Genomic DNA, 144179 nt, shown 5'->3' on the forward strand with positions numbered 1-144179 from the left:
ACATGCATGAACAGAGACCAGTACACAGATACACAAATCCCAGGAGGGAGAAACAGCGATTTCCCTTCATGGGCTTTTAAAAGGACACAGTGGTGCTAGCAAAAGCGTGGGGACCACATGCCCGAGACAGTTAAAAGATGCACTTTTAATTGCATGTATACCAGCAAACTAGCCAGATTGTAAATCCAGCTCCATTGTCCTTCCGAAAATCAGAGGGTATATTTTGCTTTTGTGAGTAAAGAGGTAAAACCATGAAGCCCTGTGCTTTTGACCAATCTACCTGGATTTCCCCTTGAGGAAACAAAGGAAGGCAAAGAAGGTAGTAATGGGTCCATATGGGCTGGGAAATTGACACTTTTCGGAAACTTCGATAGGCATGACCAGATATTATTTCTTATGACAAAGCCTGTAGCATGAGGCATGTGAGTCTGGCAGATAGTTCTACTGAAGCAATACGAACAACAATTAGCCTATGTTTTGTAATTAGGGTTTTTGATTTTATATAGCGCCTATTGCTGGGTACCAGAGTGCATTACATAGACCATAAGCATGAAAGTGTGCAAGAAACAGAAACATTAACAGCAGATCTAAAGTAAACATTTTATACAGTTATTTGAGCTACGCAAGTACAAACACACATCTCCAATGCTATTTTCTGCCAATTTCTGGGCTCTGCCTGGCTTTTAGGCATCACTGTGATGAAGCACAGCTAGCATAGTAATTAGGGGTGGTGTTTAGCTTTAGTTTCCACAATGTAAATTAAATAAAAGCTGTGACGATATAAGGACACCTAATCTAACCCTCCCTTTGGTGTGGCAAGGGTGAAAGATTCAGGCAGTCCAAAATATTCACCTACATATTTGGGGCATTTACTATTATGTTATGTAATTGTATGTTATCTGTGTGAGATTGAAGGTGAGATATGTGTACGCTGACAGGGAGAACACTGTATAGGCACCAGCACAGATAGAAAAACAAAGAGGCGTAATAGTGAGTGTATTTTTTACGGAATTTTAATGATGTGGACAAAAGGGCAGCACCTCATATGCAATCAGAGTGGCAAATAACCCTGAGCGTAGTTTGCGAGGTAGTGCTACGTGTAGCTACGCGAAGTGCACTTCGCACTGCGCGAGCTACGCGTAGCTTCGCAAACTGCGTAGTGCACTGTGCAAGATGCTGTTCGCACTGATTGCACAGTGCCGGATGCTTGTCCACACTGTGCAATCAGTGCAAACTGCATCTTGCACAGTGCAAGCGGTCATTTTCTGCCGCTCGAGTAGATTTCTACTCGAGCGGCAGCTTTCTTAACGCGGACTGGTAGTTTCTCATCGCGAGTGGTCGCGAGCATACGCGACCACTCGCAATGAGAAACCTGACCTTCCCGCGTTGAGAAGCTTGCCGGGAGGTTTATTTTCCACGCTCGCGATCGGCAACTTGATGTTGCTGATCGCAAACGAGTTGAAAAAGTCTCGCCGGGATGTCATTTTGCTTGCTCGCGGTCGCCAACTTGACGTTGAGGACCGCGAGCAAGCAAGAAATGACCGCTGCACTATGCTACGCTACGCGTGTTTGCACCAAGCTATGTGCAATTTGCGTAGTGCGAAGTAGCGCAAACTACACGAGCGTAGCGTAGTGCTTTGCCCAGGCTTAGTGGCAAACCTGGTGAGTGGTATTGTAAGGGCAGCCTGACAGTTTGGGAATGTTACTGTCACCATTGTACTAAAAGAGAGCACAGGCAGGACCACCATGTTTCCAAGATGGCAGCTGCCATATGTACCACTACAGATCACTGCGGAAGACACATGGCAGCTTCAGCCAGACTGTTCAGGACGTCTTGTCAAATTAGTGCAGGGTAGATGCCCCCTAAGTTAATGTTGCTCACCACTGTGAGAATAGTAGGGCTTACACAATGGCAGCTCATTCTTGTGCTATCAAGTGAGATAAAGCAAACCTTCACGTAAAAGCAAAGCTACCTCCGCTAGCTGTCCTTTCTTAAATCGAATGTGAGGACCTGCACAGTTGTGCACATCAGCCCCGGTGATCACGCATGCGCCACAGTCCCGGGCTATGTCAGAGTAACAGGATGAAAGAAAGTTATAGATGCACCAGACGACGTGGCAGAGGGTGAGATGCAATCCTTGATGTGTAACTGTTGGCACCACCCCCAAGGTCTACAACATGGCCTAATCAAAGGTAAAACGTTTGCCAGCCGAGCCCTCATTAGGTCTCGCCTGACCCAGCGCATGCGCTGGTCTGCCGAGACTTATTGAGAGGGCTCCAAAAAGTGCTACCAGGCCGGCCTAGAGCTACAGTGCATGTGCGCGGGCGCGCGTGCCGCGTTTTACCGTGATTACTTTCACTTCCGAGGCCGCGCGGCCGCTTTGATGTTTGATCGTGATCACGATCGCGATCACTTTTGCATAGCCAATAGGTCTCGCTTTTGGGACCTTTATAAGTATTTAGTTATGCAACTGTTGCATGGCTAAACACTTATAAGGTCCCAAAGGCGAGACCTATTGGCTATGCCAATGCTTGTTTTTTTATGTTTCCCCACTGCCTTCCAATGGAATCGCTAGATACATGTAACTGTTGGTGCCTTACATGTTTACATCGTTCCTCCTTGCTTACGTAGGGCACAAAATACATTTCTAGTTTTCTATCAGATCGAAGCACATTGAAATAGATTGGGTCACTAGATTTCTGACTCAGCTCCGGGGTTGGGGGAAGAGTTCCAGGCCACAACCTTTTTTTTTTATTCTCAACTAGTCCATCTCATACAAGGTGATGAAGAATAATCCTCATTTTTAAATCACTACCCATTTGCAAATACAACTCTCACTGCAGACAGTGGTATAAATAAATCAAGCAAACCGAACAATGAGATCCCGTTAAAGAACCAAAAAGGCAGGTAAAATGACAACACTAAGGGAGAATTCGACAGTAAAGCTGGTGACCTTATAACTCAGGCCTGATCAGTAGTAGCCTGTATGGAGCGGAGGGAGAAACAAGGTTCCGATGTGCAAAGTGATTTTACAGTCGCAAATGTCAAATTTGAACCTTTGCAACCACAACATGGCATTTTTCATCATACAAAACCCAAATGATGATTCGGTGTAATTTTACCCAATCACAGATTGTGTTTCAAAACTAAATACAGAATCAGTATTTGGAAGGGTTGGCTAAAGGGCGTCCCGACTTGTGACCCAAATCAGGTTGCAAAACATTAAAATGTTACTACCAAATCCAAATTAGTGGTGACCTTTAGAAACCAGGAAGGGGTCCCCCAGGGCCCATTCCCCTTTGTGAATGTCAACAAAAACATGTTTTAGGAGCATGGACCACTACCTGCTCCTAGCAAAATTATTCCTTTTCTTTTTTAAATGCATAATTTTTTCCAGTTAGGAAAACAGTCTGCTTAAAAAAAGGCTTTATTTGAAAGCATTCACAGACATGGTAGCACTGTGACCCCAGCAGGCCACCATGTCTGTGACTCTAACCTATCGTAGTGGATCTCAATTTGCGACCTCCCTCATGCATACTAATGAGGTAGGTTGAAGTGCGGCCAACTAGGAATCGCTATTTTGTGAGCAAATCTATTAATACATAGGTGGGATCACAAAATACCAATGTGTTTGCTAATAACAATTCACAAATTGCAAACTGTTATTGATGGGACTAATGATTTCTTATTAGGAATATTTGTACATCAGGCCCCTAGGAATGGTGGCTTCTAGAAATCGGTACTTTCAAATAACCAAAAACACAGATTTATGTAACTCATAGTTTCTCTGTGATGTGTTAAATATCTGTTTATTGAATCAGCCTATGACAACAGCATGCACCGTAGGTATTTTGCCGGTTGAATCCTAAGGGCCTCATTTATGAGAAGTGGCGCATCGCTGCGTGAAAGCAGCGATGCCCCACTTCTCAGTGCACCCTCCTTGCGACACCAATGATGCGTCATATTTACAATATGACGTATCATGTCGCAAGGAAGGACAGATATGTCAGTATAACTGACATATCTGTCAGTGCAAAAAGTGGCGCATTGCTGGAGTTGTGTCGGAAGCCTGACGTAACTCCAGCAATGTTCCTTTCACATGGAGCAAGCCCCATGTGAAAGGGCCTGCGTCACCCTTACGCCTGCCTGAGGCAGGAGTAAGGTTTTGACGCATTGGCGTCCTAGAAGTGGCGCAGTGAAATCTCATAGATTTCGCTGCACCACTCCCACGACCCTTTCATGCGGGGGTACGCCCACCTGCATATATTATACCTGGCGCAGGTATAATGTAGCGCAGGGGTTTACGAAGTGACGCATCTACCGAGATGCATCACTTCATAAATATGGCGCAACATGGCTCATGTTTTACGCCACTGGTGCATCACAAAAAGTGATGCACAGGTTGGGCGAAAGTGTAAATAAATGAGCCCCTGAATCTTTAAAGCCATCTGTCTAACAAGAAGTTCTGCACAACCAAACATTTGTATGTATATAAGCATCTTCTAAGGCATATATGAATAACTTTCACCACAAGCTGGTCCCATCCACGAATGGGGGGGGATAGAAAAGTATGGGTAATGGGCAAAATCTGGGAAGATTCCTGAAACTAGTATAATAATTCAAGCTCATTGTTCCAGATTTATACTCCTCTCCAGCCGGGAAATCCTCATATATACTTTCATTCAGAATGTGTGCAAGGTTGAAAAACCTTCAAACTGTAGCCATGTGCTGCCCTGCTCCTCCTTTCAACATTTCTGATTGGCCTGGTATGTTTTATTATAGATTGGTCACTTGTGTCACTTGTACACTGGCAGGAGCTCTGCATGATTATGGAATCATTTTCTCCACAAAAGAGTAATGAGTCAGCTCATGATAGTGATTTCCCTCGGGCAGAAGTATTCATAACATGGGTGATTATCATCCCCATGTTCTAGCCAGGGCATGACCATCAGTTGCTAGTAACTGATTTACAGTTGTGGGCTACTGCCCTTTTTACCCACGCCTCAGGTTTGAGAGGCTGCCCACTGGCGTCCCCTAGTACAGTTCTGTAGCCTCTCAAGCCTGGAACTTTTCTCTTTCTCCGGAGTGTGAGTTATATATGTGTGTCCTGTGGTATGTTGTACATGAGGAGTCGAAATTCTGCATGCTAGTCTCCTTGTACATATGCAGCCTTAAGAAGAGTTGATAGTATAAACGTGTCTCTCTTTTCCCCTTCAAGTTCCAGAACTGCTTAATCCTCTCTTCCTCCCAGTACATGCCATTGTAGCCAGATTTTTGTGTATCTGATTTAGACAGAGAACCATGTCAACAGAATATGGAAGACTTCCTTGTGTTCATCTCACTAGATCAGTGATACTCAAAGTATGGCCCGGTGGCCGCATGCGTGCGTCCCCATGATCAACAGCAGCACTGGGCTGCTGTTCACTCCACTCAGAACTAACATTCAAACGATGTTAAATATACAGGCAAGCCATAACCCCTTCGCCGCGGCAGGAATTCCGCTGCGGCGCTGGGGGGGGGTTTGGGGGCAGCGCAGTGGCGCTGTGCTCGTGACGGAACCGCTCCGTCACGAGCCACGGTTGAGCTGTGCTCATGACGGAGTGGTTCCGTCACGTCTCCGCCCACTGCGCTAATAGCCCGCACAGGCGGGGAATTAGCGCCGCGTGGGCGGAGCGGAGGCCAACGGCCGCAGCATGACGGAACCACTCCGTCATGAGCACAGCGCAACCGTGGCTCATGACGGAGTGGTTCCGTCATGAGCGGGGAAGGGGTTAAGTTAAAGAAAGGAAGTAACTAGGTTGCCCTGCACCAATTAACTTTAGGAACACCTTCATTTTCAAAGTCATCTTGTAGCACAAGTGTAAAAATATGATAAGGTTTAGTCAAAAGATCAAAAAGTGTTTTTTATTAATACACAGAACCATTTCCCCTTACTATATCAGATTTTATCATTGCATTGAGAAGTATTTTTGTAAGTGATATTTTTCAAATATGAATTTAGGAACAGACATTCTTCCTCTATACTGACAACAATACCAATAATGAACTAAGAGGTAAGTCAGTTGTTATGTGCACTCTTAGAGTGGCCTCCTATTATACAAGAACTACATTATAGCTTATTAAATCAAACACAGGAGAAGGTTTTGTGAAGCGTACATCCTGAATTCATGTATTTCAAGACCCTCTTATATGTGATAATAAAAGAAAAAGGAGGGAAAGTTAAATGAAACAATGGCCTAGGATCATACAATTTGGTAAAGTGAGGAAGCTGGGATTAATCCCAGGTTTTCTGGTTTCACACTGTGCAATTCAGCCGCTAAATGTATATGCTTTGCTTCCCCTATACCCATCTTACTGCGTGCCTCTCCCCACCCACCACCCTCATCCCCGGATTGCCAGCCTGCTGGCATTGATACGCCTTCGTCACATCACAGACCAAACTTTGTGGCCCTTGGGAAAATATTTAAGAGTACCCATGCACTAGATAGAGCTAGTTTTTACACCAATCTGTGTCTTTGAGAAGCAACATCTTAAAAGAAAAACAACTGGCCGAGGGAATTGTCTTGTGCTCTTACCTGAACAATAGGAATGTGTAGTCTGCCCATTCTACTCATCCAGTGCTCCCCTTTGGTCAGGAAAGTTGAGTGTCTGAAGCATCCCTGATTATTTCAGTAATGAATGTTTCAATGGAATCAATCAAGGGTATCTTTTTTGATTACTGTTCAGTTTAATGGTTACGCACATCCAATAATGTTCAAAGTCCTGACTCCATGGGGATAGCGGGCTTCCATAATACAACCAGGAAATATGTATTTGTCTCATATAGTGCTTTGGACCACTTCCTAGCACCATCTGGCACTGTTTGCAAATATAAGCATGCCCTTGTATCTACATTTGACTTCGATGGGAGAGTCTGTGCTCTATCCTAGAGAAAGGAATGGATCAAGGGCAGTAAACTTGGCAGCTCCCTCACAGCACTGAGACCAGACTTGAGGAGCGAAGAACGAAGTCTGCTGTTGCAGTAACCTAAAGGAGAAGAGGTAAATGCCTATGTTTAGAACTTGCTTGAATGTACTCACGATTTCTGAGGCCCAACCACTTGGAAGGCTGCCATTAAGTCTGCTGTAGTTTTTCATTTGTAAAATATTTGTTCAGAAGCCCGTATCTGGTGCATTCAAAGGTCAGAGTGCCCTATACCAAGACTAAACTGTCTTGATTCTGCTGCATGACTCTTTAACCTGCCATCAGATACTCCCTGACTGTTCATCTCACTAATGCAATTTCCTTTTCATCCCACCTTTCTCCCTTTCCAAATGTTTATCACTCTTTCTCTTTTTCCTTCTTTCTTCCTTTTATGTTTTTCTTTCTCTTGCTCTGGATCAAAGTTTGTTGGGGGAAATATGTGCCAAATCCAAACATGAGTGCTGGTAGGCCCCACATGCAAACACTGGCTCAAATTAATCTCTGGTCTGCTGTTTGCTAGAGAGGTCAGTACAAGACTGGAGAATTATTGCTGCTATTGAGTCTGGCCAAATAATTAAGTCCATTTTAGAGTAGAGTTCTCCCACCTCTCTCCATTTGCTTGTGTGAGGAAGGGCTCATACAATGATGTACCTTCCACAAGGAGTATGAGGAAACAGCTCAATTCAAGAGTCACACTTGTGAAAAGCACCACACTTCCACCTCATTAGCATACCAGAATTGGGTGACAAATGCCATAACCTCATCTTGACCTGGAGAGGGATTGACGGACTGTTTGTTGTGACAGAGATGTAGATAGTGCCATCTGGCTGGTGCAAAACCACTGCCTTGTAATTGAGCATGGAATGGGGAATGGTACATTGGGCAGAGGGAGACTATAAACTCCTTCCACAAATGTCTAAATAATTCCCATTCGTCTCATTTTAGTTGGATAAGACTAGGTCCTCTACACCACCAGTCATGTGTGCTGAAAATTAATTAAACTTCCAGATGTGATTTAATGGGTTTTCTGACCTATCACTTGGAATATGGCCCCATACCAATATTTTGTTTCCATTACAGCTTTGCTGGATCTGCTCAGCATCCTCTAAATTCATGCTACTTTATATTTGAGGTGTTCAATTGGCTTCTATCATAATACACATACCAGATGAAAATAATAAAATAAAAATACAAATCCAATGCAGCTTGCTAGCACAATTGTGAATGTGCTACTGAACGTTCATATCAGTGAAAGGGGCACAGAGCTTCAGTGTATGATGCCCTGCTCATTTTCCTTTCCAAAGAGGTAACAATACCTACTCTTTAAAATCATACCTTCTAACATGGATTTTGCACAAGGGGAGTTCAGCTGGAAAGTACACTAAAGCGACTCACCTAATATTGACTCACGATTATAGCTGGTAAATAATATTGAGGGAAAAATATTGTGATATCAACAATATCATGGAACATACTATCAAAAGTAAGAATGTCTTTTTTTACTTTTAGCAAAATATTAATGCAAGTAATATTGACTTCTTTAATATCTATTCATATAACATTTTTGTATGCAATTATTTTCTATTTGTTTATATATTTTATGTTTTGAAATGTGTTTAGTTTAAACACTGTCTTAGTATTTTTGTGGATTCCTGCATTTGTAGAGGAGTATTTAAATGTTTGTTGCTTCATTATGTTTTTTATATTGCCAGGTGGTTGAGTTTGTGTTAGAGTAAGATGGGAAGTATTTTGTCATTTTAAATGATGTTCAATTGTTAATTTGTTAATTAGTTGTTATTTATTTGAATTATGTAATTGTTAATGTTGTGAAATATTTTTGTTATAATTCATATGTCTTTACTAAGATGTTTTTAAAGTATTTACTGTATGTGTTTGTTCTGTTTAATTATTTTTTGAATCATGTGCTTTTTGGCCGGTTTGTTTGGTTTGTAAGAGAATAGAGTGGAAGTATTTCACTTTATATATGTTTTGTAATTAATTATGTTTTAACTTTTAATTGGTTAATTTATTAAATAACTAAAAACGTTATTTAATTTTAATTTAAAACCAGATTTTGAAATATAAAGGAAGATTATAAGTGATATGTTTATGCGTATGGTATTTTAATTTATTATTATACTTATTGATGTTTTTAATTTAATATGCTTTCTGGAAGGCTTTTGGGTTTGTACTGGAGTAGGGTGAAAACTATATATTTATTTTTAATTGCAATATGGTAAATTCGTTTTTTTAGCTGGTTGATTATATCTTTAATTGGTTCATGTTAGTTTTTGGAGTATTGTTTTACTTTCTTTTAAAAATAAAACATATAAATGAATTAATTAAGATTTTTTTCGTGCTATTTTTATGGTCTGTAGAATTTATTAAAATGTATTGTATTTTTACGATAATTTAACTATTTTAGTATCAGCTATGTTTCATCAAATGAATAATGATTTTTCTCCTAGATTATGTTATTAACTTAAAAAACAAATATTATTGTGTATGTTTTAATATTTGTTCAAAATATTATTTTAATAGCGATTTGTAGAACTTGCTTATTAAAATTAGTGCTGCTTGATTTATTTGTTGATAGATTAATTTATTTTAATGTATTTGTTTAACACTGAGGGCCTCATTACAATGCTGGTCGGATGAGCATCCGACCAGCATCATGTTGGAAACGGAACTGCCCGACAAGGAGTCAGCAGTCACGCTTCCCAAATTACAATGCAACTGCCTTCAGGGCAGTTGGAAAGTGTATGTTTCCTATTGCAACTTGTTCTGCGGGCCTCAGCACAAGATGCATTAGGAAAAATACAGTTTTTAAACACCCATGCACCTGCCACAAGGTGCGCGGAGGTTTTGGGGGGCACCACAATATAAACAGAAATGTAATTTCTTTCTCCATATTTTACTGTAGACTGTATTTTGTTGTCTTTTTGATTCTGTAGTCTTCAGTTGCAGCCCAGGCCTTGTGGATGGTGACTCTAGGGTGTAGTTCCCCAGTTCATGTAAAACATGTTTTTTGCCTGTTTAACCAATTACTGTGCATTGGGTGAGTTATTGGTTAGGTTAGTATAGTTTTAGTGTTTTTGTTAGTTGGGATTTGGAAATACATTACTTGCCTGATTCAGAGTTTGTCAGTCTGTGGACTGACAAAACCGGGGTGGCATAGCACTAGGTGCGCACCAGTGGTCCGACCACCATATTATGAGTTTGGAGGTCAGATTGCCATTGGACTGCCGCAGCCGCTGAAGATTTGTGATCCCTCAGCAGTGGCGTGGCGGTCTGAGGCCCGCAATATGCTGGCGGTACTGCTGCGGCACAGTCAAGCATATTACGAGCTTCCTCACCGCCAAATATTTCATGGCATCGAGTCCGCCATGAAAAGTGTGGCAGTGAGAAAACTAAGGGAGCCCTACAGGGATCCCTGTTGCCTCAGGGCCAGGGGGATACAGGGCGGGGGGCACATTGTGTGCCTCATGTTTGTATGCACCCCAGTTCCTGTCCGGCATGAACATAACAGTTCAGGCCATTCAGGAAGTTGCTGGGGCGTACCCATTGTGGTGGCTTTCTAAGGCTCACTGCCTGGGATCGCTAAAGCACCACCCACCAGACCAGGAGAAAATTCCTAATCTGGTGGGCGGTTGGCGGATGAGTTCGGTGGTGTGGGAGTGGGGCGCTGGCATGTCGGCCCGCTCCCACCCTGTCAAACTCGTAATCAGGCCCTAACTTATTTAAGCAATTATGATAGGCCTAAATGTTTAGGGTGTTCTGATTATTTTTATTTAAGTTTAGATATAATATGTAAGTGTATTGAACATTTTTACAAGTTTTTTTAAGTATATGTATATTTGCATTGTTTTCTTGTGACAGTGGGTGTGTATTTTATTTATTTACAGCTATCTTGCTGTTGTGGAGACAATAGTGTTTATTCCAGATTGTTTTCTTACAGTAAACATAAGTTGTACATATGTTTCCATAGTTTTGCAGTTATTTCCCTTAAGCTTGTCAGATTTCTAGGAGCATTTATTGTAGGGACTCGAAGGATGTGATATGGATTTTTACATGGATTATTTTGTTGAAGAAAAGATTTTAATTTTTGGAGGGGGGATTTTTTCCGACCACTGTTATCCTAATATGGCGGTCAGACTCAAAACTACGATGTTGGGCAGAAAGCCTTGAACAGCTGGTTGGAGGCTTTTCACCCTACATCGTAATCTAGCCCTAAATATTAAACACAGAAATAGGAATGGGTTATCACAATTAACTTTTCCTCTGCCCTCAATTAAACCTTTTTCCATCAAACGCAATTTATATTTTAATTAAGATTAGTGATATATTGCTGTTAGGTTTTGTTAGTTGGTTTTAATAGTTGCTTATTTTAAGTGGTGTGGTGTTTTTGAGTAATGTTCTTGCAATGGACACTAGATATTATAGGCCTTGATTGTTGTGAAATAGATGAACTTTACTGACTAGTATGTTGTGCATTTGCCTTACTTTTTGGTTACTTGGGATTTAGGTTTGTGCTAAGGATTGCATGCATTAATTCTTGGTTGCTTTGATCTTTCAAAGGGCTATCCTGAGATAGCGCAGGTGCTGTCGCTTGCAAGATGTTTTATTACATAAAAGAAATAAAAATGGATGTAGAACCCGCCCATTATTTGACACTGGTTGGCTTCATTGTCGCTCTTATTTCCTTGCTTCTCATCTTCCAGTGCCTGCCATCTTCACTGTCTCTTTATATGTTTGTCTCTTTGATGAAGTATGGACCAAGTACTGAATAATGTCTTTATTAGAATCCTTCCAATGTAGCACTAATGTGTTCGTTTGTAGGAGTGACTTTTAAATCGTGTGTAACTTCTATTTCTCTAAAGACCCTTGGGTATCTTATGGTTTGTCTGGCGGCATTTCTGATTCTAGTTATGAGTCTTTTCAAAGTTAGACATTTTTGGCAACTTTCCCAGTGACAATCGATTTGTTATTACATCTTTTAATATTGCTTTTGTTGGAACAGAAGAACCTGTGCTCGTTTACTGTGTTTTGCACTGTTTCATACTTGCACTTCTGTTACGTTGGGAGGGTGGTTAGTCTCTTCCTACCCTGTTAACTGTTGCTTCTCTCCTATATCATCCATTTTAGTTATAGTTAGTACATTGAATTGAATTGAAATAGAATTTGTAAAGCATAGCTTATGCTCAAGAAAGAGCTTCAAGGTGCTAAAATCACAAGGAAGTTAAAAAACAGGGAATATCAGTACAGAGTAGAGGGGTGGCAGATATCAGTTTTTCGCAAAGTGAAAGGTTTTCAGGTTCTCAGTGAACCTGGCTTTATTGGGCTAAGAGCAAAGAGATAACGATAGAGAATTCCAGATTTTAGCTTCAGCCACAGCAGCAGAGCCTCCTCCCAACAGAGTAGTGCTGTATCGGGGGGGGGGGGGGTCAGAATTAGGAAAGCTTATGAGGATCTAAGTGATCTGGAAGGAACATGAAATTTAAACAGTTTTTCAAAGACTAAATGAACCAGAGTGGAAAACTGCTCTAGTATGTGTCCCACGTTTTTAAATTAAACCCTCATTTGAATGGGAAGCCAATGCAGGGCCTTTAATTTAGTTGATACCAAACAACATCTGGTAAGATGTTGGAGAACCTTGGTTGCTGATGTTTATTAGTAGGTTGCTTGGGAAGGCCAAGATATAAACATTATAATAATCCAGCCTGGATCTTATTAATGCATGGATCACGGTCATTCTGGCCTTGACGGGGAGCAAATCTGATACCTAGCAAAGGAATTTAAGAAGTCTAAAGAAAGTGCAAGAAACTAACAAAATCTGCTGTTAGATAGCTGACTATTGAATGTCACACCTACATTCTTAACAACATTAGCTGGAGGAGGAGAAGGGTCAAATTTCAGAGGCCACCATATGTTACTCCAGATGTTTTTTGCCAACTATCATCAGTTCAGACTTATCTGTGTTAAGCTTTAGGTGGTTGCCATTCATCCATGAGGCAACAGACAGCAGACATTGCCTGACTCTTCCTTGGTCAGATGTTGGGTAACTTGTGAATGATACAATCAATTGTGTATCATCTGCATAGGACAATACTTCAAATTCCAAACCTTGGTTAAGGGAAACCAGGGTGGTCATGTAAATATTAAAGATGGTTGTACTCAATGATGATTCCTGAATTACACCATAATTTAATGAAGAAGGTTCAGAGGAAAAAAGCAGGAAAGCGCACTGATTGGGCTCAGTTAGTTAAAAACTAAGGGGACGATTATGACCGACATCATCGGTTTCACTTCCGACCGGCTGATTATGATACAGCCAGTCAGAATTGAAACCAGCCAGTCATTTTGGCTGGCTTCCAACGGGCTCAAGGAGCCGGTCAGCCAGTTGAAACCAGCCCGTAATCCATATGGACGGAGGTTTATGCCATTTAGATTACGATGCACGATTTCCGGCAGAGTTGCCATGCCAACCTTTTCAGAAATCGTGTTTGGAGTCCCTAGCAGGGTCCCCTTTCCCTTGCGGCCTCTGATTGGAGGCTGAGGGGGCACCCATGGTGCCCCCCTGTTAATCCCTACACCAAACAGGCTGCTCAGACCAACCACGACGCTGCTCATGCAGCATCGTGATTGGCTGGGAGAGTCTGCTTCAGGTGCTTCCAGTGCAGACGAAGAGAACAGAGGAGAGGCATCTGACGGCAGCTGCGACGAAGGGAAGGTAAGTTCATTTTTTTTTCTTTTTTATCCATTCCCCCCACCACCCCTTTTCAGAGGCAGCCTCTGCTGATTTACTCCCATTCTGTGATATGGATTAATCCCCAGGGCTCCAGTAGTGCATGGTTGTTTTTAAGATCTTGAAGAAGGCTCGGATTTATTGTGTGAGGTTTGTCAGACTGTCCTGATCTGTCTGTTATGGCATCAGGTGTCACAGAACCGTCCCCTCCAAGAATCATCAGAGATTTGCCTAACTTTCTCTGTGACCGGGGCAAAGATAAAGCCTACAGCTGTGTGTGATTTGGAAATAGCCAGTTTAGCGAAGACATAAAGGCCCTCAGGGTTCAGCCATGTTTTCAAAACACGAGTTGTGAAGCTTTTATGCATGGATTTTCTTACTTTAAAATTTGATTGGCTAAAGACCGATTGTTTTTGTTTTGTTTTTATTTTACGTGGAGGATGCTAATTAATTTGTTTTTATTTGTGTCTTTTAGCAAATGGGAATCTTTTTATATACGTTTTATTTTATATCACTGTACTTTAACATGTGTTTACATATTTTGAGGGAGATTTATAACCGCTATTTTAGTGTTAATAATTCAGGTATCAACAAGACATTAAGTGGGCCGGGTCCTGCCAGTGCTCAGCCCCGTCAGTTCTAAAAAGCATGTGCTGGGACGGGTCCAAATCGAGCTCTCCATTTTGTCCACACCATCAGGGTGAAAACAAATCTTAACTCTGCAGCAGTACCACCCTCAACAGCAGTGACGGCTCGCATGACTCGTGGGTGGGGGCTGGTGGTGGGGTCGCATGGATGTTCGAACACGGGGGAAATTTAAAAAACAAAAAATAAAACTTACCTGGCCGAGTCCCTCGTTTTCCTGCTGCTTTCCTTGAACAGGAAGCAGACATTCTCCCTCTCCTCCCCTAAGCCAATCATAATGCTGCAATGGCAGTGTTGTGATTGGTGTGGACAGCGCCCAGCCGGGCGCCTGTAGGGTGGCCATTTTCTCTATGTAGGCTGCTTGCAGACTACTTAGAGAAAAATGCAGAGTGCGCGTGACAGGTTTGGTCGGCCTCAGAGGGCCGATCAAACAGTCAGGGTCCACAGCATTGGGCAAGCCACTCCTCCCCGACCCACCCAGCTGCCCGCTCCCAACCAGGCATACCTTCCTGCTTTCTCGAAGTGTGAGAAGTAGAAACATAAAATGGTATTTAAAATACCACTTTATGTTTCTGCTTCTCGCGCTGCGATAAAGCAGTCGGGCGACGCTCCTCCACCCTAAAGGAGGAGCCGCCCCTGGTCCACAGCCTTTGATGTAACTTCAAAGAGACTCGGTATATTACTTTCACAGTCTCGTCATTTCAGAAATGAAGCATTTTCAATATTATATACAACAAAGCCATTGTTGTTGCTTATTTATCCAATGCAACTAATAACCATTGACAAAATCAATAGTCCTTGCTTGTTGTAGGTGTAATGTTACTTCTTGTATTATATGTCTGGATGCAATGACAGAACAAGCAAAATAGCAGTGGGGCGGCACATTATGGTAAGCACAGATTTTTAGCTTTGATATTTTTAAGCCATGCCCTTAATTATAGTGACCACACCCCTTTGAGAGATCCCCACAGTTTTTTCATCCCATTTAAAGCTCTGGGTATCAATATTTAGGTTGCATTACATTTGATTTGATTTTTTATATTTTTGTTTTCAATGGTGTTTGTTTCACAATAATTGTATCGCTGATATTTGTGTTGTCAATATTTTTGTTGTTTTTATAAAGGCTTTAACCCCTTGTGTGCCCCGCCCTTTCCCCGCCCTGTGCCGGGCGTTGAATTAGCGGGCGGGGTTCATGACGAGATAGTCTCGTCATGGGCAAAGCGCAACCGCGGCCCATGACGAGACCATCTCGTCATGGGCACTCAAGGGGTTAAAAATTACATCATGATAATTTTACACTTGATATTTTGTTTTACAACCAAAACAGGGTAGAAATACAGACGAGATTACCATCTTCCACCTGATTAGTATGCAATGTGAACTTCACCTATAATTTAATGTAGTTAAAATAAAAAATGAAACTGTCCATGTAAAATACTGTAATAAAGTTTTTCATTTAAAAATATAGAAACTGTCATTTGTATACAATAAAGCAGAAGATTTTTTATTGTTGTTTTCTATTAAAGTTTCCATCTCTGAGTCCAGTTTCCCAATGTCGACAAAGCACAGGTCTGAAAATAGCCATCTGCACCCAGACAGACCTAGAACTGAAATGCAACCTGTCACCTAAATCCACCAACCCACTAGAGATGCATGCCTGCTCATCACAAAACATCCCAGCACCAACTATTATGGGTCAATGGTTCAAGATCCTCAACTACCCAACAACAGATTTAGGGCCAGATGTACGACCCTTACAATTTGCGAGTTGCATATTGCGACGTTTTGCGACTCGCAATTTGCGACTCGTAAAATGGGATGTAGAACAGTTTCTCAGACACTGTGAATCCTAATAAGGTCGCAAATTGCCTGGCTCATTATTTATTCATGAGGTAGGTGCAATTTGTGACCAAATTGGGAATGGTTAGCACTCCCAGGGATGGTGGCCTGCTGGGGTCAGCAGACCACCATGTCTGTGACTGCTTTTTTAAATAAAGCAGGTTCATCCCGTTTTCCTTAAATGAAAACAGGATGCATTTAAAAAAGAAAAACGAAATATTTCTGTTTCATTTTTGAAGATCAGGCAGTGGTCCGTGACACCACCTCCTGCTCTTAAAAAATATTTTTGCATCCATTCACAAAGGGGAAGGGGTCCCCTGTCGACCCCTTCCCATTTGCGAGTGACTTACCACCTACTTGAATCAGGTGGTAAACTGCGAGCGTTTTGTGACCGCAATTGCGGTCGCAAAACAATCATACACTGAAGTGCGAGTCGCAAACCCTATTTTGCGAGCCGGTAATAGGTTACACACTCGCAAAATATGGTTTGTACATATGGGATAACAATATTGGGATCGCAAATGGGCCGATTTCCCATTTGCACCTTTAAAAAATCGTCGTACATCTGGCCCCAAACCCCTGTACCCGATAACCAGAAAATATCAAATGCTGAGCTGATCCTGGTGACCCAAATCCTAGACCATCTTAGCATAGAACTGTGAACACACCCTCAAACATCTAACGAGCTCAACCTGATCACCCTAAACGTATACAGAAGCAATGATACAAATAAGCCTGACCAATTTAAGACCACATACAATTAAAACAAACACATTGATGAGATATTTTCACATTGAATCAAACGTAATATGCTAACTGCTATTGTAAATGTTTTCTCTTGGAGCCCTAAGCCCTTGATACTTAGTATGTAATCCATGTTTCAGCACTTACATCCTAATTCAAGTGAGTACGAAAGGCCATAAATCTCACTTAATGGGGCTGTATTCAATGTCTTTCTACTAAAAGGCATATGCAAACATTTACAAAGTATGAACTTAAATGCAGTCATATCTCTCTGCTTTAACATTTGCATTCTGCAGTTGTCATCACCCTGTGCTCACGTCAAGTCTTTTTGTTTGTCAAAAAGCTTTTCATGGATAAAGTTTGGTTCATTTGGCTGCATGACATTAGGTCAGGATGGCCAATCGCCTCCTGCGAGGTGCTCTATTCTGTTTGGCCAGTAGGGTTCACCATGCCCTTCATGTGAAGCTGGTGGGCAGTCTTTTTTCTTACCAAGGCTGGTGCTGCAGCAAGGCCACTGGAGCAAAAAGAAATTGTCAAAGTAAGGAGGCAAATAATGCCAAATGGCCTAAAAAACAATTTAGTACTAACGGAAATGAAGTGGCTGAAGAGCAGAATACAATTTTGGTAGATGCTTCCAAAATCTTTCTACTGAAACTGGTTCAGGCAGGCATTCAGAGAACCCCGAAGCTCTGAGAGTTGACAGTAGTGTAGAGATCCTCACACAATGCGGCCTATTGTTAAAAGCTACTCTATCAGTCTTATATTTTCACAAAGTTGAGATAGTTAGTATCCCAAAATGCCATTTTTTTACAAATGTATTGTACATATTTGGAGTTAGAACAGTTAGAGTCCTATATGTTCATGTGTTTTTTCATTTATTTGACAACATGAGCCTCTCGAACAGAAAGGCCTTCATGGTGCAAGGAATCATTAGTAATCCGGATGAGGGCAGTTCGAAGTTAGGTAATCATGAAAAAGACAACATTACGCAAGGACCATTTTACATCCTAAACCCATTAACATACGAGTACAGGCGATGTCAAGAATTGGGGTAGTGAGGTGTGACAAGCTCGAGAGCCAGTTGGTAGCCATGACAGTTGTCAAGCCAGAGGAGGAAGTCTTTGAAGATGGAGGTGAAACTCTGACTCGTACCTCTTGAGGGGGGCATATGTATCAACATCTCCATTTGCGATTCTCAAATAGCGATTTTTTGAGAATCGCTATTTGAGAATTGCAAAACGGGATGTATTTAAAAAATCGCACAAATTTTGCGATTTCTTAAAATTCCTTAATTGCGATTAGCAAATTGCGAAATCGCAATTAAGGAATACCTTCCCATTCATACCTATGGGTCAGGAGGCCCATAGCAATGAATGGGAAGTCCTTCTCAATTTGCGAATCGCTATTTGCTAATCGCAAATTGAGAATATTTTCAAAGGTGCAAGGGTGTCATGATGACACCCTGATGCACCCCTGAAATCAGCATGTGTGCACATATGGCGCACATACATGCCCTAAGGGCATGTATGTGCACCAAATGGCACTTTGAAATATTCAACAAAGTGCATATTTCAAAGAAATCGCAATTTACCACCAACTTGAAGTTGGTGGTAATTTGCGATTTCTTAAGGAGAAATCTCACAACTTGGGTGCGTGTGTCATTGCATTTAAGAAATCGCAATTTGCGATTTCTTAAATGCTTACGCAAACTTAAGAAATCGCAAATTTAGCGATTCCTTAAGATTGCGAGGCTGAAATGCCTCATACATTTCCTTTTGCGATTTTGTATTCGCAAATGCTGTTTTTTTGCGATTCGCAGCGTTTGCGAATACAAAATCGTTTGATACATATGCCCCCTAGTCAATATGTTTGAACGGGTCATAATTCCTTCACGGCTGTTTAATAAAAGAGAGAGCCAATACCTCTGCCATCATTTTGTCACTTGAGGAAACAAAAGCACATGATGCTCAAATAGAAGGGACATTAACAGATATTTCCAGTAAGAGCCTGATTTACAGTTAGGCAGATAGGTTACTCTGTCACGAACGTGCCGGTTATCCCGTCTGCCATATTACAAGTCCATATTATCCTACAGCACTTGTAATACAACGGATAGAATGTCCGTCATGTTTGTGATGGAGTAACCCATCCACCAAACTCTAACTCAGGCCCTAAGTTCGAAAGACCTGCAAGGAAACATACTGGGGTGAGAGCAAACTACCTCTGCCATGCCCATGGATGTCAATTCACCAAAACCCCAGCAGTAATAGGAGTAATATCTCAGACCCTTTGACTTTAAATGACGTCACAGGACTCCCCCTTGTCCCATCCTATGACTCTTAATGGCTTCCTATTTACTGTTGGGAGACAAGGTATAAGCTAAGTGTGGACATTACAGGAAGTAAACACGTCTCTTGCCATGCATCATGCATTCTGTGTTTGTCAATGCCTTTATGATCCCTAACACCAGGAGTACTAAGGGTTAAGGAAGGCGAAGAAGTTGCAATCCCTGGCTCACCCGAAGTGATGTCCTTGACCATGTCTGACACAGTTTTAATATAAAGTTCACTTTCTTAGGGAAGTCCATTCCCACAGCAGGTGAGCTACATGTATCTTAGGTGAGTATGACGTAAAAGGAAAGTCTTGAAAAAGAAACATGGATTAATTTTGCAGGATACCAGCTAAAATGCTAAACAAAATGTTGCTCGGATATGAATTTACCTTGAAAAAAGGAAAAGACAAGAGGCATATGGCAAAACAGGAACAAGTTGGTTTAATTAAATGCAGTGGCCGGGAGAGCATTGACAGAGTTGCATCTGAAGACAGTCCCAATGTACAGAAGTTTTGGCTGATCATATATACAGTTTGTGAGGTACAATAAAACGATTTCACATTCTTAGAGAGCATGTGTGTCCGGGCCTAGTCATAAATCATGAATACAACCATCTGATAAGGGGGACACAGGTGGCTCTCGACCTCAGGGAGAGCTACTGTGGGCCAGTGTGTATGTGTCCAGATGTCCCACATAGGGAACGCAAAATCATTACGTGTGGTGTGCATGCTGTGTCCTGATTGGCTGAGTGTTCCTGACTACATGTGGTATCTAAGTTTCTGGTATTTTGGAACCGTCATTGGCCAAACATGTTTTATTGTGGCCAATTTCCTCTGACCTGCTTGTGGTGTAACTGCCTATCTATGGGATCGATCAGGGTTTTCCCTGGTTGTGTGTTTGTCTTCGGGCTGAGTGTAACCCCACCTGTGGCCTATCAATCGGTAGGCCTGGGTTTGGGTCGTAGGGCCTGTCTGACTATATATCTCTGACTCGGGCTGAAGGGGGGGTCATTTTGGGTGAATTCGACAGCAACAATACGAGTTCATTATTGCATGTACATAGAACATGGAAGTCATTAATATCATATTTATCAACATTCTCATTATTATACATACAGTTGTCATAGCATATTTTGACATTGCTTTTAGTGGTATCGACATTGTTGTGCATGCATAGTTTATGGCGTATATCGACATGGCATTTATTGGTACTGCCGCTGTTGGGCAAGCACATAACATGGTGTACATTGACATTGCATTCACTGATACTAACAAAAATACACAAGCACATGCCTTTTCAAGTCATTTCGATTTGATTTTGTGCACTGGACATCTATTCCGTTGAGAGGTTAACGTCTTTAACTAATATTTGTTCAAAGTCCTTCACAAGTGCGCTTTCTTTTGTTGAAAACACTCAGCTTCATTTCTTAAAAGTAGAATTGCCTTCGGGCAGTTGCAGCTGTCAGACTCAAATATTTCTAAGGATTGTGGCAGTGACATTTGTTCAACAGATGAGCCCAGACTTCGAGAGATCAAGGAGCCACACGGTGGATTAAGGAGTGGAAAGAAGATAAAATTCAAAGCAAAGTGAGATTTAGAATTTAGCAACATGCGTTTTGGGATGAATTGGTATGAGCTGCATTGCAAGACTAAAATATCACAGCAGGTGGTCCTCTAATGCAAGTGGAGGGATTACGAGTGGAAGGAAGGATGAACGAAGGAGAGAAAAAAGAGCTTTTGGGAGGCGGGAGGAAGGAAGGAAAGGAAGGAAGACATGGAAGGAAGGAGAAGGATGGAAAAAAGGGAGGCAAGGAAGAATGGAACAAATAAATGAAGGGAAGAAGGAAGGTGTGAGGGAAACATGGAAATTGGTGCACTTTCATCACCATGTTTTTCAGCTTCCTAGCCATTCTCTTTTCATTTTCAGCCACAGACTCCAGAAATCGGGGGTTTGAGGCTGAAATACAACATAACAGTGGTAATGACAAACAGGGAGTTCAATCTGTGTGTGGTGGACTCATTGCATGTATCATGCACGGGTCCGTCATGCCTTGCATACGGAATATGAGTGAGGGCTGCCGCACTATAAAAAGGGAGAGACACTCGTCGGTGACCCTGTGGTGGATGAACCGATGGACCATATGCTGTGGGTCCGCTGTTGGAAACACATAGGCTGCCCCACTTCTAAATGAGGCGGGAGCCCAAAGGTTTGGCAAAATAGCAGCCCGTCAATTAATGTCAGAGCTCCTGCTTCGCTGAACTCCTAATTACATTAAAAACACTTAAGCAATGCTTCAGAGCAGTGCCCATACTGAGTGGGTCCCATCCCCCCCCCCGTCGGATATGTTTGTTGTTTCAATGCCACCTCGCATCCTGATGTTCTTGTATGTGCACCAGATGTCTTGCTCTTGTAAAGCCTGCATTCTTCAATCATAAATGATATATTGCCCAGACTATTTTACGCATTCTTTACATTGCTTGTAGCGCATCCCCACATCATTGTACATATCTCTATATTGTTCGTGCACACACCTACGTGATGTATAACTTGTTTTCCAGTATAATAGTACGCTCTAGCTTTATTTTTTTACATTCACGTAGTCTTCTCTCTAACTAGTAACTATTACTTGGTCTTGTGTGAAGCGCTCTGTGACGTGCGGACTCAATTCAGTGCTATAAACAACTGCTAATGTTTAAATAGTTACATAAACAAAAACGAAGGAAGAAAAGAAAACAGGGTGGACTGTAGACATTAAAGAAGAAAAACGAAGAAGAGAGAGTTCATTATGAAAGATTGAATTAACCGATAGGAAAGCACAGTAGTTTAAATGAAGATGAATTATCTTATATATTCATAGAAAAGAAAGGAAGAAATAGCAGGAGGTAAGAATGTGAGCATTGTGCCCACTTGGAGCCATCTCTCTGGGCAAACCGTGCTCTCGGGATTGAAGCTGTAACTTAATGAGAATATGAAACATTCAGGATGCCAGGTGAGATAAACCTCTGTTTTCCCTTTGGTTTCTGGGGTTTGAAAATAGATTCGGCAATCGTAAAGGCTATCGTAATTATATTCTACAAATCCAACAGTAGGTTGGAGCAATTGATTGCATGATTTTCTATGGTGCCTGGAACGTGTAAAGAATTTGATTGATAAATATTCATTTTCCATCAGAAAAACCTTAACAAAATATACTAACACAATCCATTGAAAGTGTGAGAAATAGGGGGCATGGCCGAAGCAGGCAAGATGGCAGATATGTTTTAGAAATCCCCCATGGCCTTCTCTGCCATCTGCTGCCTTCCTGATGGATCCAGATGATAAAAACTCAACCCCGTAGCCGCCAAACCACTGCACATCCCTGGGAAAACTACCCTCTTCGGAGATGCCTGCTGGGCTTAGGCAAGGCCGCATTGAGTCCAAGGTGGCATTGCATTGAGCCCTGTGAGACCTGGTGCCCCCCTCCCAGCTTCAAACAAGTCCCAAACCTTTCCACGTAAAGCTGAGGGTCACTTGCAGGCTCTGGAGAGAGAGGCTCATAGCAGCCTCTGAGTTGTCCCTGATACTCCGTACCATCTAAAGCGGATCCCAGTAGACGATGAACAAGGTGGCAATTGTGCGGCTGGAGTCTCCATGCGGCCTGTTAGGGGGTGAGGGGCCAGCCACTGTGGGGATGGACTGCCTGCCACAACGTGCGATCCGCCTGTGACGGGGTGCCATTGTTTTGCCACACAGGAGAGACTGTTGCAACAAAACTCTTCATCCCCCCAGTTATTGCTGCGGCTGCATGTGCTGACCCAATCCTCAAGGCCGATGGGTGCAAGCAAGCCAAGGCCTACCACACTACCACCCTTCACCACACCTAGAGACCCAGATCAAGCCACTGGCGGCCCCCTAGTGAGATACCCCTTGGTTAATCCCTGAGGCAGTGAACACCCTGAGATCACCATGGAGTGCGCAAGGTCTGAGCCTCAAGATGAAGTCCAGCAGAGTGATACCTTTGGGGAAGGTGATTGCTGTACTTTGCCAGAGACTGGGTTCTTACTTGTGGTGAGCACACATTATTATTAGTGGAGACGTGTGGTGCAGCGGCCAGGGCAGCTGACTTCGGAGCACAATGTTCACGGTTTGATCCCCGGCGGCAGCTCAGCTCAGCACCATGTGACTCTGGGCAATAGCTCACTTAATTTCCACGACATCCCCCAGTGCCCTGAGACCCATAAGGGTGAGTAGTTCGCGCTTTACAAATATGGATTTACATTTACATTATTATTTATTGGGCTGATACGGATTCCTGGTGACATTCTAGTGCCTTCTGTGTGACAAGATCCCGTACCTTGGGACCCAAGGGCTAGCAAACTGAAGCTCACCCTCACTCCGCCCTAGTAGAGACCTCATTGCTGCTCTTTCCCGGAGGTAGTCCTATGGGGCCCACTCTGAGAGTCCCTCCACTTCGGTCAGGATGGCAGGGTGACAGGCCCCACTGAGAACAACTTGACACCTGTAAACGAGCCCAAGTGGAACACACACCACACAACAACTGACGATCTGGCGTGACAGCCTCGCTTATCAGCCTTTTACTTCTGAATCCTCCTTGAACGGCCTCACTATGGGAAAGGGCAGGGGCCCTAGGGCCCAGGCCCAAACAAAAATGGACAGGTTCACGGTACAACCTCTGCAAACAGAACCCAGCACCAACCTATCCCTACTGACCTAAGTACCATCCTGCAAGCTATTCAATCCTCTTTAGAATGAGTTGAGAGTTATATTGGGGAGGCTGGAGTTGATGTGATGCTTATACGCCAGGACCTGCACAACGTAGCTGGAAGGGTCACTGAGGCAGAAGGGTGAATTTTGTTGCTGGGAGATGAAGTGGCCACACAAACGATCTGTGTCCAACCTCCTTGCTGCTACTACTACTACTACTGCCCTAGTGGCTCTTGTGAAGGACTCAGAGAATAGGCACAGGTAGAATAGCCTGTAATTCTTTGACTTTCCAAAGGGGGCTGAAAGCCCGCACCTAGAGAAATTCCAGGAATCATGGCTTAAATGGAGGATAACTGTTGCCATGGTTCATGATAGAGAGGGCGCATCACTCCTTGGCTCAATGTCCATCCCCTGGAGCCACCCAACGCTCTCTGATAGCTTGTATCCTCAATCTCAGAGACAAAGATGTAATCTTTTGTGACACTTCCTCAGGCAGGCACTCTGGCCTATGACTCCCTTCATATTATGAACTTTCCAGATTATACCAGAGCTGTACAACAGCAAAGGAAATAGTATGATGAAATTAAACAAAGCTTTGAGCTACGAATGTGCAGTATATGCTCATGTTCCATTCAGGGCAAACTGTCACTTACCCACCACCCTTCAGGCCACCAGGGTCGCCAAAAAGTGACGAAGACACCTGAGGAAAACAAGATCAAAAAGGGATTAGGCAACCATAGCCCATCTGGTTGTTCGGACACCAGCAAAACCCATTCCCAAAGCAGCAAGAGGGATAGAGCTCCACATGGCCCAGGACTCGGACCCCTTATGCATGCTGCAGCTGAGGCTGGATTGTAGACCAAGGATCCCTTACACTAGACTTGGAAGGGGTGAGAGGGACACTGGATCCTGGCAGCTATATTTTGTGCATACCTGACATGACAGAATATATGTGCAACTTTATTTAATGATTTGTCCCGATTATCCTCTGTAGAAGGAGGCCCCACATACACATTTTCCCTAAAACTGAGTGATGGTTTGTGTTCAAGGGTGCTTCAGAGTGACAGATGTTTCAAGGGGAGAAGTATGAGGAGGGGGTGTTTTTCTTATGTTCCTGTTCTTAAGCATTTCATACCTACATATCCGAAGATGTACACCTATGTATCCTGAGTTAGTGTCTGACATACATGCCTGGAGCTTAGTCCCTCACGGGCTCTCTAGCCTATTCACAATCGCTCACTATCTGTCTCTCATGGCCACTCTCAGTTTAGATGCTACTCTGTGCAATCTTGTCCTGGGATGTCAATGGTCTCCTGGACTGCATCAAGAGGACAGCTGTCCTTAGATATGCTAGGTGCTTCACACCAGTATTACTGATGCTACAAGAAACACACTTGCAGGGGTTCGACGGTCCTGTCCTGAAGAACTACGGATATGAACGAGACTACAACTCAGGGTTCACCATAGGTTTCCAGGGGGGTCACAATTCTCTTCCATAAAACATTCCCTCTGGTGGTTACCTCCATGGTTTCAGCAACTCAAGGCTATTGTGTAGGGGTAGTTAGCCTCCTGGAGGGCAACACTACAATTTACTGAGTGCATACGTACCATCCCCAACTTCCCACTCAAGCCCTAGAAGCAATAAAAGATGTAACTCTTGCCTCCTATCAAGGGAATACTATTATAGGAGGAGATTTTAATGCCTCCCTTAACCCACACTGTTGATTGCTCATGTGCCCCGACGGTGTACTGAAAATCCAGAGCCAAACCGCTCTTGAATTGGCTGGACTGCATGTGGTTGTGTGACGCATGGAGGGTGTGGCACCCTAGCGACTGGGAATTTTCTTATACCTCCACTGCACACAAGGCACTCTCCCTTATAGATGTAACCCTCCTCCCAGCAACTGATATTTTGCACTTAAGAGATGCCACAATTCATTTCTCTGGGAATTTCTGACAACTCCCCTACCAAAGCCTCCTTTGGAAAACAATGCAGCATACACCATCACATCTGGCGGCTTTATGCTTGCCATTTGACTGACACTCAATGCTTTGAGTACATACAAGCTGAACTTCAGGCCTACTTTCATCCCAATAAAGGTGCAGACACATCCCCAGGGACACTGTGGGCAGCAGGAAACAGCTATTAAGGAATGGCGCAAAGTTTTCCTAGACGTAAACAGAGAAATAAGCTTGCACGAATAACCTCACTTAAGACCCAATAAATATGGAGAAACTGATCCTTCTCCCTCCGTCAGTGACTTTTGATTGCCAATTACAAGTCCTCTGGGCCTCACTGCGACAAATCTCGCTTGGGGAGGCTGGCAATGCTGGAGTGCATCCATGTGGTTGGTCTGTAAATGGGGTGTCAAGAGTAGTAAATTACTACATTGACTGACCACTAAAGAAATTACCTCTAGGACTGTTCCCGAAATACTAGATCTCCAAATATTTATAGACGCACCCCCACTGAGATCGTGTTGGCATTCATTAATTATTACTGAAAACTGTACGCCTACCATCCCGGCCCTCAGGAAGAACAAGACCGCTCAATCTGAAGAATATCCCAATGCTGGTGCTTCCCTCATCCCTACGCACAGATCTGGACGAGGCTCTGACCCTTGAGGAGATTACAGAGGCAGTAAGGGAAAACCCCTGAACCTGATGAGTTCCCTCTCGACTTCTACCAAACCTTTTGTGACCTGCTTGGCCATTATCATGTTTCAAGAGACTCTTGACACTGAGCGATACTCCGCAGACCTGGACATAGCCACAATGGCCGGACAACAACCGGTGACCTGCTCTTCTTCCCAGCCGATCCCCCTGATTAATGTGGAGATTAAGATATGTGCTAAAATACTTGCCAATGTGCTCCCAAGGGCCCTCCCCATCTGTTTCCATTTGGATCAGTGCGGCTTCATACCCAACTGTAGTATTAGGCACTGCTTACACAGGGTTCAGGCTGCTCTTGCCTATGCCCCGACCCTCCAGGATTCGAACACCCTCCTTTTAATAGATATGAGAAGGCCTTCATCTCAGTTGAATGATCATACCTGTCCTGGATCGATTGGAATTTGGCCCTGGGTTTCAGGCCTTTGTGCGACTTCTATACAATGCCCTAGTACCATATATGCGAGTGAATGGAATACTCTCTGAATCATTCCCTGTACACAGAGGAACTAGGCAAGGATGCCCTCTCTCCACACTTCTTTTTGCCCTCGTCATTGAGCCCCTGGCACAGCTTGTCCATTGTGATGCCCAGATCTTGAGTTGGCATTGGCCGTATTGGGATGAGGACAAAATTGCTCTTTATGCTAACAACGTCCTCCTCTTCCTGGCTGACCTGCATTACTCAGGGCCTTGCACCAAGGGAATACTATCCTTATCCTAATTTGCATATGGTCTTAGGGTAAACTGTAATAAGTCACTTTTGGTTCCAATTCAGGACGATCAGAGTACTGTTAATTGGCAATCATCAATCCTAATTCGGAGAGTAAGCTTTCAAAACGTAGGTTTCCATATCTCTAAAGAACAGAATCTTATGTGGAGTCTCAAATTTACACCACTTGCTGTTCACGTGAAGCAAAGCTTTCAGAGATGGGATTGTCTCCCTCTCAACTTACTGGGAAGAATAGAACTATTCAAGATGGTGGCCCTTCCCAGATTTCTATAAACTCTACCACGGTCCCCACATACTATTCCGACCCAATGATTCAAAACTTAACGCCTTATTCCGCAACTTTCTATGGGCCGACTGTCCAACCCGAATGGCATTCTCTAAGTGCAGGCAGTCGGTCTGTGATGGAGTCCTAGGATTGACAGATGTCAAACAATACTACTGAGTATCTCAATTGCTAGTGATTAATGATTGGATGACGTGAGGGTGGGATGACCCAGCATACTGATTAGAGCTCTCAAGCCTGGAACTAGATGACATCATGGGACTGCTTTACGGGAACACTTTTCCCCGCCACCATCCAAAAATGACCACAGTGATTATTAAGGTATGGAGGACAGCTCTACACTTTACAGGGTGGGACAAAACACTTACACAACTTATGCCACTGTGGGAGGGGAAGTGGTTACAGCACACGGCCAGCCTTGAGGACTTTTGAAGTTGGGATAAATTTGGTCTCACTTCATTGGCCAAAGTTTGGCAAAACGGACACCTTTGTTTATTTCAACATCTGCAACAGCAGTTTTCACTAACTCGTGAACAGTTTCACAAATATTTACAGCTTCAACACACCCTCTCTTATCATCTTAAAAAAAAGTGGGAGGAACTGGGGAAAGATGATGAATGAATAAACAAGTGAATACTGTTTAGAGACTAAACAGGTAAACTGATTAAAGTACTTGAAAGGATGACGGTGATGGTGGCCATCTCCTTATTTATGCACTTATTTCTTGTGTTTAAACCCCTACTGAATTCTTGTCAAACAAGACACTTGCCTCTTAAGTTCCCACATATGATATCTTATGGACGGGTGTGAGTGGCCAATACATTTGAGTAATTGAATGCTTTGCAAAATAATAGTTAGGGAGAAAGGCGCCCAAAACAATAGTCCTTTCTTCTGCAAAATAAATAATGACTGCCGTAATGTATTCCTACTGTTCAAAAATACGATGCAGTTAGAATTAAGTTCAGAGGTGCTGGACCGCCTTTTTCTCTTGTAATGATAGATGTGGTGCAGTAGTTTTGGAGATGCTGAGGGTAGAGTTTTCACCTTTCTTTGACGAGTGCAAGTACGATAATTTGTACACTGGTGTTGGAATTAATTCTTCATGGAAGAGTGAGCTAAATATTTCCATTTAATTGCAAATGTAATCCTTGATCAATGAAAAGTTGACTAGACTATCAGGACAATACTGATTTTAATGGTTTTTAAGCGGAAAAAAATATTTTTTTTGCTCAGCGTCTTCACCTGAGTGAGATGTACAAACTATAGAGCATATTTACAAAGAAATAGCGCAGCGCTGCAAGCAATTTAGCGCCATGCTGCGTCATTTACAAAATGCAGGGATGCATCATATTCACAAGAATATGGCGCACCCCTGAGTTTTCCCTTGCGCTGGTGCCAAAAAAAGCTGCTTAGCGCCAACGCTGGCACACTTGCGTCACAGTGCAATGGTGCCTGCGTTGCAGGGATGATTGTTTAGGTGCAGGAAGGGACCTTCTCGGACATAGACAATTATTAAGGGTGATTTCCTCTTCTAAGTGTGTTGCAGAATGCAGCACTCATAGAAAGAGCAAAAACGAGGAGAAATTAAAGTATTTCTTCTCGTTGCGCCACTCTAACACGGTAGGGATACTGCGGATAGCGTTTGCTGTATTTTTAACTGCGCCTAATTTTAAACTGGTGATTTTAAACATTCAGTATTCTGTGTACTTTGTGATTGACAAACTCACCTAATCACCGCCCGCACCCTGGTCCGTCGCGGCAAGTGCCGATTGAATGGAGGGTGATCACAGGGCTTCTCACGTCTCCTCACTTCCTGTCACCTCGGCTTCCGGCTGGTAAGCGGGCTAGTTGTTCCCGCTGCACAGCCCATTTAAAGCGTTGCTAGAGCAGATGCAGACTCAGATGCGGTAGGGATACTGCGGATAGCGTTTGCTGTATTTTTAACTGCGCCTCATTTTTAAACTGGTGATTTTAAACATGCAGTACTCTGTGTACTTTGTGATTGACAAACTCACCTAATCGCCACCCACACCCTGGTCCGTCGCGGCAAGTGCCGATTGAACGGAGGGTGATCACAGGGCTTCTCACCTTGCCTCACTTCCTGTTACCTCAGCTTCCGGCTGGTGAGCGGGCTAGTTGTTCCCGCTGCACAGCCCATTTAAATCAATGCCAGAGCGGCGCGCCTAAGGCAAGCCCGTCTGCGCCTGTCCGGAACGCGGCCAGCGCCAGCCATGCTGCCCATTTTGACCCCACACTCCGGCCCAGAACAGTATGGTCTAATGAAAAATTAATGGCCCTGAGGCCACATAGATGTTCTAACCCATCATACCTAGATCTTGACACGGAATTCTTGGGGTATTGCAAATTCTGCTCCTTTAAGTTTGACATGACACGCACTAAGGGAATTCTAGCCACTGCGAATTGCACCTATAAAGCCTGTTTAGTCAACTGCAGGTCCCTTCCCAAACATGCAGAAGACGTCTGGCTTGCCCTTGACTCTGAGCATTGGGATATAATGTTCCTTACGGAAACTTGGCTAAGAGATAGCAACAACCCCGATATATCCTTGGCGATCCCACAAGGATACAAGATGGTGACGCTTAACAGGAAAAACAACAGACTAGGAGGGGGACTTGCGATAATCCTGAGGGAGGACTGGATGATTTCACACAAAACAATAGAGCACTTAGGGTCAATTGAGGCCCTATTGTACTGTATAAAATTCTCACCCACCTCATCCTTTACCGGAAAATTAGTTTATAGACCACCTGACTCTCCGGCAGCTCACCTTATTGATCTATATGACAATATAGCAGGTCTTTCACTGAGGTATGCCAATTTCACTGTATTAAGTGATTTCAATGTCCATATGGACAACGACAAATGCCCCCTCGCCTCCAAAATGACAGATACTCTCCAAGGGTTAAACTTAACCCAAAAAGTTACACTATCTATACATGGAGCAGGACATATACTGGACTTAATTTTTACAAATGATCAATCTCTAGCTGTCAAAACACCTCAGCTAACCTGGTCAGATCACCGACTTGTTCCTTTCAACCTGACCCGCATCCTCGGTCATAAGCAGGGTGACCCAACTTCTGAGGTGAGGCAAATGGGTGGTGGGTGGAAGCATTCACCAGCACTAGATGCAGGACGCCTAGGAAATAAAATGAAAAATAACTTGCCATGCTTGCTGCAGCCTGCACGACGACACAAACTCCTCCTCCGGTCCTCCACTCTCTACGCGAGCCTCCAGTCAACTCCCTTAACCAATCCCGCTGCTGCTTTCATTATGTTAACCAGCATGAGAGCAGTGTCAGGATTGGATAGAGTGGGCTCTCTCAATGCTCCTAGGAGCACTGGGGGCCTGTGCTTTCTCTAACCCAGCTATTTAAGTGTAAAATGTGCATGTCTGGCTGGCTGTCGTAAGTTCAGCTTAAAGTGCCCTGCCCATCACTGCTCTCTTTTGCTGCCTGTCAGCAGTGGGCCCACCCCGCCTCGCCCTGATACTCGGCTCTGGATGGGGCTATTGAAAAACAAAATGGTAATAAATTAACTTTATATCCATTTTATTTTTAATCTCTGAGGGTAATTTAGCTCATGAGGCGATGTTCCTCTGCTCTAATGGAGGAGCCGCCCCTGAACTTTAGAACTTTTAGCCTTGATATAACATATTATTCCTATGAGTGTAGAAATCACCAGAATGTATCAAAGGAGCGAAAGAAATAATTCCTCCAGCACTGAAAAAGCTGTTACTCATGGATTTCTCGGCTAAAGTAACATTATCCCTGTAAAAGCATTTTTAAATACCTGAATGCACTGCTTGATCTGACAGCATAATGACTCATGTAAAAAGACCTTTCCCTTTTGAGAAATTTGCAGACATGTACAGGTATTCACTAACGGCAGAAAGAAGAATGAGCAACATCATCACTACAAACTGCCTCCTGTGAGTCAATATGTCACTCTATGAGGAACTCTCAGAGAACAGCTCTGCCCAAAAGCAAACGCTGGCTGAAAATCTAAGTACGTGCAGAAGTCCTACCCCTGTGATCTTGGCACCAGATTCAAACAGCCTCCCTGTCTCCCGTTCAGTGTGCCACACAAGGTGCTGGTTTACTCTGTAAGACGGTTGAGCGTCTTCCTGCCTGATGATGGGTGACGCGGATGTGAGATGGTACGTGCTGGGACCTGCAGCTCATGCCTTGTGGGATTGGCTGTTTTCATGGTGCTCTAGGAGACTATTCCGGCTTTGGGTGCATGAGTAGGCCACAAACGGAGCAACTGTCAATATTTTAGATTTCTCATGTTGCATATGTGCCAAAAAGATCTAAATTATATTTGATGGGTTCACTTCCACCGCTACTCAATTCTTTTTTCACACAATCCTGTTATTAAAAGATTTAAATTGCAAAAAAGCAGTGCAGAACTGGTCAAATATCTATAATAGGTTTTCATGGTTTAGCTACAAACTTAAGGAGTCTGCTCGCATTTAACTACAACAAAGCGGGTACCAGGGCACCAGTTAAAAAGCAATATCGTGTTTCCCAGAAAAATAGTGCAGCATATATCTTAAAATACCAAAAAACACTACAGGGCCCATAAGGATGGTGGGCGGATCGCCCCCTCCTGGCCGGCGGTAGCCACCGCTGGGCCGGTGGGGGCAATCCGCCCGCCATCCATACCTGAATGACCCCCTGCCATATTAGTATGGCTGAGGGGTCTGCATCCGACGCAAAGACCGTCCGCCGCTTTTACGCCGGTCGACTCGTCGACCGGGCGGAAAAGGGGCATAATATGGTGCCGGTGTCTACAAGACACCGCCCTCCATATTATGATGCAGGCGGTGATATGCCTTTCCATGTCGGCATTGCCGCCATGGAAAGGCATGCGGTCTTTTGTATTGAGGACCTGTTGCGGGCCCCTGGGGTGTTGGGGGTGTGTGGGGTGCACATTTGCATGCACAAGGTGGCAGGAACCGCGCGGTGCCTGTCACGTTGTGAATGCAAATGCACAACATGCATTTTTTACATTGCGGCGGGTGCTGCTTACAGCACCGCCCGCCGCAATAAAAAATGCGGGATGCGACCGCCATGGTGGCGGTCGCATCCTGATTGGCATGGCGGGACCGCTGCACCTACGGCGGGCGGTCCCTTTTGCCGTTCCCATCGTAATGATGCCCTACCTGTTTGGCCCTGGAAGCTTGCAACTAAGAATATGGCTCAAAATAACTATGATTTCTCCAAGGTCGCTTTGTTATTTTTTTTAATAAACCCCCCAAAAATTGACATTTAGCACACACAATAAACGGTGAGTATATGCGTTGTAGCGCCCTTGACAATACTTTTACTCTGTAAAGGACTAAAATGTCTCTTAAACGTCGAGTCGCTGCCCCAAAGCAGTGATATTCATAAAGCACACAGACAGCCGGCGAGGCTCCGTGCTGCTAAAGCTCACAGGCGGTGAATGCCTCGCACACAAATGTCTTTCCGAGAACGGCGGCCTCGACATATTTCCTCTCCGCGCCCCTCCGCGCTTGCACAGCGTGATTGACAGCCTGTCTAAGGTTAAGTAATCCCCAGCTTGAGGTATTGTGCCCCAGGACATAAACCATATCAAATGGTAGACATGTTGCCTGCTTTGATATTATCTCGAGATTCAAAGTCTTTTCGCTGTGAATGGCCGGGCGCGCAAACACATCTCAATTAATGAAGCAAAACAAGACCCATTCAGAAATCCGACAGCTTAATTTACCTGCTGTGTTACCTGATTACCAACAAGTAAAGTGGATTCCTCTTCTCAGAGTGCATTTTAAATTGCCGCCTCGGCCAGTTGAACAGCAGTAAGCCTCGCTCTGGAAAACTCTGCTTGTTAGGATGTTTATCTCGTCTCAAGGGTGTTCTGCTTTTGCCCTGCCCCCCTCCCTCCTTTAGCCTAATCCCTGCACAGGCACTTCTCCAGCCACACAATTGTTTTACACTATCTACCGTTCTAAACTTCGCTCTGACACTTTTGCAGTTCCATTAAACTGTTTTCCTACATGCCATTGTTGTTAGTGGCACGCTTCTAAAGTGCCAGGTAAGTGCTTGTTGTGTAGGGAGTGGCTGGATAAATGCCTGCCTCCTTAAGGCCCCAGACAGGCCCTTTCAATACACAGGGACCCAAGTCCACTCCCCATTACTGCCACTTTGCGGCTCTGATGTTTGCTGAGGTTCACGGAAATTCACACAGCAAGGAATGGCTGTCACTAAGGGCTTTAAATTACCACCATTATGGTAAACTCGGGATCCCACTTGCAAAAGTTTAGTTGATCTAATGTCCCGCTTGTAAAATCAACTTAGTTTAGTTGATCTCATATGGTTGTATAGCACCACTTTCACCATTTACTTTGCTTCTTGACGATTTTAGGTTCTTGGATGGCAGTTTCAGGCCCGCAGTTTGTGGGTTTACCAGACAAAGGGTAAGTGTGAACTATGTCGTGGTCTTTCCCTTTGTTGTTTTCTGCAATGTTGCCTGGGGATGTGGCTCACCACTTACCCCGTGTCAGCTAAAGCAGCAGGGTTGGCCATTAATTGCTAGTGTTTGGGTGACCATACTTGGTTCCTGCCATACAGTCTCCATCGGTGTGTGCCAGAGTTTAATTTTACTGTGATTCCTGATCTAGATTGCAATAGAGTTTTTGTTCAAATCTTTTTCTTTCTATCTTCCAGTCCATGGACTCAGTCTATCCTCAACTCCCATGCTCCCTTTGTTTGTGTATATCTGCCTCTTTGTTTCTTTAGTGCCTCTAGAACTACTGCTTGTTACTGAAAAATTAACTCCCACATCCCACAGGCAACCACATGTATCTTTTCCAGCTACTGCAGCTGATATGATCTGTCCTTATCTAAGACTTTTTGATTTTTCAAAGAAGATATATTGTGCTTACTTTATTAGGGCTTTTAATCAGCCCACTTCAACATTTGTTATTGTGTCATCAGGGCCGGGCCTAAATCGGATTGACTGGGACAGCTCCCTGGGTGGAATTGTTTTGGGGTGTTTTGTGGGAGCAGGGGTCGTTGCACTGTGATGGAAATGTCCTTAACTTGTAGACACCTGGGACACATACTAGAGCCTTATGGGTTGGATCACAATAAATGTGAGATGCTGCTTGGAAATCTTAACTCAACAATCTTAAAAGAAGGTGTGTCCCAGCTCGGCCGGCTTGTGGGTGCTGAGGGAAACTAGAGTCAGATGAGCTGGATAACCTCTGAAGTCAAAGGTCATAGTCCTGCATCACAGAAAGTGAGAAAGATGGCCTGCTAACGAGTGGAACTAAAGCGGCTGCAGCTGGGCGCTGATTGTGCCGGTGAATCATATGGCCAAATACAAGGAGTAATGACCCCTTGAACAAGGAAACATGGACAAATTCATTAAAATAATGTCAGAAACCTAGGGCATAAGCATGATCGCAGGGGGTGAAAAAAGGAGAGAGGAATACCACCCACAAAAGCTGGCAAATAGGAAGATTTTGTTAGCAATACAGGCATCTTAAAATACATTTTAGCATAGGATCAGAGAAGTGGGGTCAGAAGTGATGCTCTTTAAGGTGAATGTTAGAAATGTGGTAGAAAGATTGATGGGCATTAAAGAGCACATATCTAAGCTAGAACAAATGCTTTAGGAATTTAAAACAACAGTGACCCAGCCGGTTTAGACATCCAGAGAACTGATGACCCAAGCAGAAAATGCAAAGGGCTGCTCCTGAACAAATAAAATCTGCTTCATCGGATTTCTGGAGAGAGCAGATGGCAGACATCCAACAGAGCTCCTAAAAGACTGGCTGACCTCTATTATAGAGGTAAAGAACTTTACTTCTTGCTTCATTATAGAATGGGTGCATTGAGCCATAATGGCACAACCGTCTTCGGGGGCCCCCAAGGCTGACAATTGCCTGATTTCTCAATCATAAATATGAGATATCATCCTTTGAGAGTCTGGATTGAAAAGGGAAGTACTCTGTAAATAGAGAACAATAATGATATTTCCTGAGGGTCTTTAGACTTAAGAACATGTTAATTTTTCCAACTAATCTTAAAGTAATCTGTCAAACAAAAACCTACTTCTTTGAGACCCCACAGGAAGCATGAGATGGATCAAGAAGAGACCTGTGCTGTGTGGGAACTGGACACAACGTAGAGATCAAACAGTGCTGGGACTGCCATTGGTGAGGCCAAAGGACTAAAGGATATCTCCCCAGACACGATCAGTTAACAGACAGGTAAGGGGCATGCAGGTGTGGAATATCAGATATGAATGGAGAGACCCACATTAGAAAGGATCTGTTATCGCAAGAGACCCCAGAAGAGCTTGAACATGAAATACCTTGGAAAAAGCAAGAGACAAGACGCTCGTGGCAAAACAGGAACAGTTTTGTTTAATAAAACATTGCAGCCGGAAGATCACTTACCAGCACAGGGTTTGAGGACTGTCTCGAATTACAATCGGCCTCTTAATATACAGTTCATTGAATGCAATAAAGTATGTCCGGAGGTCTATGTAAGGTAGCTAATGTAGTTGCTGCCTTTGGAATGCACATAATGCGGCCAGTGGGTAACGTGTCCAGGTATCTAGCTTGGGGAGCGCTTGAGCACTGTGGGTGCTGTGTCCTGATTGGCTATATGTTCCTTAAACTTGGCATCTGACTTTATGGTGTTTTTGGGAGTGCATATACCCCTCTGGCCATGTGTGTTTTATTGGGGCCAATCTCCCTGGACCATTGTGGTGTCACTGCGCCTATCTGTGGGATTGATCTGGATTTCTCTGTTCATGAGCTTGTCTACTAGCTATGTGCCACTCCACATGTGACCTATCAATCAGTGACCTTGGGTCTAGGTCTTAGAGCCTGCCTAACTACGTATTTGCGAGTTCAGATTGATGTGGAGTTTACAATGGGCGAATTTGTCAATAAAGATGCAATTTCATTCTTATACATGAATGTATAATTTGTCATAATAGCATTGACTTTCTCATTATTGACATTACCCTCTCTAGTTGATTTGTCAACTACACTATCTGACTCATAACTTTCAAAATGTACTTTATTGGGGATATGTTGCTTCGTACGATCGTGCTCTACAATTACTACCTGCCTAGTTACTTGTATTTTGCCTATTTTGAGGACTGCATTTTAACTGCAGGTAATCCCAAATTTTACAGATCCACACAAAAACAAGATTGCAATGAAAACTGTCAACAGTGATCTGCACAAACCAGTGATTCACCGGGGGAGCCAGGGGAACTAATTTGAAAACCACTCCTGCTCAAGGGCACCACCTACTTGCGCATGTCTCTTTGTAAGTGGTACAGTACTTGGATGGCAAGGGTCAATGTCCCATTGTCTACGTCGTTCCCTGGAATGAAGGTGCAGTAGGCCGCATCGATCTTGGCACATACTCCTCCCTCCATCACGCCCATTAAATCCAAAACATATAGATGCTGTATTACCAATAGCAAGTTGCTTAAAGTTCTTCCTTGATTGAATTAAGGACGAGTCCAGTGCTACTCATCATTTGAAACATTTCCCACCTGGGTATTTGAAACCAATGGGCATTGACCCTCCTGCTGAAACTTGTGTGTCAGTGAACAGTCTGAATTCTTCGGGAATGTCCTTGTTCTTAGCTCAGCTGAAATAGTCTGCAGTTTATTTCTTGAGAACCTGGTGCAGCAAGGTTGTCTTCTTCCTTAAAGGGTGCTGGTATAGGTCCGATAGTTCTTCTCTAAGAATGATCAGGGTCGAGGTGTATATGGTGACTAGGGAACAGAGTTCATACCATCCAGGGACGAGCTGTGTGTAGGCATACTCTCCCACTGACAGTAGAAGTCCATCAGCGTGGAGCTGATAATTTGCGTATCCGGAATGTGCATGATCGTGCCACAATTTTCATTCTTGCCCATTGAAAACTTTCTTTTACATCCGAAACACAAGGAATACAGTGTAAGTTTCCATACAATTAGGGGTTGCCCCTTCTCTTCTAGCCAAGTGCATCCTCCCGCCTCGATGTCCTAGATTTTCTGACAGGAGGTGATCATGCTCTCATTCAGCTCTCCCCCTGCGACTGATTCCCCTTCCTATCCTCGAGCTGGGCAGCCCTACACAGGAACTCCATGTCAGGGGTCCACTCATTGTTAAAGAGGACTGCCACAGATACGCTAGGGGCCACCCTTAGACCACAAATGAAGGTAGGTGGGCGTGTGTGTTCATTGAGTTGGAGGTTTTGCTACCTCCAAGAATCTCTTCTATGGGAAGTCCTGAGCCAAATAGTATATTGTCCTATGGTGCCCTTTCTGCGCATCCTCTCAATCACGGCATTTATAAAGCGCGCTACTCACCCGTGAGGGTCTCAAGGCGCTGGGGGGGGGGGGGAAATGTTACTGCTCGAACAACCAGGTCTTGAGCTGTTTCCTGAAGGAGAGGTGGTCTTGGGATCGCCGAAGGTGGGTGGGGAGGGAGTTCCAGGTCTTGGCTGCCAGGTAGGAGAACGATCTTCCTCTGGCTGTTGCTCTGCGGATGCGTGGTACGGTGGCGAGGGCGTGGCTGGTAGATCGTAGCTGGCGGGTGGGCGTGTAGAAGGTCAAGCGGTCGTTGAGGTGTTTTGGGGCCCAGGTTGTGGAGAGCCTTGTGTGCGTGGGTCAGGAGTCTGAACGTGATTCTCTTGCTGACAGGCAGCCAGTGCAGGTCTCGCAGGTGTCTGGTGATGGGGCTGTGCCGGGGGATGTCCAGGATGAGTCGTGCGGAGGCGTTCTGGATTCGCTGGAGTCTTTTTTGAAGTTTGGCTGTGGTTCCGGTGTAGAGGGTGTTCCCGTAGTCCAGTCGGCTGGTGACGAGTGCCTGGGTGACGGTCTTCCTGGTTTCGGTGGGGATCCATCTGAAGGTCTTGCGGAGCATGCGCAGGGTGTTAAAGCACGAAGAAGAGATGGCGTTGACTTGTCTGGTCATCGACAGAGAGGAGTCCAGGATGAAGCCCAGGTTGCGTGCGTGGTCCGTTGGCTTGGGAGCGGTGCCCAGGGCTGGAGGCCACCAGGAGTCGTCCCAGGCGGAGGGTGATGATCCCAGGATGAGGACTTCCGTCTTGTCTGAGTTCAGTTTAAGGCGGCTGCTCCTCATCCAGTCGGCGACGTCTTTCATCCCTTCATGTAGGTTGGCTCTGGCGGTGGTGGGGTCGTTGGAGAGGGAGAGGATCAGCTGGGTGTTGTCAGCGTAGGAGAGGATGTTGAGGTTGTGTTGGCGTGCGATGGCTGCGAGGGGGCTCATGTAGACGTTGAAGAGGGTTGGACTGAGTGAGGATCCTTGTGGTACGCCGCAGATGACTTCGGTGGCCTCGGATCTGAACGGGGGGAGGCGGACTCTCTGGGTTCTTCCGGCGAGGAACGAGATGATCCACTCCAGTGCTTTCTCTCGGATTCCGATGTTGCTGAGGCGCTTCACTAGGGTGCGGTGGCAGACTGTGTCGAATGCCGCGGAGAGGTCCAACAGGATGAGGGCCGCTGTTCCCCGTTGTCGATCAGGGTTCTGATGTCGTCGGTGGCGGCGATTAGGGCGGTCTCGGTGCTGTGGTTGGCCCGAAACCCGGACTGCGAGGGGTCGAGGGATCCGTTTGTCTTGAGGAAGGTGGCCAGTTGTCTGTTGACAGTCTTCTCGATGACTTTGGCCGGAAAGGGGAGGAGTGAGATGGGACGGTAGTTCTTGAGGTCGGTGGGGTCCACCGTTGGTTTCTTCAGGAGGGCGGTGAGCTCAGCGTGCTTCCAGCTCTCCGGGAAGGTGGCGGTGTGGAAGGATGAGTTGATGATGTCCCGGAGATGGGGTGCGATGATGGCGTCGGCTTTGTTGAAGACGTGGTGTGGGCAGGGGTCGGTTGGTGATCCGGAGTGGATGGAGTTCATCGTGCGGGTGGTGTCTTTGGTGGTGACTGGGGTCCAGTTGCAGAGGGTGGTTGTGGCGGGCGTTGCTTTGGCGGTGGGGTGCGTGGTCTGTGCGTCGAAGCTGTTGTGTATGTCCGCGATCTTGCTGTGGAAGAACGAGGCGAGTGAGTCGTAGAGGACTTGCGAGGGGGTGATGTCGTTGTTTCCGGCGCTGGGGTTGGAGAACTCTTTGACGATGCTGAACAGTTCCTTGCTGCCGTGGGCGTTGTTGTCCAGTCGTTCTTTGAGTGCCGACTTCTTGGTGGCGCGGATCAGTTGGTGGTGTTTGCGTGTGGCGTGCTTGAGGGCGGTCCTGTTGTCTGTGGTCTGGACGAGCCGCCAGGCTTTCTCGAGGGTGCGGCAGTTCTTCTTGGATTCCTTGAGTTCGTTGGTGAACCAGGGGATTTTCTTGCTGCCGGTTCTGCTTGGAGGGATCTTTAGTGGTGCGAGGTCGTCGGCGCAGGCGGTCAACCACTTGGCGAGGTTGCTGGCTGCTTCGTTTGGGTCTGCTGTGTTGGTGGGTGTGTTCTGGCCGAGGGAGGCGGTGAGTTGCTCGGCGGTGATCTTGCTCCAGCTCCGGCGGGGAACCTGTTTCGGGTGGTGGTGGGTCGTGGTTCTTCTGAAGCTGAAGTGGACGCAGCTGTGATCGGTCCAGTGGAGTCCGGTGGCGTGGCTGAAGGAGATGTGCTTGCTGGATGAGAAGACGGGGTCAAGCGTGTGGCTGGCGTAGTGGGTGGGAGTGTTCACTAGTTGCTTGAGTCCGAGGTTGGCGAGGTTGTCCAGCAGGGCGGTGGTGTTTCTGTCGTTGTTGTTTTCTAGGTGGAAGTTGAGGTCTCCCAGGAGGATGTAGTCGGCGGAGGGGAGGGCATGCGGGCTGATGAAGTCTGCGATGTCTTCGCTGAATTGTGTGCGTGGTCCCGGTGGTCTGTAGATGAGGGTGCCTCGGAGGGTGGTCTTGGGGTCAGCGTGTATCTGGAAGTGTAGGTGTTCGGCGGTGGTGAAGGTTTCGTCGGCGTTAGTCGAGATGCGGATGGTGTTCTTGTGTATGATGGCGATGCCTCCTCCCATGTGGTTGGCGCGGTCCTTCCGGGTGATCTTGTATCCGTCCGGGATGGCTATGGCGATGTCGGGCGCTGAGGAGGCTTTCATCCAGGTTTCGGTGAGGAAGGCGACGTCCGGCGCTGTCGTGTCGAGCAGGTCCCAGAGTTCCATGGCGTGCCTGTGGACGTAACGGGTGTTCAGCAGGATGCACTCGAGGTGGTTGCTGCTGGTGCTCGGCTTGGCAGGGGGGGTGCCGGCCCGGTGGCAGGTGAAGCAGCAGGCTTGGCAGGCGAAGGGGCCGTGGCTGTGTCTCGGGGTGGCTCGGTGGCAGGCAGGGTTACGGCCGGCGTTGAGTGCGTTGAGGGTGGCGGCGTCGTAGGTCAGTTGGGTAGGCTTGCATCGGCGGAGACCAGGGGTCCTGGCGCTGGGCGCGGTCCAGGCGCGGACGGGCACAGACGGGCTTGCCTTTGGCGCGCCTTCGGTGCACCATCGGCGCGTCCGCTGCGCGTGACCGCTGCGCGTCCGCGCGGTCGCCATTTAAGGCTAAGTGGGAGGGAGGAGCAGCTGGGAGGCGGGAGCGGGGAGGTCACAGAACGAAAAGGGGGTGTGGATGCATGGACGGTGGCGGGAAGCGGGGAACGGGGCGGGCAAAGCACAGGGGGAAAAACAACAGGGTTAATGCAAGGAGGCTAGCAAAAACGACAATAACAGTGAAAAAACGGCACAGGGGGAAAAAACGACAAGGTTAATGCAGAGAGGCTAACAAAACGACAATAACAGTGAAAATACGGCGGAACTGCTGGGGCAAGTGAGAGTGAGGCAGGCAGCTAGGGCAGGCAGACAGCGAGGCTGTGAGCAGCAGCGAGGGGTGCACACACAGCTGGTGGCCGTGCGGCACGGGGGTGTCCTGGGAGCAGGTCACACTCACCTGCGCCGCGCGGTCGCCATTTAAGGCTAAGTGGGAGGGAGGAGCAGCTGGGAGGCGGGAGCGGGGAGGTCACAGAACGAAAAGGGGGTGTGGCCGCGTGGACAGCGGCGGGAAGCGGGGAACGGGGCGGGCAAAGCACAGGGGGAAAAACAACAGGGTTAATGCAGGGAGGCTAGCAAAAACGACAATAACAGTGAAAAAACGGCACAGGGGGAAAAACAACAAGGTTAATGCAGAGAGGCTAACAAAACGACAATAACAGTGAAAATACGGCGGAACTGCTGGGGCAAGTGAGAGTGAGGCAGGCAGCTAGGGCAGGCAGACAGCGAGGCTGCGAGCAGCAGCGAGGGGTGCACACACAGCTGGTGGCCGTGCGGCGCGGGGGTGTCCTGGGAGCAGGTCACCTCTCCAGCTCAGTTTGGATATCACTAAGCTTGGTGAAAAGGTGTAAAGCCGTCGGGTTGGTTTTGTATCAGGTCAGATTCACTACTCTCCTGTGGGGTTTTACCTTGTTGGGTTGGATTTTGGCCCTAATTCTACTTGGATATAAGTGAAGAAGGCATCTTGCTTTTTCAGGGGCTACCTCTTGGGATAAGTAAAGTCTTTCTGCGCCTACTGCATATGGTATCAATGAGCAGACGTAAAATGACCTGACTGATGTTTAGGAGCCCACTGTGGATATGTGCGGATACCACGTGTTGTGCAAAAAGGCTCTTTGTAGTGAATGTAGGATGCTAGTGTTTGGATTAGTGGAATTATCGGCGACATGGAAAAGACCTCTATGCAAGCGCTGTGATAATTTTTGAACAGACTCCATTTGACTAGGCAGTTCCTCAACAGTGAATAGGTGCAGTAGCACCCATAATACACAGAGGGTACATAGCAATGTAATAATACGTTACTTATTATTGGACATTGCAGGTCTGGATATGGATCTTTTGTGAGGCATTTGTGGTCCTCCGATGGCTGTTATTTCTGTTATTGGTTCAAACAAAAGGTTTGCAGCTTTTAGTTCAAAAGTCTTGATTTATATACTTCTTATCTGTGCTGGGGTGTTGATGTGACAGGTGAGTGGTGGTGCACTTTGAGATTCTGTTGTTGGCCTGTTGGATAAGAACTTGCTTCATTTGTTAATTCAGAAACATTACATGTGCGCTGTAGTCCATGGTTTTTCTGGAGTTCTTGTATTTTCCTTATGAGTATGTTCTCCATGCTCCACTAGTCACAATTTTAGTGAGGTGCTGGAAGGTGGCCCCTTTCGGGGTATCTTTTGATCGGTTTTTGGGGGGGTGGGAATTTAAGGGTAGTGATTGAGTACCAGGCAGATTAATCTCTTAATGAGCCAGTGAGCCCCCCTTTCTTCGTACCTAATTGGATGTTTAAATTAGTGCAAAATATTAATGGGATGGTCGCGTGAGCACAGGGCTGGATCACATCATGTTTTAGCATGGGCTCCATGGGCACCACTTACTACCTAAGAGTGTGTCTCGCCTGGTGTGCACATGGAGGCACTGTTGGTGTGAGTTGCGTTTTTCAACCTACATGTACGCAGGAATATGCGATGAGGGGGAGTGTCGAATTGAGTTCTGTCTGTGGTGGTGACGTGCTCTGTGATCATGTGTGTCTGTATCTCTAGGATCTCCTAATAAACTGGTATATTTTTGCCGATAGGTGGCATGGTGGTCAGACTTTGGAAATAAAAGAATAAAAAAACGTGGAAAACCTGGTGCTTTGGCCAGAAATTTTTGACAAAGTCTGCTGGGTGATGATGAGCTGGGACTGCCTTAGCAATTCCGGGAAGCCTGGTCACCCTGTTGAACCCTCCAACTGACTCCACGCGATGCGGACCCCTTGATGCTTTTTGGCTGTTTATGCATGCACTTTGGAGTTTGTATGGTTTCCACCATCCCAGGGGCACATGGATACTTGTGCCCGCTAGTGAGAACAGCTTCGTTCAAGAACTGAAAGGGGCCTCCTTTAGGCAGAGGCTTCTAGCCCTTAGGTGATGCTGTTGGAAATCCATGCCATAAAGGAAACAAAGGTCCCGGGCCAGATACCAAAGAATGGGGACCTTTCAACTTGGTGATTGGAACCCATCTCAACTAACTTTGGACACAGAGATCTGGGTGTCTGATTATCAAATATTTTCTCTGTGAGCCAACCTGCCCCCTCATCAGACTGCCCTCCCCAGGTCTGGTCAGTCAATTGCTTAAAAGACAGCGGCAAGGGAGCATTCCGCAGCACTACTATGTGTGTTGAATCAGGTAAACAGTTCACTTCATCAACCCCACCTTAGGGGACCACCAGTGGAGTCGGGCCTTGGCTCCCAGAGGCACCTTTGATGTTGAACTTTAGTGAGGATACCCGGTCAACAGAACACATACAGCAGCCTTTGGTCGCTCTGAATTCCAGAACGCAAGTTAAAGTTTGAATTCCCACTGTTGTATCTTTTGGCTTGGTACGGTCTTTTGTGGGAAGAGGATGAATAGGTGCTTACTTATGCAGGGATTTATCTTACTGTGCATTTTGGCTTTGTGATTGCGCAAAGGTGCTACCTCCCCAGACAGTGACCTCTCCCTGCTGATGGTGCGGCCCGGTCCTTTTTGGGCTGAGTTCCCTGTTTGTGGTTGTGGCTGCGACGTGTTCATCCAACCACCTGACCCCTGCTGTGGTGGTGCGGCGCATGCTGGACCTCCCGAAGAGTGAGTATAGGGTGTATTCCAATTCCTCTGAGCTTGGCTTTGTGAATTCAGGGTGTTTTGTTTTGTGGTGGGTGCCCCTGGCCCATTGATCTCTGCTCAGGGTAGGCCTTTAACCAGCATTTGTTTGCCAGGTGACCCAGCATTTGGTAATAGTAACGCTCCCTAGTGTCCGGTTGATGCAAACTTCCCTGCTGTCTGTTGCCATAGCTGGGTTGGAACCCCTCTGGGGTTTTGTGGTGGAGTCCCCCAAGAGACTGGTGACAAGGGCAGTCCTTTTCGATTTTTGTTGGAGCGTCTCTCTGGCTTGCTCCTGTTTGGGGATTGGCCCTGTGAGTCACAGAGTGGAGACATTTTCTTGTGAGGGGTTTCTGGCCCTCATATGTACAGCACACTTTAGGACAGATGTGCGTTCGGGCAAAGTAATAATGTACAGCTGAAAGGGGTCCTTAGACTTGGAAGTGCCCCTCATAGAGCCAGGTAGCCTCGTCTTTGTTACCTCCGCTGTTTGGGAGCTTTTTGGTGGTGGCATAGGCTCGGCTTAGCATTTCTAAAGCATGTGCGTTCTAGCTATTACAGCCATTGTTCCCGTGTGCCTCACCCCAGTTGCCTGATTTGTCACAGGGAGCCCAGCTGGAGCATATGTAGTGCATCAATCGTAGCTCTTTTTCTTCTCTAATGCTTTATTGGCTATGAAGGTTTCTGCCCTTTTAGTAGCCTCAAGTAGAAGACAGTGGGTGTGACTTACCCACTGCCTAACAACCTCACAAAGATTGAGATTTTTTTATTTTCTCCAAATATGCCTCATTGAAGGAATTCTGGTTGGCAGGTGTCAGGTGATGTCTCTGCATGTCTAGCTGTGATGCGGGGTGTTTTAATGATACGGGTCGCAGGTGAGGGGCTCCAGGGGATGGGCAGGCCATAATTCCATCGCCTGAGAACTGGATGGTCATTTTTAGTTTGGTATGAAGTTTTGTCCCAAAAGATTGGCCAGGAAGAAGGGAAAATATAATAACTGTCCTCTTATGGCACTACCTCCTATTTCCAGTTTGAGGGGTTTCGTAAAGGGTACCTTTGTTATTGTCCTGAAAATCCCTGGATGACCATAGTGTTTTCTGATAAGGGCACTCTCCCTTCCATTAGGCATGACCTGGTCACCCCATGTCTATTAGGAAGCAGTATGGTGTATTGTTCACGAGTACTGTGACTATAGGTTCTTCCTCGGGTCAGCTCATGGTTGAGGGTAGGAGGCGTGTGTGGTTGTGTGCCTTTCCTCTTCAAACATCAGTTCCTGTTCTTCCGCCTTGCATAACTGGGGAAATCTTGTAGCCTCACCATTTTTATCAGTTCAAGGGGGACTGGGCTCCCTTCCTCACTCTCACTTGCTGTATCACTGTCTAGCACTGCCACAAATCTCCTTGTCACTCGTGTATGTTCTGCATCGTTGACCAAGTTCAGGAAGGACCTCAAGACCTGGCTGTTCAACTAAATCTACACACCCAAATGGATCAGCAGTCACCCTCAGCGCCTTGAGACACTCGCGGGTGAGTAGCCGCGCTTTATAAACCCCTAATTGATTCATTGTATGTTTGCCTGTGGGAGTGGGTATTCTCGATGCTGCTCAAGTGCTATGTGTTGGACCTTGTAGATGGAGGATCAGGCTGCTGGGGACTTTTTCACGGGGCTTGGGTTGTGATGGAATTGTGACCTCTGCCCTGTGGATTCAAAGAGACCTTACCTTCAATTGCGGTGTCTGCTCACACTCCTTGCTGCGCAAATGTGAATCCGTCTGGGCAGGGTCCCCTTCCTTTGGCTACAGTCAGGTTCAAGGTCCCAATCAGCTCTGGTGGTGACTCACCAAAATGTTGCTTGAACATGAAATACCTTAGAAAAAACAAGAGTAATTTGGCAAAACAGGAACAGTTTGTTTAATTAAACATTGCAGCCGGTCTGAGGACTGTCTCAATTTACAAGCGGTCTGCGGATTCTTTATGAACACTTCATTGTATGCAATAAAGTATGTCTGGAGGTCCATGTAAGGTGAGTAAGAAATTAGTTAGTTAAATAGTTGAAGTGATGGCAGCCAATCAAATTTCACCATAAGAGTGGAGGAGCCAAGATGGCGGACGGACAGGACGTCTGAGCTCCCGGCTCCGCAGCCCGTCTGCTGTTTTACATGACATCCTGATCTTTAATCCTGCCTACGGCGCGAGCAAATGTAACCACGAATGCGCTGATACTTTCCGCATTCCTCCGATGTCCCCGCCGGCTTTTTTGGTCGAGGATTCATAGAGTTTGCCGACTTTGGACTTTGCCCACGCACTCTGGCCCGACCACCGCCACCGGACACCGCTTATCACGTACGGTGAGACGACCTGGGGCTGGACCGGCGCCTGGGGAAATGTGACCGGAGGTGGAGTGGGCGGCTTGGCGGAGCCCTCTTCGCGACGGAGAGAATTCCTGTATGATTGGGTCCGGGCTGGCGAACCTTCCTTTGTCCTGCTACCAGCGGTCAGAGCGGTCTCCGTTTTAGAGCGCCCACCACCCGCATTGCAATACAGCCGAGGGCTCTCCCATCGTGTGAGCTCCGTATAGCGAGCAGTAACTCTTCTTGCCTTAACTACTATTCCTCCGTCCTATGGAGTCGCCCTCACCCCTCCGATGTGGGCTAACTGCAAATATGGTGGCGGTGCCGGTCTACTTCGCCGGAAAGACGGAAGCCTCCATATCCCTGACGCAAACTTTCCTGCCTACTGTCGAGCTGGAGGGTGTCTCGGTGGCGCCTTTACATACTGCCGACATGCGGAAGCGGGGAGCAGACCTGACCTATGGTGATATCCTTCTAGCCCTGGAAGACTTGAGGGCGACATGGTGCCAAAACACTCGAGAACTGGAGCGGAAGATCGATGCCGCTATGCCATCCAGGGAACTACTGCGGTTGTCTGACCCCCCAATGCCTCTCATTCCCTTCGAGGCGGATACAATGTGGCGACAGGGGGATACTGTGGAACGTCCTCTCCCTGGCTACAGTGTCGAGTGTTCTTTTAATGACACAGTTGCAGATACAAAGTTCCCTTCCACTTTACATGCTGTGACTCTGCCTCTGCAAGTGTCGCCACGGCTTCCTCAACACCGCCGGAGTGTGTGCCGTTCTGTGGGGAAAACTGTGTTGGTCACTATCGAGGTGGTGATGGTTTATGATTGGGAACTCTCGCTTCCTCTCCCTCTGCGTCTTCTATGCCGGGAGCGGCCATCTTGCTCCTTTGTTCTGCCTGAGGTACACTCCCAGCGGTGGCCATGCTTGGTGGGGTTTCAGCGTTCTGGCCAGGGCTGATGTTGCCTCCCTTGATGATCCTGCCTGACCGCCTGGCATGACCCGGACTAGAATATTTGTCTATGTATCTGCTGTGCCGCATGTGTGTAATTTGCCATTGTTGATTGCGGGGGTGGATCTGTGGGGCCACTTAGGATCGGGCCAGGGCTGGGCGATTCCCTTTAGTTTGCTGTACGTATTGGCGGGCGGGGACTAGGACGGGACTGCTAATTATCTGATTTATTCGTACATTTGGAATGGAGTCTCCCCACCTGCTGCCTTGCTTGCTACTTCAGTTGTGCTGATGATATTCTGGGTGGGGGATGCTTATGGGGCTGTGGTGACCGGGAGTATGTGAAATTTCCTCCTCCTGCCTTCTCTGGGAGTCGGAGACTGGGATGTTCTTTCCCACTCGCCAGACTCTCTTTCCTACTTGGGGTTCATTTGGGGCGACAGGCATGCCTATTGGGGGGGGGGTGGGCCGTGGCCTTCCGCTGGTATGCAGGGTGGGGGGATGGGATGTGTTCTATGTCCTTTCTTCGTCTCTATGGCCCTCTTTCTCTTTCTTTCTCCCTTCTTCTTCGGCTTCTTCTCTTTTATGTTTCTTTGTTTCTTTGGGGTCGGGGCTCAGTGTTAGTAGGGAGTTTATTGTGTTCTATCATTCTGTGGTATAGTGTTTGCTCTTAGTTCCTGGACGGTGGCCACCTGTTTCCTCACAAACGCCTTCCTATATAACGCCTCCTTCTGGGTGCCCGTGAACGGTGATGTCTCTCCTGCTCAGTGTCAGCTTCGACTCTTTTCGTAGTTCACTACATTGTACTCGACGAAATCATAAAATTAAACCTTTTCTTATCCTGACATTATTGTTCTATGTTCTACAATGTCTAGCGGCCGGCCCCGAGGGGTTGTAGGCAGACGCTGTGTATTGTGCATTTACCGAAATAAAGGTTTTAAAAAAAAAAAAAAAAAAAAAAAAAAAAAAAATTTCACCATAAGAGCTGACAGATCCTTGAGGGGTTGAGTCCCTAGATATCTATAAATCTTTTTTCTTAAATAACTCCAAAACTACTGAATGGATTTACACCAAATTACAAAATGCACTCCTTCTGGACCAAGATCTAGCTTTTCCCCAAATTTGGTGTAATTCCGTTCAGCGGTTCGGACTGTACTCCTGTCTAAAATCCCTGTCAGAAATTCAGTTGAGTGTTGTTAAGTGGAGTAAGGGAGAGTATAGTGGAGGAGAGTGTCATAGAATGTAGTGCCATAATGCCTAGTTTTGTACAGTGGATTAGAGTAGAGTGGAGTGGGGAAGAGTGGAGTATGGTATAGGGCAATGGCTTACAGTGGAGTACCGTAAATTGAGTGGTGTAGAGTGGATTGGCGTAGAGGGGAGTGGCGTAGAGGGGAGTGGCATAGAGGGGAGTGGTATAGAGTGGAGTTGCATAGAGTGGAGTGTGGTAAAGTGGAGTGGTGTACAGTGGAATAGCTCAGAGTGTAGTGGCATGCAATGCAGAGGCATACAGTGGAGCTGTGTATAGTGGAGCAGGATACATTGGAGTGGCATAGAGTGGAGTGGATTACAGTTTTATTAGCTTTGAGTGAAGTGATCTATACTGGAGTTCCGTACAGTGGAATAGCGTACTTTGGAGTAGTGTAGATTGTAGTGGCATACAGTGGAATGGCGTAGACTAGATTGGCATAGAATGGAGAGGTGTAAGAGTGGAATAGCATAGACTCTAATGGTGTAGAGCCGAGTGCTGCCTAGTGGAGTAGCATAGATTGGAGTGGCACTTGTAGAGTGGCGTACAGTGGGATAGGGTGCAGTAGAGTGGGGTATAGTGGAGTGGCATAGACTGGAGTGGCATAAAGCAGAATAGCATAGAGAGGAGTGGCATACAGTAGAGTTGTGTACAGTGCAATAGCATACGATGGAGTGTGGAAGATGGTAGTGTGGCTCAATGGAGTGCCTTAAACCGCTGTGGTGAAGAGTGAAGTAGCGTAGTGTATTGGAGTGAAATGGAATAGCATAGAGTGGTGTGTTGTAGAGTGGTGTGGCCTACAGTGGAATAGGGTAGAGTGTAGTTGCGTAAAGTATAATAGTGTGGGTAGAGTGGCATAGAGCAGAGTGGCACAGCAAGAAATAGCATACAGTTTAGAGACGTAGAGTAGAGTGAAATGGCACACAGTGGTGTAAAGTAGAGTGGAGTGGTATTGGTGCACAGTGGAGTGGCATAGAGTGTAGTGGCATAAGGTGGAATAGTGTAGAGGGTAGTGATGTGCAGTTGAATAGCGTACAATTGAGTAGTGTAGAGTGAAGTGCGCACAGTGGAGTGGTGTAGACTGCAGTATCAAACAGTGACGTGGCGTAGAGTGCAGTAGCGTAGACTGGAATAGTGTAGAGTGGAATTCGGTACACTGCAGAGGGGTAGAGTGTGGTGATCTATAGTGTAATAGTGTAGGGTGGATTAACATATGGTGGAATGGCATAGAGTGCAGTGTTGTAGAGTTGAATAGAGTAGAATTTAGTGGCATAGAGTGGTTTAGCATGGAGTGGAGTTGTGTAGAGTAGAATAGCATTAACTGTAGTGGTGTACAGTGGAGTGGCATAGAGTGGAGTACTATACAGTGCAATTGGGTAGAGTAGAGTGGCGTAGACAGGAATGGTGTACAGTGGAACAGCATATAGTGGAGTGGCGTCGAGTGGAGTGCTGGAGAGTGTAGTGGCATTTACTGGAATAGAGTAGAGTGGAGTGGTATACACTGGAGTGGTGTAAAGTGGACAGGCATAAAGTGGAATAGCATAGAGTCTTGTGGCATACAGTAGAGTGCTGTACAATACAATAGTGTAGAGTGAAGTGGGGTGGTGTGTAATGTTGTAACCAGTGTAGTAGCATACAGTTGAGTGCCATACAGTGAAATAGTGTACAGTGGATTGTCATAGAGTGGAGTGGAATATCGTAGAGTGGAGTGGCATATAGTGGAGTGGAGTAAACTTGAGTGGCATACAGTGGAAGAGCATGGAATGGAGAGGCTTAGATTGAAGTGTAGTAGAGTGGGATATCGGGGTGTGGAGTGGCATAAACTGGTTAGATTGTAGTAGCGTACAGTGGAGTATCATACATTTAAATAGAATAGAGTGGATTGCCATAGAGTGGAGTGGTGTACAGCGGAGTAGTGTACAGTGAAGTGGCGAACAGTGTAGTGGTATAGAGCGGAGTGGCAAAGAGTGGGATAGCGTAGAGTGCAGTGGTGTAGTGTGTAGTACAGTTGTGTGGAATAATGTAGAGTGGAGTAGCGTGTAGTTTAGTGGTGTGCAGTGCAATATCCTACAGTGGAATACCATACAGTGGAGTGGCGTAGAATAGAGTTTAGCAGAGTGGAGTGGCATACAGTGAAATAGTGTTAAGTGTAGTGGCATTGGGTGTAGTTGCAAACAGTGGAAGAGCATATAGTGGATTGACGAAGAGTGAAGTGGGGTGTAGTGGATTGGCATAGACTGGAGTGGCATACAGTGGAGTGGTGTAGAGTGTAGTGGCGTAGACTGGAGTGGAGTGGGGTGGCGTACAGTGGATCAGCTGACAATGGAGTGGTGTTGAACGGAGTGGTATGGTCTGATAAAGTGTAGTGTCATACAGTGGAATAGCGTACAGTGGAGTAGCCTGGAATGGTGTAGGGTGAAGTTGCATAGTGTGGAATAGCATACAGTAGAGTTGTGTATAATCGAATGGCGTATAGTGGAGTGGTGTAGAGTGGAATGAGGTATAAGGCAGTGGTGTAGAGTGAAGTTTCATATAGTGACGTGGCGTGGATTGACAAAGAATTGTGGCCATAGAGCGGAAATGTATAGAGTGTAGTGTCATAGAGAGGAGTTGCATACAGTGGAATAGCATAGAGAGGAGTAGTGTACAGGGTCGTACACTGAAGTGGCGAATAGTGGAGTGTCATAGAATGGAGTGGCATAGAGTGGAGTGTCATAGGGCCTTATGTAGGTGGGCTGGCATTTACCACTTCATAAATACCGAATCATACCGATTCGGTATTTATGAAGTGGTAAATGCTATGTAGGTAATTGGTCGGTAAATATTACCGATTCGGAAAAATTCGGTAATTACCGAGCCGGTATTTACCGATTCGGTAATGAGGCATACCTTCCCATTGATGGGAAGGTATGCCTCATTACCGAATCGGTAAATACCGATTCGGTAATGGGGGAGCACATGCAAGGGTGGCAGGGTGTCACATTGACACCCTGTTGCACCCCTGATTCAGCCATGTGTGCACATGTGGCACACATACATGCCCTGAGGGCATGTGTGTCTGCCACATTGCACACATCTACGGGCAAAATATTGCATTTACACACATATTCGTCATTTACCACCAACTATTAGTTGGTGGTAAATAACGAATCCCCACACACACCACACAGTCCCCCTACATCTCATTTCTGTATTCGGAATTTACCGAATCGGTAAAATTACCGAATCGGTAATTTTACCTAATCGGTAATTTTACCGATTCGGTAAATTCCGAATACAGAAATTCTCCCCCTACATCTCAAAAGCCAAAATACCGGTCGGTAACGGTATAATTACCGAAAATCGGCCGTTACCGACCGGTATTTGGCTACCTACATGAGGCCCTCAGAGCGGAATTTCGCAGAGTGTAGTAGCATAGAGTGGATCAAGGGATAGAGTGGATCTCTGCCTCGAGAGCGGACATAAAGATAGTATTCGTAAATGCTCTTATTGAAGACGTTTGGTGTAAGTTTAGACCAAATGTCTTAGTTTACCTTTGTGAATAGGGCCCTGTGTATTACAGGTGCCATAGGCTTTAATGCAGTTATAATAAATGAGAGACTTCAATCCCTGAATAAAAGCCTGCCTCTAATTACCTTAGTATAGGAGATTTGTGACATCTCTAGTTACCTGTTATAAAGCAATGACATAGCTTCTCAATTGTAATAAATTATTATATCAAGAACCAGAGCTCCTAAAGCCTGCAGAAAGAGTTAAAACATTGAGCAAAATTAAAGCTGCAGTTTAAACAACAAAAATAAAACATGGCCTTTCCTTCTTCCAATCTGAGTTTCTACTTTAGCATGATCAGCAGAAAGGGGATATATTTATGGTATATGTTGTTTTTTGCACACTTTTGCACCTATAGGAAAGAGAGAATCTATCCATGTTTTTACATACCCTGAGCTTGAGTGGTTTGTAAATCTGACTTACATTAATGGATTCTATTATCTTTTTTGCAACAAACATCTAACTGCATTTAATTTTACAGTACAAATTCTTCATGTGTGTAGACATCTTATGTCTTTCATATGAAAGAGCAAAATACTAGGGGAGTGATTCACAAAGGTAAACTTACACTTTTGTGTAAGTTTACAATGTTCTGCTAATCACAAACAAATTTTACGAGTAGTGTATTTATGATTGCCGAGTCTCAGCACTTGTGGCGGAAACTCCACAAATAAAAAGATAGGACAGCCTTAAGGATACTACTCGTATGTGACTAGCAAAAAATCATAAACTGACACAAAAGTATATGTTTACCTTTGTGAATGAGGCAGTAGGGATTTAACCCCTTGCATGCTGCGCGCATTTTCGCGCTGTACGGGCGATTTAAATAGTGGCCGGGATTCAAACGGCCCCAGGCCATCTTCCGCACACGCCCACCGTGAGGTATGATGGCCGGGGGCAGTCCAAAGCATGCAAGGGGTTAAACTTTTAGTGTGAAGTTTGATGTCGGGACCATGTATTATGTGGAATAAAGTACCTCCAATCTATATTATAAGCATATTGTAAGTCATAGAGGAGTTCCATGATCATATAGAGGAACAGGGACGAAGGCCTAATTATTTTATAAGATCATGGAACTCCATAGAAAATTAAAAGGAGCCTGCTATCTCTATACAAAAGCCTGTCTCAATTTTTTTTATGACAGACGACTTGTGACATCTTTAGTCACCTGTTATAAGGAAATGACCTAGTTGCTCAACTGTAATAACTTATTGCAGTTGAGGTCTGACTTATACCTGCTGCCAGAGCCAGCAGCCAAGCTGAAAGGCAGGACAAAAATGAAAACAAAACCTGGCTTCTAGATGAACAATGATAAGCAGAAAGGAGATATTCAGAAAGATAGAGAGGCATATCTATCAAAACGCAATGTGGGGGTATGGCTTGACCGCCGACCATGGAGGCTGCTCTTTAAAGCAGCTCCCCGTGGTCACCGCATACTTGACACCATCCTGGCCCATATTATACTGCAAGTGCTGCCAATTTGATGCCCTGTGCACCGCTGGGCTGCAGGGAAATCTAAGGCGAATTTTGGGGAAAGTAGCGATCTCCAGCGCAATTTAGCGGAGGCGGGTGGCCGACACCAGTAGGAGTTATGGCCTTCAGGTGAGGGCTGGCAGCACGCTGAGGCCAATGATGTGGCAAATCCTTTCCCCCGGTACTGGGTCCTGTGGAGTAGTAGTGGTGAGTGCCATCAGGAGGCCCGATGGCCGATGTTGAGGGAAAGGTGTGTCTGTTGCGGAGACGACCATGCCAGGTCCTGGTGCGGTTTGTGGAACTGTACCTCCTCCTGTTTTTCTCCTGGACTTTCTCGGGATCTTCGTGGAGACGCCCATGTTGTCGCAGCCAGGGACTGCCTCGGCCTCTTGACTGCTTGTGCCACCTCCCGTGCTAGGCTGTGAAGTGGGTCAGGTGGGTCGGTTGTGGTGCTGCAGGCTGGAGTGAGGAAGTTGCTTCGTTCCCCGCCACCTTTGTCATCATGGCAAAAGATAACATCCAATCAAGCACCAAACAAAGTACCATGGACAATTACGCTCAGCCCGAGGAGCCCCATTCTCTTTATCAGGCTTGCAATAACAATGGCTCAATTCTGGACAATGCTGCGCTCCAGGAGGCTATCACTCAGTCACATGACATGCTGGATGCTAAAATTGAAGCTGTAGGTACTGATGTCACTTTACTCCAACAGGACCTCTGGAATGTCGTTAAGTGGATTATGGAGGCAACAACCAGTGTCTCTGGGGCAGAAGACTCCATTGGTATCCTGCAACAGATGGTGACTAAACTTACAGCTGTGACCAAGGAGCTGGCAGCACGGGTGTAGGGCGCGGAGGGCAGGGCTTGCCGCAATTACTTGAGGTTTGTTGGCTTCCCTGAGGGATGTGAAAACCCTGACATAGACCGCTTCTTTGACCAGTTACTATGATCCTTAAGGCCCTCGTAGGCTCTGTCCTCCTCCTTCATTGTTAGACGAGCCCAAAAAGCATTGGTGGGGCACCCTCCTCCCTGGGCTCGGTCCCAAACTCTGATAGCTCGGTCCTTAAATTAAATGGATCGAGATGCTATCTCCAACCACACCTGCCTCCAGCATAAGCTCACCTACCAATCTCACATTATCATGATATTTGCAAATTACACTAGGATGGTACAACAACAATGACAGTCCTTTTTGGAAGCTAAACAACAGCTCTGTGAGCTCAAAACAATCCAATACATGCTCCTATGTCTGGCTCGATTGAAGTTCATTTACAACTCACAGACCCTCTTCCTTGAGTCACCCGAGGAGGTGGATTCAGCTAAATGGATTCAGCTGAAGTCACAACCCCACTCCCTTGCCTAGGTTCTGACTTGTCCCAGGGGGATATATGCAGTCACCCTGCTAAGACTCTGGCAAAGACGGGCAACAGGTTTCGACCTTTATGGAGAAGCCCTCAGTGGGATAAGGAGGTTTGAGATGTGGGTGGGGCACCCCAGGACCCTCCAGCATTTGCCACATTGCCTGTTGTGTGACATTAGCAAAGAAAATTGTCCTTACGGTGTTTGCGGCGAACTATGTTGTAGCTCACAATATTCATGATCACACAGCTTTCAGGACAGTGTTTCTCGTTTCCCTAGTTGACTGATTTCGTTGGGTATGGAGATCCCTTGGGACGGGCCTGGTGGGGTCCCCTTTTGAGGCCTTGCAATGGTTTGCCTCGCAACAAGCACTTCTTGATCTCAAAGTATGGGGGGAGTTTGAGTATTGTTCTATGCTGCTCTTTATTTTGTGTTTGCAGGCCCGCCGCGCCCCTCCTCTTGCTGTCATCTTATTAAGAGTTCCATCCTAGCACAGCATGAGTAGTTCTATGACAGATACTTCCACAGATCCTCTCTGTGTGATATTGTGGAATGTGCAAGGCTTGCTTAATAAGCTTTGACTGGGGCCGCTTTGAAGCATGCTAGGAAATTGGGGGCAGATATCCTACTACTTCAAGGAACTCATCTACTGGCGACCAATATCCCTTGTTTGTCCCGGTATGACTACACTCAGGTATTCTATTGTGGGTTTGCGGGGAGTTCTAGGGGTATGGGCATTCTAATCACAAATCATGTTACATTCCAACATGTTAAGACATGGGTTGAGCAATAGGGCTGATACACAGATGTCATGGGCATGTTTTATGGCGCACCCCTCACGTTCCTCTGTATTTACGCCCCTTCCCTTCTTAGTCAGTCCTTCGTAGATTCAATAATACTACTATGGGGCAATTTTCCATATTGGGGGATGATTGGAATGGTGTCATGGATCACTCAGTGGACCGGTGCCACTCACATGGACCTCATATGGGGACTGGTAGCACCTGCCTGTATTCTTTTGCTTCATTTTTTATTTTTTTTTTAAAGTTTTTTTATTGTTTTCAAAACAGTTAAAACAATAGGACACTGAAACAGACCTTGCGCATAGATCCCTTGACAGAGCACCACCCAAATGCATAATCCCTCAACCAACCCCAATTCTACTGCATTGAGAACGACTGTGGCTCCCCACCTCCCCACCACCTCGCAGGCCATCTTAACCATCCGAATCAGAGGAGTCCTCATCTGAAAGAGGCAGCGGATCGCATATTCCTCCCCTGTACTTGTTCCATGCCCCCCAGACCTTGGCCCACTTGCGAGGACATCCCCGCCTAATAAATACTGACCGCTCAGCAAACATGGCTGCATCCATCTCTCTCCTCCATATGGACAGCAACGGCGCCCCCACCGCTCCCCACTTTTGGGCTATGTTCCTTTTGGCCGTCATGATCCCCAGCGTTACCCAGCCCTGCGCCTGACGATCGAGATCATTGGGCTCCCACACATTTAACAGACAACGCCTGGGCTCCGGCACCAACGATATCCCGCACGCCTGCGACATTGTACGCAGCACTCGCTTCCAGAAGTCTTGGATGACAGGACACTCCCAGACAGTGTGGTAAAAGGTTCCCTCCTCCCCACAACCCCGCAGGCAGAAGGGCTGTGTCGCTCTGCCCATCCTATGTAGTAAGCACCTGGTGTAGTATGAGCGATGCAAAATACGAAGCTGCACCAGCCGCAGCCTCGAAGGTATACCCGCCTCACGCGGCGAGGCCAGTGCCTCACGCCATTCCGGGTCATCAAAGTCACCGACCTCGTCAGCCCACCTCTCCTGCAAGAGCCCCATAGGGTCCGGCAGATTGTTGATCAGTTTGCGGACCGTGAAGGACGTAGCCTTCTTTGGCATGTATTCAGTCAGCAGCCTGTCCTCCAACGGGGACGCCTCCGGAACCTGCGCGCCAGGAGCCAGCTGTGACACCAGGGTATGTTTCATTCCGAAGGAGCCAGCTCATATTGCTGTTGCAAGCGTGCAAACTGGACGACCGCCACCTTTTGCCACACATCGCCTATCACCGAGATTCCGATGTTGTCCCAAGCGTCGAAGCCCTTGCTGTCCCTCAAACGTCCCAGTTGCTTGGCATCCCAGAGAGGTGTAAGTTGAGTCAAGACCCCCCGCCATCCCAACCTGGCCTGTGCCGCATGCCAGATAGATATAGTCTGTCTCAGAGGGCCGATCAGCTTCGAGGCTAGTCGGGCATCATACAGAGGGGACAACATACCCCTCTCACCCAGCACGTCCCTGTCCGCCTTAAATGCAGGGTCAGACTGAGGCGCGTGAAGCCACTGATTAATCACCTTCAGCTGCGCCGCCCAGTAATAAAGCTGGATATCCGGGAGCGCAATTCCCCCATCATACCACCCGCAAACCAATTTAGATTGCGCAATTCGCGCCGGTTTGTTGCCCCAGAGTAGGCTGGAAACCTGCGCTGCTATCGCGCGGAAGTAGGCCGGAGGCACCGGGTACGGAGTATTCTCCAGAACGTATAGAAACCGCGGCAGAGCCATCATTTTGAAGGGCGCCGCTCTCCCCACCAGGGTCAGGGGCAACGCTCCCCAGTGCTGCACATCCCGCTTGAGGCGGTCCACTTGAGGGCTTAGGTTGCGCTTGAGAAACTCCATCTGATACATCGTAATGTGCACCCCCAGATACTTGAACGACCCCTCCGCCCCCTGAAGCGGACATCCCGCCGGCAGCCGCGGAGGGGGGCCTCGCAGCACCAGGAGGACCAACTTCAACCAGTTTATCGTATAGCCAGAAGCCCGGCCAAAAATCTCGCAGATGTTAAGTAGTGTCAAGATGGAATGCCTAGGGGAGGACAAATAGAGCAGTATGTCATCCGCATAGAGGGAGACGCGGTCCTCCCAGTCGGCAGACCACCGAAGGCCCCGCATCATGGGCTCCCATCGTATCAAAGCCGCGAGCGGCTCGAGCACTAGGGCGAAAAGCAGCGGCGACAGAGGGCAGCCCTGACGCGTGCCACGCGCCAGGGGGAAGTCCTCCGACATGTGCCCGTTGGCTGCGACATGGGCCAGTGGTTTAGTGTAGAGGAGTCGGATCCAGGCACAAAATTTCGGTCCAAACCCCAGATGTAATAGCACCGCAAAGAGAAAGGGCCATTCCACCATGTCAAACGCCATTCGTGCGTCAAGGGAGAGAATGACAGCCGGTTCCTGCAACCACTCCACTCGGGCCAGCACACCATGCAGTCGCCTCAGATTGTGAGACGTACCTCTGCCAGGCATAAAGCCCGACTGATCTGGGTGCACAATGTCAGATAAATGTGGTGTTAGCCGGATGGCCAACAATTTCGCGAGGATCTTGGCCTCTGCGTTGATCAGCGAAATGGGACGGTAGGAGGTACATTGATCTGCCGGCTTACCCGGCTTCGGTATTACCACGATGGTGGCCGTTCGTTGGTCCACGGGGAGTACTCCCGTCTCCAGGCTGTGCGTAAACATATTTAGTAAGTACGGGGCCAGCGTCTCGGATAGCCGCTGATAAAGCTCAATCGGGATGCCGTTCGGTCCCAGCGCTTTACCGGGCTGCAGCGCGCCGTTAGCCGCCTGAAGCTCCTCCACCGTGAGCTCGGCCTCAAGGGTCTCTCGAGCCTCAGGGGAAAGCTTGGGCATCTGCAGGTCTCGGATGTATGTCAGTGCCATCTCCACCGTCATGGACGAAGTGGAGGAGTACACTCCTCGAAAGTGCTCTGCCAGGGTGCGCACTATTACTCGTGGGTCTGTCGCTTTCAACCCCTCGTCAGTGCCAAGCTGCGCAATCCACCTGGCACCACTGTCGCGTCTGTCAAGCCACGCCAGCAGCCTACCGGTTTTATCGCCCACATCATAGACTGTGTGCCTTGAGGCCTCTAGGCGCTGTCTGACACGCTCTGAGAGGTGCTCCTTATATTTCGTCTGAATCACATGCAGGTTGTGCGAGGCCGCACGGGAGGGAGCTTCGGCCTGGCGAGCCTCCGCCACCCGGAGCTCGAGCTCAAGCGACTGTAACTCAGATATCTGTTCACGCTTATACTCCGAAACGGCGGCCATCGCCTGTCCCCGCACCACCGTTTTGTATGCCTCCCAAAGAACCGTAGGGGAGTCGACCGAGGCGGCGTTTTCGTGGAAGTAAAGTTTCGTCGCCTGCGCTATAGATTTACTAATCTTTGGCAGCCGTATGCAGCTAGGGCGTATCGGATGAACGCGGCGACGCATCAGGTGATAACTAGTGTAATGCAAGAGGATCGGGGAATGATCAGAGATACCTCTGGGTCTGATGTCTATACTTTCAATATTTTGGAGACAACCGGGGGAGCCCAGAAAGTAATCAATGCGGGTTAGACTATCGTGCACCCCGGAGTGATACGTGTAGTGCTGCGCCGTCGGGTGATGCAACCGCCATAGATCTGTTAACCCGATCGCTGCCGTGAAGCTCGCAAGGCGGGACACCCCCCCACCCTTCACTCGAGGCGGAGACCGGTCAGTGAGGTCGTTCATCACAGCATTAAAGTCGCCACCCAATAACACCTCCCCCTCCGGTAGTGTGAGCAGAAATTCACTGAGTGCCGGGAACGCCGCAGCATGCAGCCCAGGTGGGATATAGACAGACACTATGTTGAGGGGCCGCCCCTCCCATTGAGTGTGAGCTGCGGCGAAGCGCCCAGCCCCGTCCGTGTGTACACTGAGCACGATCAAGTGGGACTGCCGCCGCAGCAATATGCCAACCCCCCGGGACCCAGAGGTGAATTCAGAGTGCGCCACCATCTTATACCCCCATCTGTCCAGCGCTTTAGTAGTGGTGCCAGTGAGGTGGGTCTGTTGGAGTAAGACCCCCGCCGGGGTACATCTCTTAATACTGTGCAGGACCAGGCCCCGTTTGATTTTATCTCCCAATCCCCACACATTCCACGTGAGTAAAGAGAGGGGCTGCACCGGGGTCAAAGTGGTTTCAGGGGGTGGGTCGTGCATCAAGCCGGACATTACGGTGGCTGGGAGAAGTGACGGAGCATGATGCGGATAGTGCGGTGTGAGACATGTGCCGTGTAGTGAGATCGCGCTTGGTATAGGTCAAGGGCCGTGTCCTCCAGAACCCAAACATGTGAACAAAACCGTAAAACATTCCCCAACCCCCCAATCCCCTCCCTGCCTCCCTGCCACACGGACTCAAAACTGCCCGCCACCCCAACTCAGCAGAGTGCTCAATTCCCATAACCCCAACCAGTACTTGCACTGTAAGGAGCGTGGGGTCCGAGGAAGACCAGAACATCCCCTGTCCCCAGGTCCCATCGTTCATGCCCTATGGCAACATGAAGTAGGCCAGTCCAGCAGCAGCGGGCACCGGAGGTCAGTCTCCAACTTCATGCCGGGGGCAGCTTATGCTACGATGTCATCCGGTAGGCTCCTCCTCAACCTCCTCCGTTCGCCGGTCGTGACCATCAGGGTCTTCCGCACCCCCAGGGTGCCTCGTCCTTCGGCCCGAGCACCCAGCACCCTTAGCCTGGTGCCACCCCTCCAGCCAGTCATGAGCCTCCTCCGGCGTGTTAAAGAATACAGTTTTGCCATCCGCCACAACAAGTAGCCGCGCCGGGAAGAGCATAGCATAGGGAAGTTCTCGGGCCCTTAGCTTCTTTTTGACCTCCAAGAAGCTCCGGCGCTGCGCCGCCACCGCCGCCGTATAGTCCGGGAAGAAGGACACCGTGGAGTTTTGGAGACGGAGGGGCGGTGCCCCCCTTAGCTTCTTTTTGACCTCCAAGAAGCTCCGGCGCTGCGCCGCCACCGCCGCCGTATAGTCCAGGAAGAAGGACACCGTGGAGTTTTGGAGACGGAGGGGCGGTGCCACCCGCGCCGCCTGAAGAATGGCGTTCCTGTCGCGGAAATTGAACAGGCGGGCCAGGACAGGCCGCGGAGGCGCACCCACCCTCGGCCGGCCGCTGGGTACTCTATGGGCGCGCTCCACCGAGAAAAAGGCCGATAGGCCCTTGGGCTGCAACTTGGACTTGATCAAGTCTTCAACGTATAGGTCCATGGCTGGATGCCCCTCACTTTCGGGAATCCCGGGGATGCGCACGTTGTTGCGGCGGGAGCGCCCCTCTTGGTCGTCCAGCCTGGCCGCCATACGTTTATTCTCCGTCTCCAACTGAGACACCTTTTGTAGGAGGTAGCTCGAGTCTTTTGCTAGGGTCTCCGTCACCTGCTCCACGTCCGCGACCCTGGCGGACATTTTCTGGAAGTCCGCGCGGAGAAGAGACACGTCCGCGGAAATCGACCCCACAGTGGACTGTACTTGCGTCAAGGCAGCCATAATGTCTTCCAGCGTTACCTTAGGCGTCTCCCTGTCCGCCGCCACCTTCTCGGCGCGTCCGCCGCGGTCCGGCAATGCGGAGGAGTCTTTGGTGTAGGCAAATTTGTCCAGCTTGCCTTGCGGGTTCCCTCTGGCTCCCTTCCCGCTCATGGTCCCGGCAGGTGATGTCACCAGACTCGCCCTCCCGCTCACCGCCAGGGAGCCGGTGAAGCAGGCCGCCCCGATCGGGCGACGACACACCCAGGCAGCCCAGGAAACGTTCACCGCCCCAGGTCGCTCACCTGGGGTTAGCACGGAGAGGCAGTGGCGGCGTCCAAATCGCGGCGGAGTCCGGCACAGGGCAGGTCCACAGCCCTCAGTCCTCCCCACCGGTCGCAGTGAGTAGTAGTCGCTCCGGGGAGCCCCACCAGCACCAGGCAGCAGCACCAGAAGTCGTGTCCCAGGCACCCGGGATGAGCGGCTCAGCTCTGACCCTTCAGCCGGGTCTTGCAGTGGGGGCCGGCCATAATCTTCGGGCCCGAACGCGCGTCCTCCGCAGGGCCACCCGCCTCAATGCCGCTCAGGCCTCGTCCCTCCACGCGGGCGTCGAGTCTGCTACAGGCCGCCAAACCTCCGCCCTCGCCTCAAAGACGGCCCGGTCCGGCCGCGCTCCGCCCGGGGCACCCCTGTCACTTGAGGCCCTGCCTTACGGCGCCGAGGTAGGCCGCAAACCTCCGGGCCTCACCGATCATGTCCTGGGTGTCAGAGAGACTCGGGGACCGGATCAGGCGGCGTCGCTTCGCCTCCGCTGTCGGCACAGGGACCCTGGGGCCGGATCACCTCACGGATGATGAACGGATGTCAGGGGAGTCGATCTCACCCTCGGAGCCCAACTAGGCTGCGGCCATCTTGCTTGGCTGCAAGCCACGCCCCCCCTTTTTGCTTCAGTTTTGGGTTTTGTTGATATGTGGAGGACACACCACCCCTCTGGGGAGGGATACATCTTTTTCTCTGCATCACATGGCTCCCTTTTCCTGCATCAATTACTTTCATGTTTCACATTCATATAGGCAAAGAATTTCTGATGCTACCATCCTAGTGCAGGACTCATCTGATCACTTCCCTGGTGGCATTCGACTCCGCATCGGGCGACAATTCCCAGCGTTTTGTTGGTGCCTCTTGCCATTGCATTTGCAGAAAACAGACTATCAGTTGCATATGGCGCTACATTGAAGATTATTCCACACGCAATGCTCGTTTCCGTGATGTCTCAGGTGACCCTACGGGAGGCTCTAAAGCCTGTGCTATGTGGGGTGCAAGACTTGTTATATCTTGAATCTCAGATCATCGACCCGGAGGCATGGCGTCACTGAGAGGATAGGCATCTGGTTCATCAATAGTTGGGACTCATGAAGCAGCAATACCAGCAGACCCTGCTGGGAGAGGCTAAACACTCTTGGTAGGTAAACCAGAGCCTCATTTATCAATGGGGAGACAAATTGAGTAAAATCTACATAGATTATATCAGGCTACCCGTTATTCTTCTTTTATCCCTCTTATTCAAGACTAAGGGTGGGCAGAAATTGCGTAAGGGGTCTACGCGGAGAGGCACGGAGATGGAACCAATCTCTGCACTCTCCGCATAGTTCCGTTACGCGCCGCCCGCCTCCCGTCCGCAGTATCAACACTTTACAAAACACATTTTGAATAACCTTACCTTATCGGCGGCGTTCCCGGGCTTCCCTCTGTCTCCATTGCGTCTTCTTTTGGGAACTGCGCATGCGCGGGCGCCTGCGCATGCGCATTCCTCGTGAGGAATGCGCGGGCGCCCGCGCATGCGCAGTTCCCAGAAGAAGACGCGATGGAGACGCAGGGAAGCCCAGGGACGCCGCCGATAAGGTAAGGTTATTTAAAATTTTATTTATAATGATTTGTAAAGTGTTAATACTGCGGGCGGGAGGCTAACTCCGTTTCTCCCGAGTGTGCAGAGATTTGCCTTGTTTTTCCACCTACATCGCATAAGGCGGAAGGGCCAAATCTCCGCATATTCCTTGGGCGGAACGGAGTTGTCCGCCCACGCCAATTCAAGACCCGTCAGGCATTTTGATTACCGATCTCAAGGTGGCAGCTTGCAGCTTTGCTGCTCATTTTGAAGCTGTGTACACTCAGAGGACAGTCTTATCTCAGGAACAAATAGTTGACTCTGTGGATGACTGTCCCCTTCAAACCCTTTCATCTATAGATCATGACCTGTTGGATGGTGTGCTTACCGGGGTTGAGCTCTCATCTGCCTTGGCAGTGCTACAACCTGGGAAAGCCCCGGGACTTAATGGGTTCTCCAGTGGATTCTTCAAAGTCCGCATGCCCAAACTCCAGCAACATCTGCAGGGGGTGATCCACTCTGAGACTGATGATGTCGTTATGCTGCCGATTGGCAACATGCAGAGGTTGTGGTATTCCTCAAGCCTGGTTGATTTCCAGACGAACACTCCTCCTATCGCCTGATTTCCCTCCTGAATTTGGAAGAGAAGAGTTTAGCAAAAGTTCTGGCAAATAGACCTGTGCGCCTCATCTCTGACCTGGTACATCCAGATCAGGCTGGCTTTATGCCTCAAGGTGCCACCCGCCATAACAACCTGCATTTATGCAACGTCTTGTCGCTCACTGATAGATTGGAGGGACCTGTGGCAGTACCACTTGCTGAGATCAACAAGGCATCTGGCTCTGTGAGTTGTTCCTGCTTCTGCTTTGTTTAACTTTCGGCCATACATTTTTATCCTATGTTGAGCTTCTCTACACAGACTTAATAGCGACGGTGGGGTTGGTGAGTGCCTAATCAGATTTTTTTTCCAATAGAGCGAGGGATGAGGCAGGGTTGCCCCCTATTCCCCCTGCTATTTGCTCTTGCTATGGAGCCTCTGGCAGTGTGGGTGCGGATGGACACTAAAGTATATGGCTTTGCATGTAGGGAGGGCCTCTACCACAGAATAAGCTTATATGCTGACGATGTTCTCTTCTTCCTGACTATCCCCGAGACCTCAGGCCTTGTATCTTGCAAATCATACATATTTTTGGTGAACATTTTGACCTATACCATAATATGCCCCAAAACAGTTTCCCTGGTTGGAGGTAGCCCAAAATACTTTGATTGAGGGTCAGGGTTGACAATTGCCTTTGGAGTGTTTAAATACCTAGGTGTCTTTGCATTGTCTGATGAAGCACTGGCTTGTTCCCATAACTTAGAGCCTGTTCTGACTCACTTGAGAGAGGATGTAAAGGTCTGGTCGGTCTTGCTCTCTCCCTCACTGGCAGTTTGGCAATTTCTAAAATGTTATTGTTGCCCCGGTTTCTATACCAGCTACAGAATTTTCCATCTGAAATCCCACGGCAATGGTTTCAGAAACTGAATTCCATTCTTAGTGGCTTCCTCTAGGAGGGTGGGGCCCCCAGAATTGCCCTCAGCATTGGTTTTCAATCAAGCTTTTGTGGAGGTTTCACTGTGTCAGATATTGACTCATATTACAGTGCGTCACACTTGCTGGTCATCAATGACTGGTGGTAAGACTCCTGGGGCGACCCTTCCTTTGCGTCTGAGAAGTGGGAAATGGCGACATCCTCTTGTTTCTCATTCATATGGTGGGGGTAATGTCGGGGATCTCCCTCCAGCGACAAGGATGGTCTTGAATCAATGGAGTCATCTCTTCAGCGGATGCAATGGTGGGGGAGGCTGACGGAGTAAATACCACTCTGGCAGGGACGCCTGATGTTGCAGGTGGCTGTGCTAAAAGGCTTTCGAAAGTGGGACCTCAGAGGGATCTCTCCCCTAGGTGACCATGAATTGAACAGTCCTTAGGTCCTTTCAAATCATGCAGACAGAGTACCAACTTCTTCGTAGTCAATTTCACCTCTACCTTCAACACTGTCATGCGCTGACCCAGTACATTTCGGTCCTACTTGATCTCCCTGAATTTAACCCATTGGAAGGGAAGCTCATCATGGCAGACCTGAGAGAACACAAGATTGCCAAAATATATCGGATCCTTATTTCCAACAGTCCAGTTATTAATTTATTTTTTATTTATTTTAAGTTTTATATAGAGCCAGAATCGACTCTGAGGAGTATCTCTGCGCTTTGGACCTGCATCATTTACATTTGTGGAGATTGCAGAAATCAGAAACAGAAAAGGGTAGTCTTAAGTAGCTTTCTAAAATGAAGATGATTGGAGCATAATATTAAGTGTAGAGGAAGTTAATTCCAGTTCCACGGACCAAGATAGGAAAGGGCCTTTGCCCCTACCCTTGCTCTCCTAATTCGAGGGACCTTCAGCAGATGTTTGGAGCTAGATCGTAGGGACTTTGAGGGTTGATAAAAGAAATTTTTTTTTGAGAGATAGCTGAGGCCAAGATTGAACAGTGCCTTGTGTATGGTACAACAAACTTAAAATTTTATCCGTTGGCGTATGGGTAGCCAGTGGAGTTGCAGGAGAAGAGGGCGAGACGCCGACCTGGGGGCAAATTCAGAACTAGTCGTGCCGCTGTATTCTGGACCACCTGAAGTCTGCTGATCGAGGCTTCATTAGCGGAGAGCAGCAGACCGTTGCAGTAGTCCAGGCGACTCAATATAATTGCATGAGTCAAGGTCCTCTGAACAGAGTACGGGAGCAGGGGGAAGACTCGTCGAAGTAGGCCCAAAGTGTGAAAGCAGGTACCCACTGTCTGACCGATATGCTCCTTAAAAGTAAGGGCATGGTCCGAACGGACCCCCAGGTTCTTAACGAAGGCTTTAGGGTTGGGGGGAATCCCAAGGTTAGTTGGCCACCAATTAGGTGACCAGAGTAGGGGGGCCTCTCCGAAGAGTAAAATCTGAGTTTTCCCAACTTTGCATTGGAGGATGTTATTCTTCATCCAATGTGAGATGGCACTCATTCCCGCAGAGAAGGTCTTTTGTACAGTGGGAGGGAGTTCATTGAAAGGGAAAAGTAGCTGTGTGTCATCGGCGTATGATATTGGAATAAACCCATGTGTTCTTAGAACATTGGCCAAGGGAGCAACATAAATATTGAATAAAGTAGGACTCAGGCATGAGCCCTGTGGTACTCCCTTGGACAATTACATGGGTGCCGAACGATATGGGCCTAGGTTGACCGTCTGAGATCAGCCAGATGAAAAACTTGACATCCACTGAAAAGCGGAGTCTCTTAATCCGATTTCCTTCAACCTTCTGAGTAGAATTTGATGGGAAACCGTGTCGAACGCAGCAGATAGGTCCAATAGCACCAGAATCATAGAATGGCCCTTGTCTAGAGTCATTCTGATGTTATCGGTGACTGCTAGCAGGGCTGATTCGGTACTATGTTTGGGCCTAAAGCCTGACTGGGAGGAGTCTAAACAGCCTGAGAGTTCGACATGGTTTGAGAGATGTTTATTGAAATAGCCCTCTATTAATTTACTCAGAAAAGTAAGGAACGAGATGGGGCGGAGGTTGGTAGGATCAGTCAGAGGGGCCTTGGTGTTCTTTCGAATCGGCATAATCTGCGCAGCTTTCCATTCTGCTGGAACGTGGCCTTCTTTTAAAGAAAGATTGAGAAGGTGTTCAATCAGTGAGGGATAATTGAGGGATTAAGGTGCTGGCTACTCTAGCAGGATTCAGATCACAGGGCGAACCAGATTTAACTTTATGAATTAAAACCGCTACATCTGCTGTTGTTAATGGGGGAAAGATTTCAAGTATCATGGGGGAGTTAGTTCTGGAATATCTGTAGTCAAGGGAGCCAGAAGTTGATTTCCAGATGAAACAATTTTTTCATAAATTTGCTCTATTTATTTTTTAAATGCTGTGCAATGTCATTGCATAGTGTTTGTGAAAGTGCTTCCAGATTCTCACAAGCCTTAGGTTTTATAAATGACTGAAGAATGTTATATAGAACCTTTGGAGCACTGCCAGCCAATACAAGTTGGGTGGAAATGTGATTTTTACGTGCAGTTTTGATGATACTGTGGTAACTTGACAAAGAGACTAAGAACTGGGTTTTATCACTTTCCTCATGGGTAAGACGCCATTTTCTCTCGTATTTCCTGAAAAGTTTTTTTTGTATACGTAGCTGGGGGGAAAACCAGGCGGCTTGAGGGCGTTTAGAATGATTGAGGGGTCTTTTCAGGGATGCAAGGTGGTCAATGGTCCGAGTTAGTGCCAGGTTATATTTGGTTAGGGCTTCTAGAGTATCCGAGGGATTGTTTTGTGGTACTTCGAAGGAGGCTTGGAAACTCTCTGGGGAAGGAAACCTTCTGCCACTGTCTTCGAGTCGTATGGGTGTCCAAGTATTGTCCCTTATGTTCCTTGGGGCCCTGGATGGAAAATTCAATTAATGCATGGTCAGTCCAAATTAGTTGTAGTGGGGACTCACACTGTACATTAGGAGAATTAGACAGGATAATATCCAGCGTGTGGCCAGCCGTATGAGTAGGACCTTCATTCTGTTTATTTAGCCTAAAAGTGCTAGGTCATCCAAGAGGGCTAGTGACTCAGCATTGGTGGTGCATTCACTATGGATGTTAAAATCGCCTAATAGTAAAAAGTTATTACTTGCGAGCACATAGGGAGCTATTAGTTCGGTGAGTAAAAGTGAAAAATCCGCTAAAGAACCTGGCGGGCGATAGACTAAGGCCCCCTTCCAGCTAACTTGGGGTGAAAAATCAATTCGAAAGATGAGGACTTCCATCTTTACACTGCAGCACTCATTCAATAGAGAAACATTAATACTGTCTTTGTGAGCAATAGCAATTCCTCCCCCCATCTTAGGGGCATATTATCAACGGCCAGCGATAATTATCGCTGGCCGTACATAGCGATAGAAATATTATCGCCGGCTATCGCTGAATATTATCGCCATGATAACGCTATATTTACAACGCATAGCGCTATGGTAATTACGCATCAGTTGAGGCACATTATAGGTATTCGTCTTTCAAAAATTTCATATGGTAACAGAGTCAAAGAGAATTTCAAAGTCCACAAACAAATCAAAGAGTTTAATTAGTTATCAATAGTTTATTATTCTTTTCTTGGATTGTCCAAATTTCAATATAACACATAACAGCCGACACGTGTTTCGTCCATCCGGACTTTTTCAAGGCTGTAACAAATGGATACAAACATACAATATTACAAAATACATAAAAACATTAGCTGTCTAAAGTGTTGATGTTAAAAAACACAATAGCGCTATGGTGATAATATTTCAGCGATAGCGGTGTTTTCAATGGAACATCACTGGTTTCCCAGCGATGTTCCATTGAAAACAGTGATAACATTACTGATAGGACCCTGTGGTCCTATCAGCTTAATCCATCTCTCATTAAAAGTATGCCTTAGTCAGGAATTTAACAGACGTTAAATTCCTGAGTTAAGGCTGAGGTAGCGCAATTTGTTTTATCGCTGCACCTCCTTGTTAATTTCGCGAAGCTGGCTTCACGATATTAACATGTGTTGTTTTCACAGCCACGCCTTCTTTGCATCTGATTAGCGATGCGAGGCAAGGCTGTGAAAAAATGGGCTCTACATCAAGGAAACACACGCTAGCGTGTCCTTGATGATATTGCGATATAATTATCACCGCTTTTCGCCCAAAAACGGACGCTAAAGCGGCGATAATTATATCGCCAGACCTTGCTAATATGCCCCTTAGTTAGTCTGTCCATCCTAATTAGCTTATAGCCTTCCGGTATGGCAAGAGCGACGGAGGTAGTGGAGTGGGGCTTTAGCTAGGTTTCGGTTAAAAACCGTGCTCGGGCTGTATGGAGGATAGTAGGTCCCAAATCTCAATAGAATGTCTGGGCAGAGAGCGAATGTTACACAGCATGTTTTTCCATGTCATCTGGGTTTTGTTTATGGAGTTCGTAATGCATTGGTCCTGAGAAGGGATGGGCTTTATGCAAAAGGGACCCTTACTTAATAGGGGATAGTCTGGTGTTACCTGAGACGACCCCGCTTCACCAGAGTTACTCTGGTACTGACAAAATCCACAGGCGAAGGGACCTTCAACAACTGGCAAGGAATTGGGTTGGCAGTAGAATGTGTCCTCGACTCTTAGGTCAAGCAGCTCCTGTCCAGTTTAATATCTAGATGGAGCAATGGCCATGTCTGAGATGATTTGAACAGGGCACCAGGCTTCTGGCGACACCCTGGCGTGGATGGGCGCAGACAGGCTTGCCTTTGGTGCGCCGCTGGCGCGCCTGCTGCGCACGTCCGCTGCGTGTCTCCTGTGGCATCCGGTTTAAGTAGAGGGGGCTGGAGCACTAGAGCGCCAACCTCCCTCGCACCGGAAATGAGTGAAAGTGTGCAAAAAAAGTTCAAAACCTCCCTCCACTACAAACGAGCCACGCTTGCGGTGGACCGGGGAGTAAAAATACAAATCAATACAGATAGGAGCAGAGTAGCAATATTTCTTAAAATGCAGTTTTCAAACTAATTCTTTTTTTAAAAAGGGCTACATTCCTTTGCTCACAGGGGAGGCTCATGTCGGGGTCCTAGAAATGACGATTGGGCTGAGGCTATGGGGGCCCCGCAGGAGGCTGCCATTGCAGCCTGACTTAGGTTGATTTAACTTAAAGACCTTATTAGAGTGTACATTACATGCCATTTTTTGTGGTGAATTGGGGTAATTGCCTCTCCGACCTGACTCCGCTGTAAGGGGGCAGATGGAACATTTATTCATACAGTATGGAGTTGCCCTGTGGTAGATCGGTTCTGGTGCAGAGTGACATCTTACCTAGATGGGGTCTTGTCCTGGTCAAGTCTGATGAACACCAAAATGTATTCTCTGCCATGTCACTGACAATCTGGGTGGCACGAGATACAAGTTATCGCTGCTATTCCTGGGGCTGACTCTGGTGAAGCGGGATATAGCAAGGGCATGGAAGGCCGAGGCTCCCCCCTTGAGGTCTGGAAGAGGGGGATGGATTACTATATGGGCTTGGAGGGGGTAGCATTTAAGGCAAGGGGATGTCTGCAAAAGCACCCCAAAATTTGGCAGGTGTGAGCGGATTATAGAGGCATTGTGCTGGAGCCTGTCTAACCACTGGGAAAAGTGGTGGATGATGAGATTTGACTGTTAACGGGATGAGAGGGGAATGGGAGGGTACGGAGCAAGTGCTCGTACTGTTGACCTGATATGTGTCTTCTTATTATAATGTGGGTAGGGTATAGCTAACGGAGCAGGTATTTGTTTATGCCTATTTTGCATTTATTCCTTTTCTTTTATCTGTCGACCCATTGGACCATGTTTCTATATCAAAAATCAATCACATATGCTCTGAGAACAAATGTTCACACAATCAGAGCAGCAAGCAAGGTTGCTGTGCTGCGTTGTGTGAATTGGAAAGAGCTGAAAAGCACAATTTCTACTGAGATAGGAAGCTCTTCAGCTCTCTCCCTCCGCTGTTGCACTTGTAGCTGCCTAGCACCAATGTAGGTACCCTTGCACTATGCTGCAAAGGTGCCTGCATTACGGACAGGTTTTGCCATGTGCAGGAAGTGTGAGGAATTAGGCCGTTGGTTGAGGGGAGGATGAGCTCTTCGTAAGCAACAGTCACAATCCTTGTCAGGGTGAACCACAAAAGTCACTAAATTAACCTGTGCTTAACCCTCTGGTAGCTTGGCACAAAAGCAGTCAGGTTGAACTTAGAGGCAATGTGTAAAGTATTTATGCAGCACACAAACAGTATTGAAGTGAAAAGACAACACAAGAAACATCTGACACCAATTTAGAACAATAGAATCTGTTGGGCCTCGAGGATGGTTGTTGATGGAGCTTCATGTTGGTGTCGCTGCAGAAGGTGCAGTGGGAAGTGGATTTCTCGCAGTGCTGATCGTTGCTGCCAGTCGCTGTAGCAGAACAGTCATTGGTCCACCAGAGCTTTGCGATGGTGGTCGGTGCGAATGCAAGATCTAGGTGCGAACAGGACGTTTGCAGTTCCAAAAAGCCCTAAACTTTAGGATTTCTCATTTTCGTTTAGGAGGAGCTCCACTGATGCCACACCAAGGGTCCAGGACATGAGGGGCACCTCTTGGAGATCAGGAACTCACTCCAGTAGAGGCTAGCAGGGCTCAGGCAGATTCAGTTGCAGGTCCAGTACAGCATGTCAGCATTTATTTGCAGGAAGGCCTCTGGATCCTTTTGTGTCCCTGTAGCTCAGAAAAGGATGTCATTCAGATGCCTCTTGGAGTCACTTCAGCCTGGGAAGTGTTCCCTCCCAGACAAGGCAGGCCCCAAGAAGCAGCAGGGAAGTCCTTCTTTTATAGTATCCCCAGGTCCAGGATTGTACTGGAGAGTGAGTCTCAGGGTCTTATGCTTATACCTAGTGGGAAAAAATTCTGGAGTCTTCCCACAAAAGGTGTCTGGAATTTCCTGTCTCCCTTTCCTGGCCCCAGTCTGTCTGGGGGCACAATATGTTAGTGTGAAGTACTTTGTGTGTGAGTTGTGCAAGTGCCTTTGAAGTGCCAGCGTGGTAGGTGACAGCTCCTCTCCTCATCAAGCCAGGATGGCCCACCCTGCCACCATCCAGACCCTCTATTGCGATGCTGTCTGGGAGGAATACACAAAGGCTAACTGCAAACTGCACCTAGTCCTATGACCCAGGAAACAGGCTGCAGGCACCAAATGGTTAGGACTATAAAATGCCAACTCTCTAAAAGTGGCATTTTCAGAATTATGATTTAAAATCTGACTTTACCATTGAAGTGGGTTTAAAATTACAATTCCTTAGACACCAAACATGATATTCCTCCTACTTACAAACAAAAGTTAGCTCTTATTTAATGTAATAAGGTAAACCAATGTTTTCCTATTGGCGATCTAGGCCTTGCAATAGTGAAAATCATATTTGGGAGTAGTTTTTCATTACCAGGGCATGTAAAACTTATAGTATATGTCCAACTTCTTAAAAGTATTTGTCCAACTTCTTAAATGAAACATACCCTTCCCAATGGGCTGTTTAGGGTCTACCCTAGAATTGACTTATACGTATCATAAAGGAAGGTTTAGGACTGGAAAACGTTTTTTTTGCTGGGTTGAATGGCAGATTACAACTGAGATTTGTAGATAGATTATAGGTAATAGTCAAGATAACCCTAAAAAAGAATGTCTTCACATCCAAAAAATAAACACCCATTGAAACAAACTAGATTAAGATTTTACTATTCTATTTACTATTCTTAGTTCCACATCTATGTACCTTGAAGATAGATAAATCACCAAGGCATGTGTATGTGGCGTTAGGTGTAGAACAATGTATTGAAACTTACCTTTAGATATTTTGTCCCTGCATATTGTAGTAACAATATTCTGTCCGATTGATATTTGGGATTTGATATTCCCAGTCTACACCATTTTGACAGGGTGTTCAAGGAAATAAATACATTCACTCAAACTGTATTTCTATCGGAGACACTAGTTGTAGGAAACAAATAATAAAATTCCACAGTTCTCTACTTACTGCATAGCCAAGGAACGAGTAGGCATAACAAACTAGGTGGTCTACAAAACCAGCATCAGGAACAGAGTCTTAAACAGTTGGGTTTGTTTGCTGTAGCAGAAACGAGGATGACCAGTATCGTTCATTGAAACATACACCTGAAAGTCACAGAACAAGAGAGGAGGGAAAGACGTTTAATCGATGTGTCATAGGAAAGTAGTTTTTGTCGAGTGAACTACTAAAACATGGCACACTAATTTGAGCCATGCATATCTCGTAGCATATGTTTTTGACAGACAAGTATGTCATTGATAGACGTTATGTCTGTGCTAGAAAAAGAGCAAATACTTTGCCCAGGAGTGCTCTGGTCATGGTTTTAGGGGACGGGAAACATTGTTTTTAATTTCTGCTTCATCACAAGATTAGCAAAGTGTATAGCTTCATTGGTGTGGTCACTAGAAAACTATCAAGATTCTGATTGTTGCACATGAATTGAACTTCATAGGCGCTATGATTTGTCAGACATAATAGCTATTCAATAGTAAATACGGGAGGCCCATCCTGTAGAGTAGTTCCCATATCCCTGATAGGGTCTGCAAATTGGAATAATATACACTATAGATTTGACATAGGACTGAGGTCAGTGTCGCTATCGAGTACATTAAACTTAATTACTTGTGTGTGCCAGCTAACTCAGAGGTCACTAGAAACTTCTCAAAAACACAAGAAGGGATTCGTTTCTGACAACCGCATAAACATGACAACTTTATTTCCCTTAGAGTCGGAACAGTCTCAGAACCGTGGAAACAATAGATACCAGTTTCACTCAGTCAATTGTGCATGCTTCGTTTCTACAGAGTTGCACAGAAATAGAGAGACGGGCATTTCAATAAAAAGGGTTTATTGAACAGTCTTATTTCTCATGCAAGAGATATGAACTGCTACAATCGTAAGACAGGCTGCGAAGTACAATATGTACAGAGTTAGCAGTAAGATAAAATAATACTGCAATAGCATGTTTTGTAGCTATGACATATATTAATTAAAATACATACATAAATAACACAGACTAAAAGGTGAATACTCATCTGATGCTTCTAAATAGTTCTACCCCAGTGTACCTAACCTAAGTGTAGTACGAGGTAAGATGTAGGTGCTGTTTTCTAAAGTATAGCTAGCTATAGCTATAATTTTAGTTTGCCAAGAGTTGCCAAAAGTTTCTCTAAGTTCTAGTCTGCTCCATACCTTAGAATGTGCGAGGTTGGAATTTCTTTTCCGGGACTCCATATCTAAAACCCCGCAAGGGCAGTCAGAAACACTGGAGCTGGATTCTCTGCGAAGAGGATGACAGCGTCTGGTCAGTGCGTCAGGCTGGAACTCGATTTCCTTCCGAACTTGCCATGGCGAACCGCAAGTAGGCAGTCGAGCTGGATCGTGCCGGAACCGTGGTTTGCCAAGGCAAGTGCAGGTATATTTATAGGTGTTTAAGAATGCCCGTATTGACGTAAAAGTCGGGCATCGGAATGTCATGAATAAACCCCTAAGGAATAGATGCTCATGCATACTAAATGAGTTCTTGGCGAAATCAATATCCAAGCAAGGGAAATTCCTAAAGGCTTAAGAGTCTGGTTTTCCAAGAACTCATTGTGACGTGGATTGTCGGATGTAGGAGACCATGCCTGTATTTGGTTAGCATGGACAATGCCTAAATAAGGGCTGGATTTGCTATGTCTAAATAAGGGCAATATGAATTGTACCTATATAAGGGCAGAAATCAGGAAACCTATATACGGAATCTAAATCTACACACAACACCCACTCCAGTTTCGTATGAACGCCATTACTAAATCCTAAACATACTAAACATGTCTAAAAGAGAGTATCGCATGATTATATAAAACACACTAAAACATATCTAAAAACATATGTCCTAAAAATGCATTACAAAACCATTGCTATGCATAAGGTGCTGTATATATTATTATTTTTTTGCACAATTTTATATAGCGCGAACTTGACCCAAATCCAATCAGATATCAGAGCGCTTTACATAGCACCAGTTACGTTACATGAGGACACACATTCATATTTTTGTTAGGCACGGGGAGATTAAGTGATTTGCCCAGATGTTCAGTGTCATTACCGAGACTCAAACCCAGTTCCCCAGGTCCAGTGCCTTAGCCGTTAGGCCAACTCCTCTCCAAATATTAAAAGCAATGTTTCATTCTAAGCATATGCGTGTATTTGAAAAACGCAGAATGAATCATAAATATATACATTTGATGAAATGGCTCGTTAATACAGAAAAAAAAGGGCCGAAACCATTTCATATCAGGTTACATAAAACAATTGTTGTTTATGACAAGGTGGCATAATGTCCCTGGAAGATTTTCAAAGAATTCTGTTCTCTATGAATAGTTCTACTATAAGCAGATTACTTGTACCAAAAAATGAAAAAATACAAATTTTGAAAAAAAAAATTAATAATAGGAAAAAAGTTCCAAAGTTCTTCCCTTGTTTTTAAAAGAATGATGGCCAAATTCAGAGTCTCATCGGAACACTGTATGCCTGAATCAAAAGTCAGTGTGTGGGCCTGGAGAACACATGACATCTTCTAATCCTTTAGACAAAAAGTCGTCTACCGTTGTAGGTGAAAGTTGGAATACCTCGTTTAGAAGATTAACTGCACATAGATGTGAACTATCGCCTTCAGCATTGATCGCATCAACAATGTTCGAATCGGATGTTACCTGCGTGCCTGATGTTTCCTCATGTACCTCAGCAGTAGCAATTTGCATCTGTGAGATCTCAATGAATGCCGTCATCAGGATCAGTAGCCGCTGGGGACAACACAGAGCATGGGCCGTTACTGGTTCCAGCAGAGTATCGACATCCGTAGGCATGACTGATGGGAATGTTAGACAGATGTCTAGCACGCATTCTTCACCGCAGAGCAGGCAGCGTAGAACAGGTAAGATGCAATCTTGCCAGATTGGTCTGAATGACAGAAACCATGTGGTATTTAATTCTCGTAGACGAGGTAAACCCAAAATTTGGACGATGCGCTCATGACACTTCATCTCCAAGAGAGCTCTCTCTATGGTGCTGGGAGTGACGCTGGTGATTTGGCTTGCCATATCGTAGCAGCAGGAGCAAAAATAGGATCCCTGCAACGAGTGCTAAAAGGAGCGGCAGTCCGCCAAACACAGAGAGCACGAAGTTTGGAAAAATTCAGAGGACTGCTTGAAAAGGTGCTAACAGTCCTGCACACACGTTCTTAAATACATGTACAATACCGCTCATATCAGACATGTTTAAGATACAACCTAACATTTTTGAGAACTGTACAGGGCAGTTTGTATACAAAAGGGTATGTATCTCGGCAGAAGTCCTTGCGACTTGGAGATCATAGGTTTCTCTGGCCGAGGTCAGTGGCACTGTTTTCTGTAAAAGAATGGCTTTCATTTTGCTTAGAGTATCAATTAGTATAGAAGAGATGTTCAGTGAAGGCCATAAAGGTGACTCCCTGACTGTATCTATTTGTGGGAACAAGACTTGCATACAGCAAGTGACCCTGGATGTAACCGTAACTAGATATGGAATACCTGGCAACATGCCACAGTAGCTGTGATCATTCAACATAATGTAACTCCCATTAAAAATTGGATTAATCACTGCAACCGGGGAACCTTGCAGGTGACAGGATAAGTTTGTAGTGGAACCATCACAGGCCCTGTGTAAGTTAATACCCTGACAAAGGAGAGAACCGCTTAGTGTGTGTTCACAGTTTTCACCGCTAAGAAACACTTCATGTTCCCCACTCCAACATCTATGTGTGTAAGGTAAATCCCAGGATGTCTTGATGAATCCTTTACCCAACCTTTCATATTTGCCAACTGGTATATGTTTTAGGCAATATTGAAAATGGAAAGTTGTAACAGGCAGAGTTATTTTATCATACATGATCCACTCAGTAGCTGGTTTTTCTGCCACTGTGAATGGTAACTTTTCCAGTTTTTCAATGCCCATCATAGTGTAGTCTGCTCCCCTTTGTGCCAGTCTGATCTGTTTATCAGTGAGATTGAATTCTGAAAACAGTGACGTATTGTTGATTAAATGCCAAGGCAAGTTTTGTAGCGTCCAGCCTAATAGCATGATAGAACGTAGTTGAGACTGACCATGTTGCAACATGACCAAGTCTTGTTCCATGATGTCTATGACAGAAGACGCAATGCTGTCCAATGAATATATTCTGGACGACAGAGTCGTTAACCCATTGTCTACTACAGAGAGAGTTTTCTCTAAATTAATACGATCAATTTCTCGTATTCGTTCTGCAGTCTCTGCTTGGGTAACCTTCCATGCTTCATTATAAGCAGCGTAGATACCGGCATATATGAAACATTTTTGACGCGGTTTTCTTGGTCCTAGCAAGAATTCCCTAAGGTCTGCGCCTTCTTGAAGTAAAGTTAAGTGTTGTTTAACATCTTTCAGTGTAACTTTCTGTAGCCAGTCAAGGCAGTGTTTCCCTAAACTGTATGTTGTTACTACCCCTGGATGCTGCCTTTGAACATAGCGTGGGTCTGGCCTATTGATAGTGAAACCCTGTGTTTTATTCAGGAATCGATCTTGACAGTTGTTTGTGTCTGTGGGCCAGAGCAACCTTTTTTTCCGTTCTGGATCTGATCTGTTGTGATGCAAAATATTATGTACGTCGTCCTCCTCCCGTGTAGTGCTATTGCTTGCAGGTATAGGTATGGATGTGTGTTTATATCTTTGATCATGGCTAATCCAAGGCAAGACGTTTGCTGGACAGTGTCATTCAAACACATAATTTGCTCAGGGATGATACAGGACCTAAATAAAGCTTCTACCCCCTTTACTTGCCAATCTTTTGTACCCCAGACAGTCTTTGTCTCAATGTTGTCTTTACAAAAGTCGAAACCCTGTCTAGAAAGTTGGGCAATAAAGGCTGCAGAATAAATCTGTTTTGTATCGGTTAACACATTTTTTGTTCCTGTCTTGTTCACATTTTTAAAGTAAAACGTTTCGGGATTAGACAAATTGTAGCCTGAAAAATATGGAAACTTCATTGCAAAAGGTTTTGCGCTACCCTTTGGAGGTGTAGGACAATGTTCCCATTGGTTATACATAAATACATTTCTAGGCATTGCAGATTTATGCAAGAAATGATGACCATACTGGTTATAAAAATACATTTGTTCATAGTCCGATGAACCCTCTAAATATTTATTATTCGTGAATACAGTAGACATCTCTAGATCAGACATCATGTTATTAACAGTCTCGCAGTGCCAATCATCAGAAAAGGTGCTAGAGGTAATAAAGTCACTTAATGAAATCTTAAATAAATGTGGAATCTTCAAAAGCTCAGATGGGCCAAAAATGTCATATTGAGTTTGGTCCCAAACTATACCATCATGTATAGGAACAGCTGTGATATTCACTGCTGACAAGTCTCTTGCCTCACGATGGGATGATTTGTGTGGCTGGAAAAGTAAGTTCACTCTTTTTTACTTGCTGTGTCCATTTGAATATATCTTCCATTTATCAGCATGCCCAGAGTTAATACCAGAGCTAACCAAAGAAGAATATTCCCAAAACAATCCATAGTTCAATCCATGGTGAAACCAGATAAGTCTTTTTCAAGAAATGAAAAAAGTCTGTAGCTTGTTCTTTGAAAGTTTCCTTGCGTCGTTTCAGGTTCGCTGGGATCCTCAGAAAACATATCAAAGTTCATGAAATAGCCAGAGGCAGTTCTGTCAATGGTTGGAATTGCATCAGTATTTGTTGAATTCGCTGTAACCAGTTGATCACTTGTTACTTCATTGTAGACAGGTGCATCAGGACGAACTGTTATTTCGGTCTTAAGAGATAAGTTCCATGACATTGTTGCTTAGTCCTTTATTTCTCACTGTAGAATCTTCAAAGGTGATGAGTCTCTCAGTTTGAACCTCTTGGAGTGCAGCTAGAGGAGTGCGTCTGCTACATTGGCAGAGTCCACTTGGCCTACTGCTTAGTATCGGCCACATAGTGTGGTTTGATCAGGTTGATGGACACAAATCTTTTCTCCTTTTTACCAGCAAGGGGCGGCAAAAGTACTGTTCTTGATCCGTGTATTGCTAGGACAGGTACTGGTTGTCTGTATGAAGGCCCAAATTCCTTCTTATCCGCTATCTTTTCTCTGACTAGATCACCAAACTTTGGGATCCAGACAGGCCTTGCTGGGATGGCCGTTTTTTCCTCAGTGATGGTTGGCTTCAGGAGCACGTTGCTCTGTTTTGTTCTCAGTTCATTTAAGTCCTGTAAAACAGCCAAACAATCTTTGATATCAAATTTCTTATTTTCCATCACTGTGCCTCGCATATCAAGGTCCGGTACCAACATTCTAGTTCCAAATAGAACTTCGTATGGAGTGACTCCCCCTAGAGAACTTCTTGGCAACTTGTTAAGTTTCGCGTTGGACCCCATAAAGGTGGTTGACCCACCCATCACCCGAACCTAATACCCTAGCTGTTATAGACTGCTTTATGTCCTGGTTTTTTCTTTCCACAACAGAATTTCCCTCAGGATGGAATGGAGAAGAATACCGCAGCGCTAAGCCCAAACGTGCCATGGCTTCTTTGTAAGCTCGAGAGCTAAACGCAGGACCCTGGCCAGAATGTAGTGTGCCAATTGCGTATGTGCCGATAAAGACTCGCAAATCTTTTATAACAGTTCGAGCGTCAGCCGAGCGCTGAGGCCACATCCATAGGAACCTTGATTTAGTGTTTGTAGGATTGCATTTGTCCTAGACGGCGCCTGCACATAGATAGTCTAATGCTGTCTAATAATGGTGTCTGAACTGGGCTGGTTATGTTATAGTCAAGTATCTGGTGGTGTTCTGTACTGTGATCTCTATTGCAGTCTATGCATTCATTGATAAAAGTGTGAATCAGTGTATTCATTCCGGGCCACCAGTACATCTCTTTTAGTTCTAAAATTGTTTTAGAGATCCCCTGATGTGTCAGACCCTCTCCCAGATGTGCTTCATAAATCAAAGCTGCTCTTCATTCCATGTTTGGTATTACCCTATCCCCCACTCTAGGGATTCGAGCAAACGGAACGCTGTTCGCATCAATTATATATGAGCATTTGAGATTAAATTTTTTAGGTAATGCTGCACTGCTGCCTTTGCTTGAAGCATTGACAGCCAGCATTATTCACTGTCTATTTTCGTTTTTGAACGAGTGATTGCAGCTACTGAAGCCGTTTGCACAGCCCCTTTATCGGCTTCATCAGCCAATGAATTCCCTTCAACGTGAACGGCATCACGTTGATGACTCAGCGTGTGTATCACCTGAGTGTTTTGTAGTCCGTTTCGCAACAGAACTACCTGTTCCCAAAGCATCTTATGCTTGATTGTGCCACCTTTTGCATCTTTGAAACCATTTTGAAGCCAATTCTGTAAATATTCATTGTAAGATTGAACACAGTAAAAAGAATCGCACACTATGAGTGTGGGGAATTCGCGATCCGTGTTTTCAAGTGCCATCTTGAATGCTTGTAGTTCAGCTCGCTGAGCTGTACAATCTCCTAGAGATTGCGTCTTTGTGACCATTGGTCTGAATTTGCCATCGCGCATACGACCTTTAACGATCGCGTATGCTGCACTGTAAGCTTGTTTACTCTCCGTAGCGGGTTGTGCAGATCCGTCAGTGTAATTTATGAATTTGCACTGATCAAGAGGGAGAATTTCAGTAGGCAGAGGACATTTGTGTTCGTATTGCAGGAATGCTTGTGATTTTAAATGAGGATCAAAACATATTCAACATCAGTTGCAGCAAGAGAATTAACCCATTGTATCCATCTTGGATGTAAAGCTTTTGCATTCGGAATGCTAGCTTTAGTAACATTTCCACTTCCAGGAAGCAGTCACACATGCCACCTATCACCAAGTTTTACAGAAAAAGTGTTTTTATTTTGTACAGGCTATAGAAGAATGTAACTGCAGGGGCGGCCCCAACAGTCCCGAGGTCTGCTTTTTATCCTGGATACACTTTTAAGTGAGTGCCTATCTGTACTGATGTCTGAATCTTTAATGCTGATTTTTGTTGTCAAAGGCAAACATGGACCATGAGTATGCATCATGACATAGGCCTGTCTAATAGATTCCGGTCTTGTAGGACCAAGAGGGGCACCCCAACAGCTACCCTTATAGTTATGGAAGGCTACCGCCTTCACCAGCGCATTGGTGACAACAGTAGTAGTGAACAGATCTTTTTATTTAACTTGCGTCAATGGTATGAGGCCTACAGGCTGACTCAGTTTTAAAAGTTCTGCTCCTCTGGGCTTAAATCATCCATAGCTACATCAGAGTGGCGTGAAGTGCTGAGCAGTGCATAAATGGAGTATCTGCACCAGGTGTATGTGTGCCTCGGAAGGGTACAATAATACTGCATTACTGATCAGTACATGCATGGTGTATGCATGTACTGCAGGTGCATGTGTCTATGAATGGTACAATGCCTGAAGGATGTAGTGCTCTGCAGTGCATGCACGAAAAATGCATGTGCTGGATGTGTGTATACCAGTGAGTGGTGCATTATACGAAGGATACAGTGCGCACATGGTAAATACACATGGTGGATGAATGCATACTTGCAAGTGTTACATTACATAAAGAATATAGTGCGTTCATGTTAAATGAATGTGCTTGATATATGTGTACCTGTGAGTGGTACAATACATGAAGGATACAGTGCATGTTTGTTAAACTATAAGAAGGGGAGGTTGAGACCCAAGAAATTATGATCTCCAAACAGAGAAAAAGCTCTGTAAGACTTCTGTCTGTGACCAGGCCTGCTAGTCTCCCTGCTGGGTGAGGGGACATCACGGAAGGAATCCAAGACCACCTGCTCTGGAGCCTGGAGCACCAGTGCCTGCCTGCTTGCCAAGACCAGAGTGCCCTTTTAGAAAGAGAAGAGCATTGGAGGGCTTGAGGTCCTGTGGGGAGCCCTGTTGAGTGGACTCCCTGTGGGAGGTGTGAGGAAACAGCTTCTGCACCTATCAGGTTATTTCCCATGTACAGGACTGAGCCAGCATCCCCCCGCATTGCAGAAAAGGGCTGCCATGAAGATAGCAGTGTGAAGACTGCCTTGTGGTAAGGGCCTAATAGCATGATAGAACGTAGTTGAGACTGACCATGTTGCAACATGACCAAGTCTTGTTCCATGATGTCTATGACAGAAGACGCAATGCTGTCCAATGAATATATTCTGGACGACAGAGTCGTTAACCCATTGTCTACTACAGAGAGAGTTTTCTCTAAATTAATACGATCAATTTCTCGTATTCGTTCTGCAGTCTCTGCTTGGGTAACCTTCCATGCTTCATTATAAGCAGCGTAGATACCGGCATATATGAAACATTTTTGACGCGGTTTTCTTGGTCCTAGCAAGAATTCCCTAAGGTCTGCGCCTTCTTGAAGTAAAGTTAAGTGTTGTTTAACATCTTTCAGTGTAACTTTCTGTAGCCAGTCAAGGCAGTGTTTCCCTAAAATGTATGTTGTTACTACCCCTGGATGCTGCCTTTGAACATAGCGTGGGTCTGGCCTATTGATAGTGAAACCCTGTGTTTTATTCAGGAATCGATCTTGACAGTTGTTTGTGTCTGTGGGCCAGAGCAACCTTTTTTTCCGTTCTGGATCTGATCTGTTGTGATGCAAAATATTATGTACGTCGTCCTCCTCCCGTGTAGTGCTATTGCTTGCTGGTATAGGTATGGATGTGTGTTTATATCTTTGATCATGGCTAATCCAAGGCAAGACGTTTGCTGGACAGTGTCATTCAAACACATAATTTGCTCAGGGATGATACAGGACCTAAATAAAGCTTCTACCCCCTTTACTTGCCAATCTTTTGTACCCCAGACAGTCTTTGTCTCAATGTTGTCTTTACAAAAGTCGAAACCCTGTCTAGAAAGTTGGGCAATAAAGGCTGCAGAATAAATCTGTTTTGTATCGGTTAACACATTTTTTGTTCCTGTCTTGTTCACATTTTTAAAGTAAAACGTTTCGGGATTAGACAAATTGTAGCCTGAAAAATATGGAAACTTCATTGCAAAAGGTTTTGCGCTACCCTTTGGAGGTGTAGGACAATGTTCCCATTGGTTATACATAAATACATTTCTAGGCATTGCAGATTTATGCAAGAAATTATGACCATACTGGTTATAAAAATACATTTGTTCATAGTCCGATGAACCCTCTAAATATTTATGATTCGTGAATACAGTAGACATCTCTAGATCAGACATCATGTTATTAACAGTCTCGCAGTGCCAATCATCAGAAAAGGTGCTAGAGGTAATAAAGTCACTTAATGAAATCTTAAATAAATGTGGAATCTTCAAAAGCTCAGATGGGCCAAAAATGTCATATTGAGTTTGGTCCCAAACTATACCATCATGTATAGGAACGGCTGTGATATTCACTGCTGACAAGTCTCTTGCCTCACGATGGGATGATTTGTGTGGCTGGAAAAGTAAGTTCACTCTTTTTTACTTGCTGTGTCCATTTGAATATATCTTCCATTTATCAGCATGCCCAGAGTTAATACCAGAGCTAACCAAAGAAGAATATTCCCAAAACAATCCATAGTTCAATCCATGGTGAAACCAGATAAGTCTTTTTCAAGAAATGAAAAAAGTCTGTAGCTTGTTCTTTGAAAGTTTCCTTGCGTCGTTTCAGGTTCGCTGGGATCCTCAGAAAACATATCAAAGTTCATGAAATAGCCAGAGGCAGTTCTGTCAATGGTTGGAATTGCATCAGTATTTGTTGAATTCGCTGTAACCAGTTGATCACTTGTTACTTCATTGTAGACAGGTGCATCAGGACGAACTGTTATTTCGGTCTTAAGAGATAAGTTCCATGACATTGTTGCTTAGTCCTTTATTTCTCACTGTAGAATCTTCAAAGGTGATGAGTCTCTCAGTTTGAACCTCTTGGAGTGCAGCTAGAGGAGTGCGTCTGCTACATTGGCAGAGTCCACTTGGCCTACTGCTTAGTATCGGCCACATAGTGTGGTTTGATCAGGTTGATGGACACAAATCTTTTCTCCTTTTTACCAGCAAGGGGCGGCAAAAGTACTGTTCTTGATCCGTGTATTGCTAGGACAGGTACTGGTTGTCTGTATGAAGGCCCAAATTCCTTCTTATCCGCTATCTTTTCTCTGACTAGATCACCAAACTTTGGGATCCAGACAGGCCTTGCTGGGATGGCCGTTTTTTCCTCAGTGATGGTTGGCTTCAGGAGCACGTTGCTCTGTTTTGTTCTCAGTTCATTTAAGTCCTGTAAAACAGCCAAACAATCTTTGATATCAAATTTCTTATTTTCCATCACTGTGCCTCGCATATCAAGGTCCGGTACCAACATTCTAGTTCCAAATAGAACTTCGTATGGAGTGACTCCCCCTAGAGAACTTCTTGGCAACTTGTTAAGTTTCGCGTTGGACCCCATAAAGGTGGTTGACCCACCCATCACCCGAACCTAATACCCTAGCTGGTATAGACTGCTTTATGTCCTGGTTTTTTCTTTCCACAACAGAATTTCCCTCAGGATGGAATGGAGAAGAATACCGCAGCGCTAAGCCCAAATGTGCCATGGCTTCTTTGTAAGCTCGAGAGCTAAACGCAGGACCCTGGCCAGAATGTAGTGTGCCAATTGCGTATGTGCCGATAAAGACTCGCAAATCTTTTATAACAGTTCGAGCGTCAGCCGAGCGCTGAGGCCACATCCATAGGAACCTTGATTTAGTGTTTGTAGGATTGCATTTGTCCTAGACGGCGCCTGCACATAGATAGTCTAATGCTGTCTAATAATGGTGTCTGAACTGGGCTGGTTATGTTATAGTCAAGTATCTGGTGGTGTTCTGTACTGTGATCTCTATTGCAGTCTATGCATTCATTGATAAAAGTGTGAATCAGTGTATTCATTCCGGGCCACCAGTACATCTCTTTTAGTTCTAAAATTGTTTTAGAGATCCCCTGATGTGTCAGACCCTCTCCCAGATGTGCTTCATAAATCAAAGCTGCTCTTCATTCCATGTTTGGTATTACCCTATCCCCCACTCTAGGGATTCGAGCAAACGGAACGCTGTTCGCATCAATTATATATGAGCATTTGAGATTAAATTTTTTAGGTAATGCTGCACTGCTGCCTTTGCTTGAAGCATTGACAGCCAGCATTATTCACTGTCTATTTTCGTTTTTGAACGAGTGATTGCAGCTACTGAAGCCGTTTGCACAGCCCCTTTATCGGCTTCATCAGCCAATGAATTCCCTTCAACGTGAACGGCATCACGTTGATGACTCAGCGTGTGTATCACCTGAGTGTTTTGTAGTCCGTTTCGCAACAGAACTACCTGTTCCCAAAGCATCTTATGCTTGATTGTGCCACCTTTTGCATCTTTGAAACCATTTTGAAGCCAATTCTGTAAATATTCATTGTAAGATTGAACACAGTAAAAAGAATCGCACACTATGAGTGTGGGGAATTCGCGATCCGTGTTTTCAAGTGCCATCTTGAATGCTTGTAGTTCAGCTCGCTGAGCTGTACAATCTCCTAGAGATTGCGTCTTTGTGACCATTGGTCTGAATTTGCCATCGCGCATACGACCTTTAACGATCGCGTATGCTGCACTGTAAGCTTGTTTACTCTCCGTAGCGGGTTGTGCAGATCCGTCAGTGTAATTTATGAATTTGCACTGATCAAGAGGGAGAATTTCAGTAGGCAGAGGACATTTGTGTTCGTATTGCAGGAATGCTTGTGATTTTAAATGAGGATCAAAACATATTCAACATCAGTTGCAGCAAGAGAATTAACCCATTGTATCCATCTTGGATGTAAAGCTTTTGCATTCGGAATGCTAGCTTTAGTAACATTTCCACTTCCAGGAAGCAGTCACACATGCCACCTATCACCAAGTTTTACAGAAAAAGTGTTTTTATTTTGTACAGGCTATAGAAGAATGTAACTGCAGGGGCGGCCCCGACAGTCCCGAGGTCTGCTTTTTATCCTGGATACACTTTTAAGTGAGTGCCTATCTGTACTGATGTCTGAATCTTTAATGCTGATTTTTGTTGTCAAAGGCAAACATGGACCATGAGTATGCATCATGACATAGGCCTGTCTAATAGATTCCGGTCTTGTAGGACCAAGAGGGGCACCCCAACAGCTACCCTTATAGTTATGGAAGGCTACCGCCTTCACCAGCGCATTGGTGACAACAGTAGTAGTGAACAGATCTTTTTATTTAACTTGCGTCAATGGTATGAGGCCTACAGGCTGACTCAGTTTTAAAAGTTCTGCTCCTCTGGGCTTAAATCATCCATAGCTACATCAGAGTGGCGTGAAGTGCTGAGCAGTGCATAAATGGAGTATCTGCACCAGGTGTATGTGTGCCTCGGAAGGGTACAATAATACTGCATTACTGATCAGTACATGCATGGTGTATGCATGTACTGCAGGTGCATGTGTCTATGAATGGTACAATGCCTGAAGGATGTAGTGCTCTGCAGTGCATGCACGAAAAATGCATGTGCTGGATGTGTGTATACCAGTGAGTGGTGCATTATACGAAGGATACAGTGCGCACATGGTAAATACACATGGTGGATGAATGCATACTTGCAAGTGTTACATTACATAAAGAATATAGTGCGTTCATGTTAAATGAATGTGCTTGATATATGTGTACCTGTGAGTGGTACAATACATGAAGGATACAGTGCATGTTTGTTAAACTATAAGAAGGGGAGGTTGAGACCCAAGAAATTATGATCTCCAAACAGAGAAAAAGCTCTGTAAGACTTCTGTCTGTGACCAGGCCTGCTAGTCTCCCTGCTGGGTGAGGGGACATCACGGAAGGAATCCAAGACCACCTGCTCTGGAGCCTGGAGCACCAGTGCCTGCCTGCTTGCCAAGACCAGAGTGCCCTTTTAGAAAGAGAAGAGCATTGGAGGGCTTGAGGTCCTGTGGGGAGCCCTGTTGAGTGGACTCCCTGTGGGAGGTGTGAGGAAACAGCTTCTGCACCTATCAGGTTATTTCCCATGTACAGGACTGAGCCAGCATCCCCCCGCATTGCAGAAAAGGGCTGCCATGAAGATAGCAGTGTGAAGACTGCCTTGTGGTAAGGGCCGAATCCTTGCACATTAGTGGTGTTGCAAACCGGTTATCCAGTAGGGGCCCTGAGGTAAAGACTGCAATGGGGTGAAGGCCAAAGCCTTGTGAAGTAGCAATGCAATGACTCTGTCCAGGTGGGGCCATCAAAGTAAAGACTGCTGTGTGCTAAGGGCCGAAGCCTTGTTTGGTAGTGGTGCAGCAACCCTGTATGCCAGGAGGTGAAGCTGTGAACCACAGTGGAGAACTTACTGGAGCCTGTGGATAGTGAATGGTGGTGACCCCGCTTGTCGAAGGAGGTCACCAGGAGCACCATGGACTGGGACTTTTTCTACCCTGTTGGAGAAGTGAAGGTGCAGTGGGAGTATCATAACCCACCCCACCATCCATCGGGAGCAACCTAGCCCTTACCCCACAGAAGAAGCTACAGGAAACCTCCAATCTCTGCAGGAGAGAGACTGCAAGGATGATATAAATCTGGCAACTGCTGGGTGCAGCCGCTCCACGTGCAGCCAACTCACCTGACTTGGGCTACAATAACTGCGAACGCCTGTGGATGGGCGCACTCCAAAACTGCAAACAGTTCCCTCCTGCTGGTGCTTTCAAGACTTGTTTTGGCCCTGGGAAAGCTTGCTACTAATTGAGGCTCGATAGCATTGGAAAACTATTGACTTTAATTTAGGCTTGTAGTGGACTCTTGAGACTCAGACTACTGGTGCAGCATACCCTTGATGCTACCAGTACTGAATGATGAATAACTATGATCGCTAATGCAAGGGTTGAGTGGGACAGGGAATCGCCATAGAGACACTAAACTTCATGGGAGGACTGTGTAATTGTTTGTGAATGTTGTATTCTTCCTTTGTGTGGTTAGCGATAAAAATTAAAAACTGTTCTTTTTTATAAATGTAATTATTTGGCTGGACAATCATCTATTAAAGCTGCCGCATTTCGAGTTGTGAGTCCGTGTTCACAAATCTGTATCCATCCTCCCGAGGGAGCCTGGGACTGTTCGACCATGCTTACTACTGAGAATCAAGTGCACAAGGGGTACTTGGCCCAGTTGCTCAGGATCCATAATATGCCAGGCCCTGGGACATCAGGAGTAAAAGGCCTTGACACCATGATTGCGAGAGTAACCCCTGTAGCCCTGTGGCCCTCTGAAAGGGGCTCTGACAGACCATGTACATTAAAACCCACCCAAGGTAAGATTCTATCATGGAGAGCTTGCCTTGCTCCTTTTCTGTGTATCTGGGGTAGAAAGCCCCCACCACGCCACCTGGAGTGACCCACACTTGGACTTTTGTTGAATATGCACTATTCCCTGAAGCGCTTCTTTTGACATTTTCATCCATTACTGTTTGTATTAAGGTTCCGCATGAACCAAATTAAAAATAAAATATACATGCGGGATGGTCAAATTAGTAACTATGATGTGCGGGGTTTTTACTCCAAGAGAGAACTCTCACCAAGACCCTTATTATTGGACTGCCCATACTTCTCCGAGTTTTCAGCTTTTCTTACGTCTACCCCTTGCATAGTATCCCCAGAAAAATTGGCCGTTTTCCTTTCGAGTCAGAGCTGGTTCTGAATTTGGGTGTGCTCTTTTCGCATGAGTTACTTTTAAAACTCTTTTCCTCTTAACTTTTGAACATACAGGATGCTGGTCGTCCTTGAAAAAATACAGCTCAGAAAGTGCGCGAGAAAACCAACCTGGAGAAAACTTTGTGAACTGCCAAGAATAATCGTAGTTTTCCTAAAAATTATTGAAAGGTTGTGTGACAAAAGCTTTGCCAGTTCAGGAATCCCTGCAAAAACAGGTAGAAATAGTAATATATCAGTAGAATCATTTTTAGGGTCCCAAACATACACAGTAGTGCCTAGTTAACCTTCTGCTGAGCGAGGCATGTCCACCGGGTCAATGTCAGCATGGTGGGCAGCAGAACGATGCTGCATCACTTAAAAGAGTGTTTTTCACGGCAAATGGGTAGCGCTGCATATATTTACCACCATAAAACAATGATCCTAAGTTGTAATATGGTGCCCCTCTTGCGTGATCCAACACATGCCAAGGAAGCGCTTCTGGCCTTTGGGGCCAGGGGTGACAACACTGTGTACATAGCAAGGACTGTCTACATAGCAAGGCGCATAAAGGCTAACCTGGTGTATTGGCTCTGCTACCAATTAATAGCACATGGCCCTTCTTTGTTCTGAGGCCTGGGCCGGAAATTACTGCCTGCGGCATTTATGTTTTAAGCTTGAGATTTCAACAATGAGACCACATTTTAGAATAGATCAGAGCAAAATAGCTAAAAGTTGTAATTTTAGCAAAAGGTTAAATCAGACTTAAAATGTACATTCCATTAATAAAGCAAAACTGAGAGCCTACATCCCTGGCACTGAGGACCAAAATCAGAAAGCTAATTGCGTGTGCAAGCTTGACTTACACATCCTTAAAGGCTTTTTGATTAGAGCAAAACCACCATTGCTGTTCTAAAAGTTGGCTTTTGTACTCATTGAAGATTTACAGGGTGTTCACAAACTCGTCTCCGACTCATTCCCACCCTTGGAAATATTATAGAACATGAAATGGTTCAGTGTTTTGTATTGCTTGCTAAATGGAATTCACAAACGTTTCCCAAGAGCACTGTATTTTGATTGTGATTCAATTTATGTAACACTGACGAGGCACAGAACCACTTTTGCTGGACCGGTAGCAACCTATTCTGTACATTTGGAGTTGTGTGACCTCACTGGGATGAATATGGACTTTGAGACTTTGCCCCAGTCGGATATAAAAAATATCACAACTATGCCTAGAAAGATGTGACTACTGGGGATTTACAAGTATTAACAGGAAAAGTTTGAATATTTTTTAAAATAAGTCACCCAGTGAGGCACAAACATGTGGTTGTAGCTTTCACACTCTTTCTGATGATCCCTAGGCCAGGCCCTGAGCCCAACCTGGGTGGCAAATCACTGCTACACATGGCCTTTAGTTTTGCACATTGGTGATTGGCCAAAAGGCATGACCTTCTGCAAGCCCTGCTTTTCCAAAACATTTTTTAAAGGTATTTAGGATTCCCCGGGGACCTTAAGTGACTCTGGGAGGAGAGCCGTACCCCCTTAAAAACTGATTGGCTCCAGGGGATAAGGTCCCGGGGGCCTTCAGAAGGTTTGGGGAGGGGATCTACAAATTTAAAAAACAGTAGATGTGAAATGAGCGGACCATCCACTCATTTCACATGCACTGCTCCATTTGAGACTCACCCAATGATGCCCCGCAAGGATTTTTTAATAAAATATTTTTGATTATGGTGGTGCCCCTCAAAGGGACAGGGGACCACAACGTTTTTTTAAAATGCTGTAGGGGGCTGAAGTGAGTGCAGATGTCCCCTAGCGACATTAAAATGGAACACAGTAAGTCTCCTGAATCATTGAGTCAATGACCTTAGAAGAGTATGCCATGGTTTTTAAAACACTCTTCAGCTGGAGTGCAGGGACCCCTTGTGGTTGGTTCTTTGGTTTCATTTTGTGGCCTGAAAAATGTTTTGAAAAGGACTCAAAGGCATGTTTTTTTTTTTAAAGGCTTTATTGAAAATATTTTATGGCAATCATATTTATTAAACATTGTAATGTGTGCATTTATAAAATATACATGTGGTTATACTTATTAGTGACTTTTTTTTACAAAGACAATAGGTCTGCTTTACATATGTTGATGTGCTGACCCCTTGATAAAGCCAAAAGTCCTGCTTTTTATATGTTGGTTTTCTGACCCATTGACAAAGTCAGTAGGCCTGCCATACTTAAACTGACTCCCTTTATATTACTAAATCAGAGTCAACCATGCACTGCAGGGGGATGGGCATAGACCCTGGCTCAAGGCCATGCCCTGTGCCCAACCCCATGCCGCGTACACCCTAAGCACTTGTGCTGCATGGCACCCCACCACTTTTATTTATATTTTGTCCTCAGGGATGGGTTCCCAGGGCCCTAATTAGGCTCAGGGAGAGGGGTGTGTGCCCCCTCCCATCATTAATTACTTGACCCTGGGGGATGGAGTCTCCATGGGCCTTTCTAGGAATGGGGAGGGAGGCTGTGCAGCCCCTCCCCTTTTTAATACATTTTGGCCCCTGGGTATGGGGTCTCCCAGACCTAATTAGGCTCTGGTAGGGGGGCTGCACGCCTCAGTCACTTGCTTTCTGACCTCGGACCCTGGGGATTGGGTCCCTGGAACCTCTGAGAGACTCGTGGCAGGGCAACCACATGTTTACCTCCCCAAAACAAAAACATGCTTCGCCCCCCGTTCTTGTTTTATTAATTTTGCTGTGGATATGCGGATCCTGTGTGAATTTGTGGATAAATTAAAAAAAAGATTTGGGCCCCGGCAGGGTCCCTCTGGGACCCCACCACCAGGCCGAGGGGTTCAGGGTATCCCTACCCTGCACCCGTTGTCTTTGTTTTGTGTTTGTTTTGGACTTTGGACTGAGTTCTGAGTCCTAAGATGGCTACCACCACTTCCTAACCATGGAACAAATGAAGGTGAGTGGGTGTGAGGCTCCCATCCCGAGCCTATAAAGGCCCTGTGTATTCCATCCCCCAGGGCCATTGATTTACCAGAGGGAAGGGGCTGTGCAGAAACCCTTCCCAGGCCAGGAAAGGGCCTAGTTGAGCCCATCCCCCTGGCCCGTGTTTTAAGTAAAGGCTAAGAAATTTAAAATCGCCATGCCCACAGATGCAAAGTTTTGTATCATAATTTTATTTTGCTGTTACCATCCATAGTGATGTCGTTGATATTGTCAATTGTGAGGTGATTTGTTATGTCACTAGTGATTTAATTGACAGTGTAATTTATGGCATCATGTACTATGTCATGAGCAGTGGACAGAAGGACTAGTTACTGTTACTCTGCTAACCATGACTGTTGAATTTCAGTGATTTTTAGTATGAAAATCACAGGCCATAAAGCCTCTTCAAATTAGGTTTTCAAAGGGGTGTTCTATCTTTTTTAATCACTGATTTTTGGATTCCTAAGCACTGTATCAAAACTCTCCATCACAAAGTGCTTTCAGTGCCACAACTATCACCCAAACCAGCTGCACCACGCCTACTGCCTTGCACAGCAGGCTTTGAGCATGATTCCTTCCCCCACTCGACCTGAGGTCTAGACACAGGACCTGACCCTTTGTCTCACCCAGCTGCTGCTAATGGATCGGCTAAAAACATCATCCTTTAGATGCAGAGCTATGGGCCCTGGCAAAGTTAAAGAAGGGCAAATAATTTACTTCTGGTGTTAAAATTGCCCAGTAAGATCACAAGCTATGTTGTGAAAACTACGAAATGCCACACTGAAATTCTCCAGTTATGGTTAGGTCAGCAACCACAAAAACTCCATACTCCCCATCCAGATGCACTGCTTATGATCTCACACATGACTTCACCTATGATGTCATAAATTATGTAATTGATGGCATCCCTCGTGATATCACATATGTCATCAGTTAAGGCATAAAATATTATATGACCAATGTACCATCTCCTGCCTAGAGTCTTACCATCTCTTCCGTAAATACTTAAAGACCTGGGGACATATTATCAAGAAACAGTGTTAAAATTATCGCAGCTTTAGCGGCAGAAAACTGCCACTAAAGCTGCGATAATGGGCTTGATAATATGCCCTTGAGAATTCCCATAGAAGCACATGTTCGGGTGTCAACATGGGCTTCTATTGGAATTCTCTGCGGCATATTTTCAAGCCCATTATCGGCGCATTAGCGGCAGTTTTCTGCATCTAAAGCGGCGAGAATTTTAACGCCGTGCTTGATAATATGCCCCTTGACTTTTTGCCCTTTAATAACTTAGTGGACTCATACCTCCTATTTCCTGACTATTAGTTCTCTCTCAGCGCCTTGACGCCTTTGAGGAAAGTTCATGATTTATAAGATGGTCATTCATTCATTCATTACATAAGGTATGGTATCGAGATGTTAGGCTGTAGTTCCACTGACTGTTATTAGATATAGCAAAGAAAAGAAAGAGGCAAAAAGCTACAGCACAACCAACATTTTTACAGATACCATTTTAAAGTATACACTAGGGAAGAAAGGCTGTTATACTTCCACCCCACAATAGATGTTCTCACAAAAATTTATAGGAATAAAAAACAGAAGTGCAACTGCTATTTAATAAAGGTCCTTGCAGTTGTAAAGTTAAATCAGGAACTTTAGCCCAAAGATGTGTCGAAAGATGTCTTCACAGTACTGGTATAAACTGGAAAGCCTCTGCAGTTACAAAAATTCATCAAATTAAATTGCAACTTAAGTTTTCTGCTTTCTTATAAGATATTAGGCCAGGTGTAAAAACAGGCAAGTTACAAATACTGGGTGCAAATTGGGCAACTATTTTTTGACACCTGCTTGTAAGTTTGCAATGCAACCCTTCTACTAATAGATCACACCACAGCAGCCAGTCTCAAAATCACCTATAGATGAAAATTACATATGCAGGTCACTATTTACCTCCTCTGTAATTTGCTACAAACTGACAGATAATAGCCTGCAAGCAACAGCAGACCTACCTCACTGTGTTTGCATTGCCTAATAAGAAATGTTTTTGGGCATGTATACAATAAAATAAACATACATACAATTGCTTAATAAATAACAGTCCACTAACCAATGATCAGTGGATGGTAAACCAGTAAGGGTGTATCCAAATACACAGAATAAAAATCACACAATAATGATACACAAATACTTAAAATATAATGGATTTGTAGTAGCTGTGCCAGAACCATGCACAATTATCAGTACTGGCATAATTCACCTTTTTGAATCACTGCATGCAAATTCCTTTGAATATCTAGAAAGTTCACAAGTATTGACTCCTTCGCCTATGTTGGACAAAGCTGTCATAGTAAAGCCAACAATGAATACCTCACAGTCAAGGACAAAAATGATGTATTCTTCATTCTCACTTGCATTAAACATTATGAACTTTTAATAAAACTTGCCATAATGTTGAAAATATGTAATTACAACCACCACAACCATTTCTCTATCCCTAACCTTAAGCATAACCCTTAACGCTATCCTTGCCTATTTTAATTAGCCAAATACTAACCCTGATACAAGCCCTAACCCTTCACTGTACATCTATCCCCAATGTTAAACTTTTCTATAATCCTAACCTTTACTCTTTCCCAATTCCCACCTTTTACCCTAATCCTCACAAAATGTTAACCAGTACTCATCCTTAAACTGAACCATAACCCTTTAGTATGCCATATTTTGAAAACATTTTGAAAGTTTACATTGCTTTAAAGTTTTTTTTCTCCATTTTTCTCTTTCTCCTTTATAGCTGTCCTTCATTTTGGATTCATGGTTATTACATTTCTTTTCCATGGTTTCTTCATATTTACATAATACCTCCAATGAAGGACATTATACAAAATACGAAAGGATTCTGATAGCTGTTTTCAGTTTGAAGTCATACCAGCATACTTCGAACTTGATAGTACCCTGGTGTGACATTAGAGAGATTGCAGCTCCTTCTACCACCTATTCTGAATCTTCACATAGTATATTAAAGTGGGAAGGCAGGCTAATTTCAGTATCTCTTTCACCTTTCTCAATATCTACAAAGACCTGAGCAAAGTAGACCAAGGACAGGAGCAGTTGCACAGCTCTTCCGTCCATCCCCCACATCTCCATGGTCTCTAAAGACTTGTGAGTACCAGAGAAAAGACTGGATTGGGGCTACCACAATCCTCGGCATCCAACTGCTTCCACAGGGTCTATACAAGCCAGGAGGAGAAAAGGAAATGTAAATGAACTCACCAGGGCATTAGCTATCACCCTGATACAACACTGTTGCTGATCTTTGTGAGTGATACTTGAGTAGCCATACTGTAGTCAAACAAAGCTGCTATCAAAATCATCAGCTGTAATACCAGTATTCACCCCTAATAGTTATGCACCAGTACAGTTACATAGACCTACAGAAATCAGTGTAGCAAAAAATATAATTACACTATCAAAGGTGCTCTGCTTCTAAATTTCAATGTCAAAAAAGAGAGCTCCCTTTCAGGTTCAGCAGATTAATCTGTGTAGCTGCCTTCCACCTTTGCCAAAGCTCTCAATTGGGCCATCATTGAACTGGGTAATACCCTGGGAAAGGATATAAACAGATCACTGTCACCACTCAAACCTTTCCATATTCATAGTCAAATCAAGGCGCGTATACCATCTTGTATGCCACTCTTTCTAAGCTCCAGCAAATTGATGATTCATGAGGTAATTTGAAGATGGAAATTTTTGAGGTTAAAGAAAAAGTCAGCTGCAGCTAAATCTTGACACCTGTAGTTGAAAAGGTGGAAATGATGTTGGAGTTTAATGCAAGCATCAGGAGAAGTTCGAAAACAAGAGTTACTAGAAGCTCTATGTCTTGCCTGAGAAGGTGGGAGTACAAAATACGCAATAGTTTTCTTTTTTGTCTCCTTGATTAAAGGTATCAAATACCGATGTTTACCTTCAGAGAGGTAGGTCCTCTCTACTTATATTAACAAACTTCTTACCCTCACATTCAGCTAGGGTTAGGGAGGTAGTAATTAACCCTGATGAATGCCCAAGTCCTTTTAGGCTTTTAGGAAAAGACAGAAATATGTTGGTTGAAGCCAGGAGTAGACAAGGATCATAGTATCCACATCTATACCCTGTCATTCACCAACAGTATTTTTTAATCATACCCAGGGTATTACGTAACTAAAAGGATACTTTTGTGGTATACCCTGAGGTATTTGTAGTTAGCAACTGGACCCATGCAATCCAGATAAAAATAATAACATCTAATCCGAGGTCAGATCCGCCCTGGTAGTATCACCTTACCAGGGTGGGATGAGGTGGCCTATGATGAAGCATGTTACATTACATGAGTGAGCCCACCTCGCCCAATTCTTGGAATTGTCATCTTTAGCAGGAGACACAAAAGAGTCCTCTTTTCAATAAAACAACAGCTTCATCTGAATTGCCTCTGGTATTTTCTCCCAAACGCTCCCAGCGAAAGAACACCATGCCATTATTGTGTGTTATAGTACAAAAGAGGGCCACATATGTACAATTTCCACTGCCAAAATTGCTAGTAATAATTCTTGGGATAGTTCAAATATTAAAAGATACTATTAAGTTGTGCCACACACATCTTAAGTTGTAATAGCAACTCCAGGGTTTCAATCAAGCTGTTCATAGAGCACACCCAGTTAGTTGAACTTGTAGCTAGTGACAAGTGAAGGTATAGCTCATTTCTTTGGGTCAATGGGCCAGAAGATCTACATATCAAGAATCATCTAAAGCAAATGTTGAGCACAAACATAAAAATTACAGGCATTCTGGAATGCTAGGTATGTCATGTATCACCAATGCTTGTTGGAGTAAGCGACATTTATGTCCCTGGATTTGAATGTTTCCACATTTTCAGAATTGGCAGAATTCACCAAAGTGATCCAGTCTTGACTAGGCCCAGGCAGTAAACTCCGCTCACTGAGTTTGTGGAATTTGGGCACTCCACGGAGTTCATGAATTTCGCCTTCCTGGGCCCAAAGAGTAGCCTGCTTGCACGTGAGATTTATTTTGACGCACGCTAGCGAGTGCAACAATAATCCCGGGTTGCTAGCAAGCTTGTGTGATACTTAATGTTTGCTTGCATTGCTTCTGGCTGCGATGGCACCAATGTAGTGCCGATTGCAAATGCACAGCTCGAGCAGCTTTTGTGCTCAAGAAGCAGCTGAGGGGCTTTTCAAGTGGATTTTCTTCTTCAACGGGCTATTGCAGGTCTTTTTTTTGATCGAGAAGCCTTTTTTTCCAACTGGAAGGAAGTGCCCCAGAGACTGCAACTTCCTGTTCCTGTCCAGCAGGCTCCACGCAGTGCTTTGTCTATCTCCTGGTCACTTTTCATTTGGATTTGGAGCTGGAAGGATCACTCTCCTTGAAAGCTGCATATATACCATTAGATTTAAGGACTTTGGGGCAGATTTATGAGCCCCTTGCGCCACTTTTGCGTCACTTTTCCCATGTTAAAAGTGACGCAAAACTGGCGCAAGGGGCTCATAAATCTGCCCCTTTGTATTTAAGATTTCACAAGTAAGTTCAAAAACTGTTGTATAAGGATGCTGTTTGGTTGATTGGGGGCATGCACCAGGATTAATTTGTACTTTAATTCGATTTTTAAAATTTATAGTGGTACACGTCCTGCAGTTTCAATAGGGGCCTAGTTATTATTTTGCATGTAAATTTTCTAGTTTGGTAAAGGAAATTTGTTGCACAGTTTAGTAGATTTTCTCCATGTTTATTTTAATAAATTTGCAGTATTCATTTAATGGACTATGTGGCTTAGTCTGCCAATGGGCCTTTCAGCCAGTAGGCCCAGTACTAGTCATGTGGCCATGAAGAAACTGTTTCTATGGTGTTTGTTTAATTGAAACATCATTTAGGCCATGGATAACTTTAAATAAAATTACAAAATGTTTATTTGGTGTGGAATATTTAGTTTTTTTTTGTTGGGATAATGTATTTGAGGCCTTTGTCTGTTATTTTTTATAACACAGTAAATGTTTTTGTCAATACTGAATTAATGCTGTTTTCTCCTGTGTTACCATGCCTCCTTTGTCTGACCAGTGTGTGAGTGTGTGTGCCATAGGCCACCATTTGTCTTTGTTCCCCATGCCATGTGTTTTTTGTTTTCTATGCCTCCTGCTTGTTGTTGTGACCATGTGGCTGGCCGCATTTTGTGTAGCCAGCCAATGTGCTTATGCCATAGGCCTGCATGTCTTCTTTGTTTAGGCCATGCCTCCTTGCTGGTTGTTGTTGTGACCATGAGACTGGTGGCCATTTTGTGCAGCCAGCCAGTGTGCTTTTGCCATAGGCATGCATGTCTTCTTTGTTGTGGCCATGCCTCCTTGCAGATTTTTGTTGTGACCATGTGGCAGGCGGACATTTTGTGTAGTCAGCCAGTGTGCTTTTGCCATAGGCCTGCATGTCTTCTTTGCTCCCCATGCCTCCTTGTTCAGTCTTGTTGTTTGTCCATGTGGCACTGGCTAGCCTTTTTGTGCACACAGCCAGTGTGCCTTTGCCATAGGCTTGCATGGATGGATGAGATATGAGTTTATTAATATGCTTGAGGATCATTGTAGTATGTATATTAAGAATATGATTTTGATGAACAGTGCTTATATAAATATGACATGCTTTTTTTTGCATTTTTTAATTTTGCATCTCTAATAGCTTTCTTCTCATCTGCCCATGTAAACATGCGCAATTATTGATTTTTCTAAATTATAATTTTTATTTAAATGTTTTTATTCTTTAGTTAATTTTTTTGATGTCACTTATTTAAAATTTGTTTTTAGTTAAATGTAATATTTTTTTAAATGTATTCATTTAAAAAAATTGTTGATTTTTAATTTTTAAAATTTTGGTTTTCTGTTCACTTTTGTACATTTTATTTATTTCAATTTCATTTATTTTGTCGATCCACCCTGGCTGCCATGTAGCTTAGACACATCAGCATCATTCATTTGTGTAATGATGATTATTCCATTTCCCCCGGACAACATTTAGGCTCACACTACCTTCAATTTTTTAACGATTACTATTCTATTTTTTTTTTTTTTTAAAAAGCTTTATTCGACAGTATGTCTTAAAAGCACAATAGTACATAAAATACATTAATAAGCAGTTCCCTGAGTGCCACAGGTGTCGCCTTAGAATACATGGATGTAAAGGGAAAAGCTCTATCATTCTGTATATTGTGTGTTATTCTGATAAGGAATTACATTTTATATATGGCGGTGTGGTTTTACTTTAAAGTGGTTATTATTACCTAAGTAAACAACCACACTAATATTGCCTTTGTCTGTACTAATTAAATCTGCAAACAATGCCACGTCTCGCACAAAATGCTTTTCTTGCTTGTTTGTTTTTAGGTGCACAAGAGAAAAGACATCACTAGCAGTACTGCCAAGCAAAAGGCCTGTGCAGTCACTCGTCCGTCCTCCAATCTCTCCCGCTTGTGCAGCTTAGTGCAACTGCCAACTGAGAGCTTGAAGGTGGCCCCAAAGAAAGTGGTCAGTAAGAAGAGGCAGCTTCCCACCAGTGGCATGTCGCCTTAAACCTTTTTAGGACCACCACGTCATGTACTTGCCGCATCAGCCTCCGGGGAACAAGCTGAGAGCAGCACTCCCACATCAAAAGCAGCACCCCAACCTAAGCCCAAAACCATGTCTGTCAGTGAGGTGGCCACTGCAATCCGGGTGATGCAGATGAGCAGTGAAACTGAATTTGATTTGTCCCTTTCTCAAAGTAGTATCCAATCATTTCAGGGAACAGAGCAAAGTGGACAGCAGCAGTAGCTAGCAATAATACATCTTCCTGATGTTGGAGCAGAACAGGAGGTTGAGCTTCCTTCACAGCAAGAATCTTTTCTTTTACAAACATTAGCTCCCAGATCTCCAGCAAGAAAAAGGAAGAGTACTACTTCACCATCTTCTCCAAGCACCACTTCTGATGATTATGATAGGGTCATGGAGTGAACCCCGGCAGGAGACAGCAGGAGAGGAAGGAGAAAAGAAAAATTCCTGAAAGTCTTAGACTTAAGGAAGGGGATGATGAGGAGGATGACGATGACACAATCATTGTAGAAGGTGTCGCAAAGGAGTCCGACATTGCTCTTCGACCTGCTCAGAGGGATGTGGCACAGGTGGTACAGCCAGCTCCCATATTTACAAAGCCCCCACTGAGACCTGCACCATCTCCTACCTCAGGAGAAGTATTCATTGCAGAGAGACAATCAACAACACACCCAGCTACCTCCAATATTTCTTCAGGGATTGGCAGTGGCACAGTAAAAAGGTTTTTCTCCCCAGTTTGGAAAGAGGGGGGGCACATTGCAGTATGCAGCATTTGCCACATGAATATTCATCGAGGTAAGCATTGTACAAATTATGGGACTGGAGGTCAAATGACACATATGAAAAAACATCATACAATCAAGTGGGAAGAGTACCTTAAAAAAAATATCTGAACATGGTCGTGGTGGTGAGGAGAGCCGGGGAACATCAGCTACAAGTCCAATCACAGTGGGAGGTGATGATGAGGAAGACATGGGTGACATGCTCATGCAATGTAGCCTTGTCCCCAGCAGTGCACCATAAAAATCACCCAGCTCAGTGACTTCACAATGACGCAGAGGTCTCAGAATTGGATTTGGTGCCAGGGACAATGGCAGTAACATAGTCAGGGCCATTTCAGACTATAATTATTTCAGGGTCCTCTGTTTGGCCCATTGCATCAACATAGTGGTGCAAGACTTTCTCAAAAACCAAAAGGCATAGTCAGCAACCTACTGACCACCTGCAGAAGAATCTGTACTCATTTCAGCCATTCTTTTGAAAGCCTGAAGCAGTTGCGGCGTATTCAGAGTACTAATAGAGCACAAATTAAAGCCCTGATACAGGAGGTACCAACACATTGAAACTTGACCTTTTACATGTCAAAACATCTGTTTGAGTAGTAGAAACACATCAATGACTATATCATTTAAAGAGGAGGGGATGCAGTTGGGAAAACTATGAGCATGGATGCGGATAAATGGGGCATAGTCAAATGTCTGACACAGATGTTCCTCCCGTTTGAGGTTTTGACACAGCGGCCAAGCTATCCATTGTTGCATCCCCTATAGGACCAGATAAAGAAGGTGTCTGAGGTATGAATGAAAACACAGAAGGGCATTCTTTGGTTGAGTGTTTCTTCACTTGGCTTGTAATACAAGGCTTCAAGAGAACATCATCTGGTCCAAACAGTACATCAGTGCCACACTACTTGATCCATGGTTCAAAACAATTCCACTTTCATACCTTTTTCTGAAAGGGGTATTTCAAAATACAAGAGGTGAATTGTTGAGAAAACCGGAGACATGAAAGAAGAACGGTTGGAATTTAGAGTTCCACCCCGCAGTTTCAAGGTGCCGCCTTCAACTTCTGGAGAGGGCAGTCTGGTCTCACAGCAGCCAACACCACCATTAATCAGAACACCGGCAACAACAGCAACAGAAGGAATGGACCCGACCTCTGTATTGTATTGGTTTCATTCAGCAGGGCTTAAGTCCAGTGCAGAGGCGAAGTCAAATGAGGTTCAGCCAGTGACAGCACCTACGACCATCTACAAGGTGTTTGAGGAGTATCTGGATGATTCAAAAGAGGTCTACATGAGTCAAAACCCTTTGATGTATTGGTATGGGAAGATGTGCTAATTACCAGAGCGCAACAGGCCGCAATAAAGTATATGGCTTGTCCTGTAGCCAGTGTGTCTGCTGAGCGTGTGTTGAGTGCAAATGGTGCAATTGTTATGGTTAGAAGGACCAGTCTCTCACCTCTAAACGTGGAGAGATTGACTGTGATCAAAATTAACCAACATTTCATACCCCACAATTACACAGTTCCTGAAACAACAGAGGAGGAGGAGGATTGGTCAGATTCAAGTGTGTTAGCTGAACAAGTTCTGGGTGAATCACCTGAGTTTGAGGATGAACTCTACTTCCTGGATTGAGTATCCCAGTGCCCCATAGAACTTTTTAAAATTATTTCTCATTGAACTTCTATCTTTGCAAAAAAAGTAGCTAGTGGAACACTATTAGTTTTGTGACAGAGTTATACTGCCCCACCATTTTTTAGTCACATATATTGCCAGATTGCACTTGGACCAAGCCTCCACAATTCCTTCATGACAATGGAGAAAATGCCTGCATCCCTTGCATGCCTATGCTTTTTTTCATCCCTTAGCAGGGCTGCCCCAGAAGATTATTGATTTAGAAGAGTGCCAATACCAAATTCAGATGTGTGGTCTATGTCAAAGATGAATTGTGTACCTACTACCTAACCTACCTGCCCGTGGATTGGAAGAAGTGACCACAACTATTGCAATGGTGAGTGAGTGATTGTGACTGATGATTGATGATTCATGTGGTAGCAGACAGTGAGTGAGGAATTTGAACTGTAATTTTGGAACTTGCTTGACATGATTTGCAATGTTTGGGGTCTGAATGATGGACAATCAATTTTTTCCTGGAGGTGATTGGCCTTTACAAACTTACTTAACAAAACTTACCCTGTACGGTCCACTCCTATGATTCTTCTGTTTTTTATCACCGAGGAGGGCTGCCCCTGACAATCATTTGATAAACAAGACTGCCAAATTCCAATCTGTTGCTTGTATCAAAGGGGAGATAGTGTACCTACCACCGTACCTGGACTGAAACAGGTAGCCATTGCACCAACAAGTGAATATTGTGTGATTGTGAGTGATGATTGATGATTCATGTGGAGGTAGACAGTGAGGTAGGGTGTTGAACTGTAATTTGGGAACCTGCTTGAAATGATTTCCAGTGTCTGAGGCCTGAACGATGGATGATAATATTTTCCTAGCGGTGATTGGCCCTTTCACACTCAATCACATTTACTTGTACGGTCCCCTCCTTTTTTTTGGTTCTTCAGAGACCAGAACAGTCACTTTAGTTGGAAAAAAAACCTATACAAATACTGCAATTCTGTTTCTCTACTTGTTCTTCAACAGCAGTGCACTACATGTCTATCTTTCTCAGGTTATGAATGGGACCGAGTTGCTCAGAGCTCAGAGGAGGATGGAAGCACTCACGGTGAGACTACCTTATCAACTGCTAGAAGCAAGAAGTTATTGACTTCAAAGGGAATCCATGACTTTGAGTCCTAGTACTCAGTCATGTGGAGAGAGGTGCATTGATTTGTGAAATGCGGCTGTGTGTATATATCTATGTGTGTGTGTGTGCGTGTGTGTGTTGGACTAGTGGCAAAAGTAAAACTCTGAGTCTTCCTCTTGTTTGTTTTGTTGCTTACCTTCATTCTGTCCTTCTCCTTGACTCTAAAATACAGTTTCTGTTTCACAATTCACAGGCCTTGTAGTCAACATGCATGAACAAAAGGCGAATGCTGCGCTCAACACTCCTGCTTGTCTACCGCACCAGTCCAGACAGGCATCCAAGAGTGATGGACATTCCTGAGGAGAATGCAGACGCACCACCTAATTTTGCAATACAGTATCATATTTCTTTTGAAATCATATTTGGAGAATTGGATGGATGGGTTCACTCTGCTATAATTGATTTTTTTCCAAATTAGAAGACAGAACATTCAGATATCTGATAACTTGGGTTTCGGGGGCAGAAGCCCTGTTTCCATTGCATTTAACTTTACTGTGTCATACTCATTCCTTCATTTCATTCCACAACAGATCGATGATGATGATGTGCTGCTCATTGCCCAGATGAATGTTGTCCTTGTGTTGTGTTTGTCTTTGGCAAACCTTTTCCCAAATACCCTTTCCCATCCACTCTTCAAACCCCTAACCCTCTTCTCCTGGGATGTGTAATTTATTGAGCTATGGCTTAATTTACACCATTAATGGATCACTCACTTGGTGGGGTGGATGTGGTGAAATCAATACCAGCTCACTGTAGGATCGTCTCGGCAATAGCCCACACTGGCCCAATTTATCCACCGGTGCATAAAAGTGATCCATATTTTAGACACTGAATGAAGAACATTAGTCGTCAGCATCAACATTCAGGCCTTGTTTTGCATAACCGTAAATGCCTAACCTAAGCTTGTCCACTCCAGACTTTGAGTCCATATTTTATGATTTCATAACTTTACTTTTATTTAAATAGTAGCTCCCCATTGCTCAAGTTACTACTATTGCTATTTTTTCTAATTTTATCACTATCAGGAATTCTTATCATGTCATCATGTAGTAGTTGGGTCTGAATTCTTTGTAAAGCTCTTATATAACCCACTAACTCTGTGTCTTTATTTTTATTTAGTTGCCTGCCTGGGATAATCCTTCCAATTAATCCTGAAGTTGGAGCTCACCTGGGAGGGAGTGGGACCAGGCTTTTGAAGTTATGATGCCTTCCCTGGTATTGCTTCATCTATATTCAGGTAAGAGAACTATAGAGTGAAGTGAACTAGTTCAGTTAGTAAGTAAGTAACTAACTGCTACTCCAAGTTATCTTTTATCTAGGTTGTTGTCGTCAATATAGGTCATGGCAGCATCCACCCTAATGGTCAAGATAGTGAGAAAGATATTATAACTCGATACCTAAGCAGTATAATACACTCTTACAAGCAGATAAACAGTCTGCCTGAAAACGAAAGGTAGCAATGCAAAGTAAAACTGAAACACAAAAATCTACTTCAGGCATAAATTTCAAAGAAATATAATGATTTTCCCCTTTATTGTTTTTAAAAAACAAACCCACCCTCTCCACCTACAACAGGTCCACCCTCATCCCCAGACAAATTGACCCAACCACCAATGTCTCAAAATGTGAAATGCCCAATGAATAAAAGGAACGGTCCCAACTCCCTTCCCACCCTCTTCATCCAAAAGTCCCTCCCACCAAAACAAAAAATTAAAAAACTGGCTAAAAGAGGGCATTGTCTATTTCGGTCCAGAGCTGATCCAGGCTCTGCTCCATCATGATGAGCCAGCTCTCTGTAGCGTCCAGGCCCGGTAGGATGTGCCACAGCAATGGCCTGTCAGCGCTGGAAGGGGCGGTAGCAGTTATCAGCTTGCGGCAGTGACAATGATGGGATGGCCGGGAGGCGGTAGCTTGAATCCAGTGGCATGGAGAGCACGGGATCCACTTCTGGGCTTACCCATCCCACTCGGGGTGACGAATGCAAAAAGAACAATTGATGGACATATGAAATTATTGGGTGGCATAGTAGCAGTGCATTGGTGGTCCCCTAGGGCCATTTGAATTTGATGTGATTATGATTAGGAGAGTCACAAGGCCAATTTTCTGTTTTACCCACACATGCCTTGTACAAAAATCATTGACTGTGTGGCAGGAACGTATTGAGGCAGAACAAGAATAACACCAGATTAAAAAATTAGTGTTTTGATTTTTTTACTTCCAAATGCTTTTCAAGTAACTAAATGGACACTTGTAGTGGAAAAATAAATTACCTCTTATTAATGAGTGCGGCATCATGCACTATGGAGTACAAGTTGTGTGTTGTGCTAAATTAATGGAGCCATGCTCATTGCTTGCCAGTGCATCAGGAATTTTGCCACTGTCTACAACTGAGGCAGCTATAGGTGACAATGATCTATTTTTAATTCATTCCAATGGCCCTGCTGTTCTCCAAATGCCTTTCTCTTTCTACCCTGACTTGGAAGAGGCAGATAAATAATAAACAAGATACTACATTACACACTTCACGTATGAAATCCAGATATTATCTTGTCTTTCGTAAGTAGATGTTGGGGAAAACGATGTACAGCAATACAGGGAAAGGAACGAGCTATATAGATTGTATTTGCCACATTTGTAACAGTGTATCCTATACACCAAACTTGACATCAAATCATGCACTTACTTCCACTTTACTCACTGGCCTCGCCCACCACCACATATTATTTCCAATAAATGTATTTGCTGGTCAGTAAGGAAAGGAAACTTGACTTAATCTACTGCAGGGTAGGGTAGAGGGACTAGACAGGTAGGATAAAACTTTTAAATAGAATAGAGGGGTCAATGTCACTACACTGATCATCAATTTGTTACCTTCGGTTTATTCAGTCACTCCACTAGTCAATGGAAGTCAAAAGGAAAAAATCTGAACAGACGGAAAATAAATTTGCGATGGGAAACCATCAAATATATTTTTGAATGATTCATATGGCTATAAAATCAAATGTGGCACATGCCAAGAATGGAATTTTTGATTTTTAGGTAGGCTGGGACAAAAGAACTTAGCAAAAAATGAAGGAGTTAAATACTAAGAGGTGACTGAGTATGCAAAGGGAAAGACACCTAGTGTGTTCAGTTTACAATGCATTGAAAACTTTGTAAATGCTGCATCAGCTGAAGTAGATGCACATTGGACAGCCAACACTGCAGTCATGAATTGAATCTTACAGCACTTCTGTCATGGGTGGCAAAATGCCATGGGTGGGAGGAGGTGATGAAAGATGATAGGTAGAATACATATGCCTCGCTTAACAAATACAGTGAGTCAAGGGAGTAGAACCAAAATTATAAAAATAGCCCCCAATTTTAACCATAGATTTGATAATCCTATATACACAAAGTAAGAAAAGTAGGTGAGCAGCATGCCCCTCTCCATGAGAAGAAGAGCTGCCTTGCTTATTCATCCAAGCAATCGAAATATTAATTCATGCTTTCATTCTAATTCACCCATAGCCACCATGATTTAAGCTTTACTTTCTCTCATCAAGGCCTACAAACATTTTTCCAGTCCATTATCCATCCATTAAATATCCACCCTTTCTTCCAACAATTCTTTCATCCATCCATCCATCCCTAGTACAGACCGGAAGAAGTCAGCTACCAAAAAATAATAAAGATATGCAATAAGGAAAAAAAGATGATGCAGGGATAACAGGAATGTACCAAAAATTGACTAGGGGATTTGGAAAAACAGGTGACAGTATAAAAAAATAAACAAAGCAAAATCTAAAAGTAGCGTTGGGGCCGAGGAAAAAGAATGAATGCATTGTGCTTTGCACAAGTGGGTTTGTATCCCGTCCTCATCTACACATGAAAGGAAGGTGGCAGGCAAGGGTGTCAGAGCAACTTTATTTCTCTTCAGCAACACCTGCCTCCAAGCAGCAACTCCCATCCTGGAACCCAGCAACAGCATTTCAAAATGCCAAGAATCTACCCTGAGCCGACAGCAATCATAAATTCAACATTAGGGAAATGATAATAATAAATATTAGGACTTACTGGGGTAAGCAGAGCCCTCTGCAGTGGCTCTCGTGGTCAGCGCCTCCTGCTGATCAGGTACTCCCAGACTCGTCTCCGCAACATCCCTCTTCTTGCCCTTGGGTGCTGATGTAAGAAATGAAGCAGATACAAAAATATATATTAGTGATTCAGTTAATCTCCACAAAATTATTATGACAGGCAAACACAGTCACATTGTACTTCTCTAAAACAGATACTAGTTTTGAGTCTTGACTCTTGTTGAGTTGCCCATACCCACCCTAAAATCCCTATTCCAAATTTCCTTAACAAAAACTAGATTTGGAACTAATGCATTGCAGTGAATGATCTTTGATCCTATTTTCATTTCTCAACCCACTTGATGGACCAACTCATTCTCTCTTTTATGCAATTAATAACTGTACGAGCTACATAAACAAAGTCAAAGAGTACGCTAACTCACCGATATCACAGATTCACTATGGTGACAGGAGGACAGAAGAGTCTAATGTCTTCTTAATTAATCAGGAATGATACAAAGCTTGTCCTGCTGGTATAAGCAATTTACGACAACAAATGGTGTTGTAAAAGGGTCTCATAATGGAAGGAGACACCCTGTGATGAGGTGGATAGCTGGTATGAGGGGCCTTGGCTAACACCTGTCACTCGGTGTACAAAACTGAAGTCCAGTAAGGTGATTTACGACCTTGAGCCCTGACGAAATTGCCACAAAGAAAACAGGCAATGAAACATGTTGGCCCATCCTTAATTGGTCGGCAACATGCAGTTGTTTAATTCCTAAATAAAATTGGCATTTAGTGTATGTGAGTCTTAACTCAATTTTAGCATTACAGGGTCTCTCTTTTTTTCCTTTTTGTGATACACACAAACACTTTTTTCACCTTTTTTGTTTGTACTGGACACTTTCTTTGTTTTCACAGGTGAGATAGATGAGAAACGTGGGCACAACTGGTGAGAATCAACCAGTAAGCTCCTCTGGTGTCGCGCATGTGAGGTGCTATCTCACCTATAAACAAGTTTTGTTGTTTATATACCTTTTTAAGTGGGGGTATATTTGGAGCACAGTGACTGACAATCTAAAAGGTTTTTTTAGAAATCCAATATTTTACCTTGGGCTATAAGGATTGTGGACAACAGAGAAATTTCGTGGGCATAATAAGTTGAAGACCCATTCCCAATCCTATATACAAAAGTGGATTCAGACCTGTTGATCAGGTCTTTTAGCTGTTTGGTTCTTAACCCCTTCCATGCGCGGCAAATTCCGCCGCGATGCGATGGGGGGGGGGGGGGCGGGGCTGGGCGTGGCGCTCCCGGCCGTCATAAATCATGGTGGGCGTGTGCTCATGATGGCCGGGAGCCGTCCTGAGCATCGATAAGGTTAATTAATCAGCCAAAGCGTTAAGGTTAATTATTCACCAATGATGAGTATGATTAGGTAGCACTGAGCACCTGCATAGAAGAAACTGGATAAGAAACTGGATAACATATTAATAATATTCTTAATGTAAACTAAATGTAACTTACCTCTGAGTGTGAGCTGATATACTGAAAATAAATGTTAGCATTGTAGAAACACAACAAATAATTAATACTTACAGAACCCCAGAAATAAGGGAGTAAGGGGAAAAATAAACAAGATACAAAAAGTCACACAAAAAATAAAGAAAATGTAAAATGCACAGACACAAAAACACACACTAATACAATAAATTAAAATGAGGGGTTGATTAATTAGAAGGGTGGAGGATTACAAAAATAACAGAGGGATTGAAAATTAGGCCCAGTACAATAAACAGAATAGAAAACAAGGTGGCCGCGCCTACCTGAACCGCATAGTACCGTTTGCATGTGATTTGGAATATGAGGGCATTCTCCACATTGTGTTTAGTAAAGTGAATGGGCGTGCCGACAAACTTCGCCCACCCGCGGAACTCAGCGTAGCGCGGTGGAGTCTTTTTTCTCACTCCGCAGAGTTCCGCGTATCGCGACTTCGTAAACTCTGCCCAGGCCTAGTCTTGACACATTTCGGACCCAGAAGTTTAATAATGTGATGCAATTGTAATTTAATGAAAAATATTTAAAATGTATTAAGGGTTACGGTTAGTGATATGGTTAGGTCATTGACATTTATTTAGATGAATTTAATTTAATTGAATGCATGTTAAATCATGTTATGTAAAATTGTTTTATTCAGTTTAATTTAATTTAAATTAATTTTAAGTTAGGTTGAGGGTTAACATTAGATTTTCTTAGAAAATAATGATTTAATTCCATTGGATTATGTTAATGATGAATATTGAGTGTAATTTAATTAAAGTAAGATTACGATTTGTATAATGGAATAACAATTGTAAAGGAATTAAAATAATTATATTTCAGTTTGTTTAGATATTGTGAGGTAGTAGTTCTGGGTATCAATTTAGTGACAATAAAGTCAATCATATGATGGAACGCAATTGATGAAGTAATATGCATCTGTGCAAACTAGTAAATTTGTATTTACTGCTGCAGATTCCATCATCTTGACAGAGCTGTTTCTCTCATTTCCCTCTTTCCTGTACCTTTTTTTCACCAGGATGTGATCTGAATCTGAATTTATTGAGATCACAGGGTTTCTAAATTTGATGTACATTAATGGTGACTGGGATTCCTGCTGCTTTTATGGATGTTGCAGGCCCCACGTTCTATTCTTACCATGATAATACTGTGATCTTTCTAAATGTCAGCATACTCCAAGATTCTTTCCTTCTAGTGTCCAGGGTACACACATCGCTGAGGACTGTAAAGGAAAGAGAGGCCTTAAACTAAATATTTCAAATCTAGAACTCATTCTCTCTAATTAAATCCTTTATTTTACTGGGCCCTTCCACTTTCCATTAGTTGTACTCAGATTTTGGTAAAAAAAAATATGTCATTTCCACATAGCAGGGCACCAGCGTTAAACCTGTCAGCACTGGTTCAAGTGGGCATCATCCTTCACCAGCTATGGAAAGAATCTCCCCATCACCCCCTAAACTAAACTGCATTGAGGTGCAAACACTGGTGATTCCCACATGAGAAATAGATTAATGTACTTTACACTGGCCTACAGGAAGGCTTATTGGGATGACCATTTTGGTGCTCTAAAGTATGCAAGACTTCTTGCTCTTTGCCTCAAAAAGTGGTCCATTTGCTTCTGGCCTGACTGACTTCCAGTGACTTCTTGTTAAATCCACAATAAAAGATAGCATTCTTAGTCTCACGTGGGTGCTGCTTAAGTAGGGTCACCCATGTTATCAGAAAAATAACATACAAAACTGCCTTCTTTGATACCTCAAATCTGTCAATCTCTAAATTTGCCCACATTTATAAAGTGTGATACCTGTTGAATTACTGTAGATCCTTATAGGCTGTGGAACCAATTGCTGTGCTTCATTTCCTTAACCAAACTTATTACAGCTTGCTCTTCTTTTTTATCTGCATTCTTGGAAGGCTACCGTACATCAAACACTTATCAGTGATTTGCATTGGAATATGCAACCATCTTATTTGCACAGAAAATAATTAATTCCTTGCTAATTGTCAATTCAGCTACACCAATGAATTGAATGACATTTAATTATCGGTAAATCTGTCACGTTTGACAGGTTGAGAACTACACCAAAGTTGCGAACTCTGATATTATGTACATGGCCCAAACCTAAAACTCAAGACATGGAACACCCTCCCCATCCGCCTGCGGCAGACCGAATACCTTCTAACCTTCAGGAGATTTCTCAAGACCTGGCTCTTCGAACAGTAGCAGCCCCCCCCCGCGCCTTGAGACCTTCACGGGTATGTAGTGCGCTTTATAAATGTTATGATTGATTGCTAGGGATGGGTGAAGCTAACAGATTTTTACAGAATTCAGAGGGTTAAACAAAAGCTCGGTGAGATTCCGCGGGGTTCCGCGAGCGGGTGGAATTCAGCACTTTGCGCTGCTCGTGCTGATTTTTAGCTCCAGAAGCTTGTTTCACACTGTAAGATCAGCCCGAACAGCACCACACGGTGCAACAGAGGGCGCAGCTTATTTCTGCTGATCGTCTATTTTCTACTCCAGCTGCAGCTTTCTCAACACCAACGGTCTTAACCTGCTGCAACAGCTCATGCCGAGAAATCTCACCAGGAGGCAATCTTGCGCCCAAAAATCCCGCTAGGAGATGCAAAAATTCTCGCTCGCCAATTTAATGTTGGTGAGCCGTGTGAGAGAAAAAAACTCCGTCATGCGGCCCTTGGCGAAGTTTTCCTGGAAATTCACAATACTCACATAGCGCTAAGTGGGCAAAACTTGGCGAACTCCATGAGTGTCCATGGGTGGAGCGGAATTTTTCGGGGACCCCTAATCAATAGCACAAAACCATCAACCTTCAGCCTCACAGAAGGCGGAACTATTGACTTTGCTATTGTTTTATAGTTGATCAGGTTAATTCCGTGTTTCTCTCTCTTCTTGCATTCATGCATTCTCACCTCCAGTCAGAGGCCAAGTCAAGTGCTCCGCAAAGAGTTGTCTAGTACACTCTGAATGACGGGCCCCGAATGAAAGTGCATGACAAGATGAAGTAATTTGTTTTTAACCTCTTCCCACATAAACCAATGTCGCTCGAATGGAGTTGTCGAGGGTCAGTACGTTTAACGGCTTTTACAGAGTCTGAATCGGAGTCAATAAAGTGCTTCCTGTGCAATTACGTCAGGCAGAAAAGGCCATAATTGTAGTTTGCTGTTGTATAAGCACATTTAATAGGGATGAGCCGGTATAGGTGTCAGTGGTTGTTACAAATAGCTGCAGTGATCACTTAATTACAAACTGTGCGGAGCATTTACCACCCAGGTGCTTTCACAGGGCGAGTAATTACATACTCATTTAAACATTCTGCTGCACCTGGGACGACAAGTGCGGTCATTTGGGAATTCAAAAGCAAAGCTGCTCCCATGATGCAAGTCGAAATGTGTAAATAATTATTAAATGGATCTCAAGCCTCCCGTGGGTATTCGATGAAGGTTCTGGAAATGTTGTTTCAAGATCCCCGATTGAATATGCCACACATTTCCTACTAACAGTGCCCTCTGAGAATTGCTAATGTTCTCTACTAACACTTTTAATTTTTCTTAATTACATGTTTAGTGAAAAATAGAAATCCATTTGGAGAAATACCTTTTAGCCATAACGAAACAAAGTTAAATACATATCCACAAAAAACACTTTCCAACTATGGAAGCTAAAAATAATGAAATAAAAAAAAAATAAACATGCATCATTTTGAATACAAACAAAACGTCAGGTCAGCACCATGCATGAGTCTTAAAATAAGAGGTCGAATTCAAATAGTTCGTCTACCACCAGTGTTCATAAAACATTGGCATTTATTCAGTATGTTTTTCTGGGAAATTATATTTTGTTTTTGTAATAAACTTTCGTATGACATTTCGCCTCGTTGACTCAAACGAGCGGTGCATGGGCATACTGCTGCTTTATCTGAGAGCTAACAGCTGGATTTGTTTTACTCTGAAAATTGGCGAACTATAGGGTCATCTCCAAATGTGCAACTGCACGAAAATAGAGCAAAAAACAATGCCACGGTACTTCTCAGAGTACAGTTCGGCTTTAGCCATGAATATTTGGTTCAAAGATTTTCAGACCCAATTCACAAGTTTTTTTTACACTGTAAAGCATCATCATCCAATCGAGGAAACAGCACTTTCAAAAGGAAAAACACCAGAAATCCTGATTCTCGGAAACAGGAAATCTGCTCGAATAACTTCTTTAAAAAAATGACCACCCTGATTGGCCGATTTTTTTTGTCGGGCGAGGGTTAGAGACAGGAAAATCGTCGAAATGGAAAGTTTCAGGACACGTGGCTACGGAAAATGTCTAGAAAATCCAAAAAGTAAAAAATGTGTGGGTGTTCACAAACCTTTTCCATTCCTAGCAGGTGGAAATGTATGGCTCCATAAGGGTCTGGGTTGTTAATGACGAGAACATTTGCAATCGGGAAGTGCAGAAGAGGTTTCTCCACACAGGGTAGAAACATTTTCCTTTCGAAAGCAGTCACAAAATCCAGCAGCATTGTACTTTGAGAATGATTGCATTTATACAGAAGGGTACATTCATTTAAGTCCTGGAAATCTATGCCTCTCATGAATTTACAGGAGCGCTTGGAGTAACAGAATAAACCTATGCCGGCCAGATCTGCAGGGGGGCAGATCACTTACAGTTTTGTTCATCTTGTTTTGCTCCCTGATACATAGGGAACCACTTTCCCTAAACCCACAAAAAATGCTTAGTTTGTAAAAGAATGTGTGCCGGTGCCCAAAGCTGTGCTCCTACTGTGACAATAAAAATCTGCTAGTCGAATACCAAGACTATGCAGCTTTGAATTCACCGTAGGACTTTTTATTCCATTACCAGACACTGCTGTCCCTTCATCTCCACTCTTGCCTGTCACTGCTTTCTCCCCATTTGCCCATTTTCCGTCTTTCTCTTCCTCCTTTCTCATGTGTGGGTTTTTCTCTTTTGCTTGCAGTCAATATCTGCAGAAGTATATATAAGGAAAACGGCGTGAAGGGATAAATCTCTTATTTATTTATACACAAGAAACAATACATTTTCTTGGCAATGTATTTTTTCTTTTAGTCAGAACTATCAAAAATTAATTTTCAGAAGCGGATCACTCTTCCTAAACCTCAGCGTACTTGACACAAAATATATCCATATACAAATATAACGAAATTCACCACACAACAATCTCTATTTACAACTTCATACAACATATATACATCTTATATACATTACAATGTATCATATATACAAAAAGGTTCCCCTATCTATTATTAAACCTATGTACACTTCTTATTCACAGTGGTACAATTAGAGGAAATCCTCTTGGCGTCCGAGGGGTTACCCCTCTCCTGATTTTAAATATGCGCCACAAAACTAATTTCAAAATCAATCCAATCTGTGGACTCCTCCAGAATCAGTGTGTCGACGCGTTCGCGTTTCAGCCTCCAGTTATTTGGCTTCCTCAGGACGGGGATTACAGACTATCTGTAAATACTGCGAGCGAGTCCCTCTGCAGGGGCGGCTCTAGGTTAAATATTCCATCTCGGTGTCTTTATGTATTTGTAGGAATCAAAGGTCGTATTAACTTCTCGTCCCTTCTGTTTCCGCTACGTCTTCAAGTGGCGATCCAGATTCAATCACGCCATTCAGTACGCCTTTTCTTGCAAACGCTGCAAACCGCATGTGTGGGGTTTTCTCTCTTTTGCTTGCAGTCAATATTTGCAGAAGTGGCAGTCCCCAAATAAAAACTGCCGGTGGACCCCACCAGCAACCTCTGGTTTAAATGAAGCACTGGCGTGTTCCATACTCCACGTCACCCTGAAAACCCACTTAAACCTTTATTAGAATATATATATATATATTTATTTCAAGGAGGAAAACCACATGGCAAACATATGTGAAGACCCACATTTAGGCCTCCTGCAAACATTTTCATGGCCACCCAACACCACATTCTAAAATTTATTTTACCCACACCTAACCCTTACTTTGGTGGAAAAGTACACCTAGATGGGTGAACACTTCCACAGAAGTAACAGATAATTTTTTTTTTACTGATTGTTTAAGAAAATCCTGTTTTTTAAATCTGTACATGACAATGTCCCGCATAAATACATTTATGGGAACAGGGATAAAAAAAGATTAAATAAGGGCTAATAAAATCATGGTCTAATTGAGTCAACTAAATCAATACAGCATTAACATATTTTAGTGGTGTTTCTGTATGGTGGATATAGAGAACTAAGAAGCAGAAGAGCTCTTTGCTTAAAAGTACAGAGATTCTCAACAACTCAAGCCCATCGGTCTTTTTCAGGAAGGGCAACTACTTCCCACAACTGTGTTCCAGTGAATCTGAAGATCAAACTTTCTTTTATGTCATTGTAATTCCACTTAAAATCATACTTGTTCTGATTATTCCTGGAATAAGAATGTTCTTTCTGTTTTTTTGTGTGTAACTGCTCCTCTTGTCTCTAGCGTAGCTATCTTGTAGTGCTGATATATACATCTCTTCTTCCAATTTAGTACACCCTAACATTAGGGCTGGGTAGAGCTCACAGAGTTTTACTCCGCGGAATTCTGCTGAGGTACATAAAAACTCAGCGAGATTCCACAGAGTTCCACAAGCAGGTGAAATTCGGTACATCGCGCTGCTTGTGCTGATTTATAGCGGCAGGCGCTTCTTCTGCACGGTAAAGTCAGTGCAAACAACACCACACGGTGCACCAGAGGGTGCTGCTTCTTTCTGCCGCTTGAGTTGATTTTCTACTTGAGTGGCAGCTTTCTCAACACAAATGGTTTCAACCTGCCGGGAGGCGTTTTAGTGCAAGAAAATCGCTCTATGGGATGCAAATTGGTGAGCCTGTTGTGAGAAAAAACTCTGTCACACGGTGCTTGGTGGGGTTTTGCTGGAACTCTGAGACATTCATGTAGCACGGAGTAGGGGTAACTCTGTAAACTCCGGTGGCGGAGAGGAATTTTCCGACCAGCCCTACCTAACATTCTTTAGTGCAGGAGAACTATGTAACTTGGTTAAATAAATATATCTGATTCTCAAATAAAGAAAACTCTATGCCATGACTAGTCATAAACTGTGAGGCTGAGCATGTGCTTCAAATCTTGAAGATAAAAAACCCATGGAGTGTGTCCTCTTGTGACTGTGATAGATTTAGTTCTATTTTGAGGAATTTCACCATGACATTTTGCTTTTTGAACTATTACATTATGAACACCAGCAATGGAAGAGACCTGCTATATCGGCCTCAGACATACGTGCTTTAATAATATGATAGCGCATGCCTATTTCTGGGGCCCGGGCTGACTTTTTGTCAGGACATAAGGCTCACTCTGAGTATTTGTAAAATAACAATAGCCTACTTAATGTAGGTTAACTAATGGCTTACTCAGCAATGAAGCCCGATGTCTTACAACTCTGCATATTCTTTTTACAATCCACAGTTAGACACTGGTTGATTAAAATAGGCATTGGCAAAGCCAATAGGTCTTGTCTACGTTAGAACTGTTGGCTTTGCCAATGTCTTTTTACCATGTTTCAGAATGGCTAAAAGTTATTGACATGGCTTACAGTAGAGTGTCATAGAGGAGAGTGGTGTAGAGAAGAGTGGAGTTGCTTAGAATGGAGTGACAAAGTGTCATGGAGTGGGGTAGTTGAGCGTACACTGAAGTGGCTTGTCATACTGTAGAGTGGTATACACTAGAGTGGCATAGAGTAGAATGACATAGAATAGAGTGGTGTAGAGGAGATTTGCATAGAGTAAAGAAAAGTAGAGTGACTTAGAGTAGAGTGGCATAAAGTAAAGTGGCTTAGAGTGGAGTGACAAGTAGTGCCATAGAGTAGAGTGGCGTAGAGTAACATAGACTGGAATGTAGTGGCATAAGTAGAGTAGAATAGAGTGGAGTGGGGTAGAGTAGAGTGGTGTGGAGTAGAGTGTAGTGGCATACAGTGGAGTGGTGTAGAGTAGAGTGATGTAGAGTACAGTGGCTGAGTGATGTGGAGGAAAGTGGTGTGGAGTGGCGTAGGGTGGAGTGGCATAGAGTGGAATGGCATAGAATGGAGGGTGTAGAGTAGCATAGACTTTGAGTTGAGAGGTGTAGAGTGGTGTAGAGGACTGACATTGAGTAGAGTGGTACAGAGTGAGGTAGAGCGGAGTAGAGTGGCATGGAGTAAAGTGGCTTGGGGCAGAGTGGAGTGGAGTAGAGTGGCATAGAGTGGAGTGGTGTAGAGTGGTGTAGTGTGGCACAGAGTGGAGCAGTATATAGTGAAGTTGTGTAGAGTCAAGTAGTGTAGAGCAGACTGGCATAGAGTAGAGTGGAGTGGCGTAGAGTAGAATGGCATAGAGTAGCATTGAGTAGATTGAGGTTGTACGTAGTGGAGTAGAGTGGCATTGTGTGGAATGGCGAGGCATAGAGTTGAGTAGTGGAGAATAGAGTGGAGTAGAATGGCATAGAGTAGAGTGGAGTGATATACAGCGGTGCAGCACAGAGTGGGGTGGCATAGAGTAGAGTAGCATAGAATAGAGTGGCAAAGAGTAGAGTGAGGGGACAAAGAGTGGGGTGGAGAGGAGTAGTGTGGCGTGAAATAGGGTTGCGTGGAGTAGAGCGTCAAAGACTGGAGTGGCGTAGAGGGGAGTGGTGTAGAGTGGATTAGAGTAGAGTGGCATCGAGTGGAGTGGTGTAGAGTGGAGTGGTGTAGAGTAGACTGGCATAGAAAAGAGTGATGTAGAGAGTCATAGAGCAGAGTGGTGTATAGTATCATAGAGTTGAGTGGTGTAGAGTGGAGTGGAGTAGAGTGGCATTGTGTAGAATGGAGTAGCATGGATTAGAGTGGAGTGACCTTGCGTAGAGTGGATTAGAGTGAAGTGGGATGGAGTAGAGTGAAGTTACATGGAGTTTCATAGAGTAGAGTGGAGTGGTGGAGAGTGGATTGGAGTAGAGTAGAGTGGAGTTGTGTAGCGTGACATGGAGTAGAGTGGGGTGGCATAGAGTGAAGTGGTGTAGAGTTGAGTAACACAAAGTGGAGTGGCATGGCATACAGAAGAATGGCATAGAGGAGAGTGGCATAGAGTGGTGTAGAGTTGAGTGTCATAAATTTGGTGTAGAATGGAGTGAGGTGACGTAGCATAGAGTGGCATTGTGTGAAATAAAGTGGTATAGAATGGATTGGTAAAGAGTAGAGTGGCATGAAGAGAGGAGTGGAGTGGCCTAGAGTCAAGTGGCAGAGTGGAGATTAGCATGGAGTGGCATAGAGTTGATTAAAATAGAGTGGCATAGAGTGAAGTGGTGTGTAGTGCAGTGGCATAGAGTGGCTTTGTATGGAATGGAGGGGCATTGGAGTGGAATGGAGTGGTGTAGAGTGGAGAGGAGAGTGGAGTGGTGTAGAGTTAAGTAGCATAGAGTGGAGTGGTGTAGAGTGGAGAGTGGAGCGGCATGAAGAGAGGAGTGGAGTGGCATAGAGGACAGTGGCAGAGAGTGACATAGAATGGTGTAGTGGAGAGTGGCATATAGTTTCGTAGAGCTGATTAGCATAGAGTGGCAAAGAGTGGAGTGGCATGGAGTGGCAGAGAGTGACATTGTATGGAATGGAGTGGCATGAAGTAGAATGGGGTGGCATAGAGTGGAGTGGAGAGTAGAGTGGTGTAGAGTTGAATGGCATGGAGAGGAGTGGAGTTGCATAGAGCAAATTGGCATGGAGTGGCACAGAGTGGTATAGAATGGCATAGAGTAGACTAGCTGACAGTGGCGTGGTGTGGAGTGGAGTGGCATAGAGTAGACTAGAGTAAAGTGGCATAGAGCAGAGTGGAGTGGCATATAATAGATTGAAGTGGAATAGAGTATAATGGCATACAGTAGGGTGGCAAAAAGTGGGGTAGAGGGTGGCATGGAGTAGTGTGGCATGGAGTACAGTGGCATAGAGTGGAGTGGCGTGGAGTGGAGTTGCGCACAGTGGCGTGTAATAGAATAGGGTGGCATAGAGTGAAGTAGCATAGAGTAGAGTGGCATAGAGTAGACAGGCATAGAGTAGAGTGACATCAAATAGGGTGGCATAGAGTAGAGTGGTCTAGAGTAGACTGGCACAGAGTAGAGTGGTGTGAAGTGAAGTGGTGTACAGTGCTGTAGATTGGAATTGTGTGGAGTGCAGTGGAGTGGCATGGATTAGAGTGGAGTGGTGTAGAGTGGAGTGAGGTAGAGCAGAGTGGCATAGAGAAGAGTTAGTAGAGTGGCATTGAGTGGCATAATAGAGAGTGGCATATGGTTGTGTAGAGTTGAGTAGCGTAGAGTGGCATAGAGTGGAGTATTGTGGAGTGGCATAGAGTGACATTGTGTGGTCTTGAGTGATGAGGAGTAGAGTGGAGTGGCATGGAGTAGTGTAGAGTAGAGTGGCATGAAGAGAGGAGTGGAGTGGCATAGAGGAGAGTAGCAGAGAGTGGGATAGAGGGGCATAATGGAGAGTGGAATAGAGTGGAGTGTCCTAGAGAGGAGTGAGTGGAGTGCCATAGTAGAGAGATGCATATAGTGGTGTAGAGTTAAGTAGCATAGAGTGGAGTGGCATAGAGAGGCATTGTGTGGTCTGGATTGGCGAGTAGAGTGGAATGACATGGAGTAGTGTAGAGTAGAGTGGCATGACAAGAGGAGTGGAGTGGCATAGAGGAGAGTAGCAGAGAGTGGCATAGTGGAGAGTGGCATAGAGTGGAGTGGTGTAGAGTGGAGTGGCATAGAGATGAGTGAGTGGAGTGCCATAGTAGAGAGAGGCGTATAGTGGTGTAGAGTTAAGTAGCGTAGAATGGCATAAAGTGGAGCGGCATAGAGAGGCATTGTGTGGTCTGGATTGACGAGGAGTAGAGTGGAATGGCATGGAGTAGAGTAGAGTAGAGTGGCATGATGAGAGGAGTGGAGTGGCATGGAGGAGGGTAGCAGAGAGTGGCATAGAGTGGCATAGTGGAGCGTTGAATAGACTGCCATGGAGTTGAGTAGCATAGAGTGGCATACAGTGGAGTGGTGTAAAGTGGCATAGAATGGCATATAGAGACATGGAGAGGCATAGAGCAGAGTGGAATAGACTAATGCAGAATGGTGTTGAATGGCATATAGTAGAGTGGCATAGAGTGGACTGGCATAGAGTCACGTGGCATAACTTAGAGCGGCGTTGAGTAAAATGGCATGTAATAGAGTAGATTGAAGTGGTGTAGAGTAGAATGACATAGAATGGGCTGGCAAAAAGCAGGGTGAAGTGGAGTAGAGTGGCATGGAATAGTGTGTTGTGGAGCAGAGTACATGGAGTGGTGTAGAGTGGAGTTAAGCAGGGTGGTATAGAGTGAAGTGACATAGAGTAGAATGGCACAGAGAAGACCGGCATACAGTAGAGTGGCATCAAATAAAGCGGAGCAGCAGAGAATAGAGTGGCATAGAGTAGACTGATGCAGTGTAGAGTGGTGTGGATTGGAGTGGCGTAGAGTGCCATAGATTGGGATTGTGTGGAGTGCAGTGGAGTGGTGTAGAGTAGAGTAGAGTGGCATGGAGCGGTTTAGAGTAGAGTGGCATACAATGAAGTGATTTAGAGTGGTGTGGCGTAGAGTGGAGTGGCATAGAGTAGAGTGGCAAGTACTCGAGTGGAGTAGCATAGAGTAGATTGAAGTGGTGTAGAAAAGAGTACTGTAGAGTAGAGTGGCATAGAATGGGGTGGAGTAGAGTGTTGTGGTGAAGAGTGGTGTGGACTAGAATAGAGTGATGTAGAGTAACGAAGAGTAGCGAAGAGTAGAGTGGTGTAAAGTGGCATAAAGGTAGAGTGGAGTGGAGCAGTGCAGAATGGCGTAGTGTGAAGTTGAGTGGCATAGAGTGGCATATAATAGAGTGCCGTAGAGTGGAGTGACAAAGAGTGGAATGACATAGAATGCTCTTGGCATTGTGTGGAGAGGAGTAGCATGGAGTGGTGTACAGTCGAGTGACATACAGTAAAGTGGTGTGGCAAAGAGTAGCGCAGCATAGAGTGGCTTATGGAGTAGAGTTGCATAAGTGAAATAGTGTAGAGTAGAGTGAAATGGAGTGACATAGAGTAAAGTGGAGTGGTGTAGAGTAAAGTGGCATAGAGAAGAGTGGTTTAGAGGAGAGTGTCGTGGAGCAGAGCAGTATGACATGAAGTAGAGTGGCAAACAGTGACATAGAGTAGAGTGGTTCGGAGCAGAAGAAAGTAGAGTGGTGTAGTGTAGAATAGAATGGCATAGAGTAGCGGTCCGTGGAGTAGAGATGAGTGGCATAGTGTAAAGTGGCATAGAGTAGTGTGGGGTAGAGTAGAGTGGTGTAGAGTGGAATGGCATACAGTAGAGTAGAGTGGTATAGAGTAGAGTGACGTACAGTAAATTGGTGTGGCATAGACCATTGCAGAGTGGAATGGCAAAGAGTAGAGTGGAGTGGCTTACAGCAGAGTGGCATAGACTTGAGTGGCTTGGAGTGGTGTAGAGTAGAGTGGTGTGCCTTAGAGCAGAGTGGGATAGAGTGGAGTGGTTTAGAGTGGAGTGGCATAGAGCGGAGTAGCATAACGTAGTACAGTTGTGGGTGTAAGCAAGTAAAGTGCCAATAGAGGCAGCAAATAGAGTAAAAACAACATAAATAAGAAGTTGAATGCCTATATTACAAGTAGGAATGTACAGTGCATGTCTGGAAATAATACTTGTAAAATAAAAGAATAGTGGGAGAGCAAGAGAAAGACTGAGTGGATAAATGCAGTTAAGATGATAAAATGGAATATAGCAGGCTACAGTGGTAAAAAAAAGATAATAAAGATTGGATACAAGAGGTCACAAAAAACAACATCATATGCCTCCAGTAAACATTGGAGGGGGGTCCCATTTCCCTGGATGGATATCGATCATATCAAACTGTGGCACTTCCATCCAGAGCTGATAGGGTAAAAAGAGGAATAGTGACATTGATAGTGAATACCTTTAGGCTAAGAAATTCTAACATTTTTTAATGATTCCCCTTATTACAATTTCCTGATTTGTAAGGCCAAAGGAGATTGGGATATGGTCATTATAAATTATTCTAACAATAACTTTGGCAATATGGTACAAGTGGCTGAGGAAATTTAACAGGCAATTAATGATGCAACCTAACAACACCCCAAGCCTTTGTAAATTATCTGGATGCTAGACTTTAACATTAAAAGCTGTTGAATAATAGAAAAGTCGTTTTGTTGGGTAACGGACAGAGATGGAAACCCCATTATCCATTTTAGTCACTCACCTTATGGAAATGCATTAAACAGGCTCTTGATCATATGGACTTTGGAGACTGGTAACAGGATGACCAGTTTACTGGACGAATGCAAAAAACCTTTGAAAGAGCAGGTAAAGGGTCAACAATTAATTGCATATTAGTCTCAGCAACACTAAGAGATAGCATAAATAGCATGCAGGTAATGTTTTTAGATGTTAGTGACCATGCCTCACTTGTCTGCGATATGAGATGGGTGGGACACTTCAAATCGGAGGTGGGGGGGGAGTCCAAAAGCCCATTTTAACAAGAAAAAACGTCTACACTTTAAAGTGGGATAAAGTGGATAAGGCTGACTTATGATGATGATGGTGTCAACCCGGAGCTGGTGTTGTGGGCATTTGAGGAAGTCTAGAAGTAAATTAACTAGTACCTCACCTGTACACCGTCAAGTAAAGAGTGTTTACCAGCACGGTGGTTCGATAGCAATTTTTCAAAGACCTTAGCCAGTCTGCGCAAGGCCCTACGTAGGATCCCCAGAGACACTCAGCTTGTACGGGCTCTACGAATTAGTTATACAGAAGCAAGAGATAATAGGTTAAAACATCTAAGAGAGGAAGCTTTCGGGGACATACGACAAGCGTGTGAGAGCAGTGATAATAGAGGATTCTACAAGGTGGTAGATGCCCCGTTCCTAAAAGATGTGGTGGAGCCATTGTTAGATATGCACATCGAGGAGGAGGGATGGATCACCTATTTTCAAGATATCTTTCAAAATAAGGAAGGGCCCATAAATAACACGGAAAGGCTCACAGTGGAAAATATCCCCCACTTGAACTTTGAGTTGAGGTGTTAGAAATAGGACACGTCTTGGTGCAGTTGTGCTCTTTGAAGGCTCAGGGGCCTGATGGGGTCCTGGTCAATTTCTCTTTTAACTAATAAGCTCCTGTGGAGGCCTTTACTGTCAAATGTTTTTAAAAGTATAATTAAAATGGGCCCGCTTACATCATGGAACCACTAAATAATGATACCAATATTTAAAAAGGGGAATAGACACAATCCAAAAAATTGCAGACTCATATCTTTAATTGATTGTACAGCCAAGCTGATGGGACAACTTCTATTAAATAGGTTAGAAGAATGGGTAGGGAAAAGGAGTGTCCTTTCTGAGGCGCAGTATGGCTTTAGAAAGGGAAAAGGTACAATTGATCAATGCTTAAACCTAATGATGGTGACTGCCAAGTATTCAGTGCTAAAAAAAGGACAACTTTATATCGCCTTTATGGACCTCTCCACCTCATTCAACTGCGTGGTCCACAGTACATTTTGGCCCATTATGGAGAGTATGAGTGTGGACCCGTGAATTATCATCTTCATAAGACAGCTATATGCAGGCGCTCCGTCATCTGCCCAATACAGAAAAGATGGGGGTGCCTTTTTATATAGAAAAAGGTTTGAGACAAGGCTGTGTCCTTGCCCCCTTCTTGTTTGCCCTCTACACTAATAAACTAGAAACTGCCCTGGCAGAGAAGGCTAAGGATGTGCCATATATTGAGGCTGCCCCCTCCCGATACTCCTCTATGCAGACTATGTAGTGCTCTAAGCCAGAACCCCCCTGGCGCTGTAGAGACTCATAGAGGAGCATACAAATGTTATGGCCAGCTTGGACTTACATGTGAACAAGTCAGAATCATGTGTGTTAATTGCAGGGGCATGTTCTACGACACCCCGGGATTTCAGACAGGAAAAGAGAAGGGTAGAAGTGGTGGATAAATTCCCCTATCTAAGGGTCCTTTTCAGCATCAAATGAACTTGGAAGGATATGGTGTTAAATAGGGTTAATCTTGTGGAAAAAAGCACTGCTGCAATTTTTTGCATCTCGAAAAAACTAGGATCTAAAGCTGTCCCAGAGATTTTAAAACTGTATCTCGCTAAAGCTAAAGGGATTGTGACATATGGGTCAGCAATTTGGGGATTGGCTGATGTAGCTTCTCTGGAGCACGCGGAGGACACATTTTGTAAAAGATTATTAGCAGTACCCCACAGCTGCGCAAACTATATCTGCCATAATGAATTGGGTTTACCCTATCTCACAGATCAGATCAAATTGGCCACCTTACTAATATGGCATTCAATATGGAAAACGGACACTGTTAATTTGAACCAATCAGTGATGAGAGATAGTTTTACAATGGACCATGCACATAGAATCTCATGGCTGAATTATGTTGAAACAAATTTGACATCTTTGGGTCCTCGTGAACTGTTTGATATTCCACTGCTGCGCACTAGGTTTCCAATGTCTAGATTTTTTGGGGTAAAGGCCACAGCCCAAAGATGGGCAAAAAAAAGAGCACCTTAGTTTCATGCTATGTTCTACCTTCTGTGAACTGTGGCGCTCAGTCCTATCTGTCCTTTGTACACAACTCGCAGCCAGCATTGGTATATTTTGGCATGGTTCCCTTTAAATTATATCCCCCTTATTCTTGGTTTCCCTGCTAATACTTATTCACTGAACCAGTTGTCGCCTGCCCTTGTGATGAGAAGTTGATACAGTCAACTTTGCACAATTTATTTTTTTGCTCCCTATACACTCAACAGAGATGGTGGTTTATTGTTCCATTGTTATACAAATATAATTTTAGACAATGTTGCCCAACATTACTTTTTATACAACACCTGGAAGATGCTTATGTATGCCACATCTAATCTCTGGCCCGCTTTAAAGTGCCGGTGCAGGTATCAGGTGCTCTGATTTTGGTGTGGGCAGTGTTTGTACCCTCTATGGCTGTTGTGTGTAACTTATTATTGAGTGGCGCATAATAATTGCTCTTCTCTGATGGAAATGGTTAGTGTCGATGAAATCGTTCTTTTTAATATGTTTTTATAGAGTGTGGACATATGAATGATATATACTAATTGTAGAAATGTAAACATCTTTTAAAATACTTTTTAACCTTGTACTTTTATGCATTTTAATTTATGCAATATAAAGTTATGTGACTGACTGATTCACCAGTGCTTGCAAAAAAGATGGGGAAGAGCAAAAATGAGGAAGAACACATGTACTTGGTCCATGCTCCAGGGACGAGCTAACACCAGGAAGGAAGGGAAGCCTACAGGAGCTAAGCAGTCAAAAGATTGCAATGAGAGTGACAATGAAAACAACTAATGGTATGCTGTGGTCAGGTTGTAAGCCCACTGAATTTTAAACAATACCTCTTGCAGCAGAGCACATCTGCTGTGTAGGCGAGACCTAAAACTTGGGTGAATTCACTGCAAGAGGGAATAGTGCTTCTTGGCCCCCTATTCTGAGCCCTAACCCCTCCACACAGAAGTTCCCAGCCAGCCTGCCCAAAAAGTATTTCCTGGCTCCCCTTTCACACAGTGTTTTCCAATCCAGCTGCACCCTGCCTGTAAACCTGTCCACAACCTACAAGGCCCTTTCTTGCACTGTCTTGACAGCCCTCTCTGGCACCTACAGGTGTTCAGATGATTGTATAGACTTCTTCATGGCTACTTCCTGATGCAGTTTGTCACACCATGGGAGATGACGCTAGCACAGTCAAAGAAAATCAGAAAACTCTGGCTCGCACCTCTAAGCTAGTTTTTTTTTTCACTGACTGCATGCAATCTGCCCTCTTAAAAAAAATATACACTTTTGAATCAAAATGTTTAATAATGGACTGATGAGAGAGAACTTTATATGGCTGTATATATGGAAATTGTTCTGGATATATCTATTTGTTTTCAGTTTAAGAGAAATTACACCTGTCACATCAGGGCTCTAGTCAGGATATGAAGAGGATGACATGGCTTGGGTTGCTGGCTGTACTTTATGCCTGTAAACAGTTCTGTTTTCACTTCAGTCTGTTCAACTGTGGGTTTGACTCAGACTTTCAGTCTGTCATGTTCTGTAGGGTATCCTGCTGTGGTGACAGCAAATGGTTTTGGAGTGCATTTAAAATGATCAGGGCTAAACTGAGTGGAAGTAGGTGAAGTTGGGGAAAAGTGAGTGGATTCATTGCCTATTGGAACGCTATCTCCATGTTGAATAATTGCTTGCAAAAGGCTAAGGGAGAATTAGCATATTCACCCAGATCAGGAAGCTCATCATACTTTAGGAGAGTATGAGTGAAAACTACGGGAATATTTTAGAGATTGAGTAAGAGATACCTGCCAGTACCAAGTGAAACATAAGCTCTAGGAACTCAAGTCTGGCAAAATGAAATGAACACAGGAATACTTTACAGCCTGTTGTACTGAGAAAAAAAGCTGTCTGCCTCGCAACATTGGACTGGGAGAATCTGTCACCTTCCCAGGTTCACATTGACATTTGGACATCCAACATCTCGGAAAATCTCACCTAAGAGAATATTCAATCAGATGTCTGGTGCTGAGAATGTCCTGGAAACAGAGAGAACTGTTTACCAGAAATACATTTTCCAAAAGGAATGAGTGAACCTGGACCAGCTGTTAAGCTGTATACAAGAACTGTTTTCCCCCAGATTTTATCAGAACTTCAAACGATACATAAATTGACTCACTGTTGGCTCAAAACAAAAGACAAAGACTCCTGATTTAGCCCACTGGGCCTGCTTTAAACAGATGGGCTATTCAAAGTGAGAGTGTGAGCTTTGGCTTTGAGTCAGGAGGAGCCATACAATCTTCTGACCTCTGATACATGATGAGATCTCAATTTGCCTGAAGAAATGACCTGAGAACAATTGTTCACAATCCTTTCTATGAGTACTGGTGAGCATACATAGTATACAGGGAGAACTCAGCCCAATAATGTTGAGCTGGAATAGTCTCAGAAAGCTCAAACAGAAAATCATTATCTGTTGGGATGAAACATTAACCTGTTTTGCCATATTCAAAAGCCTATATGAAAAGACAGCGCAATAATGCCAATAGTGCTATTAATATCTAATAAAAGTGAAGTGCCTCATGGCTAGATATAATGCGTTGACCAGTTCGAATAGAAATAAACTAGACCCAGAGGGACTGCATAACAAACAAAAATGAGTGGCACACAGGCACCCATAGCCAATCTCACCTCTGCATTCATCTGTCAGATGTACGACACATTATAGTTTCTCTAACTCCTACCAGGCAACACTAATGACTGATCAGTACTTCCTGTTCATATATGTACAAGGGTCATGAGAGTTCCAACATATCAAGGGCCTGAAAATTGTTAGGTTTATATATTATTGCAGTTTCCTAGGCATGCCTGTCTCACAGGCCTCTTTCAGGAGACACACTGAACATGAGCCCAGGCTCCATGTGGCTCAGTCAACCCCAACTTCACAGTGCAGAAGGGGAGTGGCAGAAATAGGAAAACAAATCCAGGAAAACAGGTCAATGAAATTGGATTGCACTAATACTGAGAGGGGAGAGGAGGTGGTCTGACGGCTAGATTGCCGACTTTGGAGCTGGGAAACCAAGGTTCGAGCCTCAGGATCACGTCCCCATCCTGTGATTCTGGGCAAATCACTTAATCTCCCCGTGCCTACCAAAACATATGAATGTGTCCTTGTGTAACATAACCGGTGCTCATGGAAAGCACTTCAATAACATCGGGTCAAGTTTGCGCTTTATAAATCGGCAAAAAATAAAATACTGGGCAGTGCAATCACATATTACATATGAATGATGATAGTCACAAACAACCTGTGGAATTCAGCCCATCAATGTGGGTACCAGCAACACTGGCAGCAGTACAAACACTCTCTGAAGTGCGCTGTGCGCAGATTCTGCCCCGAGCAGGGATTCCACTTGAGTGCGTAGACTCCGCCATGAGCGTGGAGACTCAGCACTCGTAACTTTACTCCATGTAAGTCCCTAGGTGAATTGGGCCTTTTGTGTTTTAGTCAGCCTTAGTGGATATCACTTCATCAGGTGGGACTGTGTCATCCCTCATGACATGAAATTCATTTATTATCACTGTTCATAAATACATTTTTGAACTTTCAATTTATTTTCATGAATTCAACTTCTTGTGAGATGTAATGGCTTAAGGTACGATGAATGAATGAGAAAGTTAATAATTAGCCTTAGGGAAAAGATTGTAAAGGGACTGCTCATGATCTAAGGATGTAGGGTCGTCAGGATACAGGGTTGACAATTAAAACACTAAAGGGCCACATTTATAGGTGATTTGATGCACTATCCACCTACCTTTCCATTACCCCTCCTTATTTAGAGGTACAGACTCAATTTCGTTCCCAAAAGAAAGCCTTAGCCAGATTTGCTGTCAGAAAAACCTTTTTAAGAAAGCCAAATGGCAAATGACTGTCAACTGAATGGCATTGGGAGGTTTCAGCAAAGTAGGTCTGTGTTTCTGATGAAGCTTTGTTCCCACCGCCCACTGCATATTGCAGGGTGTGTTGGTCCCAGTTACAAAAGCATAACCATGTTACCAATTTGTTATTCCTGCCTTGCACCACCACTGTGGTCTCAGGCAGGAAAAATGCAAGACAAAAACAACTGTGTCTCGTTGTACGGTTTTTCACACTCAACACCCATGTGGTACCAGAATAACATAACCAAAATATTATCTTCCAGAAATATTGTGCCCTAAATATTGTTTCAAAAATATCATCCCATTGGACATAATATTAGAAAGTCAACACCTAATGGAACATAAGATTTGAAAAGGATATTCATCAAACAATATTTAAGGCCATGTTTTTGCTAATAATAGTCTCACCTACAACCTTTTAACCACCATGCAAGATGTGATTTCCCAGGCAGTAAAAAAGCGATAATGGCTTTGAACTGATGCAGAACAAATTAAAACATTCACCCCAGTTAAATCCGGGTTAAATCCATCATTCTTTTGCTCACCATGCCACCCCAGTTTAGACCTGGCCATATGCAAATCAGTCTTGACCCTGTGCCTCATGGGAACAGTCCATCCCGAACTGCCAAGCCAGGGTTTCACCCCCTCATCAGCCAAGATAGCTAGAGTGCAGTGGCACAGTGAGCCCGGGACCCACGTCTGGGCATACCCGGCACCCTTATGGCGAGAAAGCAAAAGACACACAGTTGATGGACGGAATGCAGAACAAATCAAAATATTCACCCCCAGTCAAGAGATCTGGGTTGAATCCATCATTCTTTTGCTCACCATGCTACACCAGTTTAGACCTGGCCATATGCAAATCAGTCTTGACCCTGTGCCTCATGGGAACAGTCCATCCCGAACTGCCAAGCCAGGTCCTCCCTGGACCGGACACAAACATTCTAGGACCGGTTTCGGGGTTTCACCCTTCATCAGCCAGGATAGCTTTAATCCAGTGGCACAGTGAGCAACGGACCCATGTCTGGGCATACCCGGCACACTTAGAGCGAGAAAACAAAAGACACACAATAGATGAACTGAATGCAGAACAAATCAAAACATTCACCCCGAGTCAAGAGATCCGGGTTAAATCCATCATTCTTTTGGAGGTGGGCTGGCATTGCACAGCTTTACTGAAATCTCGTACCAGAATCAACCAAAAACATTTTGTTGCACTGGCATGGATCTTTAAACTGAATGGGCTAGATGCCATTGGGCCTGCACGGGTAATGCCTCTGTGCCCTAATTACTTTAAGGCAGTTAGTCCTAAGATGTGGGGTGGAAGCCCACACCCAATAATACAAAACTAAAATGATTCTAGATCATGTCCACGTTATTATGAGTTTCTTTATTTAAATAGAAATTGCAAATACAAAACGAAAACATATTAAAAAAGCATTGAAAAATGATAGTATATTCTATAGGTGGAGATCTCTGTGCCTCTAGATATATGCCTATGCTTGGGCATAAATCCCCACTTAAAAGGGGTTCACTAACTCTAGTTGGAGACTTCCGCTTGCTAGGAGAAGTATGTGTCTCCTTACGTGAGGGGCAGTGAAATGAACAACTTCAAATACACTAGTAAAGTTATTACGAGTAATTTTACCGGCATATTTTAGGTGTAAATCTACAAAATGCAGTTCTACATAGGATAGGTGGCCATCTCCGCATACGCTAATTTGAACTACAAATTGAAAAAGATAGGAAAATAGACATCACCTGAGAAAACTAATACACATGTGACAAACATTACAACCGGAAGTACATAAATAGAGTTGATGCCTGGGCTTTGCACTCGTCCTATTGTGCTGTTCGACGCATATCCAGGCAATAGCTACAGTTGTGTTGTTTGTTGGGCGAACTGTTATGCGGTTTTGTGAGTGCGTAGAGCAGTGTTAAATGTGAGATAAATCATTACCATATTTGTAATTTTCCGTGTATGAGGATGTGTTATGTTTTCATTTTTATAATGCGTTTTATATAGTAGTTTACAATAATAATCACTTTCCGCATTTATTTTATTTATTTTCTATTTAAGAATTTGTATATTTGTTCAATGTGATAGACATTTGATGTGTGTTTATAGGTGCGTGGAATGTCTAACGATTTCTGGCCATTTTTTCCTTTACTTTATCCTAATTTTCTTTTAGGTGTAGGGCTTTGTGCTACTAGCTTTATACCAGTCCCGCATTCGTTTCTGTCATTCTTTTGCAGTACCTGTGAGTGGCCTTGGGGGCTGTGCAACTTACTCCAATGCTTGGCTGGAGTAAACCTGAGATTGTTTGGTCTGCACTATTACTAGATTATATGTGCATGTCATTACGGTGAATTACAACTGCCAACCTTTTTTTTTTGTGCCAGAATGTCCCTCCCAATGCCATTCCTTAATGTTTATCTTCTCCTTTCACTTTGTAGTAGACAGTCTCTATTTTTCAACCACTCCCCCTTGATACACCTACATTTACACCTAAAATTAGGACTGCATGCGTTGAGTTCTAGCACTCTCAGCAGGAAAGCGCTGTGCTGACATATGGGACTGAGGTAGGTGTAAATCTATGACTGTACCTATGTGATGTGCATATATGAGCATGTGAATTAGTACTAAAGAAGTAATACACATATTGCAAACCGAGCCCTATAGACCCAAGGGCAACTAACAGCGCAAGCCAGTAAAACAAAATCATTCATTTTGGCATAGAGCCTGTAATATGATGAGATTGCAAAACGTCTTTTACCAATGTAGCCACCGCAGGCCTGGGGTTCTGTTCTGTGTGTCATCTTTTACTGCACAAAAATACATATATCTATTAACTATTTAATCTCTTTACTACTTGCGCCTTTCATAAAATATGTCTGATGATCTTGTATGTCAATGTGAAACTCTACATATGTAATGTAAGTCATTTCCTATATCCTGAGGTGCTCCACATTCTGCCAGTTATGCAAATTACTTCTGCTTAATACCTGCACAATACTTGGCAGTTCAAGCAATTAAATGGGTGAAATCCTGATATAAAACATACATCGGTGTTTGATATTAACGTCGTAACTGCCCTTTCGCACTAAAGTTTGTCGAGAAATTGTCAAATTCACATAAATAAATATCAGGAAAGCTCCGTGCAGCTGATTGGTGGAAGGCTTCTGTATGAGAGCGAACTAGGTTTACCTTTAGTTCTGTTGGAGACTCACTTAAGATCATTGACTGAAAATAGTCCAAAATGACTTGAATAAATAGGGGCATATTTACAAGCCCTTATCGCCACCACACGTTGTGGTGGCCATAGGGGCCTCGCCTTATTTACAAGGCAGCGTTAAGCCACTTAACGTGGCTTATCAGTGCCTTGTAAATAAGGCCATCTTTCACTCTGTATTTAGAGTGAAAGGGGCGGGCAATGGGTGTTGCGGTGGGCGTTCCACCGCAACACCCATTGATTTTGATGCTGCCTCCTATTTACAAGGGCAGCGTAAATAGGAGGCAGCGCCAACATTAAGACCAGGGAAAACCTGGTCTTAAACAGGCGAAACGAGGTGAAATGCTTTAGTTCTCCTAGTTTTTGCTGTTTTCATGTGTGCTGCCTTGTGCAGCACACATATAAACAGCAAATTGCCTATGATTGTTTATATTAACCCCTTCAGCGCTCATGACGGAGCCACGCCGTCATGAGCCACGGGTGCCGTGTGCTCATGACGGAGTGGTTCCGTCATGCAGCGGCCGTTGGCCGCCGCTCCTCCCACGCTGCGCTGATTCCCCGCCTGTGCGGGCGATTAGCGCAGTGGGTGGAGTCATGACGGAACCACTCCGTCATGAGCACAGCTCAACCGTGGCTCATGACGGAGTGGCTCCGTAATGAGCACAGCGCCACCGCGCTGCCCCCAAACCAACCCCCAGCGCTGCGGCGGAATTCCCGCCGCAGCGAAGGGGTTAAGGAAGGTCCCCCTTCCTGCATATAAACAATCATTAAAAAAATTACTTTTTGCAACTTCTATGTGTGCTGCATCAAGCAGCATGCATAGAAGTTACAAAACGACATTTTTAAAGATTGTTTATGTGCAGGAATGGGGACCTTCCTGCACATAAACATTCTTCCCAGACAACGCAGACACCCTTGCACCACTGCATTGGCACTAGGCTGCTAAAATTAGTGCCAGCGCAAGGGGAAACGCAGGTCTGCACTATATTCTAGTAAATATGGTGTAGCCCTGCGTTTCTAAAGTGACTAAGCGTGTCGTTAGCCTTCTTGAATTAACGGCACACTTTGCCACTTTATTGTAAATATGCCCCTAAGTATCTTTTAATCAAGCCTGGGTTGTTCCAGTACAGAAAAAGACACCTCCCACTGGATGACTTCCAAAAGTACTCCCATTGTCTCACACATCTTTATATATTTTACAGATTTTTTGCGATACTTTTGGCTTAGAGATTCAGAGGATCCAGCAGTAAATGTAACCACAGCCCCTATTTTTAGACTTAAAGCTAGATTATCCATACTGGCTTATATCTCATTAAGTAAAAAAGAAAAAAGAAAAAAACGGGTGAAGTTTTTTTGATAGACTGATGACATGTGACAAAGTAATTTAGATAAGAATCATATAGTGATTTCTTCAATCACAGGCTGCTCATAAAAAAAAAAGTAACATCATAACTTACTTTAGCTCCCAAAGCAGTACATGGCTCAGCACATAAATAATTTAAAAAACGGACTCCATATCTATAACCCAGTGGTGACACTCATATCGTATGCTTGAAAACCTGAAAATACTAATTCTAGAGGTGTCATAAGAGGGTCCTTGGTAAATCAAGATACCACCCTTTGTAACATCCTCTCAGATAATTTGAGTACATTCCCCCCACTTTACCCATTTGGAATACGACCACGTAGGATGTAAGAGGGCTGGGTAATTATCAATCAATTTCCCACTTGCCTTAATTAAAGAAAGTTTTGCAGCTTTGCTTGGCAGCCCAACTTACCAGGGTGGCCATCAACAAGAATTCTCTGAGGCAGTGCCACTCAGGCTTTCGCACTGGTTGTGGCACACACGCTGTACTATCCAGTCGCTAACACATTGCAAACTTCATGACTGAGCTGCCTGTCTCCAAGTCCTTTTGAGACCCTGCAGTGTTTGATACTATTGATGATGGAGCTCTCAGGGATTGAATTGGTTTTAGTGTTAGGTTCTAGAGTAGATATCAATCCTTTCTCTGAAATAATTTACAGAAGTCGAGGATGTGGGGGCTGGGGTCTTAATCTGATCGCCTCCCAATACCATTTAAAGTTGTTTGAGGTTATTAGAAAGGTAGCTTGGGCTAGAGCTTTTTTCCAAATGTACTCTTCCAATGTTCTGCTGGAGAATCACCTAAGATTTTGTCGCTTTGTTCAAGGCAATGCTAACGAGCGCAGCCATGTTGGTTACCAATGCGTATAAATTATAATATGCTGCACCAATTTATCTGAAGTGGCTATCATTAGAGGTCAGGCTGAAGTATGTATGTATGTATGTATGTATGTATGTATGTATGTAAGAATGTGTGTTTTATATGCACAGATGTATGTTTGTATATGGTATTTCTGTAGCGTGAGCCTAGCTAAATTGCACAGCGCTATACATGGTCAAAAACAAGCATAAAGTAAAGGAGGCGAGGAAGGTAGATTTTGGAGGGTTAATGCTTTGTGATTAAGTGCTTTTTAAAGAGATTATTCTTCAACTGTTTCATAAATTGGAGCAGCGTCGGGGCGGTCTTGATGGACATGGAGATGGGTGCATGGATGGAAAAGGCCTGCTGTCTTGTTTTTTTCTTTTTTACACTTATTAGTCTGCAGTCCGATGGTGTCCTGTCTATTGGTGTGCTGAGAATCATCAGCTATGGTGAGTTTGTTGGCAAAATAAGCCAGAGTGCTATAGCTTTGTAAATTATGTCACTGATATTTGAAGAAGGTGAAGGTTAGAAAAGGCACAATGGAATTCCATCTGGATGGGGGTGAAGTGATCATATTTCAGGCTGAGGATAAGAAGACATGCTGTGTTCTGTGAGATCCCCCTAGGTCTACCAGTGTGGAATGTGTGAGGCAATGGAGTAGGGCATTATTAATATCACAATGCAAGAGTACTAGAGATTGAAAAACAATTCTGAATTTGCTTTCTAGAAAAAAACAGTTTGACCTTCTTTAGAAGAGAGATTGTCTGTATTTATTTGGCAATGTGTTCCTTGACAGTGAGGTTGGAGTCTGTGATGAATCCAAGTGGCTTGGTTTTCAGTGAAAGCTAGGGTTCAAAGTCACCAAGATTCATGTTATTGAGCAATTGGTCTTCACCCAAATGTTTTCCCACTCCCCTCTTGTTGCTGAAATTTGTTGTGTTGTCTTTAGTACTCTGTGCACTTTAACTCTGATAACCAGTGCTAAAGGGCTTGTGCTCACTCATTAAACCATGGTAAAATTGACCTACATCTGATTGGCACATTTAGTTTGCTTATAAGTCCTTAGTAAGGTGGTACAACATGTACCCAGGGCCTGTAAATTAAATGCTACTACTGGGCCTGTTACAATTACAAATTATTCCCTGACAAGGGAGATTCACACAGAAAACAACGAATATAGGCCTGAAACCAGTACTATATATTAAAGCCGTCCAGCGGACAGAAAATTTAATAATGTATCAAATCATAAAAACAAGAATAAAGTGGGACACACTCCTGCGTCCAACGCAAAACATATAACAAAGACACAAATGAACAGAAATTTACAAATTCACAAAAAGGCTCAGGCAGGAAAAGAAATGCTTGTAAATTGTTTGGAGTAATGCAACAAGCAAACAATATGTAGTGACACCGTTACACATCAGTAATTATTTCAATTGTGTTTACGGAGCATACAAGGTCGACGACGTTTCGATCCTGTAGAGACAATATTGGGTTCATCATCAGGACGTAAAAATTACATGCTTGAGGTAATTTTAGCCGAGCGTAATAGTTAGAGGTAAGCAGTGAGGCAACCATGATAGTGCCAGGAAGGGAATGCTACGGTCGCATAGAGGCACGTTATGTCACACGAGCGTCTTTATGCATATGAAACAAGGGATAGGGTCAACTTGGAACAAATCCCAATGGAGGGATAGCGGTATAGAGAGGCACGATGACCTATTTGCACAAAAATCGACAAGCAATCCAATTGGAAAAATACAAAAGGTGCTGTGAGTAACACAACGATGATGCGAATACTAATGAGTCGGCACAATTACCTGGGGATCCTTCGGGGTTAGGGTGTGCTCAGTGTACTGGGCCTACAGGACTTGTTGTGTTATGCACTTACGAAGCCTTTAAAAACATGTCTCAGGCCTGCCATTGCAGCCTATGTGCAGTTTTGAACAGCAAATTCAACCTGGCAAAATAAACCCTTTGCCTGGCCTAAAACTCCCTTTTCAATACACATAAGTCACCCCTAAGGTAAGCACTAAACAGCCCCTAGGGTAGGGTGCAGTGTTTTAAAAAAAATGGATATGTTCTTTTAAGCTTTACATGTCCTGGTAGTAAAAACTCTCACATTCTTTTTTCACTACTGTGAGGCCTAAATCTTCCAAAGGGTAATAATTGAGTTACCTTTTTAAATTTAATAAGTGATAACCTTTGTTTGGGAGCAGGTAGAAATGCTGTTTAGTGTCAAAAGAATTGTAATTTAAAATGCACTTTAATGGTAAAGGCAGATTTTCGTACCAATTCTGAAAATACAACTTTTAGAAAGTTGACATTTTCTTGTCCTAACCACTTGGTGCCTGTAGTCTGTGTCCTAGGTCACATGATTGTGAATAGTTGACAGTTGGCCTTTATGTATTCCTTCTAGACAGTGAGACAAAGGTGGACTAGGTGTAGGTAGGATGGGCCATCATACCAGGATGGGAGGGAAGGAGTGACTCCCTGTCCCACTTACATTTCAAAGGAACTGCCTCAGCATATTCACAAAGCACTTCACACCAGTCTTTTATCACCCTAGACATCTTGGAGCATGGGCAGGGAGGAAGGAAATTCCAGAACCAGAACCACCTGTGTGGGTGTGGGGGAAAATCCAGACATTGTTTCCATTTCATAGTTGGCACCAGATATAAACATAGCATCCTCAAACCCACTCTTGAGTTCACTCGGGCCTGTGAAGGACACTCAGAAGGGCTTGTCCTGTACTTCAGAGGCTGCTTTAGGCCTGCTTTGTATTTCAGGGTACTGCCCTGCTGTTCCCAGAGGATTACTCTGCTGCTTGAAGCCTGCCTTGAACCCTCAGAGGACTGTGTTACTGTTTGAACCCAGGACTACCACGGGGACCCCAAGGGCTAATTGGCTGACCTCCTGTTCTAAGCCACAGGAACACAAAATTATCCAGCAACTTTGCACCCTTCACCTGGACCCTGCCTGAAGTTAGTCCTATTCTCCAAGTAGTGATCACCCTAGACCCCTGGAAGTGGGGCTAAAGGGTGCCCAAACAACAGAAATTCAAATATGGGACTTGAAAAATGTTCTGTCAAAATGAACTCTGATAACAGTCGGGAGACCGGTACCTATCTGTTTGCCAATCTGCCCAAGGTACATCGCCAATTGGCCATCTTTGCGGTAGCTCATGCTATGTTATTTTCCGCAGCAGCAAATCCTGTTCAGTGGATTCTCACAGAAGGGGTATCCAAACACACAGGGTCATGAAAAAATGGTATCAATGTAGCGTTGGTTATGAAAAGTTTATTAGGCACATAGACAATGACTTCTTCAGCCTTGTCAGTTCACCTGTGGATCACAGTCTCACAGATCCCCCCAGCATTCTATAACAGCTCTACTTGAAAGTTCCAAGGATGCAACCACCTTGAAGAGAATAAGGAGGCAAAAACAGATGGAGCCAAACATAGAAAGTATATATGAAGATTATCACACATCTCCCCTCTAATATTTGCAAACAATCATTTAAACAAAATAAGAAACAAACACCTAAATATAAAATTCAATACCCTATACCATCAAGTGATGTATGGTCCTTATATTGTTAACAAATAATTGCAATGTAACAGTTTTTTTCAATAAAGAAAAACAACATTCCTCTGACTAAAGTTCTGACAACTCACAATCTTTAAGCCATCTGAGAGGGTGGACCAGCCTTTTTGATAGTAAACTAGACTTGTCAAATATAGTTTCACATGTATTTGCACATGCAGATTCTTTTTTGGGAAGTAGGTTTCTCAGACAAGATGTTAGTGTGTCCATGGTCCACATACTCCCATTTTAATAAATTACAGCATTGTTTTTAACTACCTTGATTTTTCCTGGTTTGTGAAATTTATCAAACGTATTCCCATTGTTATTAGGTTTTATGACTAACATTCATTGCCCTATCTTCCGATCTCTTTTTCTCACTTCCCATTGTTTATCATACCAATCTTTATATCTGCCTGATGTTTCTTCACCTTTTCCTTCAACACCTCCTTATTTACAGTAACAACTTTGTTATCACACAACCAACTTGGAGTCAATTTGGTCTCAGGTCTCCTGCCTCTCAACATCTTAAAAGGAGATACACCTGTAACTGAATTAGGAGTTGTATGATAAGACCAAAGCATATTCCTTACCATTTGCTCAATGGGTTTAGAAGAGGCTATAGCCAACTGGATTGATTATTTGATCATTCTGTTGGCCCTTTTCACTCTTCCCTTAGCTTATGGATAATACAAAGGGGTCCTAATGTGTTTAATGGACATATTCCAAAGACAATTCTTCATCTCCTCTGACACAAATTGAACCCCATTGTCAGTAATCAAAGGGGCAGAAATTCCTTCATTGGAAAATAGCTCTCACAACTAATTTGTGAGGATCCAATTTGTTCCACTGGACTGTTGGTGCACTAATGGAAATTAAAGGAGTCCTGTGTACACTCTTAGTTTTATCACTTAGACAACATGCATGGCAATCCTTGGCTATTTCTTGCACTGAATGATCCATATAGGGGAATCAATAATCAGGTCTCACCTTTGCTTTAGTGAGATTTCTCCCTAAATTTCCCTCATGGGCTATATTGACAAAACGCTCCCTTAACCCTGCTGGATGTACAGTCTTGCCAGATCTTAAAATAATGTCGCCTTCCAAGGATAATTAATCTCTAACATTCCAGAATGGTGGCAAATCCTCTGGTTGTTCCTTATACTCTTAGGGTCAACCATTTACTATAAAAATTCTTACTTCATTCAGAATGTGATCTTTTATCATCTGCTCATCTCACTCCGACTCAAGAATGGCTGGAACCATGTTTTCAAGAATGGTTCCTTTATCCATGCTGCAATTGGGAAAGCGCGGCTGGAAGTAGGGGCACAGAGACTGTTTTATGAACATTAACGCTGCGGTTTTAACTTGAACACGCTCGAATTTAGCCTTTAAACTCACCTTGAGTTACGTGAAAATCCAGGCTAAAGGTGACATTCATCCCGGCTAAACAACAAGCTGCATGATGGGAGTTGTAGTTCTCCATCTCGAACTGCACGAGTGTTTCCAAAGCCAATTTGGTCCAGGTGTGCTCCCATCACTACGAAGGGAGGAGCGGACTATTTAAAAGACACTTAATAGTAAACCCAGGCACCGGAGGCATTAGAGAAAGGCCAATCGCCGAAATGTGTCATGCCAGAAGGGAGTATAAACAGCTGCATGAAGCCCCGCTGTGTCCCTCTTGTCTTCTTTCAGAGGAGGAGATTTTGTGCAATATTTAACATGTAGCCTGTAACACGCAGGGGGACCCTTCCGTCAAGCGTTCTTCGTCAATGGCAAAAGTAAACAAAGTGGATCAGAGGTATCGGATACCAAGAACCACCACCCGACCCAAGGAAGCAGAGGTATTGCTGTCAACCGACAGTCCATCATTGTATGGAGAGACGTAGTCACTGTACCGGCGTCTCCGGTCATGCTACCATTGAGAAAGTGCGTCTGGAAGTAGGGGCACAGAGACTGCTTTATGAACATTAACGCTGCGGTTTTAACTTGACCATGCTCGAATTTAGCCTTCAACTCACCTTGAGTTAAGTGAAAATCCAGGCTAAAGGTGACATTCATCCCGGCTAAACAACAAGCTGCATGATGGAAGTTGCTGTTCTCCATCTCGTACTGCACAAGTGTTTCCAGAGCCAATTTGGTCCAGGTGTGCTCCCGTCACTACGAAGGGAGGAGCAGGACTATTTAAAAGACACTGGATAGTAAACCCAGGCACCAGAAGCATTATAGAAAGGACAATCGCCGAAACGCGCCATGCCAGAAGGAAGAAAAAAAAAGCTGCAAGAAGCCCCGCTGTGTCCCTCTTTTCATCTTTCAGAGGAGGAGATTTTGTGCTATCTATCTATCTATCTATCTATCTATCTATCTATCTATCTATCTATCTATCTATCTATCTATAGATCAACACTTGATGTTTAATTTTAGGACTTAGGATTTTTAAGGGGATTTTGCACACTAGCACTTTACACATGGGTGATCGTGATGTGTTCATCATAGATGTATTTAGACAGTGAAGAAGAAATACTGTGGCATTTCATTAGAGCATTTATGCAGTTAGAAAATGTTAAGAAGGACATTTGGAAGAAAACAGAAATATGGAAATAAGGATGTTTATTAATGTATATATTTGAAGGGGTGACACTGATTTAAAGCATTAAGCAGATAGTAAATAGGAGTCCCCATGTCTTTATAATACATTATATAGTTAAATATGTGGAACACTTGGTTTTGCACATATTTATGAATGTATTTATTCATTTATTTATATAATTATATATTTATAGACATTGGATATATTCATGAAAGTCGACACACTTATCCCTCTCTTTATATTTTTGCAAAGAATCATTGTCGTTTGTATAGGCACAGTTCATGTCCCTCTGCACAATGATTGCTATTATACATAGGCATCAATATACGCTCACCATTATTATGAAATGCATTTTTTAGCACCACGATTAAACAGTGAATAACGCCCAGTTTTTATTTCACATATGTGAGACACTTGGAAAAAAGGAAGAAAAAAGCTTTAAATGTGTGTGCTTAGTCTGTTTTTCATCTAGACTATTACCTCAGCCCATGTGATCAGATGAAAATGTGATTTAAAGCTCAACATTGGTGACGCTACCTCATGTGATCAATAAACAGGAGTTTTTGCACCAAAAGAGGAGTCCGTACCCTTTTCTTCACGCCAGAGTGTTATATATTCCACAATTCCTGGCGACGCTCCTCATGCGGCGAGAAAGAACACCAGTGCCATGGCCATTATTTTGCTAAAGTGTGTTTATTGTTGCGTGAGAAAGGAGTGAGTTGAACTCCGAAACGCGTCGGGTGTTTATTGTTGCCAAATAAACACACTTTAGCAAAATAGTGGCCATGGCACTGGTGTTCTTCTCGCCGCATGAGGAGCGTCGCCAGGAATTGTGGACTTTTTGAGGTTGGCTACCCCGCCGTGTGCCCTCCGTTTAAAGTTGCTCGGACTCCGCCGAGGACTGTTGTGGATATATATATATCATGTCATGTGATCAAGACCCGATTGGGGGTTGAAACGCGTAATGGCGGATTTGCTTGGCTTGGAATAAATTGGAAATTGCACAGACTTTGGTGGTCCGCTTTCGTCCTTTGGTCCTTGAATGACTGGTGTTGGTGGCGAACTTCATTCATATATATATATATATATATATATATATATATATATATTCACTGAAAAAACCATAGGTTTCACACACGTTATAGTTAGGAATTAGCATTTAAAAAACCTTGCAAATTCACTTAAAAAACCATAGGTTTCACACATGTTATAGTTAGCTGTACATTTCACTCGTAAAAAACCAATGAAATTCCACGTTATAGTTAGATCAGGTAACTATAACTTGCGCGCCCACAATAAACTGCTGATGACGTCACATATTACATCACTCATGACATGGTCAGTGACATCACTCTTCACATCAATGATGACATCTGAAATGACACATTGTGGATTGCGGTCGCGCAAGTTATAGTTACCTGATCTAACTATAATGTGGAATTTCATTGGTTTTTTACGAGTGAAATGTACAGCTAACTATAACATGTGTGAAACCTATGGTTTTTTAAGTGAATTTGCAAGGTTTTTTAAATGCTAATTCCTAACTATAACGTGTGTGAAACCTATGGTTTTTTCAGTGAATTTGTACGGTTTTTTAAATGCTAAGTTATGTATTTATTTTTTATTTTTTTTTCTGTTTTTTCACCGTGCGCACCGTGCGCGCGCTGTGGGCACTCGGTGCGCTTCGCACACCGAGCGCCCACGTTGCGCAGTTCATACCGTGCGCGCCTCGCCTTTTTTTACACCGTAACAATATTTTTTTCTCACTTGCGGGTCCTTCAATTTATTTAATAAATGTGATTGTTATTTCGTTTTTTTTTTATTATTATTTTTTTTTGCCGTGCGCGTACGGTAAGCTTACCATACGCGCACTCCGCGATTTTTTTTAAAAATTATTAAATGTATTTTTCGTACTTTTTGGTCCTTCGTGGACCCCCTGACAAACGCTAGGGGGTCTGCAACTCTCTTCGTTGCCCCCTTTTCACGTTATCCACCTTTGTTTTTCAGTGCGCGAGACAGAAAATGGCGGCCGACACTTTCTGATTTCGACCGATTCGAATGTTTACAGTCATGTAACCACCAATCAGAATTGAGCTCGCGCACGGCACCGTACGCGTACGGTAAGCTTACCGTAAGCGCACGGAGCGCGCTTACAGATATATATATTGATTTAAATGCTATGTTCTCAGGACCTAGTGAACAGATTTACACCAAACCTGCAAAAGGCACATCTCTGACCTGAGGACTACCTCTCTGCCAAATTTCAAGTAATTCTGTTCAGCCGTTCAGGCTGTAGCTCGGACTAAAGGTCCTATGGGAAAATGCATGGGGAAAACGCGTTTTGGGACCCCCCTTTTTTCTCAGCCCCCGCTTGACGAATCCACCAGAGACTTTCAGGGTAGGAGCGGAGCGGAGCGCCCCACCTATTTTGAAAATTTCGCGAGGATTCGTCAACCGGCGCCAAAGTTATTCCAAATAGAATGTTGCGGATTTATATATATATACGTGTATTTGTATATATATATATATATACATTTCCCATCAAAGTGCGCTTGCGCTCGAGAGGGCACACACGGCATCCCAGCAGTTCAGCTTTTCTTGCCTCTCTCAGCTCTCATGCCCTTTCTTCAAACGTATAACCAAATCCCGACGCGTTTCGAGGCTGTTCCGCCTCTTCATCTGGGGACAAACACAGAGGCAGACAGGAAACTCTCCTCTTGTTTCCATTACTTTTATTGGAAATCACCGCCCTAAGTGGGCGTGGCTCGCCGTGTTCACCATCAAGCATGATGGTATATGTAGTCCCTGAGGTGAGTTGTAAGTCTCCCTATAGTAGGTTGTGTGCTTCCATGTTCAATTTCAGTCCATTTTCAAGCCTTTAGTAGGAAGGGAAGAACAGGGCAGTTGAGCTGTTCGTTAAAAACGGAACGTCGTATCCGAGGGTGATGAGCAGTTCTCCACCACGGTCTCTCTGCCAGCAGCACCGTCCTCTGCAGACAAAGCGGTGCACCTCTCCACGACCAAGGGCAGTCGTGTATATATTTCCCATCAAAGTGCGCTTGCGCTCGAGAGGGCACACACGGCATCCCAGCAGTTCAGCTTTTCTTGCCTCTCTCAGCTCTCATGCCCTTTCTTCAAACGTATAACCAAATCCCGACGCGTTTCGAGGCTGTTCCGCCTCTTCATCTGGGGACAAACACAGAAGCAGACAGGAAACTCTCCTCTTGTTTCCATTACTTTTATTGGAAATCACCGCCCTAAGTGGGCGTGGCTCGCCGTGTTCACCATCAAGCATGATGGTATATGTAGTCCCTGAGGTGAGTTGTAAGTCTCCCTATAGTAGGTTGTGTGCTTCCATGTTCAATTTCAGTCCATTTTCAAGCCTTTAGTAGGAAGGGAAGAACAGGGCAGTTGAGCTGTTCGTTAAAAACGGAACGTCGTATCCGAGGGTGATGAGCAGTTCTCCACCACGGTCTCTCTGCCAGCAGCACCGTCCCCTGCAGACAAAGCGGTGCACCTCTCCACGACCAAGGGCAGTCGTGTATATATTTCCCATCAAAGTGCGCTTGCGCTCGAGAGGGCACACACGGCATCCCAGCAGTTCAGCTTTTCTTGCCTCTCTCAGCTCTCATGCCCTTTCTTCAAACGTATAACCAAATCCCGACGCGTTTCGAGGCTGTTCCGCCTCTTCATCTGGGGACAAACACAGAAGCAGACAGGAAACTCTCCTCTTGTTTCCATTACTTTTATTGGAAATCACCGCCCTAAGTGGGCGTGGCTCGCCGTGTTCACCATCAAGCATGATGGTATATGTAGTCCCTGAGGTGAGTTGTAAGTCTCCCTATAGTAGGTTGTGTGCTTCCATGTTCAATTTCAGTCCATTTTCAAGCCTTTAGTAGGAAGGGAAGAACAGGGCAGTTGAGCTGTTCGTTAAAAACGGAACGTCGTATCCGAGGGTGATGAGCAGTTCTCCACCACGGTCTCTCTGCCAGCAGCACCGTCCTCTGCAGACAAAGCGGTGCACCTCTCCACGACCAAGGGCAGTCGTGTATATATTTCCCATCAAAGTGCGCTTGCGCTCGAGAGGGCACACACGGCATCCCAGCAGTTCAGCTTTTCTTGCCTCTCTCAGCTCTCATGCCCTTTCTTCAAACGTATAACCAAATCCCGACGCGTTTCGAGGCTGTTCCGCCTCTTCATCTGGGGACAAACACAGAAGCAGACAGGAAACTCTCCTCTTGTTTCCATTACTTTTATTGGAAATCACCGCCCTAAGTGGGCGTGGCTCGCCGTGTTCACCATCAAGCATGATGGTATATGTAGTCCCTGAGGTGAGTTGTAAGTCTCCCTATAGTAGGTTGTGTGCTTCCATGTTCAATTTCAGTC

The sequence above is a fragment of the Triturus cristatus genome, chromosome 7, assembly GCF_964204655.1.
Source record: "Triturus cristatus chromosome 7, aTriCri1.1, whole genome shotgun sequence".
In the NCBI taxonomy this organism is placed as follows: Eukaryota; Metazoa; Chordata; class Amphibia; order Caudata; family Salamandridae; genus Triturus; species Triturus cristatus.